Raw genomic sequence first — 139,837 nt, forward strand, 5'->3', positions numbered from 1 at the left:
GGTGGCTTTGTGCAAGCAGAAAGGAGAGAGAACAGTACAGGCTTAACCACTTGCAAGAAAAATACTCAACTCTCCCCCAGAAAGTGGGTACACATTAATTTATACTGCACCCAAACAGGGTGTGTGTTGCCACAATGGTGCAGGGACAAACAACAGATATTTCTGCTCTGAAGTGCAGACAGGTTTAGATATGTCAGTATCTGAATGATTTAGTTGGGAAGTGGTCCTGCTTTGAGCAGGGGGTTAGACTAGATGACCTCCTGGGGTCCCTTCCAACCCTGATATTCTATGATTCTAACACCAGACCTGGTGGGAGAGGGAGAACAGCTAGTGGTTATCCTAGGAGATCACTTCCAACTCCTGCAGCCTCATACTTAATTGGCTGTAGTCCAGTCTGACTCTTTGGGAAGGTCCATTTACTGGAGCCCCTTATCTTCCTGATGGCCTTGCAAGGTAGCAAGCCTATGTTCTTTGCTCAACAATCTCCTGCTACTTGGCAAGTCTTCCCCTCTCCTCAGGGGTCCCATCAACCCATGGCTCAGTTCTCTGCTCTCCTTGTGGGAGGCTAAGGTCAAGAAGCATGTAAAGGTCACCTGAGAAGACTCCTGCATCCTTCACTTGTAGGGTATACCAATAGCCTCACATTTAGCTCTAGAGCAGCAATACTCAGACCTGAGTGGTTCAGAAGCCAAATTAGCAATCATTATCCCACACATGCCCTAGTAGGGTGAATTAATTTTCTTTACTACAGATCTATATTTAAACATTATGACATGGGAAATCTTTAGTTTTTCTATGTTCACAGCAACATCAATGGCTTTGTGCAAATCAATATAGGAAAAGCACCTATTACAACATGGATTTAATCACTCAGGATGCTGCAAAGAGCTGCAGGAGACAAATTAAAGAGTTACTTGCAGTCTGAGGATATCTGCTCTAGAGTTTGAGGTCTCAGAACATGGCTTCCCTGACCCTTGCTGGAGAACCAGGGGGGACAGTGTTCTCAGGGAGGTTGGCCAAGCAGCTGGGAGGGATTTTAAATCAAGCTCCAACTCAGACCCCCATAAGCAATGGGAGAGAAACCACACTATTAGTTTGTGAGAGCAGCTACTAGTTTCTCTCTCCCCCCCCCCCCCAAGAAAAATCCAGCACATTTGTAATTAAGTAGAGGTTTTTATTGGAAAACCGAAGACCCTAGAAAACCATTTATTCCCCTTGTTCTTGCCTTTTCTAAGAAAGTGAGAAAAGGACAGGGAAGTAAAGTTTGTTTGGAAGGTCACACAGTAAGTCAGATACATTTCCCATGGAGATCCCCCCGGAGAGCCAATCCCCTCCAGGCAAGAGGGAAGGAAGCAAACATTCAGGTCTCTGCCCCCTCCTGCAGAGAAGACAGGTGAGTGGGTGTCTAGGATGCAAAGCAGGAGTAGAGCCGGCTGGGGGCAGCCTCTGGAGCAGGTGCCAAGCGCTCCCCCGTCACAGACAGCTTTTCAGACGCCTCCAAAGGGGCCTTTGACCCCTGCCCGAGAGTCCCCCCCTCCGCTAGCGGCCCAACCCCCCTGCCCGAGAGCAGCCCCCCCAGCCCCTCGCCCCGCCAAAGCCCAGCGCCCCTGCCCGAGAGCAGCCCCCCCCCCAGCTCCGCTCCGGCCCCAGCCCAGCGCCCCCCCCCCCCCCCGACCCTCCCCCCGCCCAGCCCAGCGCCCCTGCCCGAGAGCAGCTCCCCCTCCCCCCCCCATCCCCGCTCCGGCCCCAGCCCAGCGCCCCCCCCCCGACCAGCCCAGCGCCCCTGCCCGAGAGCAGCTCCCCCAGCTCCGCTCCGGCCCCAGCCCAGCGCCCCCCCCCGACCCTCCCCCCGCCCAGCGCCCCTGCCCGAGAGCAGCTCCCCCAGCTCCGCTCCGGCCCCAGCCCAGCGCCCCCCCCCGACCCTCCCCCCGCCCAGCCCAGCGCCCCTGCCCGAGAGCAGCCCCCCCAGCCCCGCTCCAACCCCAGCCCCGCCAATCTCCTCCTCCTCCCGCACCAGCCCCGCGCCCCGCCCGCCCCACTTACCGCCTTCGCTGCGCGGCCCAGCGGCAGCCCCGGCTCCCCCCGGCCGAGAGGCAGCAGGTCTGGGGGTCCCGGTTTATATTCCCCGCCCCGCGGCAGCGGACCAATCAGACGGGGAGCTCGTTCACGCGCTCGGCGGCTGCGGACCAATGGAATGGCGGGGAAACAGCAACACGTTCGAAATAGGTTTGTCCCACGCCGCAGCTCGTAGGCCCGCCCTGCGTGGTGCACTCTGGGAGTTGTAGTTCGTGGGAATTGGAGACCCGCAGTGGGGGGCGGGCGGACTCACTTTCCCGTGGTGCCGCGCGGTGGCGGGCCGCTGATGAGGATGGGGACGGGGGTCTGGCGCACTCGGGCCGGGGCTGGAGAAGGAGGATCTGGGCACCCGGATCGCCCGGCTCTCCCGCCGCGTGGAGGAGCTGAGGGTGGGGTCGGGGGGAGTGATGGGGGGCTGGGTGCGGAGCGGGTCTACCGGGGTAGGGGGGATGCGGGGGACGGGGCGTGAGGAGGGGAGAAGGGGGTCCCGGGGCGCTGGGTGTGGGGGATGCGGGGAGCAGAAGGGGCATACAGGGGGGCTGGGTGTGGGGGAGATACAGGGGGGCTGGGTGTGGGGGGGAGCAGAGGGGGAATACAGGGGTCTGTGTGTGAGGGGGATACAGGGGGGCTGGGTGTGGGGGGGAGCAGAGGGGGAATCCCGGGGGCTGGGTGTGGGGGGACCTGGGGGGAAGAGGGGGATCCAGAGGTCTGTGTGGGGGGGGGCAAAGGGGGGATACAGGGGTCTGGGTGTGAGTGGGATCCAGGGGTCGGGGAGGAGGATCCGGGGGGCAGAGGGGGGATCCCGGGGGGCTGGGTGTGGGGGCGACCCGAGGGGGGATCCAGGGAAGCTGGGTGTGGGGGGCAGAGGGGGGATCCAGAGATCTGGGTGTGGGGGGGCAAAGGGGGGATCCGGGGACTGGAGTATGGAGGGGACCCCAGTGTGTGTGTGTGTGTTGATAGTGGCAGAACAGGGGGGCTGGGAAGGGGGGAGGAGAAAAGGGGACCCTGGACAGGGGGCTGCCTATGGGGACCCTGGACAGGGGGCTGCCTATGGGGACCCTGGACAGGGGGCTGCCTATGGGGACCCTGGACAGGGCGACTCCAGGGGGACAGGGAGCGCTGGGGGCAGGGGATGAATCTGGGATCATGGGCGGGGGGGGGGCAGTTGGGGAGTAAATTAAGGCGGGTTAGAAAGGCTGTCGGGGGGCCCAGAGAAGGGGAGGGACAGGGTGTGAGCGTGGTGGGGATGACACTGGCGGTGTGAGCGTGGTGGGGATGACACTGGCGTGTCGGGACACCAGGCGTTAGGGGGCGGGTAACACTCACAGGCGGTGCATGAGGATCTAGATGGTGGGGTGCTTTGGGCCAGTGATTCCTGCTAATGTTTGCAGGCTGTCAGTGATGGGGGAATCGGATCTGTGGATGAGGAGCTATGCTGCTCCCACCCTGGCCTGTGAGAGGTTTGCTTTGTGCTACTTTCTTTGTCCCGGTAACTGCGAAATCATTCTGCCCATCTCAACGATGTCAGATTGCAGAGAGGGCTGCAATGGGGGTGGGAGGCTTTGGCTCCGTGCCCACAGCCTTGGGGTTTCTCTCTGTGGGTGTTTAGGGTTGCCAACCCTCCAGGATTGGCCTGGAGTCTCCTAGAATCGGCATCAATGTTTTGGTGACCATTGAAAGCAACCCGGGAGATTTTAATAGGATATTTTAAGAAAATGACATAACATCATGTTGGAAAAAAATATCTCCCAGAATAGCTTCAGTCAGAGTTGGCAACCCTATGGGTGTTCAATAATTGTGTAGCTGAATGGTATTCCGTGGTGCTCATCACAGTAGTTTCGGAGCCCCTCGAGTATATTAATGCATTTATCTTCTAAGCCTCACCGCATTGAGATAGGGAGGAATCATTCTTATTTTGCTGATGGGGAAACTGTGGCACAAAGAAGTGGAATGACCTTGGCCAAGGTCACACGGAGATTCTGTGCAGAGCTGGGAACTGAGCCCGGATTTTCTGTATATTGATTGCAAGATTGTCCTTCCAGTGGCTTGCTTGTATTTTTTGTGTGTGTCGTCCTTTCTATACCCCTGGACTAATTCTCTTCGCTGTCCTCTGTCTTGCCACTCTGGCTTTGAAAGGTAAGTTAGAAAGGCTCTAATGCAGGTGGGATATAAACCTGGATATTTTTCTTCGCAGAGAAGAATGATCAGCTCAAAAATCATATGATGTGAAAATAACTTTTACATCTGATACCAGTTATGAAACATCCACTTTATTTGTCTCTGTTTATTTGTTGCTGTGTATTTAATTTATGTTTCTCAGAGTATACAATAACAATCAGTGACGTCAGTTACACTTGTCTATAGTCAATTTCAGCTTTGGGTTCCTAATGCTGCAGTATTTAAGGTACAAACAATGCAGGAGATTGTTTAACAGTTTGGAGATCTTTTCTTAAAAAAAGGGAAGCACATCTATTGATCTTGCATGTCTATGGAAGCTTTTAAAATGTATAGTTAAACTGTACTTTTGGCTAAGTTCAAATTGACATCTCATTTAAAAGTAGAGAACTGTTAAAGGCACTCTGGAATATTTTGACTTGAATAATTTTTTTTTAAAGATCTGCAATTTGATATCGCCACGCTCTACTTTTTTTCAAAATTTCCCATACAATAATGCTTTTTTTTTGTTTGTTTGGGGTTTTTTTTACGAGTTTTTCTTCTCCTCTGCTGTTTAAAAGGGTCTTTCTAGTGAGGTTAAAACAGTCTGATCATACAGACAAACTGAATATATACACATTTCTGTCACCTGCACTAGGTAAATACACTGGGGAAATAAAACCTTTTTTCCTTCTAATTTGTTTCAGTTATAATAACCTTAGGTGTTATTTGTAACTTTGGGAGGTAGGTACGTTTCAGGCAGCACGCTGGTGTTGTCATGTCGGTGTTACTTTTGAAATAGAAATGGCTCTCCTAGCCTTCGGTTACTGTAAATGAACTGCTGAAGGCTTGATGTCTGTGCTGCTGTTCTAGGTCCGGCAAGATCTGAACGTGGTCACTGTGGAATTTACTGAACTGAAGCAGCAGCTGGAGCGAGACTCGTTGGTTCTGAGTGTGCTGAAACAGCTGCAAGAGGTGAGGAAGAAGGCTGGGAAAATGGCTTCAGATCGCAAAGTGTTTCTGTACTTTGTTCCACAGACCTCTTCCTGGGTCTCCATAGTGAATAAATAATCATGACTCTTCTATCTCTATTCAGATCATGTTTTTAAAAAGAGCTCTGTAATCTTAGAGCTGAAACTTGTTTGTGTGTGATTACCGAATCATAGAAATGTAGGACTGGAAGAGACCTCAGTAGGTCATCTCATCCAGTTCCCTGCACTGAGGCAGGGCCAAGTATTATCTAGACCATCCCAGATAGGTGTTTGTCCAATCTGTTCTTAAAAACACTCCAATGACAGAGATTCCACAATCTTCCTAGGATGAAAACAGCTCATTTCTCTGATTTGAATGCAAATATTTCTATTGATCTCCGGTTACACAGAGCTTCAGAGATGACCATCGACCTCCATTTACATTCTTTACCCAAAAAACCCCAAAACCAACCTTCTGTAACAGGATTTTATTTTTGCTTCCAAATTAGCAACAGTATTCACCTTTGTGATCTGAGAGAATCTCCCGTCCCAGGGCAGGGAACTGATACAACTTTCTGTCTGTTCTTTAAACAGAGCCACTAGGAGCAAAGCAAGGGACAGGCTGAAGGAGCAGAGCCATCCCCAGGGTGACATGCCAGGCAAAGAAGAGTCCAGGACAAATGTATCCCCACTACGGAGCTCTGTCCCAGTTAATATGTAGTGACAGTGGCTCGGCATGAGTTGAAAAGACGGAGGGAGCCGTCAAACCTGCCTGTTGCCAAGACCTCTAAGGAGGCATCTCCAGCAGCCCAGGTGTGTTCTCTGGTGTAGCGTGAGGGGCAGCCTCGCTGCTTTTGCCTGTTGCAGCTGATCCATATTAAACTACTAGTGTTTGGGCAAAGGCTGCTACAGTCCTCCTGCTCTCGTGCAATGGATTAGCCCCATGCTTGGGCTGTGCGTAAGGGGCGTTCAAATCTCCCCTCGGCTTGCGTTAAGAAGGACGTTGGATGGTTGTCAAATGGAATCTTCCTGCGCGTCCCCTGAGCTATGGGGGGTTTCATCTCCCTTGCCGGTGGAAGTTGTTCCACTTTAATTAAGTGCTGTTTAGGCCAGCACTTTATTCAGAGTCTCTCGGTAGCCCAGTGGTTAGGCTATGGGCTTGGCCTGTGAGAGATGGGGGTTCAAGTCTCCTGTGGTCCCTGTGCCTTCCACTTTGGGGAATAGGGATGGGCTTGCTCTCCTCTTGCTGGTTGAAGCTCTTCCACTTTAGTTAAATGTGCTCTGGGCCAGCCTCACAGCAACCCTCACTCTCTTGTCCAGTGGTTAGGATACTCGCCTGGGTTGTGGGAGATCCTGGTTCAAATCCCCCAGCTGCTTGTTCGGCAGGGATTTGCACAGGGATTTCCTGCCTCCTAGGCGACCGTCCTTTAGGGTGGGCCATCCTTGTCCGAACCCCCTCTCTTTCTCAAGAGGCCATTGTCTTCTTGGGCCGGAGAGGGGATTCGGACAGGGATCGCTCACCAGTGACTCTCCCCAGGAGGTGGCGGCCCCCAGTTCACACCCCTCAAAAGAGCAGGGGAGTGCCCTGGGGTCTGCCACAACCTGGGCGTGTATCCTGATCATGGTGGACAAGAGAGAGAGGGGGTTTTACTGCTCAGCAGCAAAGCCCCTTTAATTAAAAGAGCAAGAGGCCCTGTGACAGGCCTCTTGCTGAGCTAGGAGGGGCCTCCTCTCACACCCCAGAGGCCCTCCTGTCCCCCAGAGCCGGGAGTTGAACCAGGGTCACTCACAATCCAAGCGAGTACCCTAACCCCCGTACCATAGAGGGACATGAAAACTTACCTTGCTCCGGTTAATATATAGTTAAAGTGGAAGGCTTGAACAGTAAGAGATTGAGACACCCATCCCATCCCAGGGAAAGATTTGAACCAGCACCGCTTTGCTGCTTGGGTAAGTACCCAGACCACAGGACTACAGCAGGACTCACACACAGTGCCTGGCCCAATTCTCATGTAATATTTACTGAATGGGTCCTACCTTCAACAGAAAAGACTGAGCGAGACTCCTCAGCCCACTACCTCCTAGGCAGGCACTTAGGCCATTTGGTTGAGAGGGAGGCCATCAACCTGCAAATCCCTTCTCAGGGAGCATAAAGGGGATTTGAACCAGCAGCTGCCCTTTTCTAAAGGCAGGCGGCCAAACCACTGTACCACAGATGGACTCACAATGTCAGGCGGGCCCAGTGACTATTTAATTACCTAATGACATTGGCCCACCTTCAATAGGAAACACTGAGGGAGCCAGCACATTGGAATACCTCCTAGCCCAGCACTTAGAACATTCACTTGCCAGGTAAGAGAGCAAGGTTCAAATCCCGTTTCAACCAGCATAAAGGGGATTCGAACCCCAATATTCCACTTGTTGGGCACACAGCCTAACCACTAGACCACTCTAGGCTGCTTGTTTGGGTTTTGGCCCAATGAATATGTAATGAAAGTGCAGCGGCTTCAACAGAAAAGAGCAAGGGAGCCCCCGGGGCAGAATACTGCCTGGCCCAGCACTTAGAGCATTCACATGCCAGGTAAGAGATCGAAGTTCAAATCCCATCTCAGCCAGCATAAAGGGGATTTGAACCCTAAACTCCCACAAGCTGACCACAGCCCCAAACCACTAGGCCACACAGGGCTACTTGCTAGACTTGCTTCCCAATGAATATGTAATGAAAGTGGAACAACTGCAGCAGAAAAATTAGACGCCATCACCACCAGATCCCAACTAGCACCCCTCTTAGTCTAGCAGCTGCATGTTCATTCACCTTGGAGGCAGGAGATGAATGTTCAAGTCCCTTCTCAGCAAGCTGAGGAAGGAGTTGAACCTGCCTCATCCACATGCTGGGTAAGTACCCAAGCCACTGGACTACAGAGGGATTCATAGTAACGCCTCTGCCCAACTGCTCTTTGATGAAAGTGGAACAGCCTCCAGCGCTCTAGCTGTATGACCAGGACACATACCTGGGCTGCTGCAGCAGGTCGCTCTTCCCGCACACCCCTTTCGGGGGGTGGCAGAAACGCTGATTTAAACCAGCAGCTCTCACAGCCCGCAGGAGGAGCCCAACCACTGGAGTAGAGGGAGCCTAGCCTTTCACCTCACCACACCCCAGTGCTATTTAAATAAAGTAGAACAGCTTCAACAGGCACCATTGAGCAGTCTCAAGCTGCTACAAAGGGCAACCCACCTCCGACTAGCCCTTACGGCCCTGACTGGGGTTCACACTTGCAACAATGCAGAGCCCTATTTAAATCCCATCTCATCGGGCAGGGAGAAGGAAATTGAACCAGCGTCTACCCCACCCCGGTACCCAACGCTGCTTGCCAGCCACGGCCAGGAACCCCTCAGGGGACTAAACCGTTTCTTTTGCGCTTGTTCGATACCTGCGAATGCCCCACCAAAGAGCTGACGAGAGGGTGGGAAGGAGGCTGAGGCCTATCATGTAACCTTCAGCCTAGTGGTTAGGGGCCTCACCTTTGATTGTGGGAGGGGGCCCTGGTCTCATTTCAGCTTGGATGAGTCATGCCGAAGCGGGCGATGACAGAGCTCTATAAAAGGTGTGAAGTGACTAAGGACGTGTTAGTTACCCCTGCACGTAGCACACGAGTCGGGGGGACCCAAGGACATGAATACCAAACATTAAACCAAACCAAAGGCAACGCGCGGTCAGCCTGTGGAGGTCGTTGCCAGTTGATGTGGTGAAGGCCAAACTGTAAGAGGGGTCAAAAAGAATGAGCGAGTTTGTGGAGAATAGCTCCACCAATAGCTATTAGCCAAGACAGTCAGGGACGCAGCCCAGTGCACCAGGCATCCCGAGACCTCAGGACTGCCAGACAGTGGGCGTGGCATAGCTCACTGGCTAATTGCCCTCTTCTGTTCATTGCCTTTGACACATCTGCCACTGTGGGAAGAGAGCCGACTGGGCGAGACAGCTCATTGGCTCGGACCCAGTCTGCCATTCTTACGGTCTTAATTTCCCCCTTGCCTGCTGAGAAGGGCTTTGAAGAGGCCTCACCTACCGCCCGGGCATTGGGTCCTGGGCTGCTCAATGGTGCCTGTTGAAGCTGTTCTACTTTATTTAAATAGCACTGGGGTGTGGTGAGGTGAAAGGCTAGGCTCCCTCTACTCCAGTGGTTGGGCTCCTCCTGCGGGCTGTGAGAGCTGCTGGTTTAAATCAGCGTTTCTGCCACCCCCCGAAAGGGGTGTGCGGGAAGAGCGACCTGCTGCAGCAGCCCAGGTATGTGTCCTGGTCATACAGCTAGAGCGCTGGAGGCTGTTCCACTTTCATCAAAGAGCAGTTGGGCAGAGGCGTTACTATGAATCCCTCTGTAGTCCAGTGGCTTGGGTACTTACCTAGCATGTGGATGAGGCAGGTTCAACTCCTTCCTCAGCTTGCTGAGAAGGGACTTGAACATTCATCTCCTGCCTCCAAGGTGAATGAACATGCAGCTGCTGGACTAAGAGGGGTGCTAGTTGGGATCTGGTGGTGACGGCGTCTAATTTTTCTGCTGCAGTTGTTCCACTTTCATTACATATTCATTGGGAAGCAAGTCTAGCAAGTAGCCCTGTGTGGCCTAGTGGTTTGGGGCTGTGGTCAGCTTGTGGGAGTTTAGGGTTCAAATCCCCTTTATGCTGGCTGAGATGGGATTTGAACCTTGATCTCTTACCTGGCATGTGAATGCTCTAAGTGCTGGGCCAGGCAGTATTCTGCCCCGGGGGCTCCCTTGCTCTTTTCTGTTGAAGCCGCTGCACTTTCATTACATATTCATTGGGCCAAAACCCAAACAAGCAGCCTAGAGTGGTCTAGTGGTTGGGCTGTGTGCCCAGCAAGTGGAATACTGGGGTTCAAATCCCCTTTATGCTGGTTGAAACGGGATTTGAACCTTGCTCTCTCACCTGGCAAGTGAATGCTCTAAGTGCTGGGCTAGGAGGTATTCCCATGGGCTGGCTCCCTCAGTGTTTCCTATTGAAGATGGGCCAATGTCATTAGGTAATTAAATAGTCACTGGGCCCCTCTTACATTGTGAGTCCATCTGTGGTACAGTGGTTTGGCCGCCTGCCTTTAGAAAAGGGCAGCTGCTGGTTCAAATCCCCTTTATGCTCCCTGAGAAGGGATTTGCAGGTTGATTGCCTCCCTCTCAACCGAATGGCCTAAGTGCCTGCCTAGGAGGTAGTGGGCTGAGGAGTCTCGCTCAGTCTTTTCTGTGAAGGTAGGACCCATTCAGTAAGTATTACATGAGAATTGGGCCCAGTGCTGTGTGTGAGTCCCGCTGTAGTCCTGTGGTTTGGGTACTTACCCAAGAAGCAAAGAGGCGCCGGTTCAAATCCTTCGATGGGATGGGATGGGTGTCTCAATTTCTTACCGCTCAAGCCTTCCACTTTGACTATATATTAACTGGAGCAAGGTAAGCTCACAAGTCCCTCTATGGTACGGGGGTTAGGGTACTTGCTTGGATTGTGAGTGACCCTGGTTCAACTCCCAGCTCTGGGGGACCGGAGGGCCTCTGGGGTGTGAGAGGAGACCCCTCCTAGCTCAGCAAGAGGCCTGTCACAGGGCCTCTTGCTCTTTTAATTAAAGGGGCTTTGCTGCTGAGCAGTAAAACCCCCTCTCTCTCTTGTCCACCATGATCAGGATACACGCCCAGGTTGTGGCAGACCCCAGGGCACTCCCCTGCTCTTTTGAGGGGTGTGAACTGGGGGCCGCCACCTCCTGGGGAGAGTCACTGGTGAGCGATCCCTGTCCGAATCCCCTCTCCGGCCCAAGAAGACAATGGCCTCTTGAGAAAGAGAGGGGGTTCGGACAAGGATGGCCCACCCTAAAGGACGGTCGCCTAGGAGGCAGGAAATCCCTGTGCAAATCCCTGCCGAACAAGCAGCTGGGGGATTTGAACCAGGATCTCCCACAACCCAGGCGAGTATCCTAACCACTGGACAAGAGAGTGAGGGTTGCTGTGAGGCTGGCCCAGAGCACATTTAACTAAAGTGGAAGAGCTTCAACCAGCAAGAGGAGAGCAAGCCCATCCCTGTTCCCCAAAGTGGGGGACACAGGGACCACAGGAGACTTGAACCCCCATCTGTCACAGGCCAAGCCCAAAGCCTAACCACTGGGCTACCAAGAGGCTCTGAGTAAACCATTAGCCAAAACAGCACTTAATTAAAGTGGAACAACTTCAACCAGCAAGAAAGACGAAGCCCCACAGAGGACGTGCAGCAAGATTCCATTTGACATCCATCCAAAGTCCGTTTTATCACAGACCAAGGGGAGTTTTGAACTCCCCTTGTGTAATGAAAGTGCAGCACCTTCACCAGAAAAGAGGAAAGGAACCCCAGGTGCATAATACTGCCTAGCCCAGCACTTAAGCTATTCACTTGCCAGGTAAGAGATGGAAGTTCAAATCCCATCTCAGCCAGCATAAAGGGGATTTGAACCCCAACCTCCCACAGGACAGCCACAACCACAAACCACTAGACCACAGATAGCTGCTTGCTAAGCTTGCGACCCAATGAATATGTAACGAAAATGGAACAACTGGAGCAGAAAAATTGGATGCCACAGCCAGGCCCCAATGAGAACCCCTCTTAGTCCAGCAGCTGCATGCTCGTTCACCTTGGAGGCAGGAGATGGCTCTTCAAGTCCCTTCTCAGCAAGCTGAGGAAGGAGTTGAACCTGCCTCATCCACATGCTGGGTAAGTACCCAAGCCACTGGACTACAGAGGGATTCATAGTAACGCCTCTGCCCAACTGCTCTTTGATGAAAGTGGCACAGCCTCCAGCGCTCTAGCTGTATAACCAGGACACATACCTGGGCTGCTGCAGCACGTCGCTCTTCCCGCACACCCCTTTCAGGGGGTGGCAGAAAGGCTGATTTAAACCAGCAGCTCTCACAGCCCGCAGGAGGAGCCCAACCACTGGATCAGAGAGGGAGCCTCGTGTTTCACCTCACCACACCCCAGTGCTATTTAAATAAAGTGGAACAGCTTCAACAGGCACCATCGAGCAGCCCAGGACCCAATGACTGGGGCACTCCCTATGGGTGACAGACAGCAGGGGACGTCTCGTCCCTACCATGGTGGTGCTGCCGCCGGCTCCAAAAGCCACCTCTCCTTTGTGCAGCGTGGCTGTGAGAGCCCCCGTGCAACGAGGAGATGCGACCGCCGCAGGGAAGATTTGCTGTGCTCCCCTGGACGCAGCCGCGACAGGCACGAGCGTAGCAGCAGAGTATCGAACACGGCAGAGACTCTGCGGGGGGAGCAGAAATGTTTCAACTATCTGCAAATTACTGAGACTGTTTGTGAGTAAATAGAGCTCGAAGGGGTGCTGCATTAGCCAGTCAATAGCCCCTCGTTAGATGTAGGGGTTACATTGACAGCACATGGCTATGCTGTGTTATTCACATGACAGATTCATACAACACATTGTACAGCCCTTCTACTAAGAGTCATTACTGTTCTCTAAGTAGTTCACATGTATTATTATTGAAATTATATCTACCATGTGTGCTCTAGGCTTATGTCTCTGGGCGAGCAGACAACATCATCAATCTATGTTTTATAATTAGAGGGTGGGGTCTTGTCATCTGTGTAACTTAATAAAAATAGCAGACAGAAAGAACTTCTCAGATCAGTTTATTCTACAAATAATGACAAATATTTTGATGCATTATATGGTACAAACAAGCTCTTACTGTCGCGTGACTACAGACTTGCTTTAACCAAAGGTAAAAGAGTACAGGGACATGCATAAAACTGATCACCTGGGGCTAAATGTTTCCCAAACCTTCCAAAACAGTACGATTTGTATTGAGAAGACTGACGGTTTTGGTCAAAATTAAACTATGCATCTGAGTTACGGCCCTTTTTGTGATTTTCAGATTTTTTCAACTTTGGTGCCCGGTCCCATTTAAACATTGTGTGATCTAGAAAAACGGCACCACTTCCAGAATCTACCGCCACCACAGTGATGACCTCCACAAATGTGCTTAACATGGTAGCAATGAAATTTTCCTGGCTGATAAGTTACCCCTTATTGCCCGACATGGGTCCGGGCTGGTAGACTACATGTCCGGAGCCAGAGTTTTACAGCACAGCACTTCTCTGGGGAGTGGACGAAGGAGCAACAGCGAGTGCCAAGGAGTTACTCTCCTTTGCTTTTGGAGGCCAAGCTGCATTACATTGCTCCATTTCTTGTATGGACGCTGAGCCGGGTGAAGTTTTTCCCCATTGGCCAGGCCTTTAGGAAGTGCTTTCTTAAAGCTAAACTTATTAGAAAAAAGGGTTAAATCCAAATAACAGTTTGAAACCCGATTTACTGTTGCTTTTCCGGGAAAAGGTCTATTGTACAGGAGTAAACACAAGGCTATTTAATTTTCGCAAGGGCCGCCGCTCTCCTCTCGGTGTTCTGGAACAAGGCTCGGATTAAACTCTTTACCTCAGTGGGGGAGAATTCAGCGGCAAGGGGCCCTTTGCCGTCCGCCCATCTGGAAGAGAGGAAAAGGCAATCGTTTGACTGAGCTGTACAGCTACAGGTTAATACCAATCTCTATTTCTACCACAGCTCTTCTGACCCCTTTAATGAAACTAATGCAGTTCTCCAGATCTTGCTCCCCACAACCAGTCCTACACTCCTGACTAGGTCAACTCTGCTTAGTTTAGCAGCACAGTTCTCGCCGGCATAACTTCCCCTCACTCCAGTGATATGAAGTTTGGGTATTGTTACAACTAATTCTAGGGCAAGGAGCCACTGTCTGCTCCAACAGCTTCAAATGTATCCGATTACTGACCCGCTAACCACCTGTCCACTATTAAAACAGTCATATTTATAAAGCAACCGATGTAACAGCAGGACCTGCTCTTGGGGATTTTCACTACGGACAGGGCTCTCTCTGCTTTGCATCTAGCTCAGAATAAACTTACAGCCTGCTCTGCATCTATTTACTGGGTCCAACGAAGTCAGCATCTCTTGGGACTGCCAGGCTTGGGGTGGAACCAGAGAATTCTGAAAGATCTCCAGTTGTTCCGACAGCAGCTGTAAGTAGCTCACAGTGCAGACTGTGACAGAGCTCTTTGATACAGGGGAGAAGCTGATTTTTCAGTTTGCTCTCCACACGCTTTGGGCCTCTCAGCGAAGGCTGCCGAAGACAGTAAGCAATCCACACCCCTCAAAGGTGCTTGTAGCGCAATTGTGGACGGGGACTGTCTGGTTCCAGACATCTACTGCCAGTTAGTGTTGCACTCAGAGGTATGTGGGCCCCACCCTCATGTAAAATTCATGCGAGTCTCCCATGCCAGTCTAATGGAGCAAGCCTGGCCACACAGGAAAGCCTGACTCTTTGGTAAAACTGCAGTAAACAGCAAGTAGGCACAGATAACATCACAAGCGATGGGCAGAGGGCCAAGGTGACTGCAATGAGACACACAAGGCAGGCCTAAGATTACGCTGACTTATGAGAGAATAGAGAGAACCGTATTGGTCAGGTTTTACACTTTTCTGCCTTTGGGCACTGGGCAGTATTTTGTGGATAGTCACTTTCACTCCTCTCCTGTACAGTCCGTCATTTTCCCATTTGGGTTGGTCTTTTGCACAGAAACAGGGAAAATGCACAAAAATCACAAAAAACAAAAAGGGGGGAATATTGGCGGGTGCAATATCCAAAAGTACTTTACATGTGTTTATTAAAACTAACTCGATTTCAAGCGGACAGCGTTCCTTCAACTGAGAACACTGCAGGTGTGACGACATTACCTATCAACCCCATACATTTGTGAAAGAATTCCTGTGGGTATTAGAAGAAAGGAAAGACACCTACCGATCTACTATTTCTTGGAGATTGGCCTGCAGGATAATCATCAGTTCTTTGAACATCATCCATTTCTGCACATAGACTGGAACCTCCTCTTGATATTTCTTATTTTTGTTCTCTTCCAGTAATGGAATGAACACCAGAGGTCCTTCTTCCAGCATGATCCTGCATAGGGAGTGCAATCTGTCGGCATCCTCAGCAGAGATATCCTGGAATTGCACAAACGGGGAGCACTATTCAAAGGAACAATTAAGCATTTTCTGGTGCTTACAGCAGAAAGTGACATGAAAGGACCAGAAAGCTTTGTGAAGATAAATCAGTGATCTGAACCATACTTAACATACCACGGGAGACACTAGGTTTCTTCAGCTTCCTATCTGCCACTCTTCCTAGGCCGAAAGGACTTGTTTATGAATGTGTGCATTTCAACAAGCTCTTGGTGTCTGCTCAGCAGAGTATCTGTGTCTGCTTCAAGGAGCACATATGTCTTAATGGAATGCAGAACATCTTGCTGAGAAGCAAGGAACATTATTATAAAGGCTTGAACACGTTATAGGGAAATCGCTCAGACTATGCCGACCTAATAAATGTAAGCTTTATGTTTATTGACAGACACAGCCGTAGCAGTCTTCCTGTAAAGAAGCTCATACAAAGAAGAGGTGCATTATCAGTTTAATTCTTTTCTGGTAGACTTGTGTACAGATCACAATTGGATCAGATGGATGAACACATTTCAGTCATTTGGTATGAAATGGTATTTCCTTTAAACGATTTAATATGTTCATTTTACTACTTGTCCCAGCATAACCTGCCAATCGCTTAACAGACACAGAATAGGGAAATAAAGAGAGAAAAAGAAGTAAAAACAACCAGATTATTTAAGCAGAGCAAAATTAGGGATGGAGATCATGCAGTAGGCGGTGCCTAGATAGGATGAAGATAGATTCAGGTATGGCCCCCGAGCACTGCAGCAGGGAGCTGGGGCTCTCAGGGTTGCCACTGAGCAGGACTCCCAGGCCAGCTGGCGCCCCACCCTGCATGAGTTGGGCAGCTGGTGACCCAGCTGGCCTGGGAGTTTGGAAGCCCTGGGGTCCCCGGAGCCAGCAGACCCTGGGATACCCAGCAGTAGCTGATATGATTCATATCAGATTAACAGCTGCTATTCAATAGTGGGCAGCAGTGAAACTGACGTGATTTATGTCCATTTCTCTGAGCAGCTGCTGGAGATCCCAGAAGTATATTTCATTTTGGAATCCTTGTGTTTTTGATGTTTCTGAACCAAAAATTTTCAGATTTCCTGGTTTGCAGGAAATTTCAAAATGACTAAATCTGCTCTAAGCAAGACTCAGATAAACCACTCTGAAACTTTGCAAACACATTACAAACGCCATCATCCTACTACACTTTGCCAAGTCCTAAGGTGCACCACACACTCAATTCAACACTAAAAGGTGAAATCCAGCTACTCCACTAAAGCGAATAGGAGTTTTTCCATTGGCTTCAATGGTGCCAGGATTTCACCTTGTTTGTGGGTGTGGTCGCAGTTGGTTCTGGATGATGGAAGCTTGAAGTATTTCTGTTGCACTGGATCCTAGATATCAGTGAAAGTCAAGAGTGGCCCTGAAAGTTGGTTTTTGAAAGCTCATCTGTAAGGTAAACAAGTGCCTTATTTTGAACAACATTTGATCCTTGGTATGCAGAGTACATGCAATCCCCCCTTACCTCTAGGGCAGTGATTCTATTAATGATCTCACTGAGTGCTGTGTTCAGTAAGGTTCCCATGGCCTTGCAGTAGATGTTGACTGGAAGCACATCTTGCCATACTTTGCCAAGTCTCTTTAGCTGGTGCAGAACCTGGAAGATAACAACTCCATCTTATCCCGAATCATAAACGAAGATAGACAGTAAAGATGATAAGGCAATTACACAGTTATAAACTAGCTTTCAAAGGCAGGAGAAGGCAATTTAAGGTATCATATTAAGAAAAAGCTAGTATTTTTAAGCTTGGATCTAGAGGTGGTTCCCCGCCCACCCCCCAAAAAAAGCTCTTTTCCCGGAAAATTTTCAAACAAAATGAAAAAAATAAAAATCAAAAATTTTACCAAAATCCTCTATTTTTTTGAGAAAGCAATTCAAATAAAAAAATATCTTTCATGTTGAGTTGAAGTGAATGGAATCAAAATGAACATTTTTCAGTTTTTATAAAAAGGAAAAAAAGCAAGGGGAGAAAAAAAATAAATAAAAAGTTATTTCAGTTCCACTGTATTTGAATGCCAGGCATTATATCCGGGCTAAGAATTCTTACTGCTACTAAAAGGGGAAAACCACACAGATACATTACACTAGGGTCTGTACAGCCCTTTGGTTGGTATCACTCACCTGCCTTGCTGCTTTGTTTGCTGCAGAATAGTTTTCCTCATTGTCCATATTGGAAAAATTCCTTGCACTTGACAATCTCTCCAGGAGCTCTCCTTTCTGCACACGCATCTGGGCCAGAAAACACTCCAGGCCTGCAGGAGCAAATGAGAGGAGGAAGAAGCCATTTATTCCACAGCCTCAGATGATGTCAGCATTAAATCTGATTTGCCTATTCTGAGACATTCAGCACTGGAATCATAAACTTGCCGTAAAATTAGGATCAAGTTTTATAAGACTAATACATTTGCCTTTTCCAGTTTCATAGAACAGCCACATGGTACCATTCAGCCAGGCACACACAGCCAGGGAAGAGGAAACTGCACCCGTAATCCACCCACCCACAGCATGTGAGATCTCACACACTTCTGATTCCTACAGTGCAAGATAAAATAAACAGCAGCAGCATTAACTATGGATTCCCTGCTTTTGTCAGATCAACACATTGAAAGTTTTTTTCCTGCATTTTGTTTCTTTGGCTTCTTACAACAATCTAGCAAATGCCCAGAACAGAGGACAGCAGCTTCCAGAGTGTCCATGTGAGCTTGGGGTCTCACTGTACAAAAAATCATTCCGGGAACTGTGCACCATTATACAGAAAGGGACAGTCAAGGCTACCTTGCCACCTTGTGAAGTGGCAGAGGGCTCTAGCAGACAGAGCAGCCTTCTCATCAGATGCAGGGGGTATAATATGTAATCTCAGAATAAGGATTCATACCACCAATAGCCAATGAAGAAGGCTGCTCTAATCAAGCCAGAGCAGAGCAGGAGACCACCCCTTGGCATTACCGGAATGGCCACAGACCACATGTTAGAATTCTGCACTCTGGGAATTCCTCCGCTATACCTCAAATGCTACCTGAAAGTTGGCAAAGACATACTCTGGCACAGCAACTTCCTTGCTGACAGCATCAGGGAACTGAAAATGTAAACGTGGGTACGCAAACTCCCACTGAAATCAATAGGACTAACAAATCACATTGGATAGTGATGTAGAATAAGCCACGTTATGACCAGTATTACTCTGTGTAATATTAATCATACTCAGCACTACTGTAGCACCTTTCGTCTAATGCTCTATAAACCTCAGAGCTAGCCCCCTCTCTCATTGAAGCATTGCCTCCTTACACAGATAACAAAAAGGAGGGACAAAGAAGTTAAGTGACTTGCTGAGGGTCACACAGTGCCAGGATTCCTAATGCCCAGTCCACTGCTTTTACCACCAAGTCACATTTAAATTATAAATTGCTCAGTTACAAATACTGGGATGAGATGCTAGTCAGTGTGTTTCAGTTTCAAAGGTAAAATTACCAAGTCTCCTAAAGCCAGGTACCAGATCTACGAAAGTAGCTGCTCCATCATACAGTATGTTGGTAAGGCAGTATCGGAACTGATGCCCCAGGGTCAGCAAGTGGTGGGCAATGTACATACAGTTGTTGTGATGAATGGCAGCGAGCTGGGGTAGTTTCTGAAGGTTCTCTCTACCCAAGGAAGGAGGAGGAAGAGAAGGGAAGAAATAAAGAGACATTTTTTTAATCAGATCTGGGCCTCTAAAAATAAAATAAATATCCTGATATTGTTCTAGACTTCAGAAATGCTCCACAGGTCAGACACTCAATAGGCAAGAGGCTACCTCCACTCTTAGATCAATGCTGCTGCTAATTAATCAAAAGCAACATGCATTATGGGGGACAGTTAGCGAGAATAAAAGCATGTGGCCTCTTGACTCTCACACACCATGGACATTACATGTTGAGAGGGTAGCACAACATCATCACCTCTGTAGGCCTGGTCTCGGCATAGCTACGATGTTCAGGGGGGGTGAAAAGTCCACACCCCGAGCAGTGTAGTTAAGTCGCCCTAAGTCCTTATATAGACAGCACTAGGTTGAATTCTTCCATCACCCTAGCTACCGCCTCTCGAGGAGGTGGATTACCCAGGCCGACAGGGGAACCCCTCCCATCCGGTAGGCAGTGTCCACACTGAAGCACTGCAGTGGCCCAGGTCTGCGGCTGTAGTGTTTTCAGTGTAGTCATGCCCACACTCTAGCCATGACTAGATTCAAATGATTGTTAATGTGAAGACTTAGAAGCAGGAAAGCCATTTGATGATAGCAGGAAGGTGAAATCAAGAGGGAGGCGACAAGAAACTCACCTGTGTCAAAAGGAGAGGAAAGCACTGGCTTGTGGCAAGGCCACCAGAGCTAAGGGTCCTCAAATCCAGTTGTAGCCTTGGATTTTAACCCTTTCCTACCACTGCTTCTCCCCAAGGGAAAGACACCAGCAGGTGGGGGCAGGAAAGCACACCATGAAACAGTCTTACAAGCCACACTTGGGTTGAAAGGCTATGGGCAGTGATTCTATTAATGAAAAGCACTATATAAAAGCTATGTATTATTATTACATGAGGGTTTTTTTAAAGAGATGGAGTGCTATTTTTCCCAAAGGAGAAGGGAGTATCCGTCCACCAAACCAAAGACCACCCAGGACAAGCACAGGAGTGAGTAGGAGTATTATAAATAAATAGCTTGGCTCCCCACCCAAAAAAACAGGCCCCTGTGTAACACTCACACACTTACTTGTGGTAAATTGGCACGACGTCATAGAACAAATGGAAGATGTTTCGCACAGAGTAAAAGAGCTGGATACAACTGCAAGGCAAATAAAGTTCATGTTAACAATCTTCCAGTTGGAACTAATGCATGCAGCAAGCGGAGCATTCTTAAGGCAGTGCTGAAAGGAGAAAGAATTCAATGGCTGGGTTTTGGACCCTGACGTCAGATACAACCAGCAGAGACTAAGGGACGATTTTCAGAAGTACCTAAGTAACTTAGCAGCACAAGTTCCACTGGAAGCCAATTGGGCGTCGTGCTGGAGATGTAATTCCCAGCTTGGAGAGACACATCTGGGCCAGTGCTGATCTAGATAGCATGCTGATCACAGCTGCACAGGTGACAGGATGGGCTAGCCGTTCCCATTTGAAACTCTGGGTACGTGGTCGGGCGGCTTGCCTGTCCCACTGTGGCTACACTGCTCTTTTTAGTGCACTAACTCAATCGGAACTCAAGCGAGACTGCTTCTTTGCACTGGAACTCACACCCCAAGCTCCAGTGTAGACACACCCAGAGACACTTCTGAAAATCCCACCTGAGGCTGCGAAGAGGAGATGACTGAGATGCTTGGTCAAGGCAGATATGGTAAACCCCTGGCCCTCACTAGCTCTGCCTTTCCACTTGGAGACCTAGCTGTACATTTAATTTCAAGAGCAGTCACCAAGAACCTCTGAAATCCATCTTTAACCAGGGAGACAGCATTTCCCTTCTCTCCCCTGCCCACACACACGCGCCTGAAAAATTAACACTCTGCTGTAGCAGTATGGTGAGCACTCTGTACGCAATCCTCTCTCCCCAACCAGAGCCATGGTCTACCAGTTGTCGGGCCAGACAAATACAGCCTTGGACACTTGGCTCCTCGAAATCCCTGCCAAATGCACAGCTCGGGTTTTTTGCTTTCACTCGGGTGATGATGTGATAGGAAAACAGGCAACTCACCCTCCCTGGCAATGACACCCTTATACCTTGTCTTGGCTGGGGAAAAAAAGGGCTTTTCATCAATTGTCAGCTAAAACATGGTAAGATTTTAGCATGGACAAGGCACCGGTTTTTATCCTGATCTGCTAACATGATTGAAAACTAGGAACTGCCTTGTCCACACTAGCATTTTACCATGTGTCAATTACCATGTTAGCTAAATAAAGCCCATTTCAACACACCCTTAGAGGCCATCACCACTAGACGTTGCGCAATGAGGGCTGCCAGAAAGGCTGCATGGCAGCTGTTCCTGTTTGCTGGATTAATCCGGGGATTCAGTCTCCAAGTGGCAAATCAGCAGCTTTCATTAACCATTTAACCTTGATTATTTTTAAGTGAATTACATGTTCTGCCCTTTCTAATATTGGTGCCTATAACCAGGTGTCCTGACACTGAGAGCATCCCTTGGGCTCTACCCACCAATTCAGAGTTCTTACCACTGATCTGTGCTGGTTGTAGCCTCCACCAGGGTCTGATAAGCCAACTCCATCAATTTCTCCACAGACACACTGATGTGGCAGGTAGGCAGAGAGAATGTTTGCTGGCTCAGTTTGGTCTCATTCTCCAAATTGATCAGCTCGTTGTGCAGCATTTTGGAGGCTTTTTGCATTTTTAAATTATCACCTGCCCCAGGATCAGGCAGTTTTGGTATCGCTACCGAGGAATCAGGTGTGATCTAAGGAGGAAACAAGAGGCACACATCACAACTCAGTTCCCAGAGAATGGAGACAGCATAAGGCAGTTTAACAGTGAATTACACAGACGCTATGTGCACACCAGGCTGTGAATTCCATGGACTCCACCGGAGCTAGTCTGAGGAGCTCACAAATGTATATGGCATGATAACAGCTGAATGTGTAATTCATAGTAGGCAACTATCTCATTCTTAAGCACCAGCTAAAGGATCTTTTCTCTTTAGGTTTCTATTAGTTATAATGATCCTCAGAAAAATGCATAAAACCAGCTATCTCGTTCTGAGGAAGGCTTCATTCCATTATTTTAAAAATCATATTCAGCTTGTTAGTTAGAATATCAGCCCTACGGAAAATGCACTTGAGGGCCCCCAAGCTTTAAGAAGCAACCATTTCCTGCAGAGTTCACACAGATAACAAGAACAAACCAATCCTCTATAAAAACCAGACTCAGTGTTTTTAAGCTGTTCTCCTTCAATAGCTAGATGGTTTCTTACAAATACGCATTGTAAATTGCGATCTCTAGCACCTTTACAGTGTTGTGTATTTCTGAGGTCATCAACTTTCTGGCTGCCACGATCACGTCCTGGCATTTTTTGTTAGCGAAGTGGGAATTGACATTGCGGGCGTATTTCAGTAAGTCCGTGGCATCTCCTTTTAAAAACCCCATGTTCTTCAAGCTTTTTTCAAATTCCTCCGTGGATTTAATCACCTGAGAAGAGAGTTAAACACAAATCATTTCCACGCTATTATTGGGAGTTATAATAATCAAGAAGCAGGATCAAAAGCAGCTAGACATTCTCCAGCTCAACGGAAAGCACAGAGTGGATACAAAGGAAGTACAAGGGTCGGAAGAGCTTTGAATCTGGTTCCAGTCAGTAATGACCCCAAACTGTAACCACTCGACAGCGCTTCAGTGGCCCTTGTGAGATGTCTGTTTCAGTTGAGGGCCCATGAACATGTGTCCAGAACAAAAATATTGCAGTGGACACTAACTGTCCCCCCCTTTGTTGGCAATCTCAACTGCAGTGCCAAGGAGTGAACGAAACGGAAAAGAGAGGGGCTCCCTGTGGAAAAGCAGCCTGGGAGAAGCTTTGCTGCTACTGGCACTTCTGGGAAAAAGACTCCAGAGACCAGCTGTCAGTCTGGCACCTTTCACCAGCACTAGGGCCCAGAACCTCAAAGGTATTTAGGTGCCTAACTCCCATTGATTTCAACACGAGTTAGACACTAAATACCATTTGTGAACTGGGACCAAATTCTATTTTATTTATTTAGGTTTCAAATAATAACGACCCTTGCCCAGGGCTTTAAGAGCTGTAACACAATTAATCATACAGTAAACACAATTAAATTAAGTCTCGGCAGCACTGAAATCAGTTCCACAGGAACCTGGCCAGTCAGCCAGCTACCGATCTTCCTCATCGTCTAGGAAGAATGCCCTCAGCAGCATGCCCTGCGAGTCACCAAATCTGGTCTATTTTGGACCAAGGAGGGAGTAAGTCCCAGCCCTCATTGCCACCCTCTCTTCTTTGTAACGAGAATGTTTGTGCTGATTGCAGCTTGTTTAGCAAAAGCAAGAGGTCTTAAGCTAGTTCGAGCTGCTGTTCAGACTCAGTGCTGCTATCGTCAACTGCATCTGACTGATTTTTATGCTGGGATACAGAAGAGAGCAAAATACATAGTTAAACACATTGCACCATTATTGGCACTGCAGGAATATGAGACACGGCTTAAGGCAGAGACTGACTTTGAAAGTTCCTATTGTGGCAGAGGATAAAGATCAGAGACAATTCCAGTTATTGCAGAATCTGCCTTTCCAGGCTTTAGGTTGCATGGATTTTAAATGCTTTGAGTCCTACCTCGACATACTGCTCTAGTTTGCTGCTGTTTGCTGGAATCGAGTACACCAGACATTCCTGAATGAGGCAGCCAGATACCTCCTCCCAGACCATGTCACCCAGCATCTCTGCCAATACCACTCTGGAGTCCTTGTCATTTTCCCCACACTCATCAAGGGACACATCTGGATTCAAAAGAAAGAACACAAATGGGTTTTGAAATATGCTCCAGGGGGCAAAGCTCTCGATCCCTTCCACACCCCATTGGGAGCTCAGAACAGGAACTGTCAATGGTTCCATTTCATTGGATGGTCTCTGGTCTCGGGCCACGTACAGGAATTCCCTGCCTCCTGAGCCACTCACCGATTTTAAATGGAGACTGAACCTGTGTCCCCAGTGAGTTTGCTCAGTGCCTGGAATGTGCCCCATTCACTCTTTGTGAAGAGATCCTCCACTGTGACTAGTCCTAGACAGAATTTCCCGCAGATTGTATCATGCATTCTAGCTTTTTTCCTCAAGTTCCCCAGAGCTTCTCACAAAGCAATGATTTAGCAATACTGGTCCTCTGAGAACAACTCTTTCTACAGAGAAATAAAGCATTTCTTCGATGGCCTACACGCTAAATACTCTTTGTGCTTCATTTTCATGGTATGGGTTTCTCCCGAATGCTCAGAGTCACTCAAACCCCACTTTCTCATTTCAGTGCTGCTGGCTGTTCCCTCAAAGAGACCAGGAAATTAAAGGAGTCTTCAAGAAGTGACTCCTCGCTCAGGAATTCCCATCTTCCTGTAGTATCACACACTTCTCCTGAAAAGAGGAGGTAAGACAGTCTGCAGAGCCACGGTGAGGAAGCACAACAGAGCGGGGAAGATTAAAGGGTCCCAAAGGAGAGGGAACCAAGGGCAGTTTTGCAGTATTCAAAGCTGCCCAAGCACTGCAAAGCCTCACAGAGCTACAACAGCCCATCCCAGGGCACTGCCCCAGCAGTATTACAGAGAGCAGCGGCTCCCTGGCGTAAACCAGTGCTGCTTTACTGCTAAACCTTCCAAGAGCTCTCCACAACAGCTCGGTGAGCCAGCTGTGGAGAGCAGCATCTCACGCTAATTCTCAGGGGACGAACTACCTACTCAGCAAGTGTTTGTGAAGAACTTCAAGCACCAGCGTGATCTTGCCAAAAACCTCCATTGGGGATGGATGCTCCAGATTAGGCTCCGCAGACTCAAAGTGCAAGACGACGGTGTCAGGCTGCTCCTCCAGCAGGGGGCGAAGGGAGGGATAAGAAATCAGTGGCTTGAGGATGTACTTCAGCAGTAATTGGCCTGACAAAGGAAGAGAAAGATGATCTTCAGCATCACTATGCAGTCAAGTAGGCTGTTTGCCCCAGTAGAGCCCAAGAGGTACTAGCTATGAGTGGCACCTTGGTTTTAGGATTGCCCAAATTCGGGATGAGAAACACTCCTCTGGGGTAGCTGTAAAATCAGGAGTGTTCTTGAGGGAGCGCGTTTGGTTTAAGCCTGGGGACTCAGGCATAGAGCCTATGATTTTATAAATCAAATGATAAACTATTTACAAAACCAGCCATGTGAAACTGTATGCCAGCAACTGGCAGAGCTCGCTAATTGCTTTACTACGACCTGCGGTTATAATCACCTGGAACAGCCTGAAATTAACGCCGGGCTGGGAGGGGACTACAACCAGGAAACAGTTTTATATACAAGCCCATCGAGCCACAAAACCACAGATCAAAATGAAGTAATAAACCAACTTGACAGGGAGGGATAAATAATTCAGAGCAATTGCACATGAATAGGAGTCATGGGATTCCATTCTCAGGTGCCATGGGGTAACCTGGTCCTAGAGGATGTGGAAGGATGCTTCTATCTGAGGGCTTCATTTCGGTGTGGGAATCCCTGTGCACCTGCAATTCCACAACTCTGACCAGCCCAGAGGGCTGTCACACTAGGGTAGCAATACTTCTGCTACCACCACCACCAGCAGCGCTGGACAAAGAGAATGGCAAGGGGATGGGAGAGTGGGACAATAAAAATGTGACAGAGGAAGAAAACAAAACATACATGCTACCTGAGAGAGTGACTCCTCGGAGAGGTGCTGCCTGCTGAAAGTCAACCCAGGCCTTGGGAAGAGGCCAGTGTGACAAGGGAAGGGCTGAATTATCTGACCAAGGGCTAAGGCCACCCTCAAAATGTGAGTGGATGAGATTCTGTGGCCTGTGTAATGCAGGAGGTCAGACTAGACGATCACAATGGTCCCTTCTGACCTTAAAGTCTATGACTCTAAATGCCTCCCTCTTCCCACATTCTGTTCCGTATTTTGAACTGACAATGGGACCCAGTCCCACGCTGGCAGTCTTGAAACAAATTCACTATCTAACAGCAGGCCTCTCTACAGCTCGTTTTAATGGGACACAAAGGCCTGTCTTACCAAAAAGTTTAAGCCTGGTGTGCAGTTCTCCTAGGACAGCAAATGCCTGGAGCACAGAAGCAACAGGTGGTCCAGCGATCTGATCTTCCTTCAATGGCATGGTGCGTAAGTGCAACTCCGTCTGCATCACTGTCTCTGCACTGCTGATTTCTAAGAGAGAGCATAACCATCTCCATTACAATGCAAACTGGGCTAGAGAGGAGCTGACAATCTACAGGACTTCTTGGATTGGCGCTAAAACAAACCATTAAGCTCTCCTTTCTTCACCTCATTTCCCTGACCATAAGCCAGGGAGATCTCAAGGGTGGCTGGGATATGGTGTCACGCTCCTGGCCCCCATCTAATGATCAGCCCTTGCCGGCCTTGGGAGTTGGCATCGGAATCATTATCTCCTGAATGTCAGCATACTGCAAACTGCTTGCGTTGGTCTTTTACACGGATCTTGATGCAATTTCCCTATTTCAAGTTCTGTGCAAATTTAAGATGCAAAGAACATTTTGGCCATAATTACTTTCCCTCCTCCACTATAAACTCAACTGAGGCATGAGCTTGTTTTTTAAACGAGGAATTTCTGTGGTACAGAGGGTACTGAGATACATACATTTGGGCACTGGCTATGTGTCAGTTGTTTACATCTTCCTAAATATCTAAAGCAGCTTGGCAAAACTCTACTCATCGGAATTCAAATATCCTTAGTGTGTTCATAATTGTCATGGTAAGAGTGGGTGATGAACGAATTCATGATGAATTTGCAAGGCTGAGCTAAAGCAGTCTGGATTTCCTGATATGCTCAAGGAGCTATAGTTATATACAAGAAAACGAAACTGTCACTTGAAAGATCAACTGATGAGACCTTCCTCAGAAAACCGAATTGGAAAAATCCTTGTGCATCAGGCATGCTGCACACTCACAGCTCGCTCCGAACAGAGACACTAATATGTGGGTATGGAGGGGATATCCTTACATGGCACAGAGGAAGCTGTAACACCCCACAGGGATTAAAGAATCAGTATCACTTTAGACATAGCTTCAATTACCAACAGTTTTCCATTGCCAGATTATTGCACAGGTAAACCCAATCTCTATCATAAATAGGTCAGAGGAAACTAATCCTTTCTATTTTATTCCTCAACAGAACTACACTTTTTCATTCAAAACAGCACTTCATTATTCCCTCATTGCCTCCTCACCCTGGGACTAGAGCGGGCTCCAAGGAACAGGAGAGGGGGCGTAACTTGCCAAACGAGTCTATGCTGGGCGAGCACGTTCATCTTGACGAAAGGTTTCAGAAGCCTCACCCAGGTAATGGGCCAAGCCAGTTTCTCAATAACGCACAATCTGATATTGTTCAAGCTGGTTTCCTCAGGAGCAGATGAGCAACACATTAGATCTGGGGAAATCCTACAACCTCTCAGGTTTTGCATCATGACCGAGAAAGGAGCTAGAGGCTGAGAACTCTCCGGGCTTCTCTGTCTCACTCACTAGGAAATACTGCTGTATGCGCCAGAAGAAACATTTCAAATACATTTTAAGAGCCACTGAATGTATCAAGCTGCCTGGGATAGCTCCAAACCACCCCCATATGGTGTGAAATTCAAAGAGCGCTGCCTCCAGTCAATCCTACTCACTTAGGAATATGCCGCGGGCAGGAAGGGCTAGCTGAATCCATCCTAGCTCACCTATGTTAACTAACTTCTTAACTCTGAAGAGCTTTTCGAGCCAGGATCATTTCTGTCACTGAACCAAACTAAGATGTTCAGCACCTTTTGATGGAGGAAGCTTCCACAAAACCATTTGCCGCCACTCTTCTCCCAGGTGATAGAGCATGTTCTGTGTCTGTACCGTCAGCTCCGTGCCTAGGGCCTTCAGAACCTTCAGCTCAAAGCCTTTGCGGGATTCTAGCGTTTTCAGACTACTTCGTGCCTAGCAATAAGAGGAAGACAGTTATGCCCAGAGCACGGGACCAGGCAAATTGATCCGATGGCATGCAAGTGCTAACATAAGGGAATCACGGGATATTTATTGACGATATTCATAAGAGATATATTTACATATACTTGAGAAGCTTGTTACTACCTTTTCCAGATGGCGAGCTGCTGCAACATACTTCTTTTCCAGTAATGCAGTGTTATAGTCTTTAATAGCCCTATCAAACTGAAAGAGTTCAATACAAGTTAAATAAAACAAATACAAGGTACTACACTCAGGAAGGAATAATCAGTTGCACAAATACAAAATGGGATATTACTACCAAGGAAGGAGTACTGCGGAAAGAGATCTGTGGGCTATAGTGGATCAGAAACTAACTATGAGTCAGCAGTGTAACACAGTTGCAAATAAAAAGTGAACATCATTTTGGGATGTATTAGGAGGAGTGTTGTAAGCAAGACACGAGAAGTAATTCTCCGCTCTACTCAGCACTGATAAGGCCTCAACTGGAGTACTGTGTCCAGTTCAGGGCACTACACTTCAGGAAAGATGTGGACAATTTGGAGAAAACAACAAAAATAATTAAAGGTCAATAAAACATGATCAATGAGAAAAGATTGGGAAAAAAAAAAACCAACCCTGGGTTTGGTTAGTCTGGAGAAGAGAAGGCTGAAGGGGGACAGGACAAGAAGCAATGGGCTTAAATTGCAGCAAGGGAGATTTAGGTTGGACATTAGGAAAAAATTCCTAACTGTAAAGATAGTTAAGCATTGGAACAAATTACCTAAGCTGGTTGTGGAATCTCTGTCATTGGAGTGTTCTTAAGAACAGCTTGGATAAACACCTATCTGGGATGGTCTAGATAATACTTGGCCCTGCCTCAGTGCAGGGAACTGGATGAGATGACCTACTGAGGTCTCTTCCAGTCCTACATTTCTATGATTCGGTAATCACACACAAACAAGTTTCAGCTCTAAGATTACAGAGCTCTTTTTAAAAACATGATATGAATAGAGATAGAAGAGTCATGATTATTTATTCACTATGGAGACCCATGAAGAGGTCAGTGGAAAAAAGTACAGAAACACTTTGCCATCTGAAGCCATTTTCCCAGCCTCCTTCCTCACCTCTTGCAGCTGTTTCAGCACACTCAGAACCAACGAGTCTCGCTCCAGCTGCTGCTTCAGTTCAGTAAATTCCGCAATGGCCACGTTCAGATCTTGCCGGACCTAGAACAGCAGCACAGACATCAAGCCTTCAGCAGTTCATTAACAGTAAGCAAAGGCTAAGAGAGCCATTTCTATTTCAAAAGTAACACCGACATGACAACACCAGCGTGCTGCCTCAAACGTACCTACCTCCAAAAGTTACAAACAATACCTAAGGTTATTATAACGGAAAGAAATTAGAAAGAAAAAAAGGTTATATTTCCTCAGTGTATTTACCTAGTGCAGTTGACAGAAATGTGTATATATTCAGTTTCTCTGTATGATCAGACTGTTTTAATCTCACTAGAAAGACACTTTTAAAAAGCAGAGGAGAAAAAAATCTCGTAAAAAAAAATTAAAAGCATTATTGTACGGGAATTTTTGAAAAAAAGTAGAACATGGCGATATCAAATTGCAGATCTTTAAAAAAAAAAAATTATTCAAGTCAAAAGATTCCAGAGTGCTTTTAACAGTTCTCCAATTTTAAATTAGATAAATGTCAATTTGAACTTAACCAAAAGTAAAGTTTAAGTATACATTTTAAACGGTTCCATAGGCATGCAAGATCAATAGATGTGTTTCCCTTTTTTTAAAAAAAGATCCCCAAACTGTTAAATAAACAAACAATCTCCTGCATCATTTGTACCTTAAATACTGCAGCACTAGGAACCCAAAGCTGAAATTGACTACAGACAAGTGTAACTGATGTCACTGATTGTTATTGTATACTCTGAGAAATATAAATTAAATACACAGCAACAAATAAACAGAGACAAGTAAAGTGGATGTTTAAGATTCTTTCACTTTTAACATAGCATAACTGGTATCAGATGTAAAAGTTATTTTCACATCGTATAATTTTTGAGTTGATCATTCTCCTTTGCAAAGAAAAAATCCAGATTTATATCCCATCTGCATTAGAGCCTTTCTAACTTAGATTTCAAAGCCAGAGTGGCAAGGCAGAGGACAGCTAAGAGAATTAGTCCAGGGGTATAGAAAGGACGACACACACAAAAAATATAAGCAGGCCACGGGAAGGACAATCTTGCAATCAATATACAGAAAATCTGGGCTCAGTTCCCAGCTCTGCACAGAATCTCCGTGTGACCTTGGCCAAGTCATGCCACTTCTTCGTGCCTCAGTTTCCCCATCAGCAAAATAAGAATGATTCCTCCCTATCTCAATGCGGTGAGGCTTAGAAGATAAATGCATTAATATACACAAGGGGCTCTGAAACTACTGTGATGAGCACCACGGAAAACCATTCAGCTACATAATTACTGAATAAGTTATAGCCCGCCTTTATTTATATCCCAGGTCTGATACATCATACATCGGTATGTTTCAATCAAGGGCACTCTTTATAAGAGGCTGCGATTCATCCTGGAATCCTTAGCCAAGATCCTCTTCCCCTGCCTTCCTGGCCAGCATGCTCATGGCTGCACATCAGTGGAGTTGCACTGCTTTGGGATGATGCAGGATGAAAGCTGCTAGATACAGATAAAGTGAAACCGCTGCTGCGTCACCTCATTTTCGATCCTGGATTTCAGTAGGTCGATGTTGCTGGACAGACTGTCCACTTGTGACACCAAGTCCTCAGCGCTCTGCATGCTCGGGAGGAACTCGTTGTACTTCTTGTTAATCATGTTGCAGACTTCGCCCTAGGTAGAAGGGATGGACTCGGGATCAGAAAAACAAACACCCATAGGGTTGCCAACTCTGACTGAAGCTATTCCGGGAGATATTTTTTTTCCCCACCATGACGTCATGTCATGTTCTTAAAATATCCTATTAAAACCTCCCGGGTTGCTTTCAATAGTCACCAAGAGATTGATGCCGATTGTGGGAGACTCCAGGCCAATCCTGGAGGGTTGACAACCCTAAACACCCACAGAGAGACACCCCAAGGCCGTGGCCACGGGGCCAAAGCCTCCCACCCCCATCGCAGCCCGACATGGGTGAGATGGGCAGTGTCACCCCCACCACGCTCACACCCTGTCCCTCCCCTTCTCCGGGCCCCCCGACAGCCTTTCTAACCCGCCTTCATTTACTCCCCAACTGCCCCCCCCCGCCCATGATCCCAGATTCATCCCCTGCCCCCAGTGCTCCCTGTCCCCCTGGAGTCGCCCTGTCCAGGGTCCCCATAGGCAGCCCCCTGTCCAGAGTCCCCTTTTCTCCTCCCCCCTTCCCAGCCCCCCTGCTCTGCCACTATCAACACACACACACACACACACACTGGGGTCCCACCATGCTCCAATCCCCGGATCCCCCCTCTGCCCCCCCCCACCCCGCTACCCTGCCTCCCGCCTGACCCCGCCCCACATCCAGCCCCCGATCTCCTCCCCGGGCCCACCCTCAGCTCCTCCACGCGGCGGGAGAGCCGGGCGATCCGCGTGCCCAGATCCTCCTTCTCCAGCCGGCCCGAGTGCGCCAGCACCGCAGCCACCAGCGAGGGGGACGGGGCAGCCATGGGGACCCAGCGCCCGGGCACAGACCCCCGGCCACCACCTCCTCAGCGGCCCGCCACCGCGCGGCACCACGGGAAAGTGAGTCCGCCCGCCCGCTACTGCGGGACTCCAACTCCCAGAGTGCACCACGCAGGGCGGGCCTACGAGCTGCGGCGTGGGACAAACCTATTTCGAACGTGTTGCTCTTTCTCCGCCATTCCATTGGTCCGCAGCCGCCGAGCGCGTGAACGAGCTCCCCGTCTGATTGGTCCGCTGCCGCGGGGCGGGGAATATAAACCGGGACCCCCAGACCTGCTGCCTCTCGGCCAGGGGGAGCCGGGGCTGCCGCTGGGCCGCGCAGCGAAGGCGGTAAGTGGGGCGGGCGGGGGAGGAGCCCGGGCCGGGGATGCCGCGGGCCAGCTGGGGCTAGAACGCCGGAGCCGCCCAGAGGCTGCGAGGAGGGGGGCTCGGGCAGGGGCGCTGGGCTGGTGCCGGAGCGGCCCGGGGGGGAGGGAGAGGAGGGGGAGAGAGCTGGGCTGGTGCCGGTGCCATAGCGGTGGGGGGGGGGGGAGAGAGCTGGGCTGGTGCCGGTGCCATAGCGGTGGGGGGGGGGGGGGAGAGAGCTGGGCTGGTGCCGGTGCCATAGCGGTGGGGGGGGGAAGAGCTGGGCTGGTGCCGGTGCCATAGCGGTGGGGGGGGGGGGAGAGAGCTGGGCTGGTGCCGGTGCCATAGCGGTGGGGGAGGGGGGAGGAAGAGCTGGGCTGGTGCCGGTGCCATAGCGGTGGGGGGGGGGGGGAGAGAGCTGGGCTGGTGCCGGTGCCATAGCGGTGGGGGGGGGGGGAGAGAGCTGGGCTGGTGCCGGTGCCATAGCGGTGGGGGGGGGAAGAGCTGGGCTGGTGCCGGTGCCATAGCGGTGGGGGGGGGGGGAGGAAGAGCTGGGCTGGTGCCGGTGCCATAGCGGTGGGGGAGGGGGGAGGAAGAGCTGGGCTGGTGCCGGTGCCATAGCGGTGGGGGAGGGGGGAGGAAGAGCTGGGCTGGTGCCGGTGCCATAGCGGTGGGGGGGGGGGGAGGAAGAGCTGGGCTGGTGCCGGTGCCATAGCGGTGGGGGGGGGGGGAAAGAGCTGGGCTGGTGCCGGTGCCATAGCGGTGGGGGAGGGGGGAGGAAGAGCTGGGCTGGTGCCGGTGCCATAGCGGTGGGGGAGGGGGGAGGAAGAGCTGGGCTGGTGCCGGTGCCATAGCGGTGGGGGGGGGGGAGGAAGAGCTGGGCTGGTGCCGGTGCCATAGCGGTGGGGGGGGGGGGGAGAGAGCTGGGCTGGTGCCGGTGCCATAGCGGTGGGGGGGGGGGAGAGAGCTGGGCTGGTGCCGGTGCCATAGCGGTGGGGGGGGGGGAGGAAGAGCTGGGCTGGTGCCGGTGCCATAGCGGTGGGGGGGGGGGGGGGAGAGAGCTGGGCTGGTGCCGGTGCCATAGCGGTGGGGGGGGGGGGGGGAGAGAGCTGGGCTGGTGCCGGTGCCATAGCGGTGGGGGGGGGGGGGGAAGAGCTGGGCTGGTGCCGGTGCCATAGCGGTGGGGGGGGGGGGGGAAGAGCTGGGCTGGTGCCGGTGCCATAGCGGTGGGGGGGGGGGAGGAAGAGCTGGGCTGGTGCCGGTGCCATAGCGGTGGGGGAGGGGGGAGGAAGAGCTGGGCTGGTGCCGGTGCCATAGCGGTGGGGGAGGGGGGAGGAAGAGCTGGGCTGGTGCCGGTGCCATAGCGGTGGGGGAGGGGGGAGGAAGAGCTGGGCTGGTGCCGGTGCCATAGCGGTGGGGGAGGGGGGAGGAAGAGCTGGGCTGGTGCCGGTGCCATAGCGGTGGGGGGGGGGGAGGAAGAGCTGGGCTGGTGCCGGTGCCATAGCGGTGGGGGGGGGGGGGAAGAGCTGGGCTGGTGCCGGTGCCATAGCGGTGGGGGGGGGGGAGGAAGAGCTGGGCTGGTGCCGGTGCCATAGCGGTGGGGGAGGGGGGAGGAAGAGCTGGGCTGGTGCCGGTGCCATAGCGGTGGGGGGGGGGGGGAGCTGGGCTGGTGCCGGTGCCATAGCGGTGGGGGGGGGAAGAGCTGGGCTGGTGCCGGTGCCATAGCGGTGGGGGGGGGGGAAGAGCTGGGCTGGTGCCGGTGCCATAGCGGTGGGGGGGGGGGAAGAGCTGGGCTGGTGCCGGTGCCATAGCGGTGGGGGGGGGGGGAGCTGGGCTGGTGCCGGTGCCATAGCGGTGGGGGGGGGGGAGCTGGGCTGGTGCCGGTGCCATAGCGGTGGGGGGGGGGGAAGAGCTGGGCTGGTGCCGGTGCCATAGCGGTGGGGGGGGGGGGGAAGAGCTGGGCTGGTGCCGGTGCCATAGCGGTGGGGGGGGGGGGAAGAGCTGGGCTGGTGCCGGTGCCATAGCGGTGGGGGGGGGAGAGCTGGGCTGGTGCCGGTGCCATAGCGGTGGGGGGGGGGGGAAGAGCTGGGCTGGTGCCGGTGCCATAGCGGTGGGGGGGGGGGAGAGCTGGGCTGGTGCCGGTGCCATAGCGGTGGGGGGGGGGGGGGAAGAGCTGGGCTGGTGCCGGTGCCATAGCGGTGGGGGGGGGGGGGGAAGAGCTGGGCTGGTGCCGGTGCCATAGCGGTGGGGGGGGGAGAGCTGGGCTGGTGCCGGTGCCATAGCGGTGGGGGGGGGAGAGCTGGGCTGGTGCCGGTGCCATAGCGGTGGGGGGGGGGGGAGAGCTGGGCTGGTGCCGGTGCCAAAGCGGTGGGGGGGGGGAGAGCTGGGCTGGTGCCGGTGCCAAAGCGGTGGGGGAGGGGGGGAGCTGGGCTGGTGCCGGTGCCATAACGGGGGGAAGGGCCCTTTGGAGGCGTCTGAAAAGCTGTCTGTGACGGGGGAGCGCTTGGCACCTGCTCCAGAGGCTGCCCAGCCAGGTCTACTCCTGCTTTGCATCCGAGACACCCACTCACCTGTCTTCTCTGCAGGAGGGGTCAGTGACCTGAATGTTTGTTTCCTTCCCTCTTGCCTGGAGGGGATTGGCTCTCCGTGGGGATCTGGTTGGGAAATGTATCTGACTTACTGTGGGACCTTCCAGACAAACTTTATTTTCCCGTCTGTTTCTCACTCTTTGAAAGGGCAAGAACAAGAGGAATAAATGGTTTTTGAGGGACTTTGGTTTTCCAATAAAAGCTTTCACTTAATCACAAGTGTGTTGGATTTTTCTTTTGCAGGGGAGGGGGGGTGGGAGAGAAGCTTGTAGCAAAACTTCCAACCTGGGATAATGTGGTGTTTCTCCCATTGCTTATGAAGGTCTGAGTTGGAGCTTGATTTTAAATCCCTCCCAGCTGCTTGGCCAACCTCCCTGAGAACACTGTCCCCCTGGATCTCTAGCATGGGTCAGGGAAGCCATGTTCTGAGACATCAAACTCTAGAGCAGATATCCTCAGACTGCAAGCAGCTCTTTGCAGCACCTATTACAACATGGATTTAATTAATCACTCAGGATGCTTTTCCTATATTGATTTGTACAAAGCCATTGATGTTGCTGTGAACATAGAAAAACTAAAGTTTTCCCATGTCATAATGTTTAAATATGAATCTACAGTAAATGAAACAATGAATTCACACCACTGGGGCTTTTTACAGTAATGATTGCTAATTTGGCTTCCAAACCACTGAGTTCTGAGTATTGCTGCTCTAGAGCTAAACTTTTGAGGCTATTGGTATACCCTGCAAGTGAAGGATGCAGGATTCTCTATAGGTAACCTGTACATGCTGGTTGACCTTTGCCTCTCACAGGGAGAGCAGAGAACTGGGCTATGGGCTGATGGGGCCCCAGAGAAGGGGTGGGGGAGACTTGACTAGTAGTAGATTGCTGAGCAAAGAGCATGGGCTTGCTACCCTGCAAGGCCATCAGGAAGATAGGGGGCTCCAGTAAATGGACCTTCCCAAAGTCACTGGACTACACCTCATTAAGCATGAGGCTGCAGGAGTTGGAACTACCTGTTTGGTAGTAGAAATCAGTTCTACTGCCCTCTACCAAAGTGATCTCCTAGGATAACCACTAGCTGTTCTCCCTCTCCCACCAGGTCTGGTGTTCCTGACATATCTAAAATTGTCTGCACTTCAGAGCAGAAACATTGTGTGGGTTTGTCCCCCACCATTGCCACAACACAAATACCCTAAGGTAGGTGTTTGGGTGCTGTATAAATGAATGTGTACCCTCCTTTTGCACTTCTGGAGGAAACCTGAGTACTTTCCTTGTAAGTAGCTAAGCCTGTATTATATCATTTCCTTTCTGCTTGCACAAAGCCACCACCATCTAAGGAAACTACACTGCTAGCCTCTAAATTCAAATGGCTGCTGCTCTATGCTTATTAACACAGCTGCAGAGAAAGATGGATTCAGGATGGCAAGCTGCAAGAGGCCTGTAGCTAAGTAATCCAAAACTATGATGGCATGGAGCAAAGGCCCATGTGAACTGCCAGCACTGGCCTGGTCCTCTCTGCAGAACATCCTGAAAGGGAGAATAGGCCCTGCACCCTTATGGTAAAGGTAGAAATATAGCTAACATTCACCCTTCTTCAGACTCACTTCTCTCTGAGAGGTGAAGCAACATGGCATGTCTGCTGAAGAAAAGCTTGCATTAGAACCTGCTGCTGTCCTCATCTGCTCACACACAAAACAGGAGCTAATTCATCAACCAGTGTGAAATAATGTGAGGACCATTCCCAGTTAGTGTTCCTTTTGTCTTCTCCTTCCATAACTACACTGGAGGTGTGTAGTAATTTAGCCCTTGTAAGCCTGTGATTCTATGCCTGGATGCAGAAAAGAGCTGCTAAACTGCCTTTCAAAAGTAGTGAGATCTAGCAAGTCTTTAACCTGCATTATATCTGCTCCCCCACACGTCTATCCGTAAAGCAATAATACACAGCTGGTGGGAGTATATTATTGAGGTGGTGTGGGGGCTGAATGGGGGGGATTAGGTAAGAGAGCTAGCTGACCACTGGCTAGACTCTGCACAGATTGTAGCTGTATCGCAGACTGGCAATTCTTTTCCTGCAGACTTCACTACAATTAAATACTAAAAACTGCTCAAAATAAACCTGGGATCAGTGAGTGGTAAATGGGGTTCTTTTTGGCTGATTGAATAATATTTGAGCTAATCACAACAAGGAACATATGATTGAGATAATACCCTTCGCAATCTCTCATTTTATGAAATAGCAGGAAAGGAAACAGATTAACCCACTTTCCATGCTCTGTAATGCAACTGCAGGGAACTTTCCTGAGAACAGCTGTCAGTTTCCCTCCTCTGCATTTCTGCTTTGCAATGGATGCAGGAGAGGCAGAGAGTTAATCTGGACAGCTGCCCGTGACCCTGCTGTGTTTACCAGACTGAGTGTGCAGAGAGGCCAAGTATCTCAGACTGGACAAGCCGTAGCAGACAAGCCCAGCTGCTTTGCCTTCCCTCACTGCTTGGAGGGGGAAGTCACCAGTCTTAATGCTGCCGGCAGCCGTCTTTCTCACATGCTTTGGGCATGTAAGATTTTATCAGCAGGTATCTTTGTCTCCCCTGAACTTTCATTAAATAACTGGTAGGAGCTAATCTCCCAACCCTGTATTCTAGCAGCAGGATCACCCCCAGCTGAAAAACAGTCTACAGCCCTAGCTGCCAAGCAATAGACAAAGTTGGGCAGCTGATGGCCTTCCCTGTTGGCTTTATACATTTGGCCTGAACAGCCAGATTGTTATTAAACAAGATGAAAAATGTAACCTCATTCCCACTGGTAATATAAGATCAAGGACCTGGAGAGGCTGGTGGCAGATGGAAGGGGCAATACAGATGAACTTGCTCCTTTTTAATTCACTGGAGGGGTGGGGGCAATCCTGTTGCTATTAATAGATGGAGAGAGAGGCTAGAAGATGCTTCCCATAGATCTTTGAGTTGGGGTTGTGCACAGAGTTGATCACAAGCAAATTCACAATGCTGGTGAAACGTGTCAGATTGTAGTGCTGGAGCCTAACAGATTCTGGTATTCCTGGAATGGTGCACCATGCACAGCAGCTACAGAAGTGCTTCTCCTCCCCCCCACAAAGCCCTGCAGGTATGCCCTGTCCATGCTCCAGCCTGTTCACCCCTAAGAATGGGAGTGAGGGACTAAGGGCCAGATCCTCCAAGGCAGGGGTTCTCAAACTGGGGCTTGGGACCCCTCAAGGGGCCATGAGGTTATTACATGGGGGGGTTGTGAGCTGTCAACCTCCTCCCCAAACCTCACTTTGCCTCCAGCATTTATAATAGTGTTAAATATATGAAAAAGTGTTTTTACTTTATAAGGGGGGGTCACACTCAGCGGCTTGCTGTGTGAAAGGGGTCACCAGTACAGAAGTCTGAGAACCCCTGCTCCAAGCTCTTTACACACCTAACTCCTGTTAATTTCAGTGGGAGTTAGGTGCCTAATATTTTCGAGCACCTGGGCTCAGATCTGAAACAATATCCAACTGGTAAAAGGCTCCGGTTCCCATTCTCAGCCCCCTGCACAGGCAGTGGCCCTGTAGACTGGGCAGGAACCCGCCCGCATATGCAAACACATACATGCCCAGTGCTTATACACACTCACAAACGCTGCTCTCTAGGGGTTTCAGAGATTTTAATCACCCGCTGAATTTTTTTGTTTTTCCGTGACCTTATTACAAAAGACTTTGCAAAAATAATTCCACTTAGCTGCAGCTCGACCTGGAGACGCGGGATGTGTTGAGAGGTTAGGGACAGCGGTCAGAGGACGCAGGGAAGGAGGGGGGAGGGATACACCGTACAGAGAGAGAGTTCCATATGGCACTGTCAGTAGGAGAAACTTCCACGGGAGTGCCCGAGCTGCGTCTGGGGGAAGCACCAGCTCCGGGTACCTACAGTCCATGAAGGACGTGGCATGGTGGCAGGAGAATGTATGAAACCAAAAGGGCTGCACAAACCCTAAAGTGCCTGATGTGGACATAATGGGAACCAGAGACTGTGGAGAGGGGTTCCCTGTCCCCCTCCAAGCGGCACTCCCTGGGGTGTCTGAAGGTGGGATTGTTAATTCTTGTGTCATGTGACCCACACCCACACATGGGAGCTCTCGGTCACTCTCTGCTACAGCCCTTGAGCTAGCAGAGCTGGCCATTTAGCACAGGCCGTAAGATCTACAGGTCTCAAGTTGATCTCTGCTGCTTATGGCCCACCCCGGGGCAGCACCTTATACGCACAGGGAAGGTGACATTTCCTCCACATAACAGTCAATGGCTGATGAGCCTCCAGGCTGTGTGGCCCAAGCCCTTGTTCCACATTTCCCTGGTCCCTTACCCCAGCCTGGAGAAGGGAGCTACAGGGGTCTCTAACCCCACCGCCTCCTCCATAGGAAGGTAGCATCAACTACCTTTATTGGAGAAAGAGAGAGAGAGAGAGAGCACAATGGCTCCACCCAGAGCTCACTGGTGAAGACCTCAATGCACGCTCAGGTTGGCCGGAGAGCAGCAGTGCATCTTTCCCCTTGCCTCTCCCCCTGCTTGCACCAGGGACATCTCCGGATGCAAAGCAGCAGCACTCGTACTTGGGGCAGACAAGTGGCTGCACTGGGGTGTCTCCTGTCACTCTGTGTTGGGGAGGAGCTCAGATGGGGGGAGGAAGTGCTGATTACCCAAGCCAGGGAGAGGAGGGGGAGCGCGCTCTCCGTTCTGAGCAGAGGAGCAGGGAGTTGGACCCCTCCTTACTGACCCCCTGATTTTGACCCTCCCTAAAGTGGGGGTGAGCAAATTGTGAGCAGTGACGCCAACGATGGTGTAAATGACTTTCCTGCGTCCCTCGTTAGTCACAGGGACTTTATTGTGTTTAGCTTTCGCCTTTGCAAAGAGCTGGTCGCAAGGACACTTGCAGACGTTTTTAATAAAATGGTTTTAGTATCTTTCAGAATAAACACAGAAAACTTCTTGTTGGAAGTGCAGGTGGAAGGCAGGCCCGGCTGGCTCCTGGCATGTCACGAGCGGTGGAATCTCTCCCTGGGGACTCTGATCTGTAGGCAGCTGGGATATCTCCAGTAAGTGATGCTCCTCTCAGCTTAGACCTAGTCGGCCACTCTCAGGTACAGGTCTTTGATTTCCCATTTTTATGAAGATCTTGCAGAAGTAATGGGATCAGAGCACAGGACTGGGAGCCAGGGACCGTAGAGTTACTGACATTTATTTGCATTATACTGGGGCCTAGGTTCAGCTGAGAATGGGGTCCCTTTGTGCCAGTCCCATTTCTCACCCCTTTTCTATTTTGCCACTGGAAAAGGGAGGAAACCCCCCAAATCAAACCATTTGGGGGTTGGAATTTTCACTGCAAAATTTAATTTTTTTCACCTGATATATTGTTTTAAATGAAAAAATTTCCTGTGGGGGAAAAAAACAATCTGCATTTTTTTGACCCACGCTAGATGTACTGTAGCTTGGATTTATTTCACGAGACTTTTATAGCAGCTTCCCAAGCTTACAGAATCATGGACTGTGGAATTATCTTTCCATCGGCTTCCCGGGAAGTTGGGTTAAGCCCTTATATCATCCCTGTCTATAGAGTCTCTCCCAGATATGTCACTGTTCTCCTATCCACTGCTGTTCTGTGGCTGTGCATTTCCCCTGAACATCACCATAGAGATGAGGAGGATGGTTTTCTGGCATAAATGAGAAGCAGGACTCCTGGGTTCTAATTGTACCTCCTCTACTCCCTTGTGACCTCTATTCTCTGTGCCTCATTTCCCGCATCTTTCAAACAAGGATCATAATATTCACCTGTTTCCCAGGGGAGAATGAACTTGTTCATGTTTGGAGCGTGTTTTGAGATCCGCATTTGGAAGGTGTTAGCGAAGGACACCGTATTATTACTTTATCCTTTTGTACTCATACGATGTCGACATTGCAAGGCTAGCAAAGGGATGGTAGCATCTGAAAAGATACTTTAGTGATGCAAGCAAACCTATTTCCTGATTTTGGCGTTAGAGTGTAAAGTAAGGGCTGGGGTATGTTCATTTGCAGTATTATTATTTAGCCACTAGATGTCCCTGTGTGCTGTACAGTTCCAGACAGGACGTTGCCCTTGGTAAATGAGAGAGACAAAACTGGAACTCAAGTTGTGTGCGTGGAAGCCTGCTTTTGTGTGTCGGTAGTTGGTAGCCCTCCTGTTTAAGACTGTGATTCCATGAAACATGGCAGGGTAAAGGTTTAGTCCTTCCAGTGGATGATGGCTATTATATTTAACCCTTTCATCTCTTGTGAGCAGTGGCCAGAATTAGCATGTATAAACTAGAGTACAATGGTTCTATGCAGAAGAGAGGAAGGAAGTGCTCATTAGAAAGTGATCATGTCAGAAGCACGGGTGAGCTCTCTGATCTCTCTCTCTCTGTTTAGGTGATGACATTTGCTGTTGCTTCTGCAGACTCGCCCATCACAAAGGAGTGAACCTGACGGATGTCAAGGTGAATGATACGCAAGAGTTTGTTCAGATTGTGCCCAACCAGAAGAGCAGCATTGAAGACGTGTGGCAGGTCAGGTGGGTGACGGAGCTGGGGAGAGCAGGACTGGCATTGGGGGGACTGAACAGAAGGGCCCTTCACTGCTATATTGTCTGAGAACAAGTCTCCATGTTTCTGGAGGTGACTGCCTAGGGTTACCATACGTCCGGATTTTCCCGGACATGTCCGGCTTTTGGGGGCTCAAATCCCCGTCCGGGGGGAAATCCCCAAAAGCCGGGCATGTCCGGGAAAATCGGGAGGGCTCGGTGGTGCTCGGCTGGGCCGGCGGTGCGGGGCCGGGGGCATGGTGCCGGGCCGGGAACCAGGGTCACAGTGCCGGGCCGGGCGCGGGGCCGGAGGGAGAGCCGGGGGCGCGGTGCCGGGCCGGGAGCCGGTCAGCCGGGCCGGCGGGGAGCCGGGCCCGCGGGGAGCCCGGTCAGCCGGGGAGCCGGGCCCGCGGGGAGCCCGGTCAGCCGGGGAGCCGGGCCCGCGGGGAGCCCGGTCAGCCGGGGAGCCGGGCCCGCAGGGAGCCGGGGAGCTGGGGGGTGCGCCGGGCCGCCGGGGGCCGGCAGTGCTGGGCGGGCCGGGGGTGGTCGGCCGGGGCCGGCACCCCAGGGCCCGAGCCGACCCAGGCTGGAGCCGCCGGGGGGCCAGCCTGGGCCGCGCCTCCTCCCCCCCACATCCCCCTTACCTGCTTCAGGCTTCCCGCGAATTAAATGTTCGCGGGAAGCAGGGGAGGGGGCGGAGACTTTGGGGAGGGGGCGGGGTTGGGGCGGGGGTGTGGGCGGGGCTGGGGGCGGGGGCCGTGGAGTGTCCTCCATTTGGAGGCACAGAATATGGTAACCCTATGACTGCCAGGCTCTGCACAGCTGGCATCGACTCTGATCAGCAAACATGGAGGGAGGGAGAAAATCTGAGCTGGCAACTAAATGACGCCAAATGGGAACACACATAGCCCAGCGACTGCACTGGCAGGAGACACAACTGCCGGGAGGGTCACAGTGTTCGGTGCTTCGGTCATGCCACTAAAATAGGACTGCAGCCAGCTTGATGCTTACACAGCGGGGATGTCTGCACTGCACTCAGCACGTGTGGGCATATCCGAGCTAGCTTTGATCTAGCTAGTGCGAGTACCTATAGCAGCAAAGCTTTGGCAGCGCGGACTTCAGCACAGACTAGCCACCAGAATAATGACCCTGGGTCCCAGACGGGCTTGCACAGTCTGTGTTTCACGGCTAATGGTTCCTGAGCTAGGCACTGGGGTATGTCTACACATGCTGCAATCACACCTCTGACTGCAGAGCAGAGATACCCTCAATGCCAACAGGGTAGCTGACATCCCGACCTTCAGGCAGGCCCGTTAGCCCTCTTAGAACAACTCTGCTTTGCGGCCGCAGCAACACAACCAGGGTCGTTGCACATGTGAGCGTTCTGCCCTGCACCAGCTCATGTTTGCAAAGTGCTGGGAAGGTGAAAAGCCTTCTGTAGGCGCGATGATTATTCCTATCAGAATCCACTTTCCGGGCCTCCTGGGTGCATCTGGCCAGTCGCCATTCCTAGGGGAGCTGCCATAGAACCCCGTGATGGGCCATCTCTGTGTTTCCTGGCTGCAGAGTTCTGGGAGAGCTTTATTTCGAACCCTGATTTTATTCTTGTGCAGGAGCAGCTGTGCTTCAGGGCGAATTGTGGCTCTGAAGTGCTCCGGTAAGTGCTTTACCCTGTCCTCACATTGCACTGGGGTCTCTTGCATTCCTTGTGCTATTATAGACCCTCTGTTAATTAGCAAAAGCCCCAGGTCGGCTAGATACAGAGCGCCCTGCCCTCAGCATAGCCCTGGTGTTTCTTTGCAAAGGCTGTGTCATTCTTCCCCCATCCAGCAGCCCCAGTGTCGGTGGTCGGCAAGCAGCAGCGTTACTCAGTGAGGCAGCTCCAGCCCTCTTGAGCGACCCTGCAGTAACAAGCCAGCGCAAACCAACTGGTCTGGGTGGGAGGAAAATTTAGCTTCCCAGCCGGCTGAGTAGCAAAAAAAAAAAAAAAAGGTGGTTTTGAAGCCGCCGGAGCAGCCCCTTTGTCCGTGTGATTTCAGAGCTGGGGTCTGTTTGCAGCGTCAGCAGCAACATGACCATCAGCTCCCAAATCCCCCCCGTCCATATGGCATAGCTACTGTGTAATTAACAGCACGTGCAATCAATGCCCCCGCCCCCCCGCAGTATCTAAAACCCTAATGCTCTCAGCAGCCCCTTCTTGTCAGGGAAGGCAGCTGTGGGCCGGAACTCCCCCCTGAGGCCCAGGGCTATTGCCGGCCAAGCGGCAAGCCCAGAGAAGGCCCAGGTGGAGAGATGGGACTCCTGCCTTCCTCGCTGTTCTCTCTTGCTCCCTCTCCGCTCCGGCTTATTGGTGCTGGCTTGGGAAGCAGACTCCATTTATGTCACTGGCTGGGCAGGCAGAGGTCCTGGGACTAGCTCGGAGCACACAGAAGGGGTTAGAGTGGGTTTCTCTGTTATTTCACATGGGGAACAGCACAGGTGGCAAAAGAAATGGAGAAAGCTGGGGCCACCCTGAATCCCTGATGTCCTGTGGGGGGTGAGCCAGGGACTTGGGCCGAGCAGGGGCTCTCAGCCCGGAGGCAGGCGCACGCCTGGGGAATGACTCCTGTCATCTGCTTCCCTCTGCTGCCTGCTTTCCCTTTCTTTCCTCCCATTCCTGCCTCTTTGTTCTCCTGCTCCCGCAGGCTTGGTGCTCAAAGACCTTCCCTCTCTCCTTTGGGCCCCAAGGCAAAGCTCTGCTCAGCTCCTGGAGAGGGCTGGGTTTCTCAGACACCCTTTGTTGCCCATCCCTCCCCCACTCTCAGGTGGTGTTTGGGGGCACCGGGTTCACGTGTGTCCCCCTTTGCAGAGTGCGGCGTGCGCTCCAGGGCAGCCCGGATCGTGGGCGGAAGCGACGCCCCGTTGGGACGCTGGCCGTGGCAGGTCAGCCTGTACCTCAACTCCAGACACGTCTGCGGAGGCTCCGTGGTGGCGCACGACTGGATCGTCACGGCCGCTCACTGCGTGCACAAGTGAGTCTGGGAACGGCAGAGCCGGGGGCCTTGGCAGGGGGTCTAGCGCAGAGTCCGGCTGTTCCCCCAACAGGGGAGGGAGGGGAGAATTGGCCACCCCAGCAATACTGCAGCCCCAGAGGAACAGGTTGGCCATGTCTCTGCTCAGTTACAGGCGGCCTGAGGTCTACCACCCCTGCTATGACGACAGGAGTCATGACTATGACATCGCACTGATGAAACTCACAGCGCCCTTGAACTCCTCCGGTGAGACCCTTCTCTTCAGCCATCTCCCCCTTGGAGGGGACAGAGGATCCCCCCAGAGCAGCCCCATGGCTTCCATTCGCAAGGGAACCACCCACCAACGGTCTGATTCCCACGCCGGTGGCCTGTGTCGATCCCAGGGGCAGTGCCAGTACGGGGGTTGGTCCAGCTGTGGGCAGCACAGAGAAAACATTCCCCAGGCAAGTCCCGGGGCCTCTGCTGATGGCACATGGGCTAGAACGCTCGCAAGACCTTGTCTCCCAGGATGCAATGAAATAAGTGGGCAGATTTTGTAAAGAGCTGGGGTCTGGCTGTAAAGGTCACAGTGGGAGCCGAGCTCTTTGGAGAATCCGGCCCCTGGAGACAGAGGGAGCGGAGCTGCAAGCGTGTTTCGCTTGAACTTCTCAGGACTAGATCACCCCTGCTCGCTCCAGGCTGGCTGCTCCTGGGAGCCGCTCTCGATTTGTTTGCGCTGTGCACTGAGAGGGGCGTCCCCAGCTGGCGCTGCTCTAACACGTGTCTCTCTCCCCAGATGCCATCCGTGCAGTGTGTTTACCGCTGTGCCAGCAGGATTTCCCCCATGGCACCGACTGCTGGATCTCTGGCTGGGGCTACACCAGACCTGAACACGGTGAGCAGCTCCAGGAGGCACGGCGAGCTCTCTCGTAGCTCCCTTTTAAAAGAAAACGGGCGAAGGCTGCATCTCACCGAGGGGATGTTTGAGTCTAGAGGAGAGTATTGAATTCTGATCTGCAAACCTACTGCAGTCCTCAGTCCCAACCCGCATCCCCTACTGCTATTGCAGGCTGGGGCCCCTTACACACCCACAGCTCTGCTGATCCCCCCAATCCCCACTGCTATTCCAAGGACCCCTCTCCTCATCCCATCACCCAGAGCCCTGGAGATAGTGTGTCTGTAATACTCCCATGTCCCGCTGTGCCTTGAGTGCAAACCCCAGCATCTAGCCACCAGGGCTGCAGGTTAAACTGTCTCTCTTGTTTGTTTTCCTCACATCCAGTTCCTGTTGCTGAGATGCTGAAGGAAGCTATTGTTCCCTTAATCAGCACCAAGAAATGCAACAGCTCCTGCATGTACTCTGGTGAGCTCACCCCCAGGATGCTGTGTGCCAGCTACCTAGACGGGAAAGTAGATGCCTGCCAGGTGAGAGCAGGGAGAAAATAGCCCCTGTTGTTAATAGGCCGTGGGGGATCGAGTCCTTCCCCCACTGAGGAGCAGTGTGATGCTGCTTACTGTGGGCTGGATCCCACACGGTGTCTATCACATACATGAAAATGGGGAAAAGGGTGGGAAACGTGGCTCCCCATCTAAATGAAGAGGGGTCCCCCCTCTAGCCCCTTACCGGAGAGGGCATGGCAGGGGCGTATGAAGGGTGAGGTGGGAGGGTCTTGGGTTAGAGCAGGGGCACGTTGGGGGTGTGCTGGTGCCCTGTGCAGAAGTAGTGAGAGGCTGTGGGTGTCAGGGCGGGGGCATGACGGGGTTTGATCTGACCCTTTGTCGAACCAGGGGGGGTTGTGTCAGAGGTGGGGATGGGGGCATGGCAGGGGTGTGCTTGGAGCTAATGCACAGGCCCCCTTCCCCCTGGGGAACAGCGGGTCACTAGAATGTAGAAGTGCAGCCACCCCCATGGTTTAAGTTAATGTTCCTTTACGCAGAGAGGGCAGCCGCCCCACTGTGTCAGTGTACCAAGCTGCAGCGAGCATGCTTTTTCTCTTCAGCTCTGCTAGCTCAAGGGCTGTAGCAGACGGCACATGTCTAGGAGAGAGTGACAGAGCCCCACTGTGTAGGTGTGGGTCACATGACACAAATTAACAATCCCACCTTCAGACACCCCAGGGAGTGCCGCTTGGAGGGGGACAGGGAACCCCTCTCCACAGTCTCTGGTTCCCATTATGTCCACATCAGGCACTTTAGGGTTTGTGCAGCCCTTTTGGTTTCATACATTCTCCTGCCACCATGCCACGTCCTTCATGGACTGTAGGTACCCGGAGCTGGTGCTTCCCCCAGACGCAGCTCGGGCACTCCCGTGGAAGTTTCTCCTACTGACAGTGCCATATGGAACTCTCTCTCTGTACGGTGTATCCCTCCCCCCTCCTTCTCTGCATCCTCTGACCGCTGTCCCTAACCTCTCAACACATCCCGCGTCTCCAGGTCGAGCTGCAGCTAAGTGGAATTATTTTTGCAAAGTCTTTTGTAATAAGGTCACGGAAAAACAAAATTCAGCGGGTGATTAAAATCTCAGAAACCCCTAGAGAGCAGCGTTTGTGAGTGTGTATAAGCACTGGGCATGTATGTGTTTGCATATGCGGGCGGGTTCCTGCCCAGTCTACAGGGCCACTGCCTGTGCAGGGGGCTGAGAATGGGAACCGGAGCCTTTTACCAGTTGGATATTGTTTCAGATCTGAGCCCAGGTGCTCGAAAATATTAGGCACCTAACTCCCACTGAAATTAACAGGAGTTAGGTGTGTAAAGAGCTTGGAGGATCTGGCCTGTGATCCCTCACTCCCATGCTTAGGGGTGAACAGGCTGGGGCACGGACGGGGCATGGCCTCAGGGCTTTGTGGGGGGGAGAAGCGCTTCTGTAGCTGCTGTGCATGGTGCAGCATTCTAGGAATAACCAGAACCTGTAAGGCTCCTGCACTACAATCTGACACCTTTCACCAGCATTGTGAATTTGCTGGTGATCAACTCTGTGCACAACCCCAACTCCCAAACTCAAAGATCCATGGGAAGCATCTTCTAGCCTTTCCCTCCATCTATTAATAGCAACAGGATTTTCCCCCTCCAGTGAATTAAAAAGGAGAAAATTCATCTGCATTGCCCCTTCCATCTCCAGGTCCTTGATCTTATATTATCCGTGGGAATGAGGTTATATTTTTCATCTTGTTTAATAACAATCTGGCTGTTCAGGCCAAATGTATAAAGCCAACAGGGAAGGCCATCAGCTGCCCAACTTTGTCTATTGCTTTGCAGGTAGGGCTGTAGACTGTTCTTCAGCTGGGGGTGATCCTACTGCTAGAATACAGGGTTGGGAGATTATCTCCTACCAGTTCTTTAATGAAAGTTCAGGGGAGACAAAGATACCTGCTGATAAAATCTTACATGCCCAAAGCGCATGAGAAAGACAGCTGATGGCAGCATTAAGACTGGTGACTTCCCCCTCCAAGCAGTGTGGGAAGGCAAAGCAGCTGGGCTTGCCTGCTACTGCTTGTCTGGTCTGAGATACTCGGCCTCTCTGCACACTCAGTCTGGGTCACGGGCAACTGTCCAGATTAACTCTGCCTCTCCTGCATCCATTGCAAAGCAGAAATGCAGAGGAGGGAAACTGACAGCTGTTCTCAGGAGAGTTCACTGCAGTTGCATAACACAGCATGGAAAGTGGGTTAATCTGTTTTCTTTGCTGCTATTTCATAAAATGAGAGATTGCGAAGGGAATTATCTCAGTCACATGTTCCTTGTTGTGATTAGCTCAAATATTATTCAATCAGCCAAAAAGAACCCCATTTACCACTCTCTGATCCCAGGTTTACTTTGAGCTGTTTTAAATATTTAATTGTAGTGAAGTCTGCAGGAAAAGAATTGAGAGTGTGATACAGCTACAATCTGTGCAGAGTCTAGCCAGAGGTCAGCTGTCTCTCTTTTAGCTAATCCCCCTTCAGCTCCCACTCCACCTGAATAATATACTCCCACCAGCTGCATGTGGTTGATTTACTGATAGAAGTGTGGGGGAAGCAGATAAAATGCAGGTTAAAGACATTGAGTTGCAGTTTATCAGCCCTTTTTCTGCATCTATGTATAGAATCACAGGCTGAGAAGGGCTAATTATTACTACAAGCACCTCCACTATAGTTATGGAAGGAGAAGATGAAAGGAACAAATTAACTGGGAATGGTCATCACATTATTTCACACTGGTTAATGGATTAGCTCCTGTTGTGTGTGGGAGCAGATGAGGACAGCAGCAGGTTCAAATGCAAGCTTTTCTACAGCATACATGCTGTGTTGCTTCACCTCCCAGAGAGAAGTGAGTCTGAAGAAGGGTAAATGTTAGCTATATTTCTACCTTTACCATAAGGGTGCAGGACCTATTCTCCCTTTCAGGATGTTCTGCAGAGAGGACCAGGCCAGTGCTGGCAGTTCACATGGGCCTTAGTTCCAAGCAGTCATAGTTTTGGATTACTGAGGTACAGGCCTCTTGCAGCTTGCCCACCTGAACCCTAGTTGAGACAATTTGGGGGATCTTTCTCTGCAGTTGTATTAATAATCATAGGGCAGCAACCATTTCAGTTTGGAGGCTAGCAGTGTAGTTTCCTTAGATGGTGGTGGCTTTGTGCAAGCAGAAAGGAGAGAGAATAGTACAGGCTTAACCACTTGTAAGAAAAATACTCAACTCTCCCCCAGAAATCCAAAAGGTGGGTACATATTCATTTATACTGCACCCAAACAGGGTGTGTGTGTTGTCACAATGGTAAGGGACAAACCCCAATGTTTCTGCTCTGAAGGGCAGGCACTTAATTTTAGCTACATCAGGAACACCAGAGCAGGTGGGAGAGAGAACAGCTAGTGATTATCCTAGGAGATCACTTCAGTAGAGGGCGCTCCAGATGATCTGATTTCTACTACCACACAGCAGTAGTTCAACCCTGAGGCTTCCAATTTCTTCAGCCTCATACTTAGAGGTGTGGTCCAGTTACTGGAGCCAGCAGCCATCTATCTGCCTGATGGCCTTGCAGGGTAGCAGGCCTATGCCCAACCATCATCTACTACTAGACAAGTCCCTCAAGCTCTACTGCTCTGGCACATCTCCCCCACACCTTCTCTGAGGTCCTATTAGCCCAGGGCTCAGTTTTCTGCTCTCCCAGTGAGAGCCTGAAGTCAACCAGCATGTACAGGTTACCAGAGGAGAATCCTGCATCCTTCACTTTTAGGATATACAAATAGCCTCAAAGGCTTAGCTCTAGAGCAGCAAATCTCAGTGGTTCAGGAGCCAAATTAGCAATCATTACCCCAAACATGCCCCAGTGGTCTGAATTCATTGTTTTGTTTACTCTAGATTCATCTTTAAACAGTACAAGATGGAAAACCTTTAGTTTTTATATGTTCACAGCATCATCAATGGCTTTGTACAAATGAATATAGCAAGAGCATTCTGAGGGATTAATTAAATCAGTGTATTAATAGGGGCTGCAACAAGCTAATTGCAACTTGCAAGCTACAGTCAGACTATTTGCTCTTGAGTTTGATGTCTCAGAAGATGGCTTTCCCTAACTCTTGCTGGAGAACCAGGGGGATAGTGTTCTCAGGGAGGTTAACCAAGCCAGCTGGGAGGGATTTTAAATCTAGCACCAATTTAACCTCCTAAGCAAGGGGAGAACCACCACCTTATAGCTGGTTGGAAGTTTTGCTACAAGTTTCACCTCTTCCCCCCATCCCACATCTTCCCAAAAACACAATTCAAGACTTGTGATTAAAAGTAGATGCTTTTACTGGAAAAAACAGACCCTTGAAAATCATTTATTCCCCTTGTTCTTCAGAAATGTACAAGAAAGTTAAGTTTGTCTGACAGGTAGGGGGACAAGAGGAAGTGCAAAAAATCAGGATAGGGTGGGGGATAATAGGAGCCTATGTAAGAAAAAGCCCCAAATATCAGTACATCTGATTAGCATACTGGAAGGTCCCACAGTAAGTCAGATACATTTCCCATGGAGATCCCCCCGGAGAGCCAATCCCCTCCAGGCAAGAGGGAAGGAAACAAACATTCAGGTCACTGCCCCCTCCTGCAGAGAAGACAGGTGAGTGGGTGTCTCGGGTGCAAAGCAGGAGTAGACCTGGCTGGGCAGCCTCTGGAGCAGGTGCCAAGCGCTCCCCCGTCACAGACCGCTTTCCAGAAGCCGCCAAAGGGGCCTTTGACCCCTGCCCGAGAGTCCCCCCCTCCGCTAGCGGCCCAACCCCCCTGCCGGAGAGCCCCCCCCCATCCCCGCTCCGGCACCAGCCCATCGCCCGAGCCCCACGCAGGGCCGCCCAAAGGGGAGCAAGTGGGGCAATTTGCCCCGGGCCCCGTGAGCCTTGGCTCGGCGGCGGTCCGGGTCTCCGGCGGCATTTCGGCAGCGGGGGCCCTTCAGTGCGGCCGAAGACCCGGGCCGCCGCCGGGCGAGTACAAGCGCCGCAGCTCCCCCGCTTTGCCCAGGCCCCCTGAATCCTCTGGGCGGCCCTGCCCCAGCCCGAGACACCCCCCCCCGCTCCCTCCCGCCCGCCTAGCGTCCCCCGGGCAGCCCAGGGCCGGCGCCTTCTCCCGAGCCCCCCCGTCCGCCCCGCAGCCTCTGGGCGGCTCCAGCCCGGGCCCCTCCCCCGCCCGCCCGCCCGCCCCACTTACCGCCTTCGCTGCGCGGCCCAGCGGCAGCCCCGGCTCCCCCCGGCCGAGAGGCAGCAGGTCTGGGGGTCCCGGTTTATATTCCCCGCCCCGCGGCAGCGGACCAATCAGACGGGGAGCTCGTTCACGCGCTCGGCGGCTGCGGACCAATGGAATGGCGGGGAAACAGCAAGACGTTCGAAATAGATCTGTCCCACGCCGCAGCTCGTAGGCCCGCCCTGCGTGCTGCACTCTGGGAGTTGTAGTCCCACCCGGGGCTCCTCACACACGTGCCTGGGAATAGGCGTCCCGCAGTACGGGGCGGGCGGACTCACTTTCCCGTGGTGCCGCGCGGTGGCGGGCCGCTGAGGAGGGGTTGGCCGGGCGCTGGGTGCCCAGGGTTGCCCCGTCCCCCTCGGGCCGGGGGATGAGGGGGCGCTGGGGGAGGGGCGGGGGGCAGTACGTTCAGGCGGGTGAGAAAGGCTGTCGGGGGGGCGGAGAAGGGGGGCGGGGGGTGAGTGGGGGGGGCACTGGCGTGGGGGGCCCCGGGCGCTGGGGGGCGGGGAACGCAGGGCCGGTGCAGGAGGCGCTGGGGGGTCCCGCTCGTGTGTGCAGCGTGTCAGCGATGGGGGGGGTCCGTGCTGCTCCCCCCGGCCTGTGAGACGTTCCCTTGGCGCTACTTGCTCGGTCCCGCTACCCGCGAAATCAGTCGGCCCGTCTCAACCGTGTCGGGCTGCGATGGGGGCGGGAGGCTTTGGCCCCGTGGCCACCGCCTTGGGGTGTCTCTCTGTGGGAGTTTAGGGTTGCCAACCCTCCAGGATTGGCCTGGAGTCTCCCACAATCGGCATCAATCTCTTGGTGACTATTGAAAGCAACCCGGGAGGTTTTAATAGGCTGTTTTAAGAACATGACGTGACCTCATGTTGGGGAAAAATATCTCCCGGAATAGCTTCAGTCCGAGTTGGCAACCCTATGGGTGTTTGTTTTTCTGATCCCGAGTCCATCCCGTCTACGTAGGGCGAAGTCTGCAACACGATTAACAAGAAGTACAACGAGTTCCTCCCCAGCATGCAGAGCGCTGAGGACTTGGTGTCACAAGTGGACAGTCTGTCCAGCAACATCGACCAACTGAAATCCAGGATGGAAAATGAGGTGACGCAGCAGCGGTTTCACTTTATCTGTATCTAGCAGCTTTCATCCTGCATCATCCCAAAGCAGTGCAACTCCACTGATGTGCAGCCATGAGCATGCTGGCCAGGAAGGCAGGGGAGGAGGATCTTGGCTAAGGATTCCAGGATGAATCGCAGCCTCTTATAAAGAGTGCCCTTGACTGAAACATACCGATGTATGATGTATCAGACCTGGGATCGAAATAAAGGGCGGGCTGTAGCTTATTCAGTCATTATGTAGCTGAATGGTTTTCCGTGGTGCTCATCACAGTAGTTTCGGAGCCCCTCAAGTATATTAATGCATTTATCTTCTAAGCCTCACCGCATTGAGATAGGGAGGAATCATTCTTATTTTGCTGATGGGGAAACTGTGGCACAAAGAAGTGGAATGACCTTGGCTAAGTATCCGAGGGGTAGCCGTCTTAGTCTGGATCTGTAAAAAGCCACAAAGAGTCCTATGGCACAGGAGATTCTGTGCAGAGCTTGGAATTGAGCCCAGATTTTCTGCATATTGATTGCAAGACTGTCCTTCCCGTGGCCTCCTTATATTTTTTGTGTGTGTCGTCCTTTCTATCCCCCTGGACTAATTCTGCCTTGCCACTCTGGCTTTGAAAGGTAAGTTAGAAAGGCTCTAATGCAGGTGGGATATAAATCTGGATTTTTTCTTCGCAATGGAGAGTGATCAACTCAAAAATCATACGATGTGAAAATAACTTTTACATCTGATACTAGTTATGCTATGTTAAAAGTGAAAGAATCTTTATGTTTCTCAGAGTATACAATAACAATCAGTGACATCAGTTACACTTGTCTGTAGTCAATTTCAGCTTTGGGTTCCTAGTGCTGCAGTATTTAAGGTACAAACAGTGCAAGAGATTGTTTGTTTGTTTGTTTCTTTATTTAACAGTTTGGGGATCTTTTTTTTAAAAAGGGGAACACATCTATTGATTTTGCATGCCTATGGAAGCTTTTAAAATGTATAGTTAAACTGTACTTTTGGCTGAGTTCAAATTGACATTTATCTCATTTAAAAGTAGAGAACTGTTAAAGGCACTCTGGAATTTCATTCAAAGACAGAAACTGAATATATACACATTTCTGTCACCTGCACTAGGTAAATACACTTAGGAAATAAAACCTTTTTTCCTTCTAATTTGTTTCAGTTATAATAACCGTAGGTGTTGTTTGTAACTTTGGGAGGTAGGTACGTTTCAGGCAGCACGCTGGTGTTGTCATGTCGGTGTTACTTTTGAAATAGAAATGGCTCTCCTAGCCTTCGGTTACTGTAAATGAACTGCTGAAGGCTTGATGTCTGTGCTGCTGTTCTAGGTCCGGCAAGATCTGAACGTGGCCATTGCGGAATTTACTGAACTGAAGCAGCAGCTGGAGCGAGACTCGTTGGTTCTGAGTGTGCTGAAACAGCTGCAAGAGGTGAGGAAGGAGGCTGGGAAAATGGCTTCAGATGGCAAAGTGTTTCTGTACTTTGTTCCACAGACCTCTTCCTGGGTCTCCATAGTGAATAAATAATCATGACTCTTCTATCTCTATTCAGATCATGTTTTTAAAAAGAGCTCTGTAATCTTAGAGCTGAAACTTGTTTGTGTGTGATTACCGAATCATAGAAATGTAGGACTGGAAGAGACCTCAGTAGGTCATCTCATCCAGTTCCCTGCACTGAGGCAGGGCCAAGTATTATCTAGACCATCCCAGATAGGTGTTTGTCCAATCTGTTCTTAAAAACACTCCAATGACAGAGATTCCACAATCTTCCTAGGATGAAAACAGCTCATTTCTCTGATTTGAATGCAAATATTTCTATTGATCTCCGGTTACACAGAGCTTCAGAGATGACCATCGACCTCCATTTCCATTCTTTACCCAAAAAACCCCCAAACCAACCTTCTGTAACAGGATTTTATTCTTGCTTCCAAATTAGCAACAGTATTCACCCTTGTGATCTGAGAGAATCTCCCGTCCCAGAGCAGGGAACTGATTCAGCTTTTTGTCTGTTCTTTAAACAGAGCCACTAGGAGCAAAGCAAGGGACAGACTGAAGGAGCAGAGCCATCCCCAGGGTGACATGCCAGGCAAAGAAGAGTCCAGGACAAATGTATCCCCACTACGGAGCTCTGTCCCAGTTAATATGTAGTGACAGTGGCTCGGCATGAGTTGAAAAGACGGAGGGAGCCGTCAAACCTGCCTGTTGCCAAGACCTCTAAGGAGGCATCTCCAGCAGCCCAGGTGTGTTCTCTGGTGTAGCGTGAGGGGCAGCCTCGCTGCTTTTGCCTGTTGCAGCTGATCCATATTAAACAACTAGTGTTTGGGCAAAGGCTGCTACAGTCCTCCTGCTCTCGTGCAATGGATTAGCCCCATGCTTGGGCTGTGCGTAAGGGGCGTTCAAATCTCCCCTCGGCTTGCGTTAAGAAGGACGTTGGATGGTTGTCAAATGGAATCTTCCTGCGCGTCCCCTGAGCTATGGGGGGTTTCATCTCCCTTGCCGGTGGAAGTTGTTCCACTTTAATTAAGTGCTGTTTAGGCCAGCACTTTATTCAGAGTCTCTCGGTAGCCCAGTGGTTAGGCTATGGGCTTAGCCTGTGAGAAATGGGGGTTCAAGTCTGCTGTGGTCCCTGTGCCTTCCACTTTGGGGAATAGGGATGGGCTTGCTCTCCTCTTGCTGGTTGAAGCTCTTCCACTTTAGTTAAATGTGCTCTGGGCCAGCCTCACAGCAACCCTCACTCTCTTGTCCAGTGGTTAGGATACTCGCCTGGGTTGTGGGAGATCCTGGTTCAAATCCCCCAGCTGCTTGTTCGGCAGGGATTTGCACAGGGATTTCCTGCCTCCTAGGCGACCGTCCTTTAGGGTGGGCCATCCTTGTCCGAACCCCCTCTCTTTCTCAAGAGGCCATTGTCTTCTTGGGCCGGAGAGGGGATTCGGACAGGGATCGCTCACCAGTGACTCTCCCCAGGAGGTGGCGGCCCCCAGTTCACACCCCTCAAAAGAGCAGGGGAGTGCCCTGGGGTCTGCCACAACCTGGGCGTGTATCCTGATCATGGTGGACAAGAGAGAGAGGGGGTTTTACTGCTCAGCAGCAAAGCCCCTTTAATTAAAAGAGCAAGAGGCCCTGTGACAGGCCTCTTGCTGAGCTAGGAGGGGGTCTCCTCTCACACCCCAGAGGCCCTCCTGTCCCCCCGAGCGGGGAGTTGAACCAGGGTCACTCACAATCCAAGCGAGTACCCTAACCCCCGTACCATAGAGGGACATGAAAACTTACCTTGCTCCGGTTAATATATAGTCAAAGTGGAAGGCTTGAGCGGTAAGAAATTGAGACACCCATGCTGTGTCAGGGAAGGGATTTGAACCAGCACCTCTTTGGTTCTTAGAGGAGTAGCCAGACCACAGGACTACAGTGGGAATCATGCAGAGGGCCTGGCCCAATTCTCATGTAATACTTACTGAATGGGTCCTACCTTCACAGAAAAGACTGAGCGAGACTCCTCAGCCCACTACCTCCTAGCCAGGCACTTAGGCCATTCGGTTGAGAGGGAGGCAATCAACCTGCAAATCCCTTCTCAGGGAGCATAAAGGGGATTTGAACCGGCATCTGCCCTTTTCTAAAGGCAGGCAGCCAAACCACTGTACCACAGACGGATTCACAATGTAAGAGGGGCCCAGTGACTATTTAATTACCTAATGACATTGGCCCACCTTCAATAGGAAACACTGAGGGAGCCAGCCCATGGGAATACCTCCTAGCCCAGCACTTAGAGCATTCACTTGCCAGGTGAGAGAGCAAGGTTCAAATCCCGTTTCAACCAGCATAAAGGGGATTTGAACCCCAGTATTCCACTTGCTGGGCACACAGCCCAACCACTAGACCACTCTAGGCTGCTCGTTTGGGTTTTGGCCCAATGAATATGTAATGAAAGTGCAGCGGCTTCAACAGAAAAGAGCAAGGGAGCCCCCGGGGCAGAATACTGCCTGGCCCAGCACTTAAGAGCATTCACTTGCCAGGTAAGAGATCAAGGTTCAAATCCCATCTCAGCCAGCATAAAGGGGATTTGAACCCTAAACTCCCACAAGCTGACCACAGCCCCAAACCACTAGGCCACACGGGGCTAGTTGCTAGACTTGCTTCCCAATGAATATGTAATGAAAGTGGAACAACTGCAGCAGAAAAATTAGACGCCGTCACCACCAGATCCCAACTAGCACCCCTCTTAGTCCAGCAGCTGCATGTTCATTCACCTTGGAGGCAGGACATGAATGTTCAAGTCCCTTCTCAGCAAGCTGAGGAAGGAGTTGAACCTGCCTCATCCACATGCTGGGTAAGTACCCAAGCCACTGGACTACAGAGGGATTCGTAGTCACGCCTCTGCCCAACTGCTCTTTGATGAAAGTGGAACAGCCTCCAGCGCTCTAGCTGTATAACCAGGACACATACCTGGGCTGCTGCAGCAGGTCGCTCTTCCCGCACACCCCTTTCGGGGGGTGGCAGAAAGGCTGATTTAAACCAGCAGCTCTCACAGCCCGCAGGAGGAGCCCAACCACTGGAGTAGAGGGAGCCTAGCCTTTCACCTCACCACACCCCAGTGCTATTTAAATAAAGTAGAACAGGCACCACTGAGCAGCCTCAAGCTGCTACAAAGGGCAACCCACCTCCGACTAGCCCTTACGGCCCTGGCTGGGGCTCACACTTGCAACAATGCAGAGCCCTATTTAAATCCCATCTCATCGGGCAGGGAAAAGGAAATTGAACCAGCGTCTACCCCACCCCGGTACCCAACGCTGCTTGCCAGCCACGGCCAGGAACCCCTCAGGGGACTAAACCGTTTCTTTTGCACTTGTTCGGTACCTGCGAATGCCCCACCAAACAGCTGACGAGAGAGTGGGAAGGAGGCTGAGGCCTATCATGTAACCTTCAGCCTAGTGGTTAGGGGCCTCACCTTTGATTGTGGGAGGGGGCCCTGGTCTCATTTCAGCTTGGATGAGTCATGCCGAAGCGGGCGATGACAGAGCTCTATAAAAGGTGTGAAGTGACTAAGGACGTGTTATTTACCCCTGCACGTAGCACACGAGTCGGGGTGACCCAAGGACATGAATACCAAACATTAAACCAAACCAAAGGCAACGCGCGGTCAGCCTGTGGAGCTCGTTGCCAGTTGATGTGGTGAATGCCAAACTGTAAGTGGGGTCAAAAAGAATGAGCGAGTTTGTGGAGAATAGCTCCACCAACAGCTATTAGCCAAGACAGTCAGGGACGCAGCCCAGTGCACCAGGCATCCCGAGACCTCAGGACTGCCAGACAGTGGGTGTGGCATAGCTCACTGGCTAATTGCCCTCTTCTGTTCATTGCCTTTGACACATCTGCCACTGTGGGAAGAGAGGCGACTGGGCGAGACAGCTCATTGGCTCGGACCCAGTCTGGCCATTCTTACGGTCTTAATTTCCCCCTTGCCTGCTGAGAAGGGCTTTGAAGAGGCCTCACCTACCGCTCGGGCAGTGCTCCAATCACTGGGTCCCGGGCTGCTCAATGGTGCCTGTTGAAGCTGTTCTACTTTATTTAAATAGCACTGGGGTGTGGTGAGGTGAAAGGCTAGGCTCCCTCTACTCCAGTGGTTGGGCTCCTCCTGCGGGCTGTGAGAGCTGCTGGTTTAAATCAGCCTTTCTGCCACCCCCCGAAAGGGGTGTGCGGGAAGAGCGACCTGCTGCAGCAGCCCAGGTATGTGTCCTGGTTATACAGCTAGAGCGCTGGAGGCTGTTCCACTTTCATCAAAGAGCAGTTGGGCAGAGGCGTGACTACGAATCCCTCTGTAGTCCAGTGGCTTGGGTACTTACCCAGCATGTGGATGAGGCAGGTTCAACTCCTTCCTCAGCTTGCTGAGAAGGGACTTGAACATTCATGTCCTGCCTCCAAGGTGAATGAACATGCAGCTGCTGGACTAAGAGGGGTGCTAGTTGGGATCTGGTGGTGACGGCGTCTAATTTTTCTGCTGCAGTTGTTCCACTTTCATTACATATTCATTGGGAAGCAAGTCTAGCAACTAGCCCCGTGTGGCCTAGTGGTTTGGGGCTGTGGTCAGCTTGTGGGAGTTTAGGGTTCAAATCCCCTTTATGCTGGCTGAGATGGGATTTGAACCTTGATCTCTTACCTGGCAAGTGAATGCTCTTAAGTGCTGGGCCAGGCAGTATTCTGCCCCGGGGGCTCCCTTGCTCTTTTCTGTTGAAGCCGCTGCACTTTCATTACATATTCATTGGGCCAAAACCCAAACGAGCAGCCTAGAGTGGTCTAGTGGTTGGGCTGTGTGCCCAGCAAGTGGAATACTGGGGTTCAAATCCCCTTTATGCTGGTTGAAACGGGATTTGAACCTTGCTCTCTCACCTGGCAAGTGAATGCTCTAAGTGCTGGGCTAGGAGGTATTCCCATGGGCTGGCTCCCTCAGTGTTTCCTATTGAAGGTGGGCCAATGTCATTAGGTAATTAAATAGTCACTGGGCCCCTCTTACATTGTGAATCCGTCTGTGGTACAGTGGTTTGGCTGCCTGCCTTTAGAAAAGGGCAGATGCCGGTTCAAATCCCCTTTATGCTCCCTGAGAAGGGATTTGCAGGTTGATTGCCTCCCTCTCAACCGAATGGCCTAAGTGCCTGGCTAGGAGGTAGTGGGCTGAGGAGTCTCGCTCAGTCTTTTCTGTGAAGGTAGGACCCATTCAGTAAGTATTACATGAGAATTGGGCCAGGCCCTCTGCATGATTCCCACTGTAGTCCTGTGGTCTGGCTACTCCTCTAAGAACCAAAGAGGTGCTGGTTCAAATCCCTTCCCTGACACAGCATGGGTGTCTCAATTTCTTACCGCTCAAGCCTTCCACTTTGACTATATATTAACCGGAGCAAGGTAAGTTTTCATGTCCCTCTATGGTACGGGGGTTAGGGTACTCGCTTGGATTGTGAGTGACCCTGGTTCAACTCCCCGCTTGGGGGGACAGGAGGGCCCCTCTGGGGTGTGAGAGGAGGCCCCTCCTAGCTCAGCAAGAGGCCTGTCACAGGGCCTCTTGCTCTTTTAATTAAAGGGGCTTTGCTGCTGAGCAGTAAAACCCCCTCTCTCTCTTGTCCACCATGATCAGGATACACGCCCAGGTTGTGGCAGACCCCAGGGCACTCCCCTGCTCTTTTGAGGGGTGTGAACTGGGGGCCGCCACCTCCTGGGGAGAGTCACTGGTGAGCGATCCCTGTCCGAATCCCCTCTCCGGCCCAAGAAGACAATGGCCTCTTGAGAAAGAGAGGGGGTTCGGACAAGGATGGCCCACCCTAAAGGACGGTCGCCTAGGAGGCAGGAAATCCCTGTGCAAATCCCTGCCGAACAAGCAGCTGGGGGATTTGAACCAGGATCTCCCACAACCCAGGCGAGTATCCTAACCACTGGACAAGAGAGTGAGGGTTGCTGTGAGGCTGGCCCAGAGCACATTTAACTAAAGTGGAAGAGCTTCAACCAGCAAGAGGAGAGCAAGCCCATCCCTATTCCCCAAAGTGGAAGGCACAGGGACCACAGCAGACTTGAACCCCCATTTCTCACAGGCTAAGCCCATAGCCTAACCACTGGGCTACCGAGAGACTCTGAATAAAGTGCTGGCCTAAACAGCACTTAATTAAAGTGGAACAACTTCCACCGGCAAGGGAGATGAAACCCCCCATAGCTCAGGGGACGCGCAGGAAGATTCCATTTGACAACCATCCAACGTCCTTCTTAACGCAAGCCGAGGGGAGATTTGAACGCCCCTTACGCACAGCCCAAGCATGGGGCTAATCCATTGCACGAGAGCAGGAGGACTGTAGCAGCCTTTGCCCAAACACTAGTTGTTTAATATGGATCAGCTGCAACAGGCAAAAGCAGCGAGGCTGCCCCTCACGCTACACCAGAGAACACACCTGGGCTGCTGGAGATGCCTCCTTAGAGGTCTTGGCAACAGGCAGGTTTGACGGCTCCCTCCGTCTTTTCAACTCATGCCGAGCCACTGTCACTACATATTAACTGGGACAGAGCTCCGTAGTGGGGATACATTTGTCCTGGACTCTTCTTTGCCTGGCATGTCACCCTGGGGATGGCTCTGCTCCTTCAGTCTGTCCCTTGCTTTGCTCCTAGTGGCTCTGTTTAAAGAACAGACAAAAAGCTGAATCAGTTCCCTGCTCTGGGACGGGAGATTCTCTCAGATCACAAGGGTGAATACTGTTGCTAATTTGGAAGCAAGAATAAAATCCTGTTACAGAAGGTTGGTTTGGGGGTTTTTTGGGTAAAGAATGGAAATGGAGGTCGATGGTCATCTCTGAAGCTCTGTGTAACCGGAGATCAATAGAAATATTTGCATTCAAATCAGAGAAATGAGCTGTTTTCATCCTAGGAAGATTGTGGAATCTCTGTCATTGGAGTGTTTTTAAGAACAGATTGGACAAACACCTATCTGGGATGGTCTAGATAATACTTGGCCCTGCCTCAGTGCAGGGAACTGGATGAGATGACCTACTGAGGTCTCTTCCAGTCCTACATTTCTATGATTCGGTAATCACACACAAACAAGTTTCAGCTCTAAGATTACAGAGCTCTTTTTAAAAACATGATCTGAATAGAGATAGAAGAGTCATGATTATTTATTCACTATGGAGACCCAGGAAGAGGTCTGTGGAACAAAGTACAGAAACACTTTGCCATCTGAAGCCATTTTCCCAGCCTCCTTCCTCACCTCTTGCAGCTGTTTCAGCACACTCAGAACCAACGAGTCTCGCTCCAGCTGCTGCTTCAGTTCAGTAAATTCCGCAATGGCCACGTTCAGATCTTGCCGGACCTAGAACAGCAGCACAGACATCAAGCCTTCAGCAGTTCATTTACAGTAACCGAAGGCTAGGAGAGCCATTTCTATTTCAAAAGTAACACCGACATGACAACACCAGCGTGCTGCCTGAAACGTACCTACCTCCCAAAGTTACAAACAACACCTACGGTTATTATAACTGAAACAAATTAGAAGGAAAAAAGGTTTTATTTCCTAAGTGTATTTACCTAGTGCAGGTGACAGAAATGTGTATATATTCAGTTTCTGTCTTTGAATGAAATTCCAGAGTGCCTTTAACAGTTCTCTACTTTTAAATGAGATAAATGTCAATTTGAACTCAGCCAAAAGTACAGTTTAACTATACATTTTAAAAGCTTCCATAGGCATGCAAAATCAATAGATGTGTTCCCCTTTTTAAAAAAAAGATCCCCAAACTGTTAAATAAAGAAACAAACAAACAAACAATCTCTTGCACTGTTTGTACCTTAAATACTGCAGCACTAGGAACCCAAAGCTGAAATTGACTACAGACAAGTGTAACTGATGTCACTGATTGTTATTGTATACTCTGAGAAACATAAAGATTCTTTCACTTTTAACATAGCATAACTAGTATCAGATGTAAAAGTTATTTTCACATCGTATGATTTTTGAGTTGATCACTCTCCATTGCGAAGAAAAAATCCAGATTTATATCCCACCTGCATTAGAGCCTTTCTAACTTACCTTTCAAAGCCAGAGTGGCAAGGCAGAATTAGTCCAGGGGGATAGAAAGGACGACACACACAAAAAATATAAGGAGGCCACGGGAAGGACAGTCTTGCAATCAATATGCAGAAAATCTGGGCTCAATTCCAAGCTCTGCACAGAATCTCCTGTGCCATAGGACTCTTTGTGGCTTTTTACAGATCCAGACTAAGACGGCTACCCCTCGGATACTTAGCCAAGGTCATTCCACTTCTTTGTGCCACAGTTTCCCCATCAGCAAAATAAGAATGATTCCTCCCTATCTCAATGCGGTGAGGCTTAGAAGATAAATGCATTAATATACTTGAGGGGCTCCGAAACTACTGTGATGAGCACCACGGAAAACCATTCAGCTACATAATGACTGAATAAGCTACAGCCCGCCCTTTATTTCGATCCCAGGTCTGATACATCATACATCGGTATGTTTCAGTCAAGGGCACTCTTTATAAGAGGCGGCGATTCATCCTGGAATCCTTAGCCAAGATCCTCCTCCCCTGCCTTCCTGGCCAGCATGCTCATGGCTGCACATCAGTGGAGTTGCACTGCTTTGGGATGATGCAGGATGAAAGCTGCTAGATACAGATAAAGTGAAACCGCTGCTGCGTCACCTCATTTTCCATCCTGGATTTCAGTTGGTCGATGTTGCTGGACAGACTGTCCACTTGTGACACCAAGTCCTCAGCGCTCTGCATGCTGGGGAGGAACTCGTTGTACTTCTTGTTAATCGTGTTGCAGACTTCGCCCTAGGTAGACGGGATGGACTCGGGATCAGAAAAACAAACACCCATAGAAACAACAAGGAGTCTGGTGGCACCTTAAAGACTAACAGATTTATTTGGGCATAAGCTTTCGTGAGTAAAAACCTCACTTCTTCGGATGCATAGAGTGAAAGTTACAGATGCAGGCATTATATACAGACACATGGAGAGCAGGGAGTTACTTCACAAGTGGAGAACCAGTGTTGACAGGGCCAATTCAATCAGGGTGGATGTAGTCCACTCCCAATAATAGATGAGGAGGTGTCAATTCCAGGAGAGGAAAAGCTGCTTCTGTAGTGAGCCAGCCACTCCCAGTCCCTATTCAAGCCCAGATTAATGGTGTTGAATTTGCAAATGAATTTTAGTTCTGCTGTTTCTCTTTGAAGTCTGTTTCTGAAGTTTTTTTGTTCAATGATAGTGACTTTTAAATCTGTAATAGAATGACCAGGGAGATTGAAGTGTTCACTTACTGGCTTATGTATGTTACCATTCCTGATGTCCGATTTGTGTCCATTTATTCTTTTGCGGAGGGACTGTCCCGTTTGGCCAATGTACATGGCAGAGGGGCATTGCTGGCACATGATGGCATATATGACATTGGAGGATGTGCAGGTGAATGAGCCCCTGATGGTGTGGCTGATGTGGTTGGGTCCTCTGATGCTGTTGCCAGAGTAGATATGGGGACAGAGTAGGCAACGAGGTTTGCTACAGGGATAGGTTCCTGGGTTGGTGTTTCTGTGGTGTGGTGTGTAGTTGCTGGTGAGTATTTGCTTCAGGTTGGGGGGTTGTCTGTAAGCGAGGACCGGCCCGCCTCCCAAGGTCTGTGAGAGTGAGGGATCATTTTCCAGGATAGGTTGTAGATCGTGGATAATGCGCTGGAGAGGTTTTAGCTGGGGGCTGTATGTGATGGCCAGTGGTGTTCTGTTATTGTCCTTGTTGGGCCTGTCCTGCAGTAAGTGATTTCTGGGTACCCGTCTTGCTCTGTCAATCTGTTTCCTCACTTCCCCAGGTGGGTATTGTAGTTTTACGAATGCATGATAAAGATCTTGTAGGTGTTTGTCTCTGTCTGAGGGGTTGGAGCAAATTCGGTTGTATCTTAGGGCTTGGCTGTAGACAATGGATCGTGTGATGTGTCTTGGATGGAAGCTGGAGGCATGTAAGTACGTATAGCGGTCAGTAGGTTTCCGGTATAGGGTGGTGGTTATGTGACCATCAATTATTTGTACTGTAGTGTCCAGGAAGTGGATCTCTTGTGTGGACTGGTCCAGGCTGAAGTTGATGGTGGGGTGGAAATTGTTGAAGTCCAGGTGGAATTCTTCAAGGGCCTCCTTTCCGTGGGTCCATATGATGAAGATGTCATCAATATAGCGCAAGTAGAGGAGGGGCATTAGGGGACGAGAGCTGAGGAAGCGTTGTTCTAAGTCAGCCATAAAAATGTTGGCATACTGTGGGGCCATGCGAGTACCCATAGCAGTGCCACTGACTTGAAGGTATAAGTTGTCCCCAAATCTGAAGTGGTTGTGGGTGAGGACAAAGTCACAAAGCTCAGCCACCAGGCTTGCTGTGGCCTCATCAGGGATACTGTTCCTGACAGCTTGTAGTCCATCCTCATGTGGAATATTGGTATAAAGCGCTTCTACATCCATGGTGGCCAGGATGGTGTTTTCAGGAAGAACATCAATGCATTGTAGTTTCCTTAGGAAGTCGGTGGTGTCTCGAAGATAGCTGGGAGTGCTGGTAGCATAGGGTCTGAGGAGAGAGTCCAAATAGCCAGATAATCCTGCTGTCAGAGTGCCAATGCCTGAGATGATGGGGCGTCCAGGGTTTCCGGGTTTATGGATCTTGGGTAGCAGATAGAATACCCCTGGTCGGGGTTCTGCGGGTGTGTCCATGTAGATTTGTTCCCGTACTGTAGCTGGGAGTTTCTTGAGCAGATGGTGTAGTTTCTTTTGGTATTCCTCAGTGGGATCAGAGGATAGTGGCCTGTAGAATGTGGTCTTGGAGAGTTGCCTGGCAGCCTCCTGTTCATAATCTGACCTGTTCATTATGACTACAGCACCTCCTTTGTCAGCCCCTTTGATGATAATGTCAGAGTTGTTTCTGAGGCCCATAGGGTTGCCAACTCGGACTGAAGCTATTCCGGGAGATATTTTTCCCCAACATGACGTCACGTCATGTTCTTAAAACAGCCTATTAAAACCTCCCGGGTTGCTTTCAGTAGTCACCAAGAGATTGATGCCGATTGTGGGAGACTCCAGGCCAATCCTGGAGGGTTGGCAACCCTAAACTCCCACAGAGAGACACCCCAAGGCCGTGGCCACGGGGCCAAAGCCTCCCGCCCCCATCGCAGCCCGAGACGGTTGAGACGGGCCGACTGATTTCGCGGGTAGCGGGACCGAGCAAGTAGCGCCAAGGGAACGTCTCACAGGCCGGGGGGAGCAGCACGGACCCCCCCATCGCTGACACGCTGCACACACGAGCGGGACCCCCCAGCGCCTCCTGCACCGGCCCTGCGTTCCCCGCCCCCCAGCGCCCGGGGCCCCCCACGCCAGTGCCCCCCCCACTCACCCCCCGCCCCCCTTCTCCGCCCCCCCGACAGCCTTTCTCACCCGCCTGAACGTACTGCCCCCCGCCCCTCCCCCAGCGCCCCCTCATCCCCCGGCCCGAGGGGGACTGGGCAACCCTGGGCACCCAGCGCCCGGCCAACCCCTCCTCAGCGGCCCGCCACCGCGCGGCACCACGGGAAAGCGAGTCCGCCCGCCCCGTACTGCGGGACGCCTATTCCCAGGCACGTGTGTGAGGAGCCCCGGGTGGGACTACAACTCCCAGAGTGCAGCACGCAGGGCGGGCCTACGAGCTGCGGCGTGGGACAGATCTATTTCGAACGTCTTGCTGTTTCCCCGCCATTCCATTGGTCCGCAGCCGCCGAGCGCGTGAACGAGCTCCCCGTCTGATTGGTCCGCTGCCGCGGGGCGGGGAATATAAACCGGGACCCCCAGACCTGCTGCCTCTCGGCCGGGGGGACCCGGGGCTGCCGCTGGGCCGCGCAGCGAAGGCGGTAAGTGGGTCGGGCGGGCGGGGGAGGGGCCCGGGCCGGGGGTGCCGCGGGCCAGCTGGGGCTAGAACGCCGGAGCCGCCCAGAGGCTGCGGGGAGGGGGGCTCGGGAGAAGGATCTGGGGGGGCTCGAGCAGGGGGGGCTGGCTCTCGGGGGGCGGGGGGGGCTGGTGCCGGAGCGGGGATTGGGGGTGGGATGCTCGGGCGGGGGGGGAAGAGGGGCTGGCTCTCGGGCGGGAGGCCTGGTGCCGGGGCGGGGATTGGGGGCTGGCTCTCGGGCAGGGGGGAGTTGGGCTGGTGCCATATGAGGGAAGGGGGGGGCTTCCTCTAGTGCCTGCTGGGAGGTGGCCGCTGCAAAGGGGAAAGGCCCCTTTGGCGGCTTCTGGAAAGCTGTCTGTGCCGGGGGAGCGCTTAACACCTGCTCCAGAGGCTGCCCCCAGCCAGCTCTACTCCTGCTTTGCACCCGAGACACCCACTCACCTGTCTTCTCTGCAGGAGGGGGCAGAGACCTGAATGTTTGCTTCCTTTCCTCTTGCTTGAAAGCTTATGCTCTAATAAATTTGTTAGTCTCTAAGGTGCCACAAGTACTCCTGTTCTTTTTGCGGATACAGACTAACAAGGCTGCTACTCTGAAACCTGGAGGGGATTGGCTCTCCTGGGGGATCTCCATGGGAAATGCATCTGACTTACTGTGGGACCTTCCAGACAAACTTTACTTTCCTGTCAATTTCTCACTTTGTTCCAAAAAGCAAAACCAAGGAATAAATAGTTTTGAAGGGTCTTAAGTTTTCCCATAAAAGCTTCCACTTAAACACAAGTGTTGGATTTTTCTGTTGGGGAGAGGGGGTGGAAGAGAAGCTTGTAGCAAAATTTCCAACCTGTGACAGTGTGGTGATTTTCCCATTGTTTATGAGGTTCTGAGTTGGAGGTTTTGGTGCTTGATTTAAAATCCCTCCCAGCTGCTTGGCCAACCTCCTTGAGAACACTGTCCCCCTGGATCTCCAGCATGGGTCAGGGAAGCCATGTTCTGAGACATCAAACTCTAGAGCAGATATCCTTGACTGCAGCTTGCAAGTAGCTCTTTGCAGCACCTATTACAACAAGGATTTAATCACTCAGGATGCTTTTCTTATATTAATTTGCACAAAGCCATTGATGTTGCTGTGAACATATAAAACTAAAGCTTTCCCTTGTCATAATGTTTAAATATGAATCTGTAGTAAATGAAACAATTAATTCACCCCACTGGGGCATGTTTGGGATAATTATTGCTAATTTGGCTTCTGAACCACTCAGGTCTGAGTATTGCTGCTCTAGAGTTAAACTTTTGAGGCTATGGGTATACCCTACAAGTGAAGGATGTAGGATTTTCCACAGGTAACCTTTACATGCTGGTTCCCCTCAGCCTCTAGGAGAGAACTGTGCCATGGGCTGATGGGATGCCAGGGATGGGGTGGGGGAGACTTGCCAGAGCAGTGTAGCTGGAGAGACTTGGTGTGTGGTGGTAGATTGTTGAGCAAAGAGCATAAGCCTCCTACCCTGCAAGGCCATCAGGAAGATAGGTGGCAGGTGGCTCCAGTAAATGGACCTTCCCAAAGTCAGACCTAATTAAACATGAGGCTGCAGGAGTTGGAAGCCTCAGGGCTGAAGGGATTTCTGTGATCAAGCAGAGGTAGATCTACTGCAGCTCTTTAAACAGCTGCAAAGCTCTCTACGAAAGTGATCTCCTAGGATAACAATGAGCTGTTCTCCCTTTCCCACCTCCTCTGGTGTTCGTGATATAGCTACAATTAAATGCCTGCTCTTCAGAGCAGACACTTTATGGTTTATCCCCCACCATTGTAGCAACACCCTCCCTGTTTGGGTGCAGTATAAATGACTATCCCTTTGGGATTTCTGGGGGAGAGTTCAGTATTTTTCTTGTAAGTGGCTAAGCCTGTACTGTTCTTTCCTTTCTGCTTGCACAAAGCCACCAGCATCTAAGGAAACTACACTGCTAGCCTCTAAACTCAAAGGGCTGTGCCTGCACCATGCTTATTAACACAGCTGTCTAGTAGGATTCAGGGGGGGCAAGCTGCAAGAGGCCTGTACCTCAGTAATCCAAAACTATGATGGCTTAGAGCTAAGGCCCATGTGACCTACCAGCACTGGCCTGGTCCTCTGCAGAACATCCTGAAAGGGAGAATAGGCCCTGCACCCATGTGGTAAAGATAGAAATATAGCTAACATTCACCCTTCTTCAGACTCACTTCTCTCTGGGAGGTGAAGCAACACAGCTGTGGAGGAAAAGTTTGCATTTTAACCTGCTGCTGTCCTCAGCTGCTCCTACACACAATAGGAGCTAATCCATTAACCAGTGTGAAATAATGTGATGACCATTCCCAGTTAATTTGTTCCTTTTGTCTTCTCCTTCCATCACTACACTGGAGGTGTTGCTTGTAGTAAGGATTAGCCCTTTTAAGCCTGTGATTTATACATAGATGCAAAAATGGGTTTATAAACTGCCTTTCAAAAGTAGTGAGGCCTACCAAGTCTTTAACCTGCATTTTATCTGCTCCCCTACACTTCTATCAGTAAAGCAATAATACACAGCTGGTGGGAGTATATTATTCAGGTGGAATGGGAGCTGAATGGGGGATTAGCTAAAGAGAGCCAGCTGACCACTGGCTAGACTCTGCACTGATTGTAGCTGTATCACAGACTGGCAATTCTTTTCCTATAGACTTCAGTACAATTAAATACTAAAAACAGCTCAAAGTAAACCTGGGATCAGTGAGTGGTAAATGGGGTTCTTTTTGGCTGATTGCATAATATTTGATCTAATCACAACAAGGAACATATGACTGAGATAATACCCTTCGCAATCATTTTATGAAATAGCAGCAAAGGAAACAGATTAACCCACTTTCCATGCTGTTATGTGACTGCAGGGAACTCTCCTGAGAACAGCTGTCAGTTTCCCTCCTCTGCATTTCTGCTTTGCACTGGATGCAGGAGAGGCAGAGAGTTAAGCTGGACAGCTGCCCGTGACCCTCCTGCGTTTACCAGACTGAGTGTGCAGAGAGGCCAAGTATCTCAGACCGGACAAGCAGCAGCAGGCAAGCCCAGCTGCTTTGCCTTCCCACACTGCTTGGAGGGGGAAGTCACCAGTCTTAATGCTGCAGTCAGCCGTCTTTCTCACATGCTTTGGGCATGTAAGATTTTATCAGCAGGTATCTTTGTCTCCCCTGAACTTTCATTAAATAACTGGTAGGAGAATCTCCCATCCCTGTATTCTAGCAGCAGGATCACCCCCAGCTGAAGAACAGTCTACAGCCCTACCTGCAAAGCAATAGACAAAGTTGGGCAGCTGATGGCCTTCCCTATTGGCTTTATACATTTGGCCTGAACAGCCAGATTGTTAATAAACAAGATGAAAAATATAACCTCATTCCCACGGATAATATAAGATCAAGGACCTGGAGATGGAAGGGGCAATGCAGATGAATTTTCTCCTTTTTAATTCACTGGAGGGGGAAAATCCTGTTGCTATTAATAGATGGAGGGAAAGGCTAGAAGATGCTTCCCATGGATCTTTGAGTTTGGGAGTTGGGGTTGTGCACAGAGTTGATCACCAGCAAATTCACAATGCTGGTGAAAGGTGTCAGATTGTAGTGTGGGAGCCTAACAGGTTCTGGTTATTCCTAGAATGCTGCACCATGCACAGCAGCTACAGAAGCACTTCTCCTCTCCCCCACAAAGCCCTGAGGCCATGCCCCAGCCTGTTCACCCCTAAGCATGGGAGTGAGGGATCACAGGCCAAATCCTCCAAGCTCTTTACACACCTAACTCCTGTTAATTTCAGTGGGAGTTAGGTGCCTAATATTTTCGAGCACCTGGGCTCAGATCTGAAACAATATCCAACTGGTAAAAGGCTCCGGTTCCCATTCTCAGCCCCCTGCACAGGCAGTGGCCCTGTAGACTGGGCAGGAACCCGCCCGCATATGCAAACACATACATGCCCAGTGCTTATACACACTCACAAACGCTGCTCTCTAGGGGTTTCAGAGATTTTAATCACCCGCTGAATTTTGTTTTTCCGTGACCTTATTACAAAAGATTTAGCAAAAATAATTCCACTTAGCTGCAGCTCGACCTGGAGACGCGGGATGTGTTGAGAGGTTAGGGACAGCGGTCAGAGGATGCAGAGAAGGAGGGGGGAGGGATACACCGTACAGAGAGAGAGTTCCATATGGCACTGTCAGTAGGAGAAACTTCCACGGGAGTGCCCGAGCTGCGTCTGGGGGAAGCACCAGCTCCGGGTACCTACAGTCCATGAAGGACGTGGCATGGTGGCAGGAGAACGTGTGAAACCAAAAGGGCTGCACAAACCCTAAAGTGCCTGATGTGGACATAATGGGAACCAGAGACTGTGGAGAGGGGTTCCCTGTCCCCCTCCAAGCGGCACTCCCTGGGGTGTCTGAAGGTGGGATTGTTAATTCTTGTGTCATGTGACCCACACCCACACATGGGAGCTCTCGGTCACTCTCTGCTACAGCCCTTGAGCTAGCAGAGCTGGCCATTTAGCACAGGCCGTAAGATCTACAGGTCTCAAGTTGATCTCTGCTGCTTATGACCTACCCCGGGGTAACACCTTATACGCACAGGGAAGGTGACATTTCCTCCACATAACAGTCAATGGCTGATGAGCCTCCAGGCTGTGTGGCCCAAGCCCTTGTTCCACATTTCCCTGGTCCCTTACCCCAGCCTGGAGAAGGGAGCTACAGGGGTCTCTAACCCCACCGCCTCCTCCATAGGAAGGTAGCATCAACTACCTTTATTGGAGAAAGAGAGAGAGAGAGAGAGCACAATGGCTCCACCACAGAGCTCACTGGTGAAGACCTCAATGCACGCTCAGGTTGGCCGGAGAGCAGCAGTGCATCTTTCCCCTTGCCTCTCCCCCTGCTTGCACCAGGGACATCTCCGGATGCAAAGCAGCAGCACTCGTACTTGGGGCAGACAAGTGGCTGCACTGGGGTGTCTCCTGTCACTCTGTGTTGGGGAGGAGCTCAGATACCGATCTGGCTCTGGAACTCAGCACTCATTTCCTCCTCCGTGATGTTGGGGATGCCCAGCCTGGCCAGGGTTTCCTCACTGGGACTCTCATCCTGCAGGACATCGTTCAGCTCGGCTGAGAAGCAGGGATGCACCAGGTGGTCCCAGTACAAGCTCAGGGTGGACTGGTCCTGACGTTCTATCTCCTTCAGTTCGTACATCTCCTTGGCGCTGGCTGCTGGGGTCTGCACCTCAAATGTCTTCTCAAACCTGCTGTAGTCTACTCGAAAGGCTCCTTTCTCCAGGGTCATGCAGGGCTCGAACCGATATCCCCAAAGGATCTCGTCCTCTATGTAAGAGGTCCGGGCTTGACATGTCATTCCTACAGTGAGAAAGAAGCACATGCAGTCAGGACCATTAATTGGGCAGGTTGTATTGCAAAAAGGGATACAGAAAGGATTCATGGGCAGAAGACAACTGCTGACTAATGGGGTCAGGAGGTAACTTTGCCTGGGGACAGGTCATCCCATAGCTGCAGGGTTTCTTGCACCTTCCTCTGAGCCAGCTGGTACTGGTGAGTGTTAGACTCAGGATATGGGACTAGGTTAAACCCTGGGTCTGAACAACCTGGCAATTCCCATGTGCCTGGTCAGCCGCTGAAGGGTAAGTCTCCTGTGCTGAATGGGTATTTGCGCAGTTACTGAGGCACGTGAAATGGATATTTAGGTTCAGACAAGCACAGTTGGGAGAGCCAGATAAATACCTGTATTAGAAAGGAGCAGACAGTGCTAATCTGTGCACCAAAACCAGGACATTTAACCTAGACTGGACAATATATTGATAAATATACAGTAAGAACCCAGACCTGTGCTGGTTCCCAGGGCTATGGGCTAGATGAAACCAAATCTGCTCTGTCTGTGATTCTAGGCCAGCAGGGCTCTCTTCTCAGCCCAAAGTTTGACCTATCCTAGGATTGCTGTCTGACTCACGTAGACTGACGGTAGCTATTGAGTTTTCCATATACATGTTTGTCTCCCCAATGTTTCACCATGAAATGAGGCTAGAAAGAACTCTATCTGGAGGATAGACTGTAGGGAACAATCGTGCACTGGTCCCTGGTAGCGACTAGATCAGTTACACACTGGGAGGAACTTTGGGGAATGCCTGATCAATACTGTGTCTCCAGATTGCAAGGGGTGATTTCCTTGCCCCTGATAGAGGTAGCAAGGAACTAGGTCTGCAAATGGTTCTGTTGTCCCTGCTAGAGAAGATTCATCCGGGGGCCTCAAAATAGTACTTGTGAAGCACCAATATTTTTGCCTTTGGAATGGGCCAAACTGCTTTATAAGGCGGCAGGTTTTCCCAAACTTTCCCTCTGGGGGAGGAGACCCCCAGGTCCCTCTACCGCCCCATCCCCATCTTGCACAAGTTTGAACACTGGATGGGAACTGGCAGCTCATGTTTTTAAATCACCATTTTTCTGACTCTAGGAAAGCCGTGTCCGTTTCGCTAAATTTTCATTCTGAAAATAACCCCCCAAAAAACATTCAGGAAAAAAAAATAAAAAAGTTTGGTTTTGACATTTTCAAAATGAAACATCTCCCAGCTTTTCAGTTAAAAGGAAATTTCAAAACAAAAAGTTGCTTTGAATTTATTTTTGTTTAAAAAAATTAAAACATTTAAAAATGCTCAGAATCAAACAGACATTTACTGGTGGGTCAAATGTTTGACCCGAAATGATTTTTTTTTTTTTTAATTCTTTGAATCATTGAAAATTTTTTAAAGGTTAATTTTTGGGCTGACCTGAAATGATGTTTCACCTTTTCAAAACTGTCAGTGAACCAAAATATCTGTTTTTTGCCCAGCTCCACCTAGAAGGCGAATGGGCATTTCCTGCAGTACCACCTGCACCATCTCTTTTCAGGACAGCCTGTATCCCAACTACTCTTTTCCCACTCTCCCGGGATGGTGCCAAGGCTCAGTGTAACGTGTGGGATCCAAGTCCGCCCACCTGCCCTGTGTGGGCGGGAGAAGCCGTTGGTGCCAACGGCTGCCTGGGTGGTTGGTTTTGCATGTCTTTCAAACACACAAAATCCATGACTCAGCTCAGTATGTTAAGCAACTGTTTAGGGGAACGCAGGGATGGAGATAACCAAGCTAAGTTCGTGTCATGCCGCATCCCACCTCACTGCAGCAGGGGGACAGACCATCTAGGCTGGTACCCCACACCCTCCACCTCAGTACAACAGACCAAGAGAGCAACGAGTGTGGGATCTAATCTGTGGGACTAGGTCAGGTGACTGGGCCATTTAGTCTGATATGGCACCTCCTGTTGGAGCAGATCACACTGCCGGGCCCTCTAGCCCCCTGCCCCGCCAGCTGTCTCTCTGAGCAAGACACCAATGTCCTGCTGCCCCAGATCACAGCAACGGGTTAATAATACTCATCACCTCTCAGCTCTCCATCTTCAACACACTTACAGACCCTACAGACATCACCCCCCGAACCCAGTCTGTGAGGCAGGGAAGTCTCATTGTCCTGAGCGGGGAGCTGAGGAGGAGAGATTCAGAGACTTGTCTGAGGACACGGAGGGAGGGAGTATTAGAACGGAGTGTCCTGCCAGTGCTGCACCCTGACTCCTGTGGTGGCCATTATCTGATAGTTTGGGAAAGGAAGGAAACCCAATCACAGCGCCCCTGGGTCTAGTAATATGGAGCAGCCCCTGAGTGGGGTGAGGATAACACCTTCCCAAGCCCACCTGGGGTCTGCGTACCCTCCTCAGCACCCACCTGTGGCTTCCACGATGCCCTCCAGGATCACAATGATCTCAAACTGCTCCCTCTTCAGCGACTCTGCTGTCATTTCCCAGAAGGGGCTGTGGTCATTGATGACATGGCAGATGATCTGTGGCTCCACCAAGAAGAGCCTGTCCTCCCCTGTGTCATAGCCCAGGTTCAGCTCCGACTGCTCCAAGGGGATGAACTCCCCTTCCTTGGTTTGTCTGGATTTGATCAGTTTGGCCCTTATTTTCGCATCCACCATGTGGCTGTCCCGGAGGTCGCCGATGCGGAACATCAGGCAGAGTTTCTCATCCCGGTGGGAGACAACGCACTTCTTGCTGAATATTAAGGTCTGGGCGCGCTTCTTGGGCCTGGAGATCTTGACGAACATGCATCCCACCATGAGGGCATCTATCATGGACCCAACGATGGACTGGGCCATCAGCAAAATGACGCCCTCAGTGCAATCGGCTGTCACAATCCGGGAGCCATAACCAATGGTCCTTTGACTTTCCACGGAGAAAAGTAAGGCAGATATGAAATTGTCCACATTCTCGATGCAAGGCTTCCACTCCGGGTCTCCTATGTGGTTGACGTCATCCCTAATCCAGGCATCGAAGAAGTAGATGATGCCAAAGACCACCCAGGTGACGATGTAGCACATCATGAAGACAAAGAGGAACCAGCGGTACTTGAGGTCCACAATGGTGGTGAAAATGTCCGACAGGAACCTCTTCTTTTCCTGGATGCGGCCCAGATTCACCTGGCACTTGCCCATTTTGGTCACATAGCGCTGCCGCTGCTGCTTGTTGGCGGAGCTGAACTGCCGATCGTCGTCCATGAGCTTGCAGCGCCGGTTCTGAGGTTTCTCTGAGGGGGTCACGGAGACAATGCTCCGGGTGGGCGTTTTTTTCCGTGCTGAGTTGGGGATGTTGGGCACACTGAGAGCATGCCGTGGGTACCACCGGGTGTTGATGTCCCGGAGTGGAGGCAGGGGATCATTGCGCGATGCCCGGCGGTACTTGGGCAAATCTTCAGTGTTGATGGAGACGCTGGGCCGGTGCTTCATGGGTACCACCGCACCTGTGCTGGTCTGCTCCACCATACTGAGTCTCCTCTGAAGGACTGATCTGTCATTGGGGATGTTTGAGCCACAGGAGTGGGGCACAAAGTTTGACATCGGGGCATTTTTCTTTTCAACCGCAGGGTCTGTTTGCTGTTGGCTCTCTTCTGATAGGCCCATGGGGATGACCATCATTTCAGGCTGCAAGGGGAAAAGAACCAATCAAGAGAAATGCACCTGTTTTCCCTCCCATCCTTAGTCTGTCTGGTCTATTTAAACCTTAAGCTCTTCATGTGTATGGTACAGCACAATGGGGCCCCAATCACAGCTTGGCCACTAGGTGCTACTTTAAACACACACAATTATTAATACACGTCTATCCCGATATAACGCAACCTGATATAACACAGTAAAGCAGCGCTCCAGGGGGACAGGGCTGCGCACTACGGCGGATCAAAGCAAGTTTGATATAACGCGGCTTCACCTATAACGCGGTAAGATTTTTTGGCTCCCGAGGACAGCGTTCTATCGGGGTAGAGGTGTACTGATAGCAGACTGAGTCCCCAGCCCTCACCATGAGAGAGTTAAATAAAAGCCTCATCTCTGTGATAAAGCCTTTCCCACCCCAGTAGCAGCATCTGTGCAGGAACAACCAATGACTGAGGAGACTAGAGGGATGGGAAGTAGGAAGCAAGAGGTAAAGAAGGAAGGAGGGAAAACTTCAAAAAACAACACTTAGATACCTCTTAGCTGATCTATATATGTCCAGGGTAGCATTAATGGGTATTATACATATGGTATTAATACCATATGCATTAGATAGATACGTTAGACAGATTTAAGAGTTGAGAAGTTACGTTAGCTGAATCTATTATTCTCTCTCTACAGTTCTGTTCACCCATGATGTCAGGTATCCCACAGCACTTTGCAAAGCTGAAGTCAGTTTTGGCATTAGAAAATAGGAAGCCTGTCAAGGCCAAGACACATGAATAGTATGTCCTAGCACAGGTTGGGAGTATCTCTGCACCCAATTGGTTTCCAAGGATCATATGAACTGGAACCATAAACTCCCTGAACATTAAATCTCACCAAATGAGGGTCAATCCATCCTCATCATCATATCCACTCATTATAATCCACACCCGAACATAGCCACATTATGAACTTCATACCCTCATATCTCAATGTCTGTACTTTTACCCCCAATCGGGGATATTGCAGATTATGTATTCCTCATGCCACCTTATCTTAAACCAAACTTTGCACCCTCGATAATCTGTATGTTATTCCCTGATAACCAGAAACATCTATGCTCAAACTCTCTTCACTATTTTTTTTTAACATCTTAATAAAATTTTTAAATCTGTTCCAAAGCAGAGATAAGAAAAGTGCAGCACAAAAGAACAAGTTAAGGAAGTGTTGCCACCTGGTGGGTTGGATTTTAGTGATGGGTAGAAAATGGTGTAACTTGAAAAATCATACTGTAGATACTATTAGCTGAAATACCTATCTTTGAAGCACATCTTTTGCAAGATAAGAATTGCTTTCTGGAAGGAGGGTATGTATGTCTCCTTGTCACATTGTACTGCGTTGTCTCTAGCCAAGAAATTTGGCTATTTTGGTCCCTTGAACATTTTTAAGAATGAACTGCAAGTGTAGCCAAACAATTGGCTCCACCTTTTAGTCAATATACCATGGTCCTGGCTGCAGCTGATATTATCTGTATGGCGCCTTTCAGCCAAAGGGCTTTGCAAACACATGTACCTATCTAGCATTGCTGAAATGCAGCCCCCGTTTGGGAGCAACATGGCGGCTGTTTTCCAGCTGCCCAGCAGCATGGGACAGGAAGTACAGAAGAAGAATCCTGGATCTATTTGACACTGGGCTGGAGGTTGGGGGTAAAGCGAGCGAGGCAGAATGAAATCACCCATGATTGGAGCTAACACACCCCTCAGGTGTGTCAAGAACCTCTCAGCTAAAGGATCTGGGGAGAACATTGTCCCCAGCTGGGCTGGGCTGTCCCATTGTCTACCTTCCTAGCGATGTGGGTACAAGAGTGATCAGGACTCAGCAGGATTGTTGTGGGAGATGGGGTGGGGCAAGATTTCTTCGTTGCTTGCATCAGGCTGGGCTGCATGTCAAACGGAGGTGCCCAGCCTCGCCATGTCCTTTAATGATGGGAGCAGCCTTACCTTCTGAGGGAAGGCACCATATCTGCTGGTGTCCGTCGGGGGCCGGGGCAGGTAGGCAAGCATGTGCTTGGCGGTGGGAGTCTGCACGGGGGGGATGGAGTTCCTCCGGCTCCGAGGCTCCTCGTACTTCAGCCGGCAGCCGCCGATGTTGTTGCGGACACAGAGCCCATTGTCCTGCTGCAGCTCCATGCTGCTGCTGGCGATGGGCAGCACCATGGCTGATCGGGGGCCGGGGCGCTACCCCAGGGCTTTGCACCTTCTCCGGTGGGGAGTCCTGCTGGGTGAGAACAAAGAGGGGGGTGATTTTAACGAGTGAGTGGGCAAGTTCAGTACCAAAAGCCAGCTCACTGTCAATGGGGCTGGGGTCCGCATTCCAGACAGTAGTACATGTACCCCATTCAGATTCAGGGTAGAGGGGAGCCAGCCTGGCTTGGCAGAGCCCAGGCGCTCACCTCTGAGCATGGCTTAGTGCTGCAGACACACCCCTGTCCCGCTGACCGGAGCTGGGTGCATTGGGGGGATATAACAAAGGCTGTCCTCGGTCCCTTGAGGCAGCCTGCTCTCAGACAGACTCCAGAGAAGCCCCTGAACTTGCAGAGGCTGAATAGAGTCTGAACCCAGCATTCCTGAGCTGGGGGGAAGTTCAGCTGACCTGTCTGTCTCTAGCTAGCTGCTTCTGTTGCCCTTGTCACTGCAATATCTAAGTGCCCCACAGATATCAATGGGTTTATCCTTGCATCCCCCCTCCAAGAGAGGGATCATTGTCCCCATTTTGCAGATATGGAACTGAGGCCCAGAGAGAATAAGTGACTTGCCCAAGGTCACACACGGAGTGTGTGGCAGAGCTGGGACATAAATCCATGTCTTCTGTGTCCCAGTCACTTGTTCCAATTGCTAGACCACAGTCTCTTGATCTGGAAATTGCTGAATATCTCCTGATAATCACTACAAGAGACGGAAGCATGGGTGCCCTGAGATCCCTTAGAGGGGCTTGATTTTCAGATGGTAGGCAGCCTTCACCCCTTTCTGAAAAACAGGCACAGAGAGGCTAAGTGACTTGCCCAAGGTCACACAAGAAGGCTGTGGCAGGACAGGGATGGGAATCCAGGTCTCCAGGCAAATGCCCTAACCCCTTCCTCTCTAAGGGAAACAGTTATAGCCAATTTCAGGGCTTGTCTAGCCTAGGGAAATTTGCACCAATGTAACTATAATGCTGTAGCTATACCAGTGCAAAACCCTAACGAAGACACTTCACACGGAGCTTCGGCACATCCACACGGGAGGCTGGCACTGATTTAACTACAGCAGGGCACCCCCCTCCCAAGATAGACAAGGGGAGCAGCTCCTCAGTGACTGAGGAGCCCAAGTCCCAGGAGCCTAGAAGCCTACGTCCAGTGACTTTCAGACAGACTCCTGGTACATCTACCCTCCCAGTGCTCCAGTGGCACAGCTGCAGCTCCATCCCTGGGGTGTAGAGACGTATGACAGCCACGGGAGGGGTTTTCCCTTCACTGTAGTGAATCCACCCCCTTGAGAGGCGGCAGTGAGGTGGACAGAAGAATTCTGCCATCGACCGAGCTGAGTCTGATTGGTCGATCTCACTACGCCGCACAGGGCACGTGACATTTTTCCCAGCCCTGAGCGACGTAGCGAGGACGAGCCAAGTTTTAGGTGTAGACCAGGCCTCAGGCTTCTAGGGGACATCTACACTGCAAAAAACAAAACAACAAAATGCGACAGCACGTCTCAGAGCCCAGTTCAACTGACTTGGGCCCAGGCTCCAGGGCTAAAAGTAGCGTGTAGGCATTCCCGCTTGGGCTGGACCCCAGGCTCTGAAAGCCAGCAAGGGCCGGAGGACTCTGAGCCTGAGCTCCAGCCCAAGTGGCAACATCTACACGGCTATGTTTAGCCCCCTAACGCGAGCCTTGCAAGTCTGAGCCAGTTGACCCGGGCTCTGAAACTTGTTGCTGTGAGTCGTTTTTTTGCAGTGTCGACACAGGTGCCCAACTCACTTTTGAAAATGGGATTTAAGTGCCTCAGTCCCTTAGATCCTTTTGCAAATGTTACCCTGGGCCTTACCCAGTCTCTATGACTGGGGAGCCCTGACACGTCCCCCTCACCTTCCTCTGCACATGTGCTAAGGCTGCGGAGCTAAAAGCACTCCAAAAGGCCTCAATGAAATTCACCAGTAGTTCGCCCCTCGTGCTGCCGCCCAGTATTAATAACACAGAGCATCTGTCCTGAACTCTGAGGGAGTAAGCCAAGTCCCAGATGAACTGCGGACTTTTCATTAGCACACAAGCAGCACCTTGCGCAAGATCCAGACACAATCTGGCGGGGGGGAGGACACAACGTGAGGGTTGGAGGTGGATTAACAAAGCAAGACATAAATCCCCAGCAAATCAGTCCCCCGAGCTTGTCATTCTGCATGATTGCTTCGGCGGAGGGAAAAAAAGGGACAGGCCATTCACTAATGACAGCCCCGCTATTTGCCCAAAGCCATAAGGTTAAAAAAAAGAAGGGTTTCATTGATAGATCTCTAAATCCTTTGCCAGCGTTAGTGACGTCAATAGAGCCACAGCGCTTTGTCTTGAGATCACGTTTCACTCACTCCCAAAAGTTGTATTTATTTTAACAGAGGTTTTCATAGAAAGGGAAGCTGGACGCAGCCCAAACTGCTACTTAGAAATACAAACAGCACCAAGGAGAGCAAGACAAATGTCACAGCGGGCAGGTCACAATGACTTTGGTGCTTGGTTCTGGGTGAGAACGGCAGGGTTTGCTTACATTTCCTCCCACCCGGAAGCCTGCCATCTACAGAAGCGTGTTTGTTAGAACCAGTTTGTTTTAAATCCAGATCTACCTAACATGGGCCGTAGCAGAGTGGTTCTCAACCTCCTCTATCCGTCTATGGTTCGCATACGGCACCAATTCCTGTGGTATCTGAGCACTTCACAACCTTTCCTGTGTGAGGCAAAGAGGTACTACACCCCGGCGAGGGAGAGAAATGCTTTTATCCCCATTTTAGCCATAGGAAACCGAGATACAGAAAGACTAAGTGACTCGCCCTATACAGTGGGGATCCCATCCATGATCAGGGCCTCGATTTGCTACCTTAGTACAAATCATCAAAGAATGACAGTTATTGCTATTAGTAATAAAAACACTTAGCACTTAACAGGAACACCACCATGGACCTAGCAGAGCTCTCTCCACACGGTGTTTCCAAACTGTCCTTGGAACATTTGCTAATTGCCAAGCGTATTGGTGTTTCAAGTCCCTCCCAATCCTCCCGGTTTCTGACATCCCCCCTCCCCTCCTCATTGCCAGGTCTTCAGGATTAGGGGTAGGGCTGTGCGGAGAACTCTACTGGCAGCCTCCAAGCTGTGCCTGGCAAACATTCACCAAGGGCCAGGGCCAACCACCTCCCCAGGAGCCGCAAATCCCCCATTGTTAGTTCTTCAGGGCTCCATCCCATCAGCAGCGCTGCCAGGGGAGCCTCAGTTCAAAGGCACCGAAGAACAGACATGAGAGTCTGGCCCCCAGGTGGCTCTGTGGATTTGGGTCTGGCTTTGAACCTTGTGTTGGGGATCCCCCCCACCCCTGCCAGAAAAGTGTGTTAAGATAATGGATTTACGGCAGAGCTGGGGCACAGAGTTTGGGGTGAGAGGCTGGGGGGTTTCAGTGCAATACCAGATGGCTAAGCCAATTATGTGACATAACAGCATTGCACAAGCTATCAAAGCAGGAGGCGACTGCCTCCCTGGGTGCTTACTGTCCTGCCGAGGCAAGCTGGCCTTCCCCAGGAGCTGCTCTCGGGTCTGCGGGAGGTGGAGAGTGGGCAGAGTCTGGCAGTGGGTAGTTTGGCCCAGGCTTTGCCCTGCTTTGATTCTAGTCCGTAAACTAATTCACGTGATGTTTGTAGGTACAGGCCTCAAAGCAGAGCACTCCCATCCTGCAGTGATGGGCACTGACACACAAACCACGCTAGACAGGGTTGGGTGCAGGTAAAACGGCGTGGAGCACGGCTTAATAAGCAAGCTCCTGATGTGAAAGACATGGCCAACAAATATCCCCGAGTCCTTTCTCTCTCTCACTGTTTGCCCATCTCTGGACGTGGGTGGGAGGAAGTCTCTCAGGCTTTGGGGTGGGTAGTTTACCTCAGAAATAATTATCGTCCTTAACTATTCCCCTCTTCCAGGCCACAGTGGCCAGCTGAGAACAGACATGTGCAAGCGTGGCACACACATCACTTGAAAATGTGCCTCTCCCGCTTGGAAAGGTCACGCTCTAGGGGTCAGAGTGGCAACTGACTGCACTGCCAAGGAGGTAATTTTCTTGTAGAAAATTCACCTTTTAGGGCTGTCAGAGAAGGCAGCATGGCCTAGTGGACAGAGCACTGGACTGGAAGTCAGGAGACCTCACCTCTAATCCTGCCACTGACCGACTGTGTGATCTTGGACCAATCACTTCACCTCTCTGTGCCTCTGTTTCCCCTGCCTCCATTAGTCTATTTAGACAGTAAGCTCTTTAGACCTGGCAATCTGTTTTGTACAACACCTAGCTCATCAGTGCTTTGAGGTGCTGCTGTAATCCAAGGGCTTGTCTGGACAAACAGTCAGTGCGTGGTAAGCTAGGATGTAAATCTGCAGTGCACCGGCCTGTTGCATGCTAGCAGTTCATGTGAACCCTGCCACCGCACAGTAATAGTTCCCGCTTTGAAAAGAGAGTAGGTCAATGCACACTAGGGGACTGTTAGTGCGTGGCAGCAGGGTCCACACAGACCGTGCGCGGCAGGCTAGAGCACTTCACATTGAAACCCAGCTTGTGGAGCACTAACTGTTCAAGCGATACTGCCCATCCAGCTCTAACGTGTAGCAGAGGATTACAGCTAACACAGTGTTACCAGTTTTAAATTTCACTTGTGCACGCAACGAGGTCAATGACCTGTAGAACACAGTAGATGCTCTGAACTAGACAGACCTGTGTTGCCTCCCTTGAGGGAGTCCACCACGTCACCAACTGAGCACCAGGCCAAACCCGGCTTAACCTCCCAGATACACCCCATTACTGAGGCCATGAAACACTGGTCGATGTGGGTCTCCTGATTCACACTGATGTGTTACCTACCAGGGACTGATCTCACTGAGCTCCTGGTCTCTACCCACCCAGAGAGCCAGAGGCCATCGTAACCTTGGGTCTCCATACTGGGTGGGAGGGGGCCCAGGGCAAGGTGATTTCCCTGCCTCTGATCGGGTCACCCTCTCCCTGGCTGGATCACCCATGCTGGACAGGACTAAGCTGGAATGACCCAGAGTTTGCACCGCATGTCAGGGGGTTAATAAGAAATTCCCTGGTGGGAGAAGTGCTGATCCCACTACGATGGCAATAGCCTGCTACCCTCCCTGGACCACGCAGTCTCTAGACTCAAAGTATTTTCCCAGAGGAAGATATAAATATGTCCAGCAAAATGGATCCTGACTATAAATCCCTTTGGTGAGAGGCGCTGCCTCCTCCTGTTTGAGTGGAGGCCCCTGAGCTCCCTTCTGGAACACACTCCCCTCATGGGACGGGGGCTTGTCCCAGGCGGAGGGGGAATGCTTTGCGAGAGCCCCTGGCCCAAACGCTGGTGGCAGGGAGCTGTGCCTGGCAGTGGAGGTTGCAGGTCAGGGCACAGACTCACTGGCATGGTAGCTTAGCCCCGTCTGGAGCAGAGGCTCCTACTCTGTCATGCCACATGGTGATACCAGTCCTGCCTGCCAGAGAACCAGCGAGCCCACAGGGAAATTCAAACCAAGCCAGAGGGCAGAGAACATGAGGCCATAACTACCTGTGTGTCTAGGGCCTGACATGAGCCCATTTCCTTGTAGGGCCTGAGCTCCTTGCAATCATTCATGTATTCATCCTCCCAAGGCCCCTATGAAGTAGGACAGGGCTATTATCTGCATGGTTTGGATGGGGAACCGTGGCACAGAGAGGCTAAGTGACATGTCCCAGGTCCCACAGGCAGTCTGTGGCAAAGCTGTGCAGATCTCCTGAGAGTCACAGGCACAGGAGCTAAAGGCAGTGGGTATAGAAAAGGCCAAAGGCAGCAAAAGGGCTGAGAGGGGATCAGGAGAAAATTCTACCTACACGGGAGGTTTATGTGGCGGGCATCTCCAAACAGCAAAGCGGTGTGAGGGGAGAAACATCCCAGGTTGGCAATGCCAGATGGGAAGGGCCACCTCACGGTGAGGACACAGGCATCTGCTCTCCCACCCTGCCAGCAGCCAGGCAGCACTGGCAAACAATTGGCTTGAGCCACGGACTGTTGTGTTCTCTGCTGTGGCAAAGGGAGACCTCAGCAGCACCCATCTTCCTTGTTCCTATCACCGCAAGCCTGAGAAGGCCCAGGCCCAGCTCCAAACAGCACCTCAGCCTCTGAACATTTACCAGCTAGCGTTAGAGAACTGGGCTGGGTTGGGAGCGGCTTCCCCTCGGCCAAGACCCTGGGAGCCTGGCTGTGCTAGCCTCATCTGGGACTTGCTCTTCGCCCCACTCACTGAATGAAGAAAGAGCTCAGCTCAGTTTCCCTGCCCCATCAGTCACTCCTGGCTGTAAAGTAACATTCACAAGATTCACCGTCCCCTGCTTACGCTTGAGAAGGCAAGTTGGAGTCCCAACACCCTCCCCCCCACATCTCCTTGCTGAGAATGGTCATCTCAGCATTGTGCTTCAAATCCAATCCGTCCCACTCGGCCCCAATCAGCTTTGAGCTCCTCTCTTTCACAGTCAGCTCAGCTGTTTCAGGTTTAATCCCAGCAAGGCAGATATTACCAAATGCCAAGTTCCTGGAAATCCGCCCTGGAAAGTGAGGCAGCAAAACGCCAAGCCGTGCTCAGGTGGGAGAAGGGCTCGGCTGTACCCCCAGCATTAGCTGGTTTCTCTGTAGTGCCCCAAACCAGTTACCATCATGATCAGCTTCAGACACAAAGAGGGGAACTGGAACTGGACTTGCAGCGTGAAAAGGGACAGAGCCCTTCTGCTCAGACTCACATACAGAGCAGCTGTGCGTCTGGCTGTTAGAATGTCCCCTCTGGCTCTTTGCCGTGTTGGTCCCAGGATCTTGGAGAGACAAGGTAGCTCATATCTTTTACTGGCCCAACTTCTGTTGGTGAAAGAGACATGCTTTCAAGCTGAGACAGAGCTGAAGGAGAGCTCTGTGTGGGCCTGAGTTACCAAGTGTTCAGGGACTTGCAAGCTTATTCATGGGGTCCCTGAAAGGAGACAGAGCCCCCCAGCCACCTCCAAAGCCAAGGACACTCCAGCAGAGCAATGGGCAGACAGGGCTAGCGTCATTGGTCATTTTCTTTAGACTGTACGCAGAGAGTGGGTCTTCTTTGGGATTTGGAAAATGCCCGCTACACTTTAAACAGCTACTGTCATCGTATGGCAGAGCAGCCAGCCTGTCTCCTCTCCACACGATTAGCCTGGCTCCTGGCTACTAATGAAAGTCCTTCCCCACTGCTGCTTGGCTAGTGTGCTGTTGGGTTCTACATACAGTCATTTAGCGAGGCGTTCGAAACCAGAAAATGGTCCATCTAGCTCTGTCTTGTCTCAACAGTGGCCAGTACCAGCAGACCCCGGGGAGAAACGCTTTCCTGTTCCCAGGTTTTGACTGTCTATAGTAAATCTCTAGCCCTCATTAAGATCTGGATACATCACAATCATTAATATATCACAACACCCTTCTGCGGTAGGGAAGTGCTATCACCCCCATTTTACAGATGGGAAACTGAGGCAGAGAAAGGCTGAGTGACTTGCCCAAGATGACACAGGAAGTCTGTGGCAGGGCAGACAATTGAACCTGGATCTGCTGAGTCCCAGGCTAGCACCCTTCCAATTCCTCTGAGATGCTGATCAGTTTATGCCCTGAAGCATGAGGATTGATAGCCCCTGTACATTTCCATCCCAGCTAGGGGCAGATTTACTTTGAGTTGCTATTTAAAATTCTTCCAAGGGTCAGAGTCACCCCACTGGTGGAAACCCAAGGTTGGTAGGGAGCTGGGGTTGTTTTCCCTCCAGCCATGTTCTGTCATTCCAATGTGGATGGACTGGGCCCAAATATATATTTGGGGAAGGATTCTAGGCCACATATAACATGGGCCACGAGACACATTTCAAACCTCGTAAGAAAGGAAGAAACTTGCCACACGAACTCAGTCTGTACTTTAAGCTGCTATTTAGGGAAGTGCCAGGGAATTGCACCCAGGTTCTAACGACTGCCACTAATGCAATTGCCCAGTATCCACCTGTCCTGGCAGGACAGAAGCAGCAAGCTCTGTTCAGCCCTTGGTCTTGCCCACTATATACTAAACTAAGTGGTGAGCTACAAGTTGCTTGGGACCAAGCCAAGTTCACCAACCTGCGGAGTATTTCAGAGCCCACAAGGCCAGCCCCTAAGCTCCAACAGCATATCTTGACTCAATGCTGCCTATGACCTGGGTCCTATAGCCTCTACCTGGCAGGGAATCAGCTGGGATTACAGGGGAGGTGTCCCCGCACTGCACCCCACGGAAGCCAGGCACTCACTGGTCACTCAGACAGTCAAGGAATGCAGTGCTGCAGGTGGAAATGGCCAAACGGGGGAATTTTTGGTTTTGCTCCTCGATGTGGTTTTGAGTTAGGGCAGTTTGGGCCCCAGATTGCAGGGGTGGGGTGACTCTGCCTCTGATCTCCCTCCAGGCAGCAGCCAGCTGCAGTTTAGTCTAGCTGCCCATCAGTTAGAGACAATCCACGTTCCCTCCAGCACTGCAGAGAGGCCAGACTGGCTGACACTGGAGACACTGGTGTCTGAAAAGCCTTTTGTGTAAGTGTCTCCCAGGGTGATGCCATCGGCTTAACAACATCCCTGCTGCACAGGGCCATGCAAACCACTCTGTCTTGCCTAGCGGACCCCACTTCCATGCATCATCTTCCTCTGGCCGACACTTAGCGCCCCGAATGCTTTGTGCAGCTCCCTTCCCCAGACTCCCATTGCAGAACGGACTCATGTTACAGATCTGCTTGAGTTTTCCTAACAGAGGTCAGCTCAGGCATTCGTCCTGGCACCTTCTCCTTGGGACAAATCCCCCCAGACTGGTGTTAGCTAAGAGGACCCCTACAGTAACCATGCAATAGCAGCGCAGAGCCCACAGCCTGCAGACTTCGTGGGAAGCAATGCACCTACCTCATCTTTCCAACTGAGTGCCCTGCCAGGGCAGGAACAGGCGAGCCCAAGGTGTGCAACCCCTCTCCTTCCAGCCGACTCTCCCACCGACTTTCCCGACGCAATCTGGAGCCTCGTCACTGGGCTGGGGCCAGCCTAAGGTTTGGAATCCCATCCGCCTCCACGCATCTTCCCATCAGTTCTGGATGCAAATCCTCTCGCAGCGCGCAGGGTAAGGGAGCTCGGCGTCAGCTTCCAATCCCATTCTGGGAGAAGAAGGTCACCCGTTAATCTGTCTCAATGACACGCAGAATTACCTCAAGATGATTTAATCAAGAAGGCTTGGGCAAGGAGGAGACATGCTGCCTGGGGGACGCTGGAGCCTGCAGGGTTAATCTCCCAGGGCTTCTGCTCCAGCGTGTGCAGCACACAGAAGGGGGCTTCCCCTTCCGCCGGCTTGGAGCAAAACGTTAGCTAACCCCCGGCCCAAGGACCCGAGCCTGGCTCTGCCCAGCACCGCACTGACAGACAGCCGACAGATAGTTCTGGCTAAAGCACTGTGAGACAGGACTCGTCGGTTCTACTTCTAAGACATTAGCAGTTATTTATTGTTTGTACTGTGGTAGCACCTACTAGCCCCATTCTTGGACCAGGACCCCACTGTTCTAGGTGCTGCACAAACCCCTGGGAAGAGCCTACCCGGCATTTCCCCATATGTGAACTGTGGGATAACACCGACCTCCCAGCAGGACCGCAGAGCTCCGCGCACTCCTACCTGTGACGCTGGACGGTGCTAGAAAGGGGAAAGGACTGAGACAAGGAGTGCTGGGGAAAGAACCGTTCTTCGGTTTCTAATAGGGGATCAAACGGGGTCACAGCATGGCAGGTAGCCGCAGTCACCCACTCCTGAGAAGGGGTTGTAGGCTCAGCCCCTTCCTGCTCTGGGATTCCCCAACACAGCTCTTGCGTTCCCTGAAGGGAGCACGATGTACTGTCTAGCACCCAGAAGCCCTGGCCAGGATGGGCGCCTCCGCCACCCAGAAGAGGACACGGTCCCTGCCCCAAAGAGCTCCCAGTTCAGTTAAAAACAAGATGCAGCAGGTGAGTAACAAGCTGCAGTTAGAGGGGGGTCGCGGGGCAATGGCTGTGCTAGTACGTGGTCTAACCAAAAGCATAGCTCGGGCAAGCCCCTGGCCCGCAGGGCAAAGACTAGAAGGCATTCCCAGCTCTAATAAGGAGTTCTGCAAGGGGGAATTTTCCCTGCTCTAACATTCATGATGCCACCCATCAGGGACTATATTCTCTCTCTGTCTTTGGGTGGGAGGGGTCAGCTGTTGCTAAGAAACACAACCCCTCAATTCCCCCCACAGTGCCAGCTCTCATCAGGCCCATAAACAAAGACCTGACATTTTGTGACTGTTTCATTCAACCATGCGATGACATAGCATAGGCCTGTCCAGCGACTCTGCTAATGATTCAGGCTCTAACACCACCGTGTTGTGTTGTCTGGTACTGGTAACTAACAGCTTGCAGCCTATCAATACCTCCTCAGTGCAGCGTAAGCCACATGCTACATTTAAACCTAGTTCCCTACAGAGAGAAGGTTAAAAATAGCACAGGTAGCGTCCCGGTTATAAATAACTGCTTAGCCAGTGCCTTAAACGGCTCGCGGGCTATTAATACAGTAGTTTAATCTCTCTCTTAGTAACTTGCAGTCAGAGTTCAGGTAAACGATGTCTGAAGACATCAAATGCATTCTTAATTTACAGGTCAGTTTGGAAAACAATACAATTCCCCCCGGTTAATACCTCGCTGGTATGTTTAAAGTTTAAACCTACCCTCCCAAACAACAGTACGGAGACCTGCATGCACTTTAGGATCATGGGGATGAAGGAGGCCCTGGAAATAAACAAACCAGTCCTGGGTAACATGTTTCCTCATAAGTGACAATCCCGAGTGTTCTGCCTCCAGGGATCGGGCCTGGGATGGATCGGCTGGATTCAATGTTCAGTAAGTCAAATTCGTCCCAGGTCGGTAGCAACTGGAAGTCGCCACCGCCGTCTGCTGGCTGCTCAGCAGCCTGTGTGAAGTGAAATCCAGTTCCAAAGAGCACATGTCCACATCCCAAACACCGTGGCATGGCTGGGGGCCCTGAGGACAGAAGGGGCCAGGGAGACGGCTCTCGCACCAGAGGGGTGCCTTCGGGTTAGGGATAGGTCACGTTAGCAAGGGGCAGGGGGAAGGAAGAGGGGGTGGAAGCTTGCACTGCTGTTGCCTGTGCTGGAACTGTCCCACGGGTGCTGAGGGATTCAGTCTCCTGGTCCGCCCCCTTCCAGTAGCGCTGGAACGACCCACGCTGTGATGTCAGTGGCAGAGAGTGAGTCCCAAGTTGCTCTCAGATGTAGCCCAGTGACAACTTGGGGGTTGCTTCCCCTTCGACAAGCCCTGACAAAGAGCAGCAGGAATCTCTTGCAGAGATCAGGAGAAACCGCTCCCCCTCCGGCGCTCCCCGCACGCACACTCTGGGCCTTAGGACATTTGCTCTAACCAAACAGCTGCCAAGCCCAGGCCCCATGGCCCTGTGCCAGAAGAGAATGCAGAATTTCCTCCCCTTGGGATTAGTGAGATCCCAAGTCACACAGCACAAATTGGGCACAGACCCAACGCTGACAGTGCAGCAGGGAGCTAAAGAGGGCCACGGGTGTGCAGTGCCATCCCCGGGGGAACACCAGGCCAGGTCCCTTATAGCTGTCCCAGGTGAACGCTGAAGGTGCCTTTTGGAGAAGGGAGATAGTTGGGTTGGTTTCGTCACCCTGGCCAACAATTCCCCTCTTCTCCCCGGGTCCCAGTGGCCCAGGGCTGCCCCTGAGCTCAGAATGGTGGGGGGGGGTTACATGCACTGCGGAAGGGGTGCACCCCAGTGACGAGTGAGGTGCCATGGAACACTCCTGGAGGATGAGAAGCCTGCTTCTCTTCATTCTTCAGCAATAGTACAGCCCCAAGAGGCTTAGCCAGCCCCTCTCTGCAGGCGTGGGCGGGTGAGCGAGACAACGAGCCAAAATGTCAACGCTGCAAATGAAGTGACAGGCAGCAGGGACTGAAAAATGAAGAGAAACAGGCTTCTCATGCGCCATGCATGTTCAATGGCACTTACACGTCACTGGGGTACGTGCACCGGGCCAGTCCCCTTTACCTCTCCCCGTGGCCGGGGGGAGATGCACCTGGAGCCGCTCTCTCTGCCGACGTTCTTGTGATCACAAGTGGAGTAGAAGACATCGCCCAATGCATCGGTATGGAGGATTTGCTCGGGAACGTCCTTGTTCTGGTGCCTTTGATCTGTCATGCAAAGAATACAAGAGACTTTGTGAACAGCCCTCATGGTGCCCCAGAGGATCCTGGCCATGCCCAGAGCCCTTGGGGAAGACGGGCTGGCAGCAGCCCCTGCTCCCCGAGACACTGCAAAGGGACAGGATTGGAGCATTTTGCCATTAGTAGAGGTTGGGGAAGAGTCATAGTCTGCGCAGCTAGAGGGAAAGATCCCAGGAGACCCCAGTTAAGCAGCCCCCCCTCTGGGGTTTCAGGTTTGGTTTGTACAGTCCAAAGAACACCAATAAACGAACCCCCAGCACAGCCTCCGGCCACGTTCCCTGCACGGGGCGTCAATGCTTCAATAGCAAACACGGTGCATCAGCTTCTAGGCAGCAGCTCCTCCCCCCCTTCCCCCAATGCTCTAGGCGGTTCTGATCTTCACTGAGCTCAGCCGCACGTCATGACATCCCAGCTGGGCAGCATCACTCTGGCCTGACTCTGAGAAATCCTGCAGGGATTTGACTCCCCCCAAAACACGTGCCACGTGTGTGCCCATGAGCCGGGGGAGGAATCTCTGCAGAGACCTGTCCTCCCTCTCCAATCCCAGCTGTGCCTGGCCTTTTGTTCCCCACAAATTGAACCCTGACAGTGACAAAGGTTGAGCTTTCCTAAGGGGCTGAAGGGAGTTTGCATCCCAAATCCAGCTGAAATTCACCAGGGAGTGAGTGCCTAACTCCTTTAGGCTCCTTTGAAACCCCCTTGCCAGAGCCATTTCCCCCAGTGGCCGGAGGAAATGACTCCCGCATTGCTGACTGCAGTGGGTGGAGGAGCTGCATTCCCCTAAGACGGCCTGATCTGGTTGCCACTGACACCAATGGTAGTTTGGCTTTGGACTCCCATGGAAGCAGAGGGGATTCAGAGACAGCTAGTGTTCAGGCTGGATGACTATGCACCGCCGGAAGTTGCCGCAGTTTATGGATTCAGGTCACACCTCACAAGCCAGGCAGAATGACAAGTACATGCCCCATAGCCATCTCCTCACCTGACTGCATCCAGGGAAAGCCGGAACTGCTTCTCAGCACACAGTGCCGCATGCTGGCCGAGGGCCGAGCCACAGGCTCCAAGCTTTCCTCCCACATTCAACAGCAGAGACTGGTGGGAGTAGGAAAGCCGCGGCGCTGGCAACTGAGAGCAAACCGAGAGAGAGAGAAGAAAGAAACCCTCCCAAGGAGGTTAGGAAACGGCTTATTTACCCAAAAGAATGAAGCTAGCAACTGTTCAGACTAAACAAACACATTTTTTTAAAGTGCTCCATACTTTGCCGGAGGGGTTCAGTTGTCAGCTCAAGGGTTTGTTACTGTGGGGGTTCCCATGGCTCCAGCACAGGCATCTGGAGCATGAGGGCAGTGCCTTTGATTGGGAAGAGTGCATCAGTCCTCACCGCCCCGTTGGCATGGCCCCTTCAAGCTGCTTGCACCAATGCCAAACTCACTTGGCAGTTACCAAATAGCAGCCACCGGTACCCGCCGAAGGACAAGAGCGCTTGGAGCCAGACTTTCAAAAAGAGCTTAGCTCCCATTTAGGGTCCTATGTAAGTGGCCAGATTGTCTAAGGAGCTCGGCGCGCTGGGTGCTGAACTCTTCAGATGCTGGGCGCTGCTGGGGACTGAGCACCTTAGAGAACCTGGCCCCAGTGGTGGTTGCTGAGCCCTTGAAAATCCAACGCAAAGCGGCAGCTAAGCTAGCCGAGTTTTCCCTTCGGAATTTCTGCAGCACAAAGGCTTGAGCCTGCAAGATGCTGCATGCTCTTCAGCCCGCAAAGGGCCCCCAACACCTCACAAAGGCAGGCCCAATGGCTTCAGTGTGCCAAACACAACATGGGAGCCAGTCCAGGAGCTTCAGTTCCACTCGCTAACTTCCAGTCACCAGTGGATTTTCAGTGCTGAGATAACTTCCCACCATCCACACCTAAAAACAAAGGTACTGGAGGGGGAACCAGACATGAACCACTGACACAACTTGTAAATCCAAGCGGTAGAGGATCTAGGACTAAATCCTTCAATTGGAGTTGGAAGACCACAGTATCCCCAACACCACCACCACAGTGAAGGAGACGCAGTAATTTACCAGCCTTGGCCCTTAATATCCTTCTTGATAACAAAGGAGGCAGACGAGTGAGAGATTAGTCACTAATCCCCCAATAAAGACAGAATTCTAAAAGCTGGACATTGTGTTCCCTTTATATGTCTGTGCACGGAGGGACAGATGGGGAGTGAGTGCAAACAGAAACTTAAGACCTTCCCTATGACGTATTCCATCATTTATTTTTTAAACAACAGGGTATTTTATTTCAGCAGCAAAACATGTCCTGTACCTAGGAGTTCCTCAATTCTAATCCCAGCTTTGCCACCAACTCCCGGGATAGATTTGCACCAATCTGTGTCTCAGTTGCTCTGTCCCTTAAATGGGGATGACAGCATGGACCAGTCACTGGGTTGTCGTGAGGATCAATGCTTGCAAAGCATTTCCTGAGGATGTGGCATGCCATTAGGGTTTAAGTCCAAAGATGTGGTTGCAATTCACAGAACCTTCTGGGATCCCACTGAGAAAGAAGGGAAGGTTGGGGCTCCACAACACTGTGGTCTCCCCTTCTAGATTGCCTGACATTTGCTGCTACCTGAGGTATTTCAAAGGCAAAAAGCTGGCTCTTTGGGACCCTATGAATAGGACATGGACAAGTGTTTCCGGTGGCAGGGCAGATTCTGCAGCCTCTGGAGGAAGAGTGGGGAAGGGTTCCGCCATAGATGATGGAGTTCCACCATCTCCTTGGACACAGCATCAAGCCAGAAGCCGTTCACCAGCTGGGGGCAGGAAGAAGATGGCCACCAGTGTGACGGATGTTTTGCCTTCCTTGGAAGCAACAGTTGGTGACCATTGCTAACCAGTCATTCGTCAGGCTGGAGTCGTTGCTGGGTAGGGGAGGGGGGACCTGGTGGGACCAATAATAGAGTAATGCAAAAACAAACAGATACATTTTTCTGATTGGGAGCCGGTTCCCATTCTCCTTAAATGATCTCAGACCATCGGCTCCCTCCCTCTGGCGCTGTCTGGTTACAAAAACCACGACACCGGCGAGACAAAGAGATGAATTCAAACAGTTGTTTTCAAGTATATGTATCAAAGAAAGTTTCCCTAGTGGTTAAAGCAGCAGGACGGGGAGTCGGGACTCCTGAATGTACAGCTGTCATTGACATGGGGTGCGACCTCAGGCAAGTGAGTTCGCTCCGTTCTGCCTTCATTCCCCCATCCGGGTAAGGCAGCCGGCTGTTCCTTGCCTCATGCCCAGCACCCTGGCATCAGATCCCAGAACGTGCTCCCCATCTCCCACTAGAGCAGATTAAAAGGTGTAATTCACCAGAGTTTGTAAATGGCCTCGAGCTCCTTGAAGGTTAAGTACTTCAGTTGAACTGATCGCTGTCATTACGCTTATTACGAAAGTGCTGCTCAGTCGGCAGCCTTTCCAACACCCGCCTTGAGCAAACAGGTCGCATTTCCCCTCTGCATGCCAAGTGAGCCCCGGGAGATGCAAATGCCGGGATTTCTCATAAAGGCCTGCCCACAATTGATTCCTTGCTGTGGCATGCCAAGCTCCTTTGATATTTATTTAATGATTGAATAATGGCCAACACTTTAAAAAGCCTCTGAGAATGGGATAAAGAGTCATTCATCAGGCTGGAGTCATTAACGGGGTGGGGTGGGGTGGGAGGAAGGTGTTTGGCTCAAGTATTCCACATCTTCTCTAGCTGTTCAAGGGTTCTTCTCAACACCCCATCCCAGTCGTTCTTGGAGCTACCATTTGTCCAGAGGTACTTTCTCTGCCAAGCCTCTCACTGCAGGGTTTCTGAGGCTTGGTGGGGGCGGGTTAGTCAGTCTTTTGCTAAACCGTCTTGCGTATGGAGTGGTGGCCAGAACAAAATGGGACTGGCTGCCCGTTGTAGTTAGGTAGACTTTAGCGCACTGTGACACAGTCTGCACAGACAGCCAGACCCTCCTCTCCCCCACCGAACCTTTTTTTAGGGAAACTCCTCTCAGATGTGTTGTCTGAGATCAATCTGACTGCACCAGTTCCATTCTTCCTCTCTGCATTATTGTACTGCTCTCCACCCGGCACAGACCCCCAGTTCCTCTGCCTCCTTCTCTCAACATTCCCCTTCTTCTCCCTTCCCACATCTGCTCTCCCAGTTCTCTGTCCTGCTTTTTCCTTTACTCTGCTTCCCTCTCTCCCCCTTTTCATCAATGGTGAAATGCACTTCGGTTGCTCACTCCACCTGCCCTCACACCTGGCTTCTGGAGGAGTTGTTTCATGGCAGGATCAGCTGGATAGGGAGTACAGATAGAAAAGTCAACGGAGGGCCTTTTAAGTATTGCTCATAGAACGGACTTTAACCTTAAAAAGCCTGGCCAGCCAGGCCAGATGACCGCCAAGTGAGGAGCACTAAATGATTGGAGAGAAAAACACTTGACGACCAAGCATAAGACCAGACTTGATCCGAGTACCGCAACGTCCATCCCTCAATAGCTGAATGCACGGTGGACACCCACTTGCATGTTGGAATCTCAGCGGCAGTGATCAGGAGATCCTCCCAGCCTGTTGGCAGCAGCTGAATCTGCCTCAAAGTGCTGGGCTATGTTAGTGCGTTTTGTTTGGGACCCACACTGCAGTAGTTGCAGGGTCCCACAGCTGCTGTTTTCGTGTATGCTTACGTATTGTGGTAGGGGCCGATCATTTGATGCCCTACTGCACAGCACTGAATTGGCTGGACTGCTAGAAGGCACTCCTGCCAGAATTTTTTTTTTTAATCCAGTAAAACCAACAAAACATGAAAATAATTGTTGCCACACCCAGGAATTAGTGGTATAAGTTTGAATTTCCCCCACGCTACTCCTCTGAAAGCTAGAAACAAATAATAGCTCTCAGTCAACAGCCCGTCAACTGAAAGAACAGATTAATGGAAACCTACTCTGTAGCACAGCTTCAAAAGAGTTAATACCAAAAGCTTCTGCTCAAACACCCAAATTCATCTTGACCGGCACACAGCTCACTCACACAGCACCAGCATGGCTTGGAGCTGTAACACGAAGGTTCACCTGGGAGGAATATTTCTCTCATTCTTTGGATGGGTCTCATCCTGCGTTGCGACTTTTGTGCCACTCTGGAAGAATCTCAACCTGGACTTGAATGAAATGGAGATCTGGACCATGGGGCTTTGGCAAGTCTGCGTAATGCAAGAGGAAGGTATTATGGAGTGTAAAAGCTATGAGTCTTTCTTGGCTCTGCCATTGGACCTCAGGGTGTCCAGGATTTTGATGTTCCTCTCTAATGGATCAGGACTTCTTGGATTCTTGATCTCCAGTTGTGGGCTAGACTGTTGCAAGGCCTGGGAAGAAAAAACGGCTCTAAAGAAACAACTAACGCTTTGCGGAGGAGTGATTTTTGGCATCTCAGGAATTATGACCCTCATTCCAGTTTCCTGGCTCGCCTATAACACCGTAAATGAATTCTGGGATGAAACTGTCCCAGAAATTGTACCTAGATGGGAATTTGGGGAAGCAATGTTCCTGGGCTGGTTTGCTGGATTTTTCCTTGTAATAGGCGGGCTGCTCATCATCTGCTCAGCCTGTTTGAAAGGGACGGAAATGCCAACAATGCCTTTAGCAGCTTGCCGTGAACCAACACAGGTGCAAGATCCATTAGCAATGCGACACTGGAGCCAACATTCACACCCCAAAAACGCTGACCTGGTAATCTAAGACTTCCGGCACAGAATTCTGTACTGCTCCCTAGCTTTTCAGATTTTGAGATTTATGAAATCCCATAATGATTTACAGGATGATTAGCTACTTTTTTGTCCATAAGACATTATTAAGTCTTGCTATTTGTTTTGTCTTCCTGTGTGTTTGTAAGTTTTAAAGAGCAAAAGCTTTTTCTGAGACTCTTGCAAACTGAGCCTGGCACTATAAAATCAGTGAGGTGAACACAGAAAACTAAATAGCACTTCATATTTCTAGCAACATTTAAATGCAGCATGTTATTGATTATTCTATTTGAGCATCTTTGGAAATTTCTGATAGGATAGTAACTTCTGTACACAATTCTGAAGGTTATCGCTCCTTAACTGTCCATTGTAGGGAGACAAGGTGGGTGAGGAAATATCTATCTATACACAGGGATAAATTCCACCACATAAATTATTCAATTTGATGGCAACATGTTTCTGTGCTCTCAAAAAGTAACTGCATCTTGAACAGCATCAAAGGAGAAGATGGGGATGCAGGATTTTAACTATAAAGAGCAACGCTGCAGTATTTTTGTTCATCTAGTGAAATGTTCTTAAAGAAAGTCTGTTTATACAGTTTCATGCATTTTCCACATCCATGACAGGTGCAAAATCAGAGGCATATATTTACTAGTCAGTGAAATCATAAAAATATCAGACCCACAATTAGAATGTTATCCAATTTAATTCTTTTTTAGATCACTTGTGTATAACAATTAGAATGTAACTGTTCCTCTAAAGATCTCCTAAATTTTTATTTGGCTACCAAAAAAAAAAAATGCTTGTATTCACTTACTGTTACTACTAATAGAGTTATATATAAGAAACCTGTTAAATACTCATTTTGCCTGATCAGGAGTAAATCTGATTTGTTATTTTTAAAACCTTTGCTTACAATGTCTGTGACAATGAGATCAATCCAAGGAAGCCCCCATCCAAAACCAGAATTCTTTTGAGAATCAAAGTAGTTCACTTTTGGTTTAAAAAGTTTGTTTTTGCAATTTGCAATTCGTCCCAGCATAGATACCAATATGCAGAGAGCAAGGTTATTCGCAGAGATTTTCCTAGCCTGGCTGAACCCAGGACATTTTAGAAACTTTGAGGACAGGCCAAAAAATGAACGTTAGGGAGCCTGCCAGAGCTTCCTGAACAATCCACCCTCCATCAGCCTTTCAAATCTCCCAATCGCTACTTGAAATGATGCATGTATTTCTTTCATGAATGGGAACTTTGCTTGTATGGATAATTCAGGATGTGGTCTCACAGCCTGATCCAAGTCAACAGAAGGTCTCCCCATTTTCTCTAATAGGTTTGGATCAGTCCCAAGTGCATACATATTAGAACCTTAAAATTCATGTTAAAAAGAACTGAAAGGAACCCACCGAAAATTCGGAACGACATTCTTCTTCAGCCAATTCTGCTGCTCCCAGTTGTCCGTTAAGTATGTGCGAAAAAATGATTGTTGTTGCTGCTGCCTTCACCTCCCACTAGCTTCCCCCTTTCCCTCCCGCTGCCCCACACCAAGTCAAAATCCCGTATTTGTGGCAACACAGCTGGTTGCTGTGGAAATTAGTCGATGACAGACAGTTTAGGAACTGTAAAGAGCAGCAGCGAAGAGTCCGATTTTTGGAACAAGTATCAAGAGATGCAAAACGCAGGGGCAGGAGGGCAACATTCTTGGCTGGTGGAATGTGCTTTTCGAAGATCTACACAAACTGTTCGCTACTTTCCAGGGGCCTGACAAACCCCCAAAGGCAAAAGAGACTCTTAGGTGTTGGCTGTCACTGTCATCCGCACCCTGGGGAAATCAACGTAGGGAGTGAGGGGGGAGAGAAGAGAATTGTGTGACAGCCCAGATTTTTTAGCGTCAGTAGGCTCCCTTTATGCGTTTGTGGCTTTAAAGCCTGATCCAATGTCAATGGAAAGATTTCAATGGAATTCACTGGACACTGGATTGGGCTCTTCAAGCAGATTAGTGTTACAAGTAAACAAGTCCTTTAATTTCCTAATATTTGGTTTTTGCTGTGTGTGGAGTTGGAGGTCTATTGTTCATATATTTTTGGTAGTAGTTTAATGGGACAAATATCCACATGACTGTACGAACAATGGCACTCCGTGTACATTAGGATTTCCCCCAATCATATCCTATTCGGTCGCAGCCAAACTGGCTTTTTGCAGGGGTATGACTGGTTTAGTTCTTGCACAGAGGGGTCTTTAAAATTACACACCCTCTACTAAACTCTCAACATAGCACAGTGGACATGAGGGAGTCTAGAGCGGCGGTGAACAGCAAATATTGTTAGCAGGGTCATGGAGTAAAGACTTGATGAGAAATTACCTATATGGCAAAACAGATAGGCACTTTGGGGACAGGGAAGACAAAGCGTTAGGGATATCTCAGAACCCCGTGCACCACTCCTCCAACAAGCCAGACTTGAAACTACCAAAAACGGAGGTCTCTTGAGAGTTTTAGTACTAGATGATAACAGAGAGTAGCTAGGAAACAAGAGAATCACCACCATCCCTACTTGCAAAAGCAAGCCATTTAGGACAATATGAAACACAAATAAGGCCACAAAGTTGAAATATCCAAGGCCCTTGGCTCCACCATCACCCCTTAAAAAGGTAATGGTATGTGACTATCCCTGCACAGTGGTAGGGTGGTTTCTTTAAGAGTGTTTTCAGTTTTGACTCTATGTTAACTGGGGAAAAAGAGGGTGAACCCCAACTCCAAAGTTAAATAACCAGGTGAGGGTGAAACAGGCAAAGTGAGTCACCCTGTCATTGACAACTAATCCTCACCTGTCTGCATTCAAACAGAACTCCACCAATTATTACTATTTTGCACTCTTAACCTAGCCCTATAAATGTCTATCTTCAATTTGCCCATCGAGTCCCCATCTGGAAGGTATTTTATTTTATTTTTACAGCTGTGTTTTGAACTGTTGGAATAAATCTGTGTTTTGCTAGGGAAATGCTAACAGAAGCTTAACTATAAAAAGGGTAATGGTTCTGCTATAATGCAGATTTATGTGAGCAACTGAATATGAAACTCAAACATTTCAGTCCCAAATGAATAAACAGTTTGGCTGCAGGAGCTTACAGTGTTTCTCCTTCCTCTTTGCTAATTTAATCCAAGTGAATTACTCACTGCTGTGTGCTTCGAAATGGCTGTTTCCTGATGGCATTCTGCATATAGACAGCCAACTGCAGAACGACTCGAAATAGAAAGGGGTTCAAAGTGGGGCTCTCTAAAGGAATTTCTCTTGGGTGGCCTGTCAAAATAAGCAACCTGCGTGTCAAAGTCTCTGGAATATGTACAGCGGAGGACAGGCGGGTGAAAGAGCCTTAGGTGACCCAGTACTCCAGGTGGGTGAACTTCACCCAGAAGTAAGATACAAAAAGCTTCTCTACAAGTGGCTCCATTTGTCTAGACCTCAATTCTTGCTAGATGGGCTGATGTACATCTGGACAAAGAGTACAACCACCAGGAAGGATTTGTCTCCTATTGAAATTTGTCTCCTACTGAAAAGCTAATTCAGAGCAAAAGGGAATGTGCAACTACACTTATACTATTTATCTTGAAGTAAAAAAACCCCACAACCACCTGGACACAAAGTAAGTCAGGAGAAAAACGACAGCTCAAAGCTACTCAAAAACTACAGCTAGCTTCACCCTTATTTAACTTACATTTAAGAGAACTCAAGAGACTCTGATACACTAGAGATTCAGCTACACTGTAACTTGTAATCATTTTTAACACGTTAAACAAGATTGAAAACTGTAGTGCAGACAAACAATAAATGTTTATGCTAGTTGTTTTTAAACCCTAGGTTTGTTGCTAGCCATTTTTAACCCTAGGATAGAACGTGACTTGTACCATATTTTTTTCTTTATCTACACTACAATTTACAGCATGTTAATATGCGATTACAAACTATAGTGTTGCCAAGTCTTTAGTGACAGATTTGTTAAATGTTGATGAATGATGGGTTGAAACAACAGTACCACCTTTGGCTAACAATAGAAACTGTACAGAACCATTTTCTCTCTCTTCTTACACGCAGACATAGAGAGAGAGAGAAAATCCCCAACACACCACCCAGCAAAAAACAAAGCATAGAAACCTCTCTGCCACTAGGTGTCATTCTTTCTTCATTGAGGAACTAGCACAGGTTTGGTAGGTCAGCCTCAAAGCTTTCTTGAAGTTCCGATCTTTGTAATTTAAGAAAGTTTAAAATGATCTTGTGGGCCAATGTTCTCATTTCTTCTGTTCTTTCCAAGACATAAAAGTGTTTTAAAACTTGACAGCAAAGGAAAATAAAACAGAGAGGGAGCAATTTCACTCTAAAATAAAACAAATGTTTTTATTGCACATTTATAAAACCTGCATAGTCCTATCAAATAGGAATTCTCTTCCCCATTTATTCAGAACATTTTGGTTTAAACAATTTTGTCTATTCAAATAAAACACAGACTGCCCTTAAAAAGTGTCCAACTGTGGTTCTCCCCCTCACTCCCCCAGCACATTTTTACAAAAAAAATACAAATATACATGCTTTTACGCAGGGCTGGCTTTAGGAAGTGCAGGGCCCAATTCAAACATTTTCAGCAGGGCCCCGGCAGGGATGACTAAAAAAAAAAAACCAAACAAACCATGTAAAAAAAAGCCTTTCATTTCTTAGCAACCGGTTCCCTATAAAAAGTTCTGATTTAAGGGATGTGCCACAGTATGTATTTTTTGTACCAATAGGGTTACCATACGTCCCGGATGGCGATTTCGGAAAAATACATATGTATGTTAACCCTACCTACAGTTCTTTTTTAAAAAGATGGGCCTGAACTAGAAATGAGCTCCTTTTCACGTGTGTGGGTCCCCACCACTCCCTGGGGGTGTGCTAGGGTGACCAGATGTCCCGATTTTATAGGGACAGTCCCGATTTTGGGGTCTTTTTCTTATATAGGATCCTATTACCCCAACCCCCTTTCACACTTGCTATCTTGTCGCCCTAGGGTGTGCACATGTTTGGGTCCCAGCTGCTCCCTGCCCCCCTCATTGAAGCAGGTGTGCAGGGTTACTGCCCTGGGAACTTCAGGGCACCACTGGACATGAGGCTGGCTGGAGGCAGGGTCTGGCTGCAGGCAGGGCAAGGAGTCCGGGGCTGGCTGGAGACAGGGGTGTGTGGGGCGGACTGGCTGGCTTCAGGCAGGGAGACAGGGGGGTGCGGCACGGGTTGGCTGTAGACAGGGCAGGGGGTGCTGGGGTGGTGCGGGCAGGGGGTGCAGGGCTGGCTGGAGACAGGGCAGGGGGTGCGGCAGGGGGTGCAGGGCTGATGCAGGCAGAGGGTGCGGGTACAGCCCACCATGTGCGGTAAGTGCCGCCTCCTCCTCCCTCCCCCACTGGCGTAGCAGCAGCAGCCCGGGGCTCGGGGGCTATCTAAAGGGCCCGGGGCTCCCCTGCTTCCACCGCCCTGGCCCTTTAAATAGCCACGGGAGTCCTGGGGAAGCGGTGGGGCTCCAGCGGCTATTTAAAGGGCTGGGACGGTAGAAGCAACGGGAGCCCTGGACCTTTTAAATAGCCCCCAGAGCTCCGAAGCCCTACCCCAGGGCTCCAGCAGTGGGGCTCCGGTGGCAATTTAAAGGGCCTGGGGCTCCATCCTCTGCTGGGAGCCCCAGGCCCTTTAAATTGCCCCCTGGGGAAGCCGGGCCACCCAGGTACAGCACACCGGCTCTTGCCGGTACGCCATACCGGGGCTTGGGCGCGGGGCCCTCTTAGGGGTGGGGCCCGATTCAGGGGAATCAGTTGAATTGGCCTAAAGCCGGCCCTGCTTTTACGCTATCCTTAGTGTCCAATGCTCAATTTTCTCATCAATAACCTTGGGTGGAGGAGGAAATATTGTCAGATCCGGGAGGGGAATTCTCTTTGGGGATTTTGTTTTCTTTAACCAGTTACTGATTATTAGCACAGTGATATTGTGTACACTGTCACTAATTGCTTTTGTCTATCTCAAAACAAGACATATTTGTTTGACTGTTAAAAAAACAAGAGACAACTTAACTTCCTGTTTGACTTCAATCAACTAAAATATGTATCTGCACACATGACTGACTGACTGCCTGTCTTGCATACACAGTGTGCCATCAATCCTCGCTGTCTCTCAGTCTCCCGACTCAGACTCCTGCCAGCCGTACTTTGCCAAGATCTGGATTTATAAGCTCTTTCAGCTAAGAATTTAGAAAGGTGTGGATGTGTTTGCCAGAACCAAGCTAATAAATGTCACTGATTTGTCAATGAACCATTCTCTTGTGCGGCTGTTGTCACTGTCCCAAGTATCTTGCCTGAGGGACATTTTAGAAAGGGGCAAGGAATGGAGAGACAGTGCATTTTTCATTGTTGTGGAGATGAGCAGCAGCTGTTACTGCCAGCCATATATTGTGCCATCTTACAACAGTGGTTCCTGCCCTTCGCATTCTCATTGACAATTGTATCTTAAGTGCAATACTGCTTTTCATTCCTTTGTATCGACACCAAGAGCATGGTTTACATCTGGATATGAATCGTCTTTATCTACCTATTCTCCTCCCTCTCCCATTCGAATGTTGTCTGACAGCAGGATACTACGGCAATAGGTGGGTTCCTATGTACCGCATCTAGGGCTGGAAAGCTGGAAGTTTATTTGACAGTCACAGGTGCGGCCCCATGAATGGACTCCATCACGGCTGCGAAGCGGCTGCAGAGGTCGTAGGGGGAGTTGGGCCGGATCTTCGGGGGTTCTTTTAGAATGACGACCTCTGCAGAGCAGTCCAGGAGCCTGGGGAGCAGTTCGCCCAGCTTCGTTTGCAGGTTGGCTGTGGAGGTGGAGGAGGAGGAAAGAGTCAAATGACCTGGAACAGGCAGTTACAAAAGAAGGCCAATCGCAGCAGGTTTTAGCGTTGCAAGGAAAAGCAGCTGCTACGCTTTTTAGATAATTATCTACCACAGCCAAAAACTGCTCACCTCGAGCATACAGATGAGCATTGTTTTATGGAGGAGAGACAATGTCTGGTCTATTTAAGTCCTGTATCTTGGCTCTATCAGTAGCCAATACCATATGGTTCAAGGGTGCGGGGGGAGACCACACCAAACTCCTCCCCTCCCTCCCCCCTAACACACACAAACTATCGTACACTATATCACAACCTAGCTGCTTGGCAAACCAGTGATGTGACGTTACTAGGAATATAACTGGCGTATCTTACCAGTGTCACTACCAAACAGGCTTTCCTCAATCCAGGCCACTTTACATGGTCATCTCAAACCTAAGTCTCTAACCTTGCAATCTCAGATTTATGCACTACATCTAGTATAGGCCAAGCATTATTCAGTCCTTCATGAATGACTACCCTCCAAGTGCTGACCCAGTAAACTCCAACAACACACAACGAGTCAAATTTGTAATCATCTGATAATGCAAAACCAAAAGTAGACACCCCCTTCCCTGAGAGTGATGGGAATGTAGCCCCAACAGAAGAACAAGCAGAAAAGGGCACAGTCCTCTAACTGATGATGTACTGCATAACAAAATTAACCAGAACTGCCAATTACTGTAAAAAAAATTCTGACCTCACTGTCGGGTCAATGGTGGAATGTAAACATTTCTCCTGTGGGAGGGCTGTTCCTGTCACATCAGGTGTTAGCAGAAACTCCTCCCCTATTTCAGCACTTGGCAGGCCAGCTCTCTAGTAGCTCATTAATTTGAGGAGCTCAAGACTTTCCAGGCGAATGTGCTTAAAACCATTATCACAACACCCTTTTCTGCTGCTGACAGATTAAAAATCAACTGACTTAACCTAATGCACAAGCAATTTTACAAGCAACATGAACAGAGGCTGGTGACAACAGCAACACAGTGAGAGATGGAAACTGCTGAGTTCTGCTCCTTTCAAATCTCAAGTTTCACTATTGGGATTCCATTACATGGAGGAGTTTATAACAAGGCCAAATTTGGGGAAGTCCAACTGCTAGCAAATTTCTCCAGCTTTCTACTTTGCACCAGCATTTTGAGAACAATCCTCCATATTTCTACCTCACTTTCCTGTAGCAAGTTTACCCTCTGCTGGTTAAAATAAGCAGTGTTAAGAGTCTCAAGCCTGTTCTCTTACCCAGGCTGAGAGGAGTCATGGCAGCTTAACTTCGGCACATGAAAGGAAATGCAGAATAAACGCAGTTATCCAACACTGAAATTCAGACCCAGAATGACCAGCATCTCCTCACTACACTCTGGGTCTCATGGGCAATTCATTGCAAAGCCTCTTCAAAGCTTGACCCAGCTAGCTTCCCCACCCCTTCCTCAAACCCTTTGGCTACTGTACGTGGATTTGTAGTTATGAAGCTGTACACAGCTAGAAAAAGTTCCTGTCAGTATGTCTCATTTCCAGCATGAAGTCAGAGTGTCTCACATGCCAGCTACATGCTTAGAAGCACAAATGCACTCAGTCAGTTTAGAACCTTTTCTCTCTTATCTTACAGGTGAGCATTCATATACAAGCCAACAAAATCTGCTAATGTTAGCGTGTCCGTGAAATCACTCTGGCTGAAACGTAGGTTAAAGTACTGATCACAAAGAACAGATGAGACCAAGGTGCCTATGTCACATATTTTAAAAAGAACAGGAGGACTTGTGACACCTTAGAGACTAACACATTTATTTGAGCATAAACTTTCGTGGGCTACAGCCCACACGGCTGCTACTCTGAAACATATTTTTAAATCGTTCACTTCTTATATTTCAATGGTCAGGGATCTATTTTCTGTAGTTGTAGGACAAGCAACAATGAAATTGTCCTATAACATATTTCACTCTAAATATGAGCACATGTTTTCAGGCCTAAGTCCAGTCACAAATGCCCAGACACGCTACATATACAGGGCAAATCCTAAGATGCTAGGAAGGATTTTAAATAGGCAGTAAAGTCCTTCTGTAGTTTTGATCTATGGAACAACCTCACCACTCAGAACATAGGATTTTAAGGGAAGCAAACAAGTCAGCAATTCCCTACCATCCATGTCTTCTTGTCCCAGATAAGAGCACCAGCGGTTCCTCATGACCTCAATGGCATCCAGGTCGTCCTTGGAGATGTCATTATTGATAATGAGGTGCATACAGGGGATGATCAGCTCATTCAGGATGTTAATGCCCTCCAACACATCTGCCTCCGCACGGCTTACAAACAAAGCCGCTGCCATGTCATTCAGCTTCTGTGGGAGAATCGGGGGTCACAGACATTTGAAAAAGCCCTGACTTCAGAGCATGAACAGGCTACTGGGAAAGCGGCACACGACCCACGACTCTTCCAGCTGATGGGAATGTATGGAATGCACACGGACTAATGGGAGCTGACGTGTGCACCAAGAGAATGTAACCCTTAGAACAGTGGTCCCCAAATTTTTGTGGTCATCCCCCTCCCCACTTGAGTAGAGGTTGGAAGAGGGCCCGGCGCCGGGGCCATGGTCAGGAGCGGAGCCGCAGCTGGGGCCACAGCCAAGATCGAGGCCACCGCTAGGCCCACGGAGCCACAGAAAGAGCTGCAGCTGGGGGCGGGGCTGGAATGGAACTGGGGGCAGAGCAGGGTTGGGTGGTGCTTCCTCCCCACCCCTTGTGGGGACTGGCCCAGATCCTGCCACACTCTTCCCCCCCCCACCCCCAAATGTGGGCACACCCCACAGTTTGGGGACCACCGCCTTAGAAGGATTAGATCAGAGAGAACATATTGCTCCAGAATTAGCTCTAAAATATACAAATAATTTTGGCTTTGAGACGCTAAGATTCAGATCCAGAAACACCAAATGGATTCCCTGAGATCCAAACTCCATCACTTCAGTGAATTTTGCTTCCTAGATTTTCATAATAGTGATGGTACTTGGGAAGGGGTAGATGCCATGATAACAGGTGCCTCAGATATCATTACGCTGCCCTCAGCAGCCGTAATGGAGCAGGCACTACAAATAAGTCTCAGGCTGCTGCTGCTTATTCCTTTCCCAAGGAAAGCCACATTACCTAGTGCCCGGCAAAAGACTCCCACTGGTGACAAAGGAAGAAGCAACGCTGGCTCCCCACAGGGAGGGAAGAGTCGATATTGCTCTTGGTGAAAAGCAAATGGCTGGCATCCACCCCCTCCCTGAAAGACTGTTTTAATGACAGGCTCTTGTACCCTGTCTGTAAGGAGGTGCATGATACATTTGTCTCTTTGGGCAACCTGGAGTGAAGAGACAATGTGCAGATGTGAGCTGAAATCACTGAGCTAGAAGGGGGGAGTATTTAAGGCTGACCAGTCTACCGCTGAGATTGTTCACTTTCAATTTAAGACTCAGTAAGATACAAACCAAGAGGCATTTTCTTCTGTATAAAGCAATCAGTGATTCATCCACCCCTCGGTTGGGTCCTTTCATGAGCAGGGAGGTGTTACTTTGGTAGGCATACACCAGGTAGGTCAGTGCTTCCTGGTACCTTGGAGAAGGAGAAGGGTGTTAGTAGTTCATCACACCAGGTGCCACATAGTCCAAAAGCTGCAGTCAAGCTGTCCACCCAGGCCAGACTCTCCACTTCTTCCCCAACAGAGACAAACACGTCACCTTCTTAACGGTGTTATTTGCTCCCTTCTCTCTTTTTCATTCAGCAAACCTCTCAAGGGCAGCCCCCATACTAGGCAGGTTAGCTTTCCGTATGCCTCAGGGACGCTTTGGCTTTCTGGTTTCAACCCCAATATTTAGACTCTGGTCTAGAATTCCTCTGGTTTCAGTGGGAACTTGGAGATGAAAGACACTTTTAGAAGTTTGGAGAACAGTATTTTTCTTTAGAGACTCCACGGTTGTATTTAGAGCTGGTCGAAAAAATTCTGATGAAACATGTTTTCATCCGAACTCACCAGTTATCTAATTCTAAACGTTTTTTGAGACTGTTCGATTTAAACCAAACTCCGACAGAGAACCCCCTGACCTGCTTGATTTCCTGCCAACTTACCCACCTACTGGACTACCTGAGAGCAGGACCGGCTCCAGGGTTTTTGCCACCCCAAGCGGTGGGGAAAAACAAACAAAAAAAAAGCCACGATCGCAATTGTGACCTGCGGCACTCCGGCGGCAGCTCCACTGCACTGCTTTCTTCTTCGGCGGGAATTCAGCGGCAGGTGCTTCCCTTCGAGAGGGACCCGCCACCGAACAGCCCAATGTGCCGCCCCTTCCCCTTGGCCGCCCCAAGCACCTGTTTGCTGGGCTGGTGCCTGGAGCCGGCCCTGCCTGAGAGTCGGGGACCCCAGGGTTTCCGTGGCGCCAGGGCAGCCTGCCGAGCAAGCTCTCTCAGAGCCAGGGCTTGAGAATTCCAAAACTTTTAGTTTACATTCCGAACTGGAACAAACCACATTCTGAAATACTGAACTCCTCTGTGAAAAGGAATGATCTTTCTCCATACAGCTGTCTATACGGTATACTGCTTGCAGTATGGGGGGAAAAGCCCAGCTTTTCAGTTCAAAGTTCCAGGGAGCTCTGTTTCTACGTAGGAGTCAAATTGTTTTCAAACACAATGAGAGTTTCATTTTCACCCAACTTTCCCGAGAGCCAAGTAAAGGCAGTTAGTGCGCTAAATCCTCTCTAAGGACCAGAATGCAAAGTTCCACTTGTGGAAAACAAGCTGGGAACTGTGTAAGAGGCCATATCACAAATCCACTTATTAACTCAGCACAATAGTTACACTCTGGCTCAAGGTCAGATCTGAGCCTGTACAGCAAGGAGTACTGGCAGGTCAGGAATCAAGTACTTTGGGAAAAGCACAAGGGCCCCCAAATTGCAATACATAGGGTGCTGCATGTCAGGAGCAAGGGGTGCTAGCAGAGAAGCAGGCGCTTTTAGGTATCAGTTACCCCATAGCTTCAGCCAAAATGTAAATATAATTAAATTAAACCTACTTTCTATTCTGGTAGAGTTCCAACCCTGTCAGCAGGTAAACAGACACCTTGCGAAATAAACTGTAGTCTTCATGCCATTTCTGTTTAGGGTAACAGGGAATATTACAGGTTAGTCAATAACATGCTTTCCCGTATGTCTGGGCCAAGTCCCCCACTCCCAGCAAAACCTGGTATGCTAGCTCATTCAGCCTCTGGCACAGAGAGCTCTTACATGGGACATGAGCTCACTCGAACTGGGGGCAAGTTCTCAACATCCCCTTTGCTTCCCCATACAGCTCAAGAACACATTCACCAAGACAGAGGAGTCTCTGGCAATGTTTAACTCCAAACTGGGAGCACCAAATGAGTCCTCTAGAACAAGTGTGAAAACACAAACAGCTGATGATCTGTTGGGAGGTGCGGGGGAAGAGGTTAGCTACACAGCTCCCAGCTCCCATTCTGATCCTATAGACTGACTGTTCCAGGAGCAAGTTAAAGATCCCACAGCACCTTTCAAAAAGGATAGGGCTAAACTGAAACCCCTGTGTCCTAGTCAGAACGCCTCAGGAAACAGCTCCTAATGCTTCTAACTATATAACGTTACCAATGGGTATGTAATAGTTGCTGTGTTTGTTTGCACAGTCAATGCACTGCCACTATCTTGCTCACTGCTTTGGGACACCTCCAGCACTAAGGCATTAGAGAAAAGGAAAAAGTTCGAGTCCCTTACCTTATACTCCTCCATATTCACATCATCAGGGCCAATCTCCTTCAGCTTAGCTCGTGCTACTTGCATAATGCTAATTGACCTGCTCAGTGCAACAGAGAGAGACATTAGAGAATGGCGAAGCTACAGAATCCCAAATCAGAAAGTCATGATAGTGGATCCCCTGGCACAAACCTTTCATCGTAGCTGAGGTTTCTATCTGCAAACTGCTCCAGGAGGGTCCGCTCCACTACTTGCTTGGGAGCATTGTTCTGCAAGAAGTAGATGAGCACGTGTTGCAGCCGGGGGTCATTGTGAGGGGTTGGGGTCTCTTTGGCCAGCAGATACAGTCTGGAGTACTCTTCATGGAATGCCTATCAAAGTCAAGCAAATGCTAAATGCCTATTCTTTATTAGTGCTGCACACTGAATTTGAAACCTGCAGTGGGAAGGTTGATTACAAGGCTATAACTGTCCTGTAACTTGACAGGATTCGGTGCAGAGATGTCTAACTGCTACTTACATTAGCTGGCAATTGCTTAGGGCATCTTCCATTAGTTTTAGGCCAGAAGGGACCATGAGATTGTCTAGTGTGACCTCCTGTATGTGATATGCCATTATATATCCTCTGGATAACCCTATGCTGAGCCCAGTAACTTCAGTTAACTACAAGAGACTACACTGTTGTGTGCTACAGGCAGAGAACAGGAGAGACCGAGGTGCCACCAATGCCCAAGGCCCCTCTGATGGCAGGGAACTGACTAGGTGAGATAGGCTCAGAAGATACCAGCAGGCAAACCACACCCCATAACGCAATAAAAAGCGAAAAATCCCCAAAGGTCCCTGCCAGGCTGGCTGGGGTCAGAAATTAAATTTCCCCCCAAAAAGGTGATCAGTATGACCCTGAGCATGTGAGCAAGACACACTAGCCAGGTTTCTTAGAGGATTTTCTATACCAAGTCATAGCACATCTCCACCCAACCAATATACCATCTCCACTTTATAAAGATGGCTGAATCATATCAATCTATGCCTTAAGCAAAAACATCACCTTTAAAAAGAGAACCCAAGGGAGGTAGGCACTGGCTCCACTGACTTTCAATGGAGTTGGGTGCCTAACTCCCTTAGGCATTTTTGAAGATCCCAATCCAAGTGTTCATTTTAAGGAACTCTTTAGAGACATCTCAAACCTTTGTTACAATGTGAGAGGAACAAGAATGCAGCTGGCAAAATGTTACTCTGACCAATAATACATGATAGTCAGTAAACCAAAAGCCCCGTCCGATGTTCGTTCTCAATTGCAATTACAGGAAGTCACCGGTGTGATTTAGGACTACCGGAAGCCAATTGGATGGTAGAATGAGTGAATTTTCCTAAGCCCTCTTTTTATTTAACTTCAGTTGTTTGTTTCTCTACAATATCTAGCCCAAACTAGCAATGACCCGCTCTCTGTTCAGGAATATTTACAATATTTACCTTTTTCTAGTCCCTCTTCCCATTGCATAAGCTTAGGAGGACATATTTTACAGAAATTCCTACAGTAAGTGTGTACATTTATGGCCCAAATTTAATTACACACCACATATGGCCTGGTTATGATTAAAATTTAATTTTTATTTTCTGGTGATAATTATATTGAGCACTTATACAGTACCTTCCATTCAAGGGCTCCAAAGTGCTTTTCAGACATAATTAAACCTCACAAGCTCCTGTGAGATAGGTATGGGAAGTATCATTTTTGCACTTGGGGAGAGAGAGAAGTGGAGTGATTTGGCCAAGGTCCCGCAGCAAGTCATGATCAGAGTTGAGATAAGAACTCAGGTCTCTTAACTCTCAAACTGTTGCTTTAAACAGACTATGGCAAATGCACTTGCTTGACTTTACTCAAGGGATGCATTGACTAATGTGACTAAAGATAAAAACATGCATAGGTGTTTGCAGGATTTGGACTTACACTACCTTCCTAACATGCCCACCCACACCTCCCATTTTCGTTAGATATAAACATTGTGGGGTTGTTCACTTAAATGGACAATATTAGGTCTAATCTGGCCCAAAATGCAGGCTTGGGAAGGGGGCAACAACAGACTTTCCCAAACCTAGGACTACTAGAAATATTTCTATATTATTTGCCTTAGATTCCAACGTTTGTACGTTTGCATACGTTTTAAACAAAAACATTGTGTGCAACCTAAACAGTGCAATTTTGTGCTCAAGCATGAGACGTGAAAGGCAAATCAGAGTTTTGAAAATCTTTCCGTTCTTGCAGTCTAAGGGGTTATCTGTAACACAAGAAATGGGTTTAGCCTGACAATCTTTCTTTAATAGAGTCCTCTTAGTACAAGTAATGGAGTGGATAAACGGAAACGTGGAATAGAAAAAAAAAAACTTAGCTGAAAAGGAACTGCACAGGAAGAGAGAGAAGTGGCCAACTCACATCTGTAACATGTTGAAATAGCACACATTTTTCACTGAAGACGTCAGACTTGTGTGTTAAGAGATTTTTAAAAAGGAAAATAAAAGGGTACCTTAACAAGCCCTGCTTCAGACCCATCCCGGTCAAATGTCTGACGGGCTTTAGCAATAGCCAGGATCACACCCTGCATGGCTGGGCTAAGCATCACCTACCACAAGAACAACAAAAAACCCACACACAAAAACAGAGAGGAATAGAAGAAAAGCTGTAGATATACAAGAAAAAAGTACAAAAAAGTTAAAGTTTTAAAGAAAAGTTGTCCAGATCTGAATGGAGATGGGACAACCCAGAGCTGCCATTTGACTACAAATTTAAGTTTATTGTCATTATGTGCAAGTCCACCTCTTGCATGCCCGGCCCATGCTGCTATAGATGTTTGAACCCTTCGCTGTGCCACCCCAACTGCTCCTCCTGCACTCTCTTTCCCCCAAAGTCATCAGTAAGTGAAAATACAGAGCACACGGAACATAACTGGGGAGAACCTTGCAAAACTACCATTTAACATGAGAGCAATGCCTGAGGCAGAGCATTCCACTGTCCTGCCATTACAACACAAGTGTATATTTAATGCAATCAGGTCACATCCAGCTCAACAGATGGAGCTATTGCATTGATAAAATCCTTGAGACAAAACATAAATACTGCTTTATGCAAAGGACAATGCTAAACCCACACCAAACCCTAAAAATGCCCCTGTAAACTAATTGTCTGAACAAATTAGTTCTCTTGCAGACAGATTTGTGTAGCAGATGTGCAACTATACTTAGAAAAAAGACTCTGAACATTTTTAAGGTGTCTGATGTGGTATACTGAGCCTCATAATGGGGCTCTTTCAATTGCTAGCATCAGATACAGGACCTGTGACTGGAAAAGTCACATAGCATTGACTGTATGACATTGTCAGCTGACAATTATGATGATTATGCGAAAAGTAGAATCAAAGCCATTGACTACTGGGTGAAAAAAAAAAGTACAAAAACCTCCTTGTGAAGCCAGGCGCCCTAGAAACACCTTAGATATGAGTGACAGGAAGGAAAGGAAGGAGAGGAAGAGGACTTAAAAAAGAAGATGAGTGTGTGTTTTTACAGAGTCACTTTTCAGACAACTTTTCAAATAGTTTTAAAAAATAAATTGCTAAACGATTGGATCCAACCTCTTTGCTTACTACAGAGGGAAAAATATACTTGAACTACACAGTTTCATGTCAAAACCACTACTCACCACAAATCTTCAGAAAGCCCCAAAGCAACCCACAATTGCAAAGATTAATGCCAGAAAAATAACTAGCTCCTGCACTGGGCTCTGTACCTCCTCATTATATCCATCTGCATCAGATCTAACCAGAATCTTCCCCACTCTGGGGATCTCCACTTCAGAGACCTGTGAGCTAGGCTGGGCAGCAGACTCTGTCCCTTTAGCATCTTGTTGCTGTTCTGACTGAACTGTAAGGGCTGTTTCTCTCAGCTGGGTCTTCGTTGGTTCTGCCTCCTTTGGCTGTGGCAGCAGAAAGAGGAGAAAGAGAATAAGAAACAAACAGAAAACCAAAACCAAAGAGGAAAGTAGAAAGGGATTGGGTTAAATGCAGCAGTGCTGCAGAATGATAAGCAAGTGAGAGAGAAAGAGGTTTGTTAACACAGAGATGCAAAAACAGCGGGCTGCTTCAGGGGCCACGTTCCAGAGTTCTCACCTCACACAGAGCAGCCTCTACACCGTTCTTCTCATAGGCATCAGCTGTATTTGCAATGGCCTGGGCAGTCTGGTCCTTTGCAATCCTGGCATGTTCGGAGGACAGCGAGCGTATGCTGTGTTCACAGCCTGAGGACTGGTCTGATTGGAAATTCAGAGAGATGTTAACATTCAGTAATGTCACCAGGAAAGTACAAATCCAAATGGAAGACAGGAAAATGGTAAATAGGATGGCTGCATGGTACTTTACCTTAGTATTTACCAGGCACAGTGACCAACGTCCTTCCCATGCAATTCCACCTTCTATAACATTGTCACTGGTTGCAGCCTCCTTTGTTACGGAAGCGCCAGCTCAGTTTTCCTCACACACAACTCAACTCTTGGGTAACATTCCAGAAAAGTCAACATTTCAAATGGCAGGTCATTCACTGTAAACTCTATTGAGGTGCATCTACACTACAGCTGCAAACAAGCTTCCCAGCCCAGGGAGACAGATTCGGGCTAGCACACTAAAAATAGCAGTGTGGATGTTGTGGCTCGGACGGCAGTTTAGGTTCTCAAGTTTACCTGACTCCCTGAGCTTGGGTGGCTAGCGCAAATCTCCGCCAGAGCTGTAACATCTGCCCTGCAATTTTTAGTACACTAGCTCGCACTCCATTAGCATGAATCTGCCTACCTGGACTGGAAGGTTTGCTCCCAGCTGCAGTGTAGACGTACCCTAAAAAACCCGATCGAGCAAAGCACTTCATCACACAAGTAGTCAAATTGAAATCAATGGCACTACTCATGTTTAAAGTTAAACACGTGCTTAAGCGGCGTGGGCTGAGGGATGTGCCCAGTGGTTTGAGCATTGGCCTGTTAAATCCAGAGTTGTGAGTTCAATCCTTGAGGGGGCCACTTAGGGATCTGGGGCAAAATCAGTACTTGGTCCTGCTAGTGAAGGCAGGGGGCTGGACTCGATGACCTTTCAAGGTCCCTTCCAGTCCTAGAATCTATGAATTAAGTGCTCTAGCAGATTAGGACCTAAGGTTTTTGTACACAGCTCAACAGACCCTGAGCCCAAGGGCCAGTATGTCACACATTCTGCTGGTCAGAAAAATAATTTTGTGGCCTCAGAGGACAGAATTTTGGACTACACATGGCAGAAAACCTTATTTGAGGAGAGATTTCTGTATCATTTGGTAAACGGTGATGCACAACCCTAGTTTTACATCACATTTGATTCTGGAGTTTGAAATTTAATCCCAAAGGAGACAAATTAATTAATTAACTAACTATCTCCCTGCACTTTCAAGAGGTTCTTCCTCACCTCCTGTCCTAAAACATGAAACGCTGCTGTGTACCATTAAACAGCATGACTGCACTTCAATGGCAATATTACACACAACCACATTTGTGAAGCTCAACGAGACTCACACGAAAAAGGACTGCTGTAATGAGTGGTCTCCCACTCAAGAGGTGAACACGTCAATGTTCTACAATAAACATACAAAATATTAATATAATTAAATCAAATTGAGATTAGATCATTGCCAGGCACTGAATGTAAAACAGGATATGATCAAACTTGATGGCATGTCTTTAGCTATGCATGATAGAACATTAGCTTTTTCCTGCTGATATGATGGGAATTCAGCAACTGAGCTTAGTTGGTAGCTTTTCCCAAGCGTTCAAAATTGTTATGAAAAGCTCCGATAATGGTGAAATTTATTACAGGTAAGTTATTGTAGAGACACGGAACGTGATCTGATAACACACTGATCTTGTGTTACCTTGTCCTGATTCAGAAGTGAAATCCTGAGATTCAGAAGTAGCTGAAGGCTCTATCTGAGGGATCTTGCAGGACTGCTCCTGTTCCCATTCCTCCACCTCCTGTTCAAGCCTCCAGTTGTCTTCTTGAATGTAATTCTGGAGTTCAGGTGGCAGAAGTTCTACTTCTTTCTGAAACTGTCCCGTTTCTGCATCAGCAGCAGCATCTGAAGAAAAGCAAGATTTTTTGTTAGCAATGAAACACGCAGCAGCAAGATAATACTGCCGCAAATGAGGAATATCTAGAAACGTTAAGGAAGATTGATCAAATGGATTGGAAAAATAAAGAAGGAAACGAATATTTTTTCCTGGAATTTGAATTCAGGATGCTCCATAAACAAGTACAAGAAGATGGTCAGCTCTTTGGGCAAGGGGCCGTCTTTTTGTTCTGTGTTTATACAGAATCTAGCACAATGGGGTCCTAGTCCATGACTAGTGCTCCTATGCACTATAGTAATCCAAACAATAACTAACCATAGAAAGGTACATTTCTGCATGGCGCACCTGGGCTCAGTAAACCCTCTTGAAGTAACGACCAGGGCTGAGAGAGGGCATAGATTTCTCTTTACCAAAGGCTACCATAATGCTACAGATGGGGCTTAAAATGACAATAACCAAAAAACTTGGAGTTCAGCTTAAAACTCCACCCTTCAACCACTACATGAAACTGAGGGGTACAAAACTGCAAGGATTCCAGGTAGTGAGTGATTTTATACAGGTACTGAACTATCTAGGCATAATGGGACACTGGTTAATAATGGTATTTCAGCTCTATAGTACCACTTAAGAAAAAATATAATGAGGAGTGTATCTAATACCGAATGATAATGCCCTATCCCAGATTCTTTCCTTTATAAAAATACTTAAAAGTACAAGGGTCTTTAAAAGCACTAAATGTATATGAAGTCTCATTAAAAGCATAGGATGGGTTCAGTTTAGAAACTGGAAGGTCAGAGCACTAGGAAGACAAACAAGAACTTGTTTCAGCTTCCCCATTAGCTAGATTCTGCAATGACTATTGCCGTATTGTTTGCTTTTATTATATCAAAATGAGCCATGTACGAAATTATTAGGCTCCTCTAGATGGCCAACAGCTGTACGATGCAAGTAGCTGCTTACACGCTCATGCATTGTAAACACACAATTACAAGGATCAGTTATCATTAGGGTAATTCATCTCAGGCACAGAAGGGACGATACGCTGCATAAGCAACATGCACTGGGTGTGCTGTGTATATTATGCTACCACTATCTATCAGAAGCCAAAACAAAGAGCAGGGTGTGTAAATGGCCAGGCCAAAGTAGGAAACATTCTGTTTGATCTTATAAAGGATTTGCCGACTGCACACGGACACAATGAGAATGCCAGAATATAGGCCAACTGAAATACAAAGACAAATGCAGGACTGGACATTTATATGGACAAGAAGAATAGTTACAGTTAATGCTAAGAAAAACCCTGAAGCATGAAGTTAAGACAATCTCCAACAATTAGGGATTAGGACATCCTCAATTTAATGGGGGACAGATTAGCCCACATATGCCTGCTGCAAGGTTTCTTTCACCTTCCTCTGAAGCACCTGGTCTGGCGACTGTCAGAAAGACAAGGATACTAAGATAGATGGACAAGGGGGCTGACCCAGTATGGCAATTCCTATGAGCCTGCATTAACCAAGCTATATAAAACAATACTTTAGTATCATCCCGAAAGGTCTGAACAAGTGCTCGCCTGGGCTGGTGAATCAATCACAAGACAGGGAGCATCTCATTTTTATCTCACTTCACATATCCATTTTGCTTCCAACTCCCTCTTTGGCCATGGAACCCCCGCTGTCACAGCTTCCCCCATCCACAGAGCAGGGATAACACTTACTAGTGTCCCAGCGGTGTTGAGCAGGTTAATGAGCATTCAATGCTATGAAGGCAACACACACCACACAAGTGACTAAGTACTACCCGCAGCTTCGGTTCTAGTACCTGCAACAAAGTGGGACAGCTTATCATTGATGTACATCAGACAATAGGCACTGGCATTCCTCAGGCCTCCATATGAATCTCTCTCCAGTTCTTCCCAGGATGATTCTGTCACAGAGATGTCATTGTATTTGAGCCAGCTCTTCCGGGGCTGGTCGTATATGTAGGCCCAGTAGTGACCGGCATTTGCTTGGCCCTCATGAACCAGGACAGCATGCAAGCGATAAGGAACCTGAAAATTCACATGGACATGATTTCTGGGCTTATCTTGAATGGATGAAGTAATCGAAAATCTATGAAGACATTCACAGCTGTCACATGCTTAAAAATGGTCCATTCGTTCATTCGACTGCCTGATGTAAACAGATTCCCTTCCCCTTGATGAGTTCAGCTTAAAAACACTTCTATCCACTACCAGTGTGACCATGAAATCCTAAGCCTGACCACCCCACTGGTATCCAAACCTGTCAAACTAATTTCCTGTTTCATGTGTGGCAGTCACCATATCTCATCTAAATTATTTAATGAGTTTCTTACTACTGAGGTTCTTTCTAAAATGTTTGCCAGAGACCCATGATGTGCCAGACACAAGTTCTTCTGGTTCCTATTGCTGGGGTGAAAGATAATTGGAACTTGGAGCCAAACCCCCTTGCATTCAAATCTGTAACAAAAATTCTCAAGCAATCAGCCTGGCTGCCTGTAACAGAGCCTTGTGCCTGGCACACACAAAGTGTTTTCAGGACTAAGATTGGAGAAACATCCCACAAGTGTTTGTTGTATACATTTTTAAAAATGCACTTACTACAGTGGTTTTAATTCTCTGAATACACCTCTGTAATTCCAAACTATACAATTACCTGCACTGCTATGTGGTGACAGAACCCATTGCAAAGTACACTACCCAAAGACCCCCTTCTCACACCAGAGAGTATAGAATAGTTCAGGTTGATAACCAAAACCCATCCAAAAATAAAGTCCTCTCTGCAGAGTCTACTCAGGACAGGAGTTCCCCAGGTCCTTCCAAAGTATCTGAGTGACATGGATCAGAGGATACTTCATCACTCTCAGAACTTGGGAATCTGACAAGTCTGAGGACACCTATCAATCCTCCTTGAACACTCAGGTTCCAATAAATGATCTAAGCATCTTATATCTAAAGCCTTATTATCTCTGGTCTTATAGGCTGTAAGTAGTCATCTGCACTAGGGAATAACTGGAACCAGATTCAGAGGACAGGTGTGTAATTTTCAGATGCCTGTTCAACCTATGCTTCCTGTTCCTTGATACAGAAACAAATGAATCTAAGAGGAGCCTGGGACTCTCAGTAACTGGCTGTTCTACTCGCAGGTAAAGATTCAGAGACCTCATGCCGTGGTGGATGCAAGAAGTTCTTCTGCAGACAGGCTCGGACTCAGAACCACATGACTGGCTCTTTCTCCAATGGATCAGAGACTTCTCAGGCAAAGACCTAGAAGGCCCTCTTGGTCTGACAAAGTCCCCGCCGGCTTATGTGGGCCCAAGATCCAGGCGCATTTCTAGGCCAGTTCTTGCTGGAAAGCCTTTATTATTTGTTTGCAGTATTTACAGGCATTGCAGTTCCTGGCTGGTGGGCAGATGGAGCAATTGCCTATCTAAGATGTCATACATTGCAAGGCATCCACAGTGAAGGTGACTTGATAGAAATATTAGGTCAAGAACAGAAGTAATGAAATCTGAACACTTTCCCCAGGCACAGAAAATGTAATTGTGAGAAAAAGTCCAAACACAAAACAAGAAAAAGCTAATGACAATCCCCTTTTTAAAACTCTAATCCTAATACAGGGAGAGAACTAGGTTCTGCATCCACTGAGGCTGAAAAGCACAGAAATGAGACAGTTGGCAGTGGAGGAGTTTCTGGACTCTTGGTTCTAGAAAACTGGAAGAGAGCTCATTCCCACACTACCTCTTGCCCCATCCCCAAAAGCTTTGAAACAGGTCCAGTCACCGAGTGGCAGGGCAAGAGATCTCGCATCAGGGATCTACCAAGGCAACGTCATGTAGGTAGGTAGAACTACAAAGTGTGAATCAGCAGAGAGAAGAATTCTGAGCCCTAAGCCAGGCCATCTTGCACCGAGAAATCAGCTATCTATAACCAAGAACACACAAAGGGGCTGACCTGTTACATACTAAAGGGAAAGGGCAGCAAAATAAAGGCTAGAGTTTACCTCAGATTTCATCAAGAAAGCTAGGGGGGAAAACACACTATTTCTTGAAAATCCTTAAATTTTTTAAAACAAAATTTTCCCGGGGAACTTTTGAAATATGCTAAAGCAGAAAAAGTAAACTGACCACCAACAACTTGGATTTCACATTATACAATGGGCATTGTTCAACTGGTAAACATAGTAGAGCATGACTACCCTGCAGTGACATAGGGAGTTCATCCTTCAGGGTCTTTGACCAATCCAGATATTTATCACTCTACAAAATTCATCTTAGCATGTGCAGGTGCCCAAGTGCTAATGGGAGAAACTGACAGTGACAAGTGTTTATCTAAGATTATATTAAATGCATTATATTCAGTTTGTTTTTAGGTTCATGGATCCTATTAGTCACCTACTAAGAACACCATTTTAAGTAAGTTATTTCCCTCCTCAGAAAGGCATGTGTTTCGTTTCAAAGCGAACTTGGCAAAACATTTAGACACCCACCCCTTCCTACGTACATGCGTGCAACTTCCCTAATATTAATGTGACCTATAGGCACACACCAGCTGCACTATATCATTTTAATGAGCCCCTCTATGAAAACCTAACAAAGCCACACTTCCTACCTGACGGAGGACAGGGTCACCATACATTTGACCAATGGATTGGTTGATTCTGGTAATACAGTCCTTCAGATCTATTGAGAACAACAACACAGATCATCAGCTTTGTTTAGATAGTGCCCCCTTCACTCCAAACACATGGGAGTACAGAGGTAATCAGAACATAGGCCCTTGCCTGCCCTTGGATACAATCATGCAGTTACTACCACAGAAGTTAATAGAAAGTTGTGCATGCTTATCTTATGATAGACCAGGGCCCTGTATATATACTGGACATCACATTACATTTAAGGATTATTGCTACACTCACTGCTGAAAAGCAGCCACCTCTGGGGTGGAGCATGGTTCAGGAGTTAGACAGTTGAAGCTGCCAGAGGGAATTTAGGTTAGCAAAAGGCTGAAATGCACGATAAATACTTGAGGCCAACCTTGGATGTCCTGCTCAATCTCGCTCCTCCATCGCTGCAGGCACGTCCTAACTAGGCTCATCTCCTCCTCAGTGACCACACAAGGAGCTGGGCATTCAGGCATTTCTGCTGGTAAACAGGAGGGCTGGGGCAGCTTGCTCATTAATTCTTCCTGGGACGGAGGGTTTATCAGAGTGGATGCTGCACCTTCAGTGTTCTCAGTACTTTCTGTTTCTAATACACTATGAAGCAAAAGCCACATATTGATGGACACATTATTCAGGCTGCTGTTTCCAGAGAGCATACTCAAGTTCACAATACTTTAAAAAAATATTCAAGATCTGAACAAGCAAGTTTCCATCCCAGATGATGCCACGCTTACACTTATTCACTAGTCAGGGAACAGTTTGGTAGTGCAGTCACTTCCGAGAGGACCAGATCCCAAGACAAGAGGTGATGTAAAAGCGCGAGTTCTTACAGGACTCCACAGTGAAGCATAGAGCCACAATCCACAGCACTGACAATTCCTTCCCATTTTACCAGAGAACGCATTTACTTGCTTGCTTAAATTCAGAGCGCAAGCCAACCATGGTGGACGGTTTTGTGATACTTCAGTATTGCATTATTTTAATGGTTGATGAAACAAAAGATTACTACACTGTGCAAAGAGTTCACATAATTTATCTCAAGATTACTGCTTAAACATAGCAGTTTGACTTTGTTTCTGGAGAGGAAAAAAGCACAAACTGGATGCCGTGTTATCTGCACAGATTGGTAGCACCCATCTGGGAGCAGGATACTCAAAAGCAGGGACTGTCTGTGTTGGTGTTCATACCACACATCCCCAAGGTCCCGAGTGCCTAGACAACTGAACCATACGACAACAGCTCCTGGAGCAATGATCCAGGACTCTTTAGCTCAAAAGGTCAAAGCTCTTTCCTTAGCCAACAAACTTTTTTCTTTCCTCACCTATTTTGCTGCAGAGGTTCATTCAGACCACAGCTCTCAGCTGGGGACTGTGCAGGAGTCATCTGAGAGTCCTGAGCAGAGGGAACAACTAAAGGTAGCTTTGTACTGGCAAATTCAAGAACATACTGTAGCATGTCAGGTAATGGGAAGCGGCTTGGGCCAGAGCCATATTTCATGTATCTAAAGAACAGAAGCAAGACAGCAGAGGTCTGTTAACTGAATCCTCACACAACTCATTTTACACGGAGAGGAAAATAGTATGCACAAGCCATATTTATTATAAAATATAAATGCCTAGTGGCTGCTGGTTATACTAATAACTAACTGTTGTGTTACTTAAATTAAGCTCTTGCACACAAATAGCTCTTATTCAATTTCATGCCTTGTTTAAAGAGAAAAACACCAACTTGAGGGGGAGGGAGTTGGCTGCTTACCTTTCCAATTTCTGCTGAAGAACTGCTATTTGCTTCCTCAACTTCCTCATCTCCTCTCTCTTCTTTTGAATAATCTCTTTACTGCTGTACAAATACCTAAACAAATAGCCCCCCCCCAAAGTGACTGAGTGAGATTTGTATACCTCTAAGCTCTGCACTGTCTCTCATATGCATACATTTTAACATTTCCCTGCCCACAGACCCACCCACCCCTCTATTTCTCTAGTTAGACTAAAACAGAGCAAAGTGTGAGGAATCAGTTTTGAAATACAACTGCCTTGTAAAATCTCACCTGTCCATATAAATAATCTGGGGAAATTCTAGCTTGTTGTGAATCTTCTCTGGCTGCCCTAGTGACTGATTGAACTCGAACCGGGAGAGTTCAAAGGTTAACACCGGAGGGAGCTTTGTAAACCAACGCTGTAACAAACAGAAATGCCCCAACGAGGGCACAGGGTTTGAGAGGATTGCTGCATGGCACATTTTATATCAACAAGTAATTCTGCCCCCCCCAATAACTTTCTTCCCTTATACATACAAAGTGTGAACTAAATCAACATGAGTTGCTATTTAGAAAGCCTAATTTTACAAAATAGAAGACTTCCACTTCCATTTTAGACCTTCACCATACAAAACATAGTTAAATAATATCCAGAAAGTCAATATTTGATGCCCAGAGCACTCAGATTGATAGACTTCCATCTAGTCAAGGAGCAAATTTAGAATAAGTTGGCAAATGCTACACTGAACCCATGTCTGTAGGCCCACTGAGAGGGAGAGTTACTTCACATTGCTGCTGGCTCACAAAGAACATCAACAAATAGCAGCCCTTAACCAATCTCTGTGCACTCAACTACTCTCTTGGTCTATTCAGAAACTCTTTAGCGTAAGAGGCACAGACAACAGACCACCTTCTCAGTATTTGGAGGGCTGCTCTAAATGCTACATTGAAAAGGTTATTCGTAGTTGCATTTATACTTTCCCTGGCTCCCAGCTTTCAAGACTATTTCTAACATCCATTGCCAGAAGAATATTTCACACATTCTAACGCAGTGCCAGCCAGACAGTGCCCTCCCCCTTGTGGGCTCCTGATAGTACACTAAGATAATACTGCTCTGAAAGATCCATATCAGAAAGCCAGAACACAACGGTTCATCCGCAAAATCAAAATGCACCAATAATATTGTCAGTGAGGGCCAACATTAATGTAGACAGAGGGAAGCTGCCATTTATCATGACCCTTTTGAGAAAAGTCAACCAAACATCCTTATAACCAACAACAGCAGGGAAATGTTTATACACCTGCTATCAAGGTAAAGACATAGATTTCTAGTTAATCCTGCTGCATATCAGGCTTCAAAACACTCACCTAAGGTCTCAAAAGATAACATGCACTTTATTTTCCACGTCCCCTATCATGAAGTCCTCTAGTCACGATATCCTGGGAAGTTAAATTAATGAGCACAGATTTTCCAATCACATCTCCTAAAATTAAAAGTGACAGTCCTTGACTTATTTCCTTGTTTGAGACACTTTCCCCTACTTTTTAGTTAACCATTTAAAGGAACTAAAAGCCATGGACCTCTCCTATCACCTGTTTAACTCCATCTTGCTCACACTGTCTAAGATTTTGCACAACACCAATCCTACCAGAAGTCTGCTTCAACTGTGTCTGTGTGGCTCTAACACAGGAGCAGCAATGACCAAAATCAGGCAGTTGATTCTAAAGTTAGATGGGCCTTAAAACAAGCTCATCCTGAAGTCAAACCTCTTTTTTCTTTTTTAATTCAAGTCACTGCAACTCATCTTTCAGGCACTCACCTAATGAGTGAAACTTTTCCTCCTCCCCCTTTTCCCACCAATCCTTGCAAACATCTCTTTAGTGTTATCTTCCAGCACCTTTTTAACATGGCCTACAAGCTAATTTCCCTCAGTCTGCCTTCACATCACATGAATCCTTCCATCATTTTAGTTGACCTTCTCTGTAGTCTAATTTTCCCTTTGCTTTTATCTATAAAGTGAGGCTGAATGCAATGTGTGTGTCTTAACCTTTTACTTTGTCACAAAGTTAAGCAGTTTATGATTGGCTCATGATTTGAGTAATTAAAAAAAGGAAAAAATAATCAGCACAGGCAGAAGGTTAAGAGTTACAACGAGAGAGAAAAATGAACACTATAACAGGGAGAAAAAAATACAAATTCCAAATGGCATACCATAGAGTTAAGCACTGTACTTTTACCCTCCGAAAATATGGAGGCAGTGGTTCTCCCCTACTCAGGTACAGGTAGGCTTCAATAGAAAGAGAGAGACTTTATCACACTTACACATCAGAAGCAGGCGCCTTTTTAAAAGGGTAAACTCCTGGAGTAAGTTACATTGGACAACAAGGTCTTTACAAATAAACTAGGGCTTGGTGGCTTAGATATCAACTCACATTTAACATTAATGTACATTTAACAGACTGACCACGAAATGTTTTACATTTGGTGAAGAGGGAATTTTTACAGTCACCATTTTAAGTTACCAGGATACAATAGGACCTCCGTCCACTACATTGACTGCAGCCTTTGAAGAAAAGCAAATAATACATGCAACCAACCTCTTGTCCATACTTCACTGATTGATCAGAAGGTAGTGGCTCAATCTCCCCTTCTACCATGGCCCCTTCCAAACATTCGTTTAAGTTCCGATAACCGTTTACCTGAAGGGGATACTGGCCAAAGGTCTCTATCTTAGAAAAGGTCTTGCCTGAATAAAGGGGAAGGAAAAAAAATATAAACCACCTTAAAACAACAACAAAAACTCTCTCCTCTCTAACTTATTTTAGTATATACAACTATATGTTTCCTACCAAAACAACAGCTTGTAACACTCCACGGGATCTTGCAACAAATCACCCAAGATCTTTCATCGGGCAGGCAGGTTAGACACATCATCACAGTAGAGAAATTAGGCCCCTTTGGCTCATCTTCTCTAGAGGTGAGACCCTTTACAAATCTATGCTCATGACAGTAAGTATTTAATAGAGGATACTACCCTTTGGAGAACAGACTTTACATTATATTCACCGGCACTAGGACAACTATATAAAGATAATCTAATCTGTATGCCTATTGTAATAGCGAAGAACCAGACAGACAATCTCACCAAGAAACTGCAACAACACACAATGTCACAAATCATATCATAGATCTACACTACAGCAACAATCAAACCACTCAGAAAAAGAGTTAAATGTAAAACCAAAAATCTCTAACTTACCCTCATGGACCCCTTCAGTCAAGAAAGTCCCATAGAAGAGTTGCACCATTGGGTTTTCTGATTTGTCTCGAGGGCTGCTGTTTTCAAAAGGAGAGTGTACGCATTTTGTTAGACAGAAAGGGAGCATATGGGTGAGTTACACTTGTCTTCACAAGAATACATATATATTAGAATTTTTATTTTGATGGCATCAACAAAATATAACCAGCATTAATATAACTGGAGCAAAAGGCAGCAAAAATGGCCCCAAACCCAAGCTATGAGGGAATAGGTAGTTCCTCAATTAATAAATATTACATATGCTGCCCTTTTTTTTTTATTTAAAGGCCACAAGGTATTAAAATGGACTTAAATTTAACAGCTAAACCTCAGCCTTGGGCTTTGTGCCTAAAAACAAACAAACCAAAAGAAGAGAAAGCCATCAATTTGTAGTAATACTTATAATTATACTCTACATTTTGAAAGTGCCTTTAGAAGGATCCCAAGATGCTTTTGTAAATATCATCATCCCATTTATGCTGATAGATAACACACAGGTGGGAGTGACTTGCCTAAATCAGGTTACAGAGTAAGCCAGTGTCAGAATCAAGATTGCAACCCAGGAGTCCTGGACACTTGATCTCTATTCTAACCCATAATTGCTGGTTCTGGATAAGTTTGCACTCAGAACTCAAGTTATGCATTTTAAACAAACCAGTTTATCCGTACAGACAAAAAAATTACTCTTCTGCACTTAAAAAAATCATCAACAGTTATTTAAGTGTAAAAAGCAGATGCTTTTCATACTGCGTGACCCCGTACATGTCAAGACCTTTTATAATTGTAACTATCACACTACAGATTAATGCACTATTCAATATGAATTTAGACCACCGGCTGTAACAACTCTAAACAATACAATATGGAGTTTATTACCTGGTGAATAATCCATGTTGAAGAGTTCCATAAAAACTTATGTACTCTGTAGGTCACAATCGCATCGAATAAAAGCACCTATCTAGGCAAGAAATGCTGATGCAAACACAGAATGCTGAATATTATTGAAAAGGGATTATCCTGACTGCTGCAGTGAAGAAATGGTTTCTTGGTTTGCCTAAAATATTAATTTAAACTCTAGCATCTATTAGCCAAACAGTCTAATTAAAAAATCTATTTTTCTGGCCAGTAAGCAAAAACAACCCAAACGATAACAACTCACTTTACATTCACGGACAGCTGGAATGCATCCTCTAGCCAATCCAGAAGCTTGTGTGTGACTTCGCTCACATCTTGCTAAAAGAGAGCCAGAAATTGGAGAGTGAAAGATTCTACCAAGAAAAGGCTTTGATAGAAGCAGGTTTTATTAAAATCTCACACTTGTTCAAATATACTCACAAAACTATTGTGGTATCTCTAACCACGTGAATGAGCTATACAAGCTAGGTGTTATTACCACTATTCTAGGTCAAAGATGAACACTTTATCCAGCACTGCACTAAGTCAGAGGAAACTATGCTGGGGACATGGAGAAGAAATCAAGTTCCAAATCCAGTGGTCCCCAACAGCAACTCCGATAGCAGTGAAGGGACAAATTTCACATTGGCTATTTAACTGTCTTTTTGGTATGCATGTGCCTTTCACTGTCATGGATCTTTAAGAGGGGGTTTTACACACACTTGTCAGGTGAAACACAGACAGGCAAGTGTTTGGAATTATAGTAGCAGGGCATTAAGTGAAACATGACTCTTTATATCTTTATTAGGGCTGTTCTGGAGAAAGCCAAGAGGCATTGTATCCATTTTACCTGCTGTTCGTCAGCTGATTTAAATGCGCCTTTTAAAAGTTCCAGTGATGCAGTGGGGTCTACAAATTTACGATGTGTCCCCAGCATTAAAGCAAAGAGACACTGAAGTTCCTGCATGAATGCAATATTTCTCTTTTCCTAGAAAAGAAGAGAGCACAATAGTCTACTGCTCAATAAAAGTAGGACACATATATGAAGAGGTAAATTAACAGGGCCAGCACAAGGAACGTTAATATAATGGACAGTCTCATAAGAGACCAACTTGTGTTAGGAACCCATATCTCCTTCCCCATGATGCAAGGATCTTTCTTGAAAGCAGATCTGACCAAGAGTCAAGTACATGGGAGAACTGAAGGATTTGCAATGGTTCCTCAAAGTGGGAAATCTGGGCTCAGGAGAGGTGCCAGAAGTAATATGGCATCTAGAATAAGAAGGCCAAGCTGTACTCTAATATTCTGAAGTTCAGACTTTCGCTAGAGACTTGGGGTTTTAAGGGGAGGTATGGGGGAGACTGAGAGAAAACAAGTCCTGAATTTCTGGAGTCACTAAAACAGATTAACAAGGCACAGATTTTCCACTCTCTCTGCAGTTCCTAGTTTTTGAGAAAAGTTATAGGAGAAACTTTCAACCATTTCTGTAATAACTGATTATCCTCAAGAGCAATTTCCCACCCTTGTCTACAAGCAGCAAGTCAGTTTTTATAGTCACCAATACAAACGGCCAGAATCCCTGGAAGAGCCAGGCGTTTCCAGGAGAACTTACACTGCGACTTCGACAATTCTCAAGCATGCTTTGCGGGAGAGAATAACTAAGGACCAGCCTACGAAATTCCGGCAGCTGGAAGAGAGACTGAAAGGAAAAAAGGGTTAAGAGAGAGTGTCTGGGCTGGTCAACTCAAGTCTGGACTTTGGTCTCATCTTCATTTGCTAAGCCCATGTCATTCTTTGCAGACTGTATGTTTTTCTTACTCACCCCCAACTTCTTCAGTGACTTTCTCCTTAAGAAGTAAAACCTTTAACAGCTCTGGGTGTCATAAGGAGGAGGGAGAAAACTTGTTCACCTTAGTCTCTAAGGACAGAACAAGAAGCAATGGGCTTAAACTGCAGCAAGGGAGGTTTAGGTTGGACATTAGGAAAAAGTTCCTAACTGTCAGGGTGGTTAAACACTGAAATAAATTGCCTAGGCAGGTTGTGGAATCTCCATCTCTGGAGATATTTAAGAGTAGGTTAGATAAATGTCTATCAGGGATGGTCTAGACAGTATTTGGTCCTGCCATGAGGGCAGGGGACTGGACTCGATGACCTCTCGAGGTCCCTTCCAGTCCTAGAATCTATGAATCTGGCCTTCCCCTTCCCCAAGACTCAATTCCCTCCATCCCTCCCAACTAAATTTTTTAAGTAAATTAAGAGAAACCTTTTGGGAAAGAGTGAGGAGAGTTCTTCCCACCCCCAATACTTATCTGCTGATGTAAAAAGAGCCCGAAGAATTAAGTGTGTTTGGTTCTTCTTTCTGCTGTCTCTTCTCATTTTACTAATCACTAATAATAATCGCTAATAATGCACCCAGTCTAGTTTCTTATTAGTTCAGGCATCTAACTCCATTAACTGTACTCCATTAACTGGAATCTGATACACCATATGCTGTGGAGCCAGTGTTCACTCCAGTAAAATTACATTATCATCACTTTACCAGTCTGGTTTCTGTCATTCAAGAAGTATTTTACCATTGCACCATGACACAGAACACACATTTGTAAATAATAATAAATACATGGATATATTTATATAGCCTTTTTTCTGTATCTCATTTTTGCTCTGATCACTTGGCTGCTGGTTTTGAACAGGATCAGAGTAAAATATGCTGCCACAAAAAGAAACTCACACTTTAGATCATTTTTGTTTAAAATGTGAAGTAGAAACCGGGTGGGCCTGCACAATCTGCTCTCAAATCTTAGTTCTGTAATGGAAGTCTCCCAAAAAACTACATCCCAGGGTGAAGACATCCAGTTTTTCTTTTTATATTAATGTGAAGTTACTGATAGGAATATGGAGAAATACAGAATAGCTCGCTGGCTCACTGTGACCTTGGGAAAGTCAACTAACCTCTCTGTGCCAACGTTTGCCCACCTGCAAAAAGAGGAGATTACTTCCATCATGGAGGTGCTGCAAAGCTTATTTAATTGCATGAAATGCATGTTTTGACCCCAAGATGGCAGGCATTACAAAAGGGTAAAGTATTACTGCTACCACTGCATTACCTGAATGACTGCACTAAACCAGCAGGTATTTCCAATGTTCTTCATGCCAACAGGCCAGTCATCCACTCTCCTCCAGTCATTCTGCTTGGGATTCTCTCCCCAGACTTCACACCGTTTCCTTTTGGAGCGATTTTTGTTTTCAGCAGCATTTGCTTTGTGGGCCCTGGCAGAGGACAAGTATGCAAACATGACATCGTAAGAAAGCATCACAAGAGAGTCTTGACAGCCTTTTAAAAGGGACAAAAACTCATTTTGGTATGTAAGCTTGGCTAGTCAAGTAACCACAACAGAACAAGACAAAAGGAATTGGACACTACTGCAGTCCCAAACAGGAGACATACATGAAGCTGGCTCACAGACTGGCATACAGTGCCTGTCATCTCTAGGATTATGATGTTATTATCTATTATATTACAGATCAGGGCCCCATTGTGCTGATAGATACTCATAGCCATCCCACCTGCCTCACAGAGCTTCCATTCTTAAAGATGAGAGGTAGGTGGTGAATCAAATAGGGTTGGAGGGGCTGTGGGGTGGAATGGGTAACAATACTACAAGCATTTCTTTTTTTATAGACCTACATGTGAGATTTGTAGACAGAGCATATTCTGTTTGTTAGTTAATGGAGATAAACTCAACAAATGCAACCCAGTTAAAAAGGGACAAAGTGAATGGCTGTTAGTAACCTATGTAAAATGAAATCGAGGCAGGAGGCCTCAGAACAGTTCTTAATGGATAGGTGCCACAAAAGCCTCTACGTTGGTCACATCCGTAGAGGTGGCAGGGACAGGATTGGCCATGAAGATAATGAGCCTTCAGTGTGGTATGCAGTCTCTCCAAGTCAGACACAAAGGACCTTGGAGACAGTCCCCAGAGGGTGATAGTCCAAGCACCTTTCAACATCACTAAGCCCTCTTAAGTTGAATGAATAACATTGTTTTACAGTTGATAAGAACACACTCTGCATAAAGCCCCAGGGTGCATGTAGAAGTAAAGAACAAAAAACAACATCCACATTCATTGACCTGTTAGCATCTCTTTCCACTGCTTGAACTTCCAGAGACTCCAGGAAGCTGAGAGCAATAACTGCCTGGAGGTCATCTTTGTTATCAGGAGTTAGATCAATCACATCTGGAAATTGAAGTGAAGTTATCAGTTTTGCACTAGAATCAGTGAAACATTTAAAAAAAAAAAAAAAAAAAGGCCAAGGACCAAACAATGTTAACACAATTTTGCTACATTCATGCAATTAAATCAAACTGCAGAAATATCACAACTTTCTGCTGAAAAATTAAATTAACTCCATGTCCCTTTAGTTTAAAAAACAAATACTCTACAATCTATGAGGAAGCTGGGAAAAAGGTGTGCACTGCACGGTGCTATTGAAAGACCAGGATTTCCTTATACCTTGATTAGGACATGGGAAGCGGATAAGAAGCCGTTTGGACTGGTCTAACAAAAGGAAACAAAGTGAAAGCCTTAATTAAAGTTCTTAGTACCACAGAGTCACAGATTCCAAGGCCAGAAGCGACTATTGCGGTGATCTAGTCAGATTCTCTTGTAAGCCACAGGACTTTCCCCCTCAAATAAATCCTAAATCATATATTTTTAAAAATATTCAATCTTGATTTAAAAATTGTTAATGTTGGAGAATCCACCACAATCCTTGGTAATAGTTCCAATGGTTAATGATCCTCACTAGTAAAAATTTGTGTGTTATTTTCAGTCTGAATTTGTCTAGCTTCAACTTCCAGCCATTGAATCATGTTATACCTTTCTAAGATAGATTGAAGAACCTGTTATTAAATATTTGTCCCCCATGTAGGTACTTAGACTGTAATCACCCCTTAACCTTCGCTTGTTAAGGTAAACAAATTGATCTGCTTCAAGGTGTTTTCTCTTATCCTTTAATCATTCTTGTGGTTCTTCTCTGAACCCTCTCCAATTTATCAACATCCTTTCTTAACTATAGGCACCAAAACTAGACGCAGTTTTCCAAAAACGGTCGCACCAGTTCAAAATACAAAGGTAAAATAACCTCTTTACTCCTACTTGAGATTCCCCTGTTAATGCATCCAAGGATTGCTTTAGCCCTATTGGCCACAGCGTCACATTGGAAGTTCATGTGCAGCTGATTATCCACCACAACCCCCAACTCTTTTTTAGACTCCCTGCTTCCCAGGAAACTCCCCATTCTGTACGTATGGCCAAAAATCTTTGTTCCAAGATATATGCATTTACATTTGGCTTTATCAAAACACAGTTGTTTGTTTGCACTCAGTTTAGCAAGCAATATAGATTGTTCTGTATTAGCAACCAGTCCTCTTCATTAATTACCACTCCCTCAGTGTTAGTTACTGAAATGGCTTTAAGAAGTAAAAGGGTTTAGTTTGTTAACATTTTGTGCAAAGACTTGGAATCAAATTCAAGTCAGACATTGTGTACCACTGGTCCCATATTGAGTCTTGTGAATGCTCAGCCAATTACAAGATCACTTTGTTTGCCACCTATTTGGGAATAAGAGAGCGAAGAAAGCAGCCGTTTTGAAACAGATGGGCCTTAAACAGCAGAATAAAATGTAATTGACTGGCCCCCCAGCTACTCCTGAGTATGGTGCTTCTTATTTTATAAACCTGCTTAGTGCAGAACAGGCAGCTCAATTAGGCAACACATTGTTTGTGCAGCATATTTGTCTTTTACATGATTAAAGGAAATTCTTTCCAGGTACTTGTATGTTTAGATTTATATATATAAATTTCCTTATATTTATACTTGGGTGTTTTGTTTTGTTTTCAAAGCATGTAATTGCTTTTAAAAACAATTTCCAGTTATTCAAACTCCTAGTTCCCAGTAATCTGTATGGAAGAATGTCATGTGGCCTACTGTCTAGGACCGGTGCTCTAGCTGTCAGTAGCATTACTCAGCTGTGCAGTGACACTAAACAGATTTAGCTGCTGAGCAGCAAGAACCTGTTGAAATGTGGTGAAGTGAGCCCTCCCAGAAGTTAAAAATACTTATTTGATCTGTTGATATGTGAAGCATGGCTCCCTGCCCCCGCCAGATACTATCTTTCCAACCATGCTTCTGGCAAAAAGCAGCTCTTGGCATTTACCTGTTTCCAGGAAAAGAGTGCAGTACGCTACCTTCTAAGGAAAACATCAGCAGTGATTTTACAGCAATTAACATCAACAACACAGCTGTGTGTGTGATAGCAATTGTTGTAATATATAATGCAGATGGGACACAGGCTATTTACCTTATGCCATCAAAGCCGGTCTCCACCAGTTGCTCCAGGTAAAATTTTCAAAATCAGCTAAAAACCCTATTGACTTGCAGTGCCCCCATGACACTTAAGTGACTCAGGCGCTTTTGAAAATGTTACCCTTAGTGGCTGTGTATCTCCCGGTTGCTCTAACATCAGACACACACGCAGGTACTTAGGACAACTAGCCTGCTGGTACTTGGGGCCTTAGAGGCTGAAGTAAGCTCAAAAATGGTAAATGTGTGAGTGAATGAAGAACTACTTCTCTAGATGAAAGAGAAACTGGCTAGCGAGGAAGTTCTCGTGACAAAAGAAGCTGGTTGTTCAGTGGGTGGGAACGATCAAAGAGTGGAACACAAGCTTCAAAGAGAGTGCTTAAAGACTAGGTTTAAATGCTCAAGAAAATACTAAATGAAGGAGTTTGGTTTCCCCAGGCTGCTAACGCATTTGTAGAAAGAAGTACATGTCTTAACAACTATCCTCAGTTCTCTATGCTATGGTGTATGAGTGCCTTAGGGCCTTTCTACACTGGCAATTAACAGCGCTGCAACTTTCTCGCTCAGGGCGGTGAAAAAACACCCCCTTGAGAGCAGCAAATTTCAGCACTGTAAGGTGCCAGCATAAACAGTGACCCAGTGCTGGGAGCTTCGCCCCCCCTGGAGGTAGGTTTTTTAGAGCGCTGGGAGAGAGCGCCGCAACCACACAAGGCACGTTAAAGCACTGCCGCGGCAGCGTTTTAGCGTTGCCGGTGTAGACTAGCCCTTAAGGTCACAAAAGGCTACCAAAGCGGGGGGAGTGATCAGAGAAGGTCATAAGCCTCCAAGAAGAGCTGATAGTTCTTAGCAGACAACTGATTTTAAAAATGAAAATCACTGCAGTTGGGCAAGTGGCATGCTGAGTATGGCTTATGGCACTATATTCCAGTCTTTAGTTATAGTTGAATACTAGAAATGGATGGAAAACATTAAGCTCCTTTTGTCTACCTGCGTTACAAGGCCCTCCCCAGTGAGTGCTTCTTAGACCCACTCCTGGCCAAAGCCCTTCAGACACTAAACTGTTCTAATCCTGTATAATAAGGCCGTCTGTATTTTTTGTGCTGACCATAATGTTCTAGTCTTCCGGTCGGGTGGCAGGACCTTATTTGGTTATTTTGTTTCCTTCTTATCCGTATGTTATCAGCAACCACTGTTTGCTAGTTCTACCATGCAACTCATGGGCATGGAAGATAGGGCGTGTTGCCAATCACTTAAGAGGTGTTTACTTGACCTGGGAAAAAATGTCAGCCAAGTGGAAGTACTCTCAGAAACACTGGGCATTCAGAGCCTGATCCCTGGAGCCTGAAGTACAAGAGAGCCACAGAATGAAAACCCAACTGAACACACAAGAGAGTACTCTTAATGAGAAATATCATCCACCTGAAAATAAACAAGAAAATCATCTTATAAATGAGAATCAGATTAAAATAATTAGGTAGTGTCAAGGTAGGGCTGACAATTACTAAGCAATCTGTTATTGCTAGAATTACACGACTGTGCCATACCCATATGTTATGTGAAAGAATATGCTGTAAAGCAATGACCGCACAAAGAAAAAAAAATCTAAGAGTCTAGCACATGTTTGTGCAAGACAAATAAACATTGTCTAACAAAGAGGTCCATAAAACTGAACCAATTTTCAGCAACATCAAATCCTGTTAAACCTACACATTCCTTAACCACTTCACTTGACTGACATTGGTTCAAAGAGCAAGGACACCTCGCAACCTGAGCTGTACCTGGCCTATGCAACAGAAAGGGTGAAACAAAAAGGTGGAGTTCTAAAATGGACTCAGTTGTTCCCTGTTGCCTTGTTACACGAATTCAAAATGACAGTTCATCAGTTTGGTGAAAAGTGCCTAAGTGGGGCTTATATAGGGCACAAGCCTTGTGGGTAGCTCGGCAGGATGAATTTCACCGCCAGCAATTTCTTATCAGTGATAAACCCATATCACTTTCTGAGAAAGGGTGACCACGAATGCACACAATATTCCAGATAAGAATGAACCACCTACTGGTGGGTTGCTCTTTGCCCACAGCACTCCCTTCACAGTCAGATGGTTCCACAGCGACTGCTTCCTGGCCTGGCTCTTTAACACACTCCTCAGTGAGGAAGTTGACTGCATCTGTTAGGTCACCATTTGCGGCCTGAGAGGAAAAAAGGGTGGTGGGGGGGAAATAGCCAAGTACCCATTATTCCAGATTCTTTTATATACATCTGAATGAAAATCAACACCATCCACGTGAAAGAGAACATGCTGGTACCAGGTCAGCTTTCTCCAGCCATGCGGAAAAGCTGACTGCCAAGGAGTTAAAATTTTAAAGCTGAAAAATTTCTCAGATGATAAATAATTAGCGTTCATTCTACACCTTAAGTGTCGTTCAGTCAACTCTGGTTTCCTTAAAAGAGATTAGAGCATTCACAGGCTCTAATATCAGCAAGGTACTTAAGCACATACTTAACTTTAAGCATCTGAGTAGCCCACTGAAATGAGACTACTCATGTGCTTAAAGTTAGGCACGTGTCTAAGCATTTTACTCAACTGGGGCCTTATTAACGGGTAGAAATTTATTAGAGCATAAGCTTTCGTGGGCTACAGCCCACTTCTTCAGATGCATATAGCTCTAAGGTGCCACAAGTACTCCCGTTCTTTTTGCGGATACAGACTAACACGGCTGCTACTCTGAAACCTGTCATTAATGGGTAGGAGCACTGTGTCCTCAAAAAGTCATGAGTGTGGCCCTCTGCATTGCTTTATAATTGTAGGAATGTGTAAAGGAACTACAGGAACCATATGTTAAACACAGAGCATACAGCCCATATCACAAGAGAAAGAACTTAAAATAACATGGGCAGACAGACCTATTTAGTTTTAGGGAACAAAGCAATGTTAAAATTTACAAACAAAAAGCTTTTTCCCTCCCAAAACTCTATAATCAATTAATTCACATTACAACAACTCCCACTTGAAGAAACATTGAAGGGGATTTTTTGTTTGTTATTTGTTAGTTTCCTTCTTTTTTAAAAAAAGTCTCCTCATGCAGTCAGCAGCAACAGCCACCTCCTGGCTGACAGGCCTCAAGAGAACAGACTCCAATGGTCCCAGACTAGATAATATTAGCGCTGTATTACCCTTCAGTCCCTCCCTGTTTTCTGCTGCAATTTATAATGCACACTATGATTTATAGTAGGGATCTTTCCAGGAAAGTGTTTCTTCTTCTATTCAGGACCTCTCATGTGCCTCTTTATAGCATATGCTGTTCTGCTCCCAGTTCTGGCAAAACGACCACAAGTCTGAAAGCACAAACCACAAGTCTGTGGTGGTTGTTTCAGCTGTGGAGAATTGTGAAGACTGTTTAGCTGAAGTAAAACTTATTTTACCCCACATTTTTATTTATTGTTATGCTTCAGTACATACATGAAAAAGCCCACTTGAGCCAAACCTCAATGTTTCCCGGAAATGATTACAGCATCTCAGCATAATACTTGTTGTAGTTGCAGAACAGGTTCTTAAAGCCTACTGCTGGAAAAGTATGGGAACTGCTCCTGTTATAGTTTGATTCAAAATTTAGAAGAATGGATATTAATCCAAAGAAGAGTTACTTCCTTCCAGCCATAACATCATATGCGGCACTCATGTATCCACCCACACAGGCCTCTCATGTCTTTAAAATAACTGAAGTTAGACAGGGAATAACTTAATAGGTGACTTGGTCCATTCTCCTGTGTGGACAGAATCAGGGCCGGCTCCAGGCACCTGCTGAGCAAGCTGGTGCTTGGGGCGGCAGATTGTTGGAGGCGGCGTTCTGCACAATCCTAGAGCGGCACGGCCGCTTTTTTTTTTTGTTCTTGTTCCGCTCCTGCCACCCTGTAGGGGACAGCGGCACGGAGAACCAGAGCGCCCTGCAGGGCAGTCCTCTTCCTTCCCTCCCCGCCGACCGGAGTGGAGCCCTCGCGGCAGGCGGCGGCGCAGCGGGAGGGGCCGCGTGGCAGCGCCCCTGCTGTAGCCCTGGCCGCCCCCTTCTCTCTCTCTCCCGCGCCGCAGGTTTTTTTTTTTGCTTTGCCGTTCTGGCTGCCCTGTTTTTTTTTGGGGTGCAGCCAAAAAGCCAGAGCCGGCCCTGAACAGAATTGCTCCCTGTAGCACATATTCTACTATTTTTGTCGAGTCCAGTTTTGAACATCTCAAGCAAGGCAGTATTCTAATATCTGCATATTACAAATGCCAAACAAATATTTGGAGTTTAAATGCTATTTACAGAAAGCTCATATACCTGTTAAAGCTTGAAGCAGCGCACGCAACAAGACAAAGTCAGCTGAGAATAGAACAACGACGACATTCACAGTATCTCCGCAAAGCATACTAACCTTCAGGGCTGCATGAAGGAACGAGGGATCCTGAATTCCTGTGATTTCTCCCAAGCGGTTTAAGAGCATTTGGCAATTCTGTGTTACAAAGGACAAAGAAAGTTCATGTAAGGAGGTGAATGAGAAAGACACCAAGCTTCTGCCGCGCGTCTTGTCAGGGGCTTATGATTTTGACTAACACAAGACCCAGCACCCTGAGATAATGACACTGTCAGACTTCAATCTGAATATGTTAGAATTCTTCCAACGGGTTTACAGACTAACATTAATTTTTGTTTGTATTTAAAAAAGAATGTTAAAAGGCATATCTGAGAAGAAATGGTAAAAATGCCAATAGTTACACTGGGGGAGAGGGGCAGGGCATCAGTGCCCCATGTAAATCAATCCTCTCAAAGAGAAGCAGCATGTGCATTAGGACATATAAGGAGCCCAGGGAATGTGTGTGGGTTTGATGGAGGGCTATTTTAAGCCTAGTTGCACATGCCATTTGTGTGTGTCACTTCTCACTTACAATAAGGTGACCGAGATATAGAGCACAGTGGGCCTGGAGAATCCTCTTCCCCTCCTCCCACAAGAAGCTCTGAATTTTTGGTTAGCTAGCTGCTTGTTGGTTGAGTTACCACTCAAAAATCTTTCAATACAGAGACTGCAACCAACCCTTGACCATGAAAGACATTATTTTAGGTTTCAAGTTCTCTCTTTTCTTTTTGTTGTTAAACATCAGGAATAAATTATATCACAAATACAGAAATTTCACATCTGTGACTCTATGCAGAGTTCCTCAGCGTTTTATTCCACATTCCCCTTATTTACTGTGTCTGAGGTTGCTATGGGGGATAAGGAGGCAGTCCAGACTGTGGAGTTGTCAATATTGGGGTGACATGCAGTTTCACAGGTCTTTTTTTACTGAGTCCAGATGGTGCAGCATGTCTACTTTTCCAGTGCCTGGCCAAGACATGAGATGGCTGAAGCTCAAACCGGATAAGACGGAGGGGATTCTCGCTGGTTGTGGAAGCAGCTCAAGAGCATGGTGGGGACAGTGGGAGATAGCCACTCTTTGTCAATTAAGTTTGCAACTGAGAGAAGCTCAAGGAGCAGTCAAGGGGCCAGATGTCGCAGATGGCTTTGGTGGCCAGAAATCTTTTTTTCCAACCTGCATTTGGTCTTGTGATAGATTTTTTGTTGAGAATCCTTGTCAGAGCAATCCAGGCCTTTCCAACCTCCACACTGAATTATTATGAAAGGCAGATGGGGCTGCCCTTGACCACTACAGCTGGTGCAAAATGTGGAAGCCAGCCAGCTAAAAGTTATTAGCCTGAGGGAGTTCATGACACCAGTTTTCTACAGATCACACTGTGGTCCTATTCACTTCAGAATGAGTCAAACAATACTAGTCAGGAATGGTCAGCACTTGGTCTGTTGGATCTGAAAGCTTAGGGCTCCAACAACAGCATGGTGAAAGATGCCTTTCAGCCTTACAGGTAGACAAAAGCATTCATCTACTGCACAGAGGTAACTCCAAAGTCTATGTGGATCACTGGACAAAGAATTTGTGCTAAATGGAGTAAGATAAAAGGGTTATATTTTATCGGTAAATGTCAAACTTGAATTTCATCACACACACATAAACTGACCAAAAAATATTTCCATAGATAATTACTGAAACTTACAGATAGAAAGAGTAAGAAAAATGCTACATGAGAATTTATTAGAGTTTGATCCATGGATATTTAACTTTGTATATTTTGATATACAACGTTGACAATGTGTGTTTTAATGGCTATAAAGCTTTAACTTTTGACTCTCAATATCTACTGTCACTATTGTCTGGTGCCCCATAATTTCCTGCAACTGAGAATCTGAACAGATAAAAATGAAAAAATGTTTTAAAATAATCAATATTATCCATTAAATTATCACAAAACAAAAACTGAATTCTGCCAAGCCTAATGATAATCACTCACAGCATATCTGAAACTTAATACAGACGCCGCCTGACTTACCCAATCGTTCCCTTCCGGAAAGCCTTGTATAACTCAAATTTGACATAAGTCGGAAACGTATACCCATATGTTACGCAAAATTTTCCACAACTTGAAAATCCTATTTCTGGCTTATGGAACTTCTTCCGTAAGTGTGAATTTGCGCGAGTAACCTGGGGAGCATCTGTAAATGCTTCATATAGACGTAGTTACTTTGTATTAAGTGCCAGTTCTGGCATAAATACTGACTCAAAGGACTGTCCTTTTGTAGCAGTGGTCATCAGCTTTACTGTCTAAGCATCCCAGTGCTATGAATAACTTTAGAGACAGCACTGAGCTAGGGGGGTCAATTGTCCATAAAGAGTCAGAGCTCTTGATTATTCTAGTCCGTGACAATTCTTCCTGCATAAGAAACATTTCAGCAGCCTTCTAGCTCTAGCATTTGGTTTCAACTGGAATTAGAGACAGTGAGATACAGCTTTGCAATGCAGCAATCAGGAGTGTAGGAAAGACATTAGCACCCAGAGAGAAATCTCCACCATCACTTCTGACATACTTGATGCTAACGAGGCTCTTTAGAAGCCCACCCTCAGTCCTATCCAGAGAGTTTTAATCTCACCAATTTGTACAATTATTTGATCCTAAATCTATTGCTCTGCAATTCCACTGTAAGATTCTTCCCATAGTCTGATAAGACTAACAGTAACTCTACACATTCAGATCTAATTTGAGTCATGTTTTCCTAGAGGAATTAAGCAAGTCACCTTTGTTTCCAACCATCCATCCAAAGTACAAACAGCAGTCATTCAATTGCTGCTATTTCACTTAGAAACATTATCAAACAGCAACATGGCTTTGGAGAAATGGGTGCACCACAGTGCTTGCCCCGAAGAGCTCACATTCTTTATCCTTTTCATAATCTACAATATATAAAAAGCTAAAACTACAAATATCAAAAATTATTGAGAATGCACTGAGTAAAAACCAATCTTACTGCCCTCCCTCCCCCCCGATACACACTTAGGTTAATTCTTGGATAAAAACTCTCCCTATCCCCAAAGCGACTCCTGAGAAAAAAGAAACAGGAAATTCTTATGACTAGCAGGCAGTAGAATGGGAAATTGCATGCTGATCTAATGCCAACATTCTGAGGATCAGGGTTGCAGTCCTTTCACAAAGGCAAACCAATTATATCATGTTTCTAATTTTGCTGCCACACCAAGTTGTATTCCAGTTGCTTAACTCCCCTTTGCGCTGCAGGGCATTTTCTTTTCTTTTTTCGGTCTGGAGGAAAACTCAACATAAACCTTTTACCTACGTCTAACTCACGTTAATAAAAAACACACAATAACTAAACACAAGCCAGGACAAGACATGTTGTGTGCTCAACGAGGAACAGTTTTACTGTGAAAGAGGGACTAAGCAACTAGAGTCAACAGGCAACTCTCTGTCTTAAGTGACCTTTATGGACGTATCCCGAAGGCTTCTGGTGGAATTTTATCCAACCTTTAGTTAAAGACCATTTCCTACTCGCCAATCAGTTTGTGTTGTTCCTCTGGGTCTCCACTAAGGCACAATTTATTGCACTAGCATGTCAGTCACAAGACTAGGGTTTAGCAACTGAAGGTTTCCTCTGTACAACATATTGAGAGGGTTTGCATTCATGGCAAACAACCACTGGCAAGTGCCAACACATCTGCATTGGCATGTTTTAAGTGTCATATTTATTAAATGGTTTAAAAATCCCCACTCTGTTCTGACTAGTCTTTGTGTTGTGCCACCTCGGAAACTGGACATATGTAATGGAAACAATTATAATATATGGCAGCACCACAAACGTGCCTGGCACGTTACAAGAAAGGGAGTCCCTTCCCAGAAGAACTTACAATACACGTTAAGACTATAGCAACAGAATAGGATGATAAACAACAAGGGGCTGACAGAGGGGAAGATGATGGTGTAATCAGCTAAGGGAGTCATGAGAGTCCTAGATTTGTTGTTTTAAAATGGCTATGGAATATAAACTACCTGAAGTAATATGCTTTGAGGAGAGATTTAAAGCAGGAAAGGCTAGAGGCAGGATAGACGGCAGAAATAGCAGTCTGCATGAAGGACAACACAGTGGCCTGCATGGAAGCAGCACACAAGATAGGTGACCTTTACCAACTGCATTTTAACTTCACATTTATCATGCTTGGAAAATAGATATCAAGAAGATTAAAAACCTACAGATGGACATTAACAACAATTCCAGCATTTGTGCAGTAAAACCTTTTGCAATCCAATACCTAGCTAGATTGAAGGATGAAAATAGTTGGCCATTGCTTTAATGTACATATGCAGACTCTGAGTCTTGTACAATTTTGACATTAGAACTGCATAAATACTGCACAATTAGAACACACACAAAATCAATTGCCTGTTCCCACTGATTTCTCCAATGCAGAACCCACAGCCAAATTATCTCAAGAATATAGTTCCCTGAAGATCTTGGATTCGGCTGAAGTCCCTGGCCTTTCAAACTTAAATGAGATTGAAAGTGAATCTATTCATGTTCTCTTCATGTTACTGATGTCTATGGACATACAACTTGCATCCTTCAGAACAGTTTTAATTGGGTCCTCTAAAGGCAAGTAATACAACCTACATTAAAAAAGGCTTCAGAAGATGAGTCTTTGTACATGGCACAGAAGTTAAAGGCTGTTTTAATAATGGCAAGAGGTAAAATGAATTACTGAGGGGTTATATAGACAGAAATGGTGTCCAGACTTCACAGATTCCAAGGCCAGAAGGGACCATTATGATCATATATCTATATAACACAGGCCAGAAAACTTCCCCAAAATAATTCCTAGAGCAGATTTTAGAAAAATATCCAATCTTGATTTAAAAATTATCAGTGATGGAGAATCCCCCACTGCCCTTGGTAAATTGTTCCAATGGTAAATTACTCTCACCATTAAGA

At 48.3% G+C, this 139,837-nt stretch overlaps 7 protein-coding genes and 1 long non-coding RNA gene across 20 annotated transcripts in view; 4 read left to right on the top strand and 4 right to left on the bottom strand.

Annotated features, from left to right (window-relative positions):
* Window positions 1-2,354: 2,354 nt before the first annotated feature.
* Window positions 2,355-13,094, top strand: LOC128822939 (uncharacterized). 3 transcript variants are annotated; one of them, XR_008441626.1, is made up of 3 exons: window positions 2,355-2,465; window positions 3,468-5,205; window positions 5,796-6,286. It is a non-coding gene; the product is annotated as an uncharacterized LOC128822939 (long non-coding RNA). The 3 variants fall into 3 exon arrangements; XR_008441624.1 differs by lacking the exon at window positions 2,355-2,465 and adding an exon at window positions 12,138-13,094 and having other exon boundaries at window positions 3,291-5,205; window positions 5,796-6,014; XR_008441625.1 differs by lacking the exon at window positions 2,355-2,465 and adding an exon at window positions 8,298-8,329 and having other exon boundaries at window positions 3,291-5,205; window positions 5,796-6,014.
* Window positions 12,859-31,710, bottom strand: ZW10 (zw10 kinetochore protein). Its single transcript, XM_054004811.1, has 16 exons — window positions 31,519-31,710; window positions 30,692-30,826; window positions 29,085-29,186; window positions 28,105-28,182; window positions 27,792-27,951; window positions 26,029-26,178; window positions 24,714-24,905; window positions 23,608-23,771; window positions 22,275-22,457; window positions 21,491-21,729; window positions 20,043-20,114; window positions 18,776-18,945; window positions 17,429-17,559; window positions 16,772-16,903; window positions 15,056-15,258; window positions 12,859-13,726 (listed from the first exon to the last, which is right to left on the bottom strand). The coding sequence occupies exons 1-16, from the start codon at window positions 31,633-31,635 to the stop codon at window positions 13,606-13,608; spliced, it is 2,349 nt and encodes a 782-aa protein (XP_053860786.1). The 5' UTR covers window positions 31,636-31,710; the 3' UTR covers window positions 12,859-13,605.
* A 7,813-nt stretch (window positions 31,711-39,523) lies between these two features.
* LOC128823387 (transmembrane protease serine 5-like) lies at window positions 39,524-46,708 on the top strand. The gene is made up of 8 exons (XM_054005633.1): window positions 39,524-39,669; window positions 41,046-41,159; window positions 42,782-42,825; window positions 44,017-44,179; window positions 44,328-44,425; window positions 44,955-45,053; window positions 45,441-45,583; window positions 46,592-46,708. The coding sequence occupies exons 1-8, from the start codon at window positions 39,524-39,526 to the stop codon at window positions 46,706-46,708; spliced, it is 924 nt and encodes a 307-aa protein (XP_053861608.1).
* A 4,695-nt stretch (window positions 46,709-51,403) lies between these two features.
* Window positions 51,404-54,469, top strand: LOC128823307 (centromere/kinetochore protein zw10 homolog). Of its 2 annotated transcripts, XR_008441725.1 has the most exons (3): window positions 51,404-51,940; window positions 53,287-53,388; window positions 53,979-54,469. XR_008441725.1 is itself a non-coding variant. In XM_054005550.1 (2 exons), exons 1-2 carry the CDS (start codon window positions 51,857-51,859, stop codon window positions 53,482-53,484), a joined length of 282 nt encoding a protein of 93 aa, XP_053861525.1. In that variant the 5' UTR covers window positions 51,404-51,856; the 3' UTR covers window positions 53,485-53,496. The 2 variants fall into 2 exon arrangements, 1 of the variants encoding a protein (XP_053861525.1); XM_054005550.1 differs by lacking the exon at window positions 53,979-54,469 and having other exon boundaries at window positions 53,287-53,496.
* A 5,135-nt stretch (window positions 54,470-59,604) lies between these two features.
* LOC128823302 (centromere/kinetochore protein zw10 homolog) lies at window positions 59,605-62,411 on the bottom strand. Of its 3 annotated transcripts, XR_008441722.1 has the most exons (3): window positions 62,134-62,411; window positions 60,686-60,787; window positions 59,605-60,095 (listed from the first exon to the last, which is right to left on the bottom strand). XR_008441722.1 is itself a non-coding variant. In XM_054005542.1 (2 exons), the coding sequence occupies exons 1-2, from the start codon at window positions 62,215-62,217 to the stop codon at window positions 60,590-60,592; spliced, it is 282 nt and encodes a 93-aa protein (XP_053861517.1). In that variant the 5' UTR covers window positions 62,218-62,411; the 3' UTR covers window positions 60,578-60,589. The 3 variants fall into 3 exon arrangements, 1 of the variants encoding a protein (XP_053861517.1); XR_008441723.1 differs by lacking the exon at window positions 59,605-60,095 and having other exon boundaries at window positions 60,578-60,787; window positions 61,502-62,411; XM_054005542.1 differs by lacking the exon at window positions 59,605-60,095 and having other exon boundaries at window positions 60,578-60,787.
* A 7,004-nt stretch (window positions 62,412-69,415) lies between these two features.
* On the bottom strand, window positions 69,416-85,649 carry LOC128823285 (G protein-activated inward rectifier potassium channel 4-like). Its single transcript, XM_054005509.1, has 4 exons — window positions 85,615-85,649; window positions 76,407-76,680; window positions 73,161-74,415; window positions 69,416-70,753 (listed from the first exon to the last, which is right to left on the bottom strand). The coding sequence occupies exons 2-4, from the start codon at window positions 76,620-76,622 to the stop codon at window positions 70,386-70,388; spliced, it is 1,839 nt and encodes a 612-aa protein (XP_053861484.1). The 5' UTR covers window positions 76,623-76,680; window positions 85,615-85,649; the 3' UTR covers window positions 69,416-70,385.
* Window positions 85,650-94,019: 8,370 nt separating this feature from the next.
* CLDN25 (claudin 25) lies at window positions 94,020-94,771 on the top strand. The gene has a single exon (XM_054005791.1). It carries the CDS (start codon window positions 94,020-94,022, stop codon window positions 94,710-94,712), a length of 693 nt encoding a protein of 230 aa, XP_053861766.1. The 3' UTR covers window positions 94,713-94,771.
* A 4,315-nt stretch (window positions 94,772-99,086) lies between these two features.
* The window catches only part of USP28 (ubiquitin specific peptidase 28), a 44,558-nt gene continuing 3,807 nt past the window's right edge, over window positions 99,087-139,837 (bottom strand). For 3 of the 8 annotated variants that reach the window (XM_054004862.1, XM_054004863.1, XM_054004865.1), the window contains 25 exons: window positions 134,891-134,968; window positions 132,540-132,672; window positions 128,253-128,358; window positions 127,228-127,390; window positions 125,733-125,819; window positions 124,971-125,108; window positions 124,386-124,459; window positions 123,188-123,264; window positions 122,526-122,674; window positions 120,219-120,346; window positions 119,927-120,022; window positions 119,493-119,672; window positions 118,545-118,765; window positions 118,120-118,190; window positions 115,311-115,539; window positions 113,297-113,500; window positions 111,526-111,665; window positions 111,147-111,332; window positions 109,891-109,986; window positions 107,559-107,737; window positions 107,388-107,466; window positions 106,679-106,758; window positions 105,102-105,225; window positions 103,778-103,976; window positions 99,087-101,587 (listed from right to left, as the gene is read on the bottom strand). In XM_054004862.1, the coding sequence (XP_053860837.1) occupies window positions 101,412-101,587; window positions 103,778-103,976; window positions 105,102-105,225; window positions 106,679-106,758; window positions 107,388-107,466; window positions 107,559-107,737; window positions 109,891-109,986; window positions 111,147-111,332; window positions 111,526-111,665; window positions 113,297-113,500; window positions 115,311-115,539; window positions 118,120-118,190; window positions 118,545-118,765; window positions 119,493-119,672; window positions 119,927-120,022; window positions 120,219-120,346; window positions 122,526-122,674; window positions 123,188-123,264; window positions 124,386-124,459; window positions 124,971-125,108; window positions 125,733-125,819; window positions 127,228-127,390; window positions 128,253-128,358; window positions 132,540-132,672; window positions 134,891-134,968 (3,393 nt within the window). In that variant the 3' untranslated portion in view covers window positions 99,087-101,411. Of the gene's footprint in view, window positions 101,588-103,777; window positions 103,977-105,101; window positions 105,226-106,678; window positions 106,759-107,387; window positions 107,467-107,558; window positions 107,738-109,890; window positions 109,987-111,146; window positions 111,333-111,525; window positions 111,666-113,296; window positions 113,501-115,310; window positions 115,540-118,119; window positions 118,191-118,544; window positions 118,766-119,492; window positions 119,673-119,926; window positions 120,023-120,218; window positions 120,347-122,139; window positions 122,196-122,525; window positions 122,675-123,187; window positions 123,265-124,385; window positions 124,460-124,970; window positions 125,109-125,732; window positions 125,820-127,227; window positions 127,391-128,252; window positions 128,359-132,539; window positions 132,673-134,890; window positions 134,969-135,231; window positions 135,254-136,893; window positions 137,114-139,837 lie in introns of those variants that run through there. The other 5 variants (XM_054004864.1, XM_054004866.1, XM_054004867.1 and 2 more) reach the window with 5 other exon arrangements.

Source organism: Malaclemys terrapin, chromosome 15 (genome assembly GCF_027887155.1).
Source record: "Malaclemys terrapin pileata isolate rMalTer1 chromosome 15, rMalTer1.hap1, whole genome shotgun sequence".
Lineage (NCBI taxonomy): Eukaryota > Metazoa > Chordata > Testudines > Emydidae > Malaclemys > Malaclemys terrapin.

Coding starts and splice junctions, on each gene's coding strand:
- LOC128823387 (XM_054005633.1), top strand. CDS start 39,524: ATGGTTTTAGTATCTTTCAGAATAAACACAGAAAACTTCTTGTTGGAA. Junction 39,670..41,045: donor AGGCAGCTGGGATATCTCCA/GTAAGTGATGCT, acceptor TTGCTTCTGCAG/ACTCGCCCATCACAAAGGAG. Junction 44,180..44,327: donor GCCGCTCACTGCGTGCACAA/GTGAGTCTGGGA, acceptor GTCTCTGCTCAG/TTACAGGCGGCCTGAGGTCT.
- CLDN25 (XM_054005791.1), top strand. CDS start 94,020: ATGGCTTGGAGCTGTAACACGAAGGTTCACCTGGGAGGAATATTTCTC.
- LOC128823307 (XM_054005550.1), top strand. CDS start 51,857: ATGCAGAGCGCTGAGGACTTGGTGTCACAAGTGGACAGTCTGTCCAGC. Junction 51,941..53,286: donor AATCCAGGATGGAAAATGAG/GTGACGCAGCAG, acceptor CTGCTGTTCTAG/GTCCGGCAAGATCTGAACGT.
- LOC128823285 (XM_054005509.1), bottom strand. CDS start 76,622: ATGGTGCTGCCCATCGCCAGCAGCAGCATGGAGCTGCAGCAGGACAAT. Junction 74,416..76,406: donor ATGGTGCCTTCCCTCAGAAG/GTAAGGCTGCTC, acceptor TTCCCCTTGCAG/CCTGAAATGATGGTCATCCC. Junction 70,754..73,160: donor GGGCATCGTGGAAGCCACAG/GTGGGTGCTGAG, acceptor TTCTCACTGTAG/GAATGACATGTCAAGCCCGG.
- LOC128823302 (XM_054005542.1), bottom strand. CDS start 62,217: ATGCAGAGCGCTGAGGACTTGGTGTCACAAGTGGACAGTCTGTCCAGC. Junction 60,788..62,133: donor AATCCAGGATGGAAAATGAG/GTGACGCAGCAG, acceptor CTGCTGTTCTAG/GTCCGGCAAGATCTGAACGT.
- ZW10 (XM_054004811.1), bottom strand. CDS start 31,635: ATGGCTGCCCCGTCCCCCTCGCTGGTGGCTGCGGTGCTGGCGCACTCG. Junction 23,772..24,713: donor TCTTCACAAACACTTGCTGA/GTAGGTAGTTCG, acceptor TTTTGAATCCAG/ATGTGTCCCTTGATGAGTGT. Junction 20,115..21,490: donor ACAACCAGCACAGATCAGTG/GTAAGAACTCTG, acceptor TTTGCCTTGCAG/TTGTATCCAGCTCTTTTACT.